At 38.9% G+C, this 142,438-nt stretch overlaps 7 protein-coding genes across 10 annotated transcripts; 2 read left to right on the forward strand and 5 right to left on the reverse strand.

Annotated features, from left to right (window-relative positions):
* Window positions 1-214: 214 nt before the first annotated feature.
* Window positions 215-57,456, reverse strand: LOC122654330 (non-lysosomal glucosylceramidase-like). Its single transcript, XM_043848380.1, has 20 exons — window positions 57,378-57,456; window positions 22,434-22,506; window positions 21,599-21,709; window positions 19,900-19,956; window positions 19,692-19,762; window positions 16,507-16,606; window positions 7,121-7,191; window positions 6,766-6,866; window positions 6,543-6,646; window positions 6,408-6,461; window positions 6,144-6,199; window positions 5,977-6,015; window positions 5,720-5,864; window positions 4,639-4,820; window positions 4,494-4,561; window positions 4,228-4,300; window positions 4,086-4,147; window positions 3,078-4,005; window positions 1,763-2,053; window positions 215-645 (listed from the first exon to the last, which is right to left on the reverse strand). The coding sequence occupies exons 1-20, from the start codon at window positions 57,395-57,397 to the stop codon at window positions 366-368; spliced, it is 2,886 nt and encodes a 961-aa protein (XP_043704315.1). The 5' UTR covers window positions 57,398-57,456; the 3' UTR covers window positions 215-365.
* Window positions 38,353-43,864, reverse strand: LOC122654331 (non-lysosomal glucosylceramidase-like). Its single transcript, XM_043848381.1, has 8 exons — window positions 43,718-43,864; window positions 42,651-42,832; window positions 42,506-42,573; window positions 42,239-42,311; window positions 42,091-42,152; window positions 41,083-42,010; window positions 39,788-40,078; window positions 38,353-38,683 (listed from the first exon to the last, which is right to left on the reverse strand). Exons 1-8 carry the CDS (start codon window positions 43,736-43,738, stop codon window positions 38,404-38,406), a joined length of 1,905 nt encoding a protein of 634 aa, XP_043704316.1. The 5' UTR covers window positions 43,739-43,864; the 3' UTR covers window positions 38,353-38,403.
* On the reverse strand, window positions 52,310-86,450 carry LOC122654332 (transmembrane emp24 domain-containing protein p24delta3-like). 3 transcript variants are annotated; one of them, XM_043848383.1, is made up of 6 exons: window positions 86,225-86,450; window positions 76,073-76,282; window positions 73,093-73,169; window positions 72,793-72,954; window positions 61,144-61,148; window positions 52,310-52,351 (listed from the first exon to the last, which is right to left on the reverse strand). In XM_043848383.1, the coding sequence occupies exons 1-4, from the start codon at window positions 86,444-86,446 to the stop codon at window positions 72,810-72,812; spliced, it is 654 nt and encodes a 217-aa protein (XP_043704318.1). In that variant the 5' UTR covers window positions 86,447-86,450; the 3' UTR covers window positions 52,310-52,351; window positions 61,144-61,148; window positions 72,793-72,809. The 3 variants fall into 3 exon arrangements, with proteins under 3 accessions (XP_043704318.1, XP_043704319.1, XP_043704317.1); XM_043848384.1 differs by lacking the exon at window positions 61,144-61,148 and adding an exon at window positions 72,538-72,543 and having other exon boundaries at window positions 52,311-52,350; XM_043848382.1 differs by lacking the exons at window positions 52,310-52,351; window positions 61,144-61,148 and having other exon boundaries at window positions 72,655-72,954.
* Window positions 86,451-87,782: 1,332 nt separating this feature from the next.
* On the forward strand, window positions 87,783-90,712 carry LOC122656699 (pentatricopeptide repeat-containing protein At4g01570). Its single transcript, XM_043851315.1, has one exon. The coding sequence runs from the start codon at window positions 87,918-87,920 to the stop codon at window positions 90,300-90,302; it is 2,385 nt and encodes a 794-aa protein (XP_043707250.1). The 5' UTR covers window positions 87,783-87,917; the 3' UTR covers window positions 90,303-90,712.
* Window positions 90,713-105,271: 14,559 nt separating this feature from the next.
* LOC122656574 (diacylglycerol kinase 2) lies at window positions 105,272-112,387 on the reverse strand. 2 transcript variants are annotated; one of them, XM_043851153.1, is made up of 8 exons: window positions 112,260-112,387; window positions 109,926-111,129; window positions 109,396-109,771; window positions 109,161-109,237; window positions 106,315-106,434; window positions 106,020-106,184; window positions 105,603-105,740; window positions 105,272-105,488 (listed from the first exon to the last, which is right to left on the reverse strand). In XM_043851153.1, the coding sequence occupies exons 2-8, from the start codon at window positions 111,057-111,059 to the stop codon at window positions 105,339-105,341; spliced, it is 2,160 nt and encodes a 719-aa protein (XP_043707088.1). In that variant the 5' UTR covers window positions 111,060-111,129; window positions 112,260-112,387; the 3' UTR covers window positions 105,272-105,338. The 2 variants fall into 2 exon arrangements, with proteins under 2 accessions (XP_043707088.1, XP_043707089.1); XM_043851154.1 differs by having other exon boundaries at window positions 109,926-111,127; window positions 112,257-112,379.
* An 11,621-nt stretch (window positions 112,388-124,008) lies between these two features.
* On the forward strand, window positions 124,009-135,919 carry LOC122656484 (mitochondrial import inner membrane translocase subunit PAM16 like 2-like). Its single transcript, XM_043851024.1, has 5 exons — window positions 124,009-124,052; window positions 124,247-124,297; window positions 134,092-134,179; window positions 135,439-135,572; window positions 135,684-135,919. The coding sequence occupies exons 2-5, from the start codon at window positions 124,295-124,297 to the stop codon at window positions 135,807-135,809; spliced, it is 351 nt and encodes a 116-aa protein (XP_043706959.1). The 5' UTR covers window positions 124,009-124,052; window positions 124,247-124,294; the 3' UTR covers window positions 135,810-135,919.
* Window positions 135,920-137,448: 1,529 nt separating this feature from the next.
* On the reverse strand, window positions 137,449-141,061 carry LOC122654936. The gene is made up of 6 exons (XM_043849192.1): window positions 140,645-141,061; window positions 138,921-139,035; window positions 138,739-138,871; window positions 138,607-138,658; window positions 137,628-137,731; window positions 137,449-137,595 (listed from the first exon to the last, which is right to left on the reverse strand). Exons 1-5 carry the CDS (start codon window positions 141,059-141,061, stop codon window positions 137,669-137,671), a joined length of 780 nt encoding a protein of 259 aa, XP_043705127.1. The 3' UTR covers window positions 137,449-137,595; window positions 137,628-137,668.
* Between the last annotated feature and the right edge of the window lie 1,377 nt (window positions 141,062-142,438).

The following is a 142,438-nucleotide window of genomic DNA, read 5'->3' on the forward strand; positions in this document are numbered from 1 at the left end:
CAGTTTTATTTGGTTTAGCTACAGGCACTGCACGGGACTTTCATGTCATGCCAGCCCTCTTATTCTAATTGTGCTTTCTTTTCTCTGAAATTGCATTTGGAACTTGATATAAACTAGCAAAGCTAGACTTGCAATGGAGGAAGATGCAGACCAGAAAACTCCCTCTTTACAATAGTATAATTGAAACCCAAGATGTTCTCAAAGCAGGAGGTGAAAAAAAAAAACTCTACAGTTTTTCATATCAAACGGTCTTCTGCAATGCATTTATAAACATCTTCCTTCCACAACAATAGATTCACCTAAAAGAAATAGATATAAATAGGAAGTACTCAAGAAACTTCCACAAGCTTATGTTTAAAATAGTGTCACATCCACATCCTCCTGCAAGTCCAATCGAAAAGAACCTGGAGTAGGCCTTTTTTAGAAGTCTCCAGTTCTGGCAACTTGAGAAGACCTGCAACTTTTGAGAATCCAGCATTGTGCATAAACAATGGAACTTCCTCCACTTCTGGTCTTTTCGCTTCCTTGTAGAGCTTTGGTGGCGATAAGGCCCATTGCATTGCCCATACAGCCAATGGGCGCATGTAGGCCATAGATCGGTACTGGTCATAGGTGTTCCATCCTTCTGGGGTTTGAAAAGAATATCTGTGATTGGACCAAACAATTAAACTAATTAACTAGGACGAAAACATGGACATCAATAATAATACACACATTACTATCACACATGAGTAAACTTAGAATTTCAATATGAATTTAGAAAGCGGTCAATATGAAAAAATTAATTTGATCAAATGATCACAAATGATCCTTTTGTTTAAAAATAAAATAAAAAAGTAGCCAATGTTCCAATGAAGGGTCTATAGAGGGTGCAAATAAGTTCTTATCAGATTGAACTTTGTTGTAGGATATCTCCTAATCAGAAAATGTAAGTCTCAAATGCTTATATGAATGCCAAAAGTTATGAAGTAACTATAATAAATGACATTCACTATCTTCAATCTTCATGAGTGAAAATTTCTTTCCATCAGCATACATCCATAATTATAGTATGCAAAAATGCCAGACAGGAAATTGCCACCATATAAACTACCTTGGCAATTCAAAGAACCTATTAACATGAACTGAGAGGAGAAACTAAACAAAAAGAGATTACAGGTATGTCAAAAAAAGCACCCACTGAAACACATCTAATAGATTCCAATTGTAAAGTGGAATTTTGAACAATAATGTGAGGCTGTAAATCATGTTTTGTCTCTAAGCCTGAACTTTGAAACTGGAAAAGTTAGAACATTGACAATATTGACAGCTTACTTAATACATTTGGATTAGAGGCCACATTGTATGAATAAATACAAAATTTTAAGAATTTACAAATGATCTGAAGTCACATAGATAGTATTTATTCAATTAGCTATTTTTCAACATGAAGGTATTGTAATGAAAAATTTTCTTTAAAAGACACTTCGGCCAGGAAGATACTGTAGTTGGTTCATGAAAATAACAAACATGCCACATAGGATTAGAACAAAAAAGTAACAGATCTAGTCATTAACCGTGATATAGATGCACATCTGTTACAAGATTAGGTCTACTGGAGGACATTCTTGGTTGTCTATTTGCCAACCAATTACGAAAACATTGCAAGGACTTTGTATTAGTTTCTCATCAATGCAAGTCATTTAATTAGTAACACAGTAGCTAGTCACAGTTTCCTAAACAACACATACATAAGGAAAGGAGAAATAAAGAGCTAACTCACCCAAGCCCTTCTTGGGACCAGACAGTTTCATGGACTCCAAATGCAGTGTTAAATGCCATTTCAACCAAGCCTTCATGAATCATAGATGCAGCAACAGAATATGTGACACCAGACCATATTTCTCTTGACTGCAACGCTGACATATCAACTGTTCCATCTGGTCGCATCCCATTCACTGCCCCCCGCTTGCCACCCTTCACCTTTAAGACATTGAAATGGTAAACCTTCTCAAGTGCACTTTTTGCTTTGTCATGGTCAACAATTGTTGAAAGACCACACGCCCGAGCATACCTACAAAAGGGTTCATCAATAAGCTCATAAACATATAATGGGGAAAACACACACACACACACACACACACACACAAAATTTGAGAAATATCATCATTGTAATTCTTTGAGAACTTTTTGCAAAAGGGTAGTTACCATGAAAATTGAATTTCAATTTTTCTTCATGGTTTCTCTGGAATCAATACTGTAAATAGGAGAGGTCAGCTAGGAAAGAGATATAGGTGATGCACGAAACAAGAAAATTTCAGTATTGCGTATATTATATAAGCGATCCAAATGTTAGGAACTTAACTCCTTATTTGTAGGATCAATTTTTGGCCCAAAAGTATGCCGCGTGGAAAAATAAAGTCCTATACAAGAATTTCAAGTGGCAGGTCTAATTTCACAAAGGAAAAGTATACCTGATGGGCCACATCATCTCTCTATGTGCCGGAAGTAGGAGATGTAACCTAATGAATAAAATGCGACCCAACAAGAATACCTCTCCCCCTTGTAAACTTGATTAGAATCTTATAAACTGATTTAAATTTAAGGAATTGCCCAGCATTTTACAAAAGATAATTTAAAAAATTAAGGGAAAATTTCCTGATTAAGCAAGCTCCCAAACTTATGGAAATGAAAAGCAATTTGACACTTACAAAACTATGCACTTTGAAGCATGTAATTACAAAAGTACGCAATGTGAGGCCAGAACGATGGTTATTGTATATAGACTCTCTTTTTTGGAGGTGTATTGGGTTCCCTCCATAAAAGACAGCAAGATGAGAATGAAACATAATCAAATACAAAGACCATAGGGCCAGCATAGTATTGTGTATTTTGGTAAATTGGCTCTCCAAAGTGCATAGTTTGGTAAGTAGTCAAATAGGCTGCCCATTTTAGTAAATCTTGGAAACATTTTGCTTAATCAGGTAAGTTTTCCAAAAATTAATCACGGTAAATACAATAATAATTTTCTTTTTCAAACAGCTAACCCATTCTTGTTAGTGCAGGTTAACAAGAAAAATAACTTCCATGAAACGCACCATTGCCCAGCCAACTGATCAGCCTGAATAGATGCACTTGAACTACCACAACTATCATCATAATTAAAGTAAGAACCATTCCATAATTTCTCATATACAGCCTTAGCTCTCTTGAACTTATGCCAGAAATAATCTTGAGAAGCAGTGTCACCAACTTCATGTGCCAAGGCTGAAGCAGCCTGCAAGGCTGCCACCCAAAGTCCACCAGTATAGGCACTCACACCACTAACTGACCATGCATCATAAGTCTGGTCAGGAAAGCCTTCATTCTCAATCATCCCATCCCCATCCTTATCAAACTGGTCCATATAAGCCATTGCCATATAGACGGAGGGCCAAACAGCTTTTGCAAATAACTTATCACCCGTAGCAACCACATCCCTGTAAACTTGGAGAACAAATTTAGGATTCAAGTCTTTCCATCTATTTGTGTCATAAACGTTATAAGCATTTACTTCAAACCATGGGTCATTCCTTCCAAGATCATGAGGAACAGCACCGAGGACCTTTCTTGGGACCAAAGTACCATCAGATAATAATTTTATCTTACTGGGATCATGCATCATTACTGCAGCTGCGAAATCTCTCTGGAGGCTGAGTTCAAGTTTTGGAAACAGCATAATTAATGCAAAAGACGAGTAGAAATGTACATCATATGTGTTATACATCTGATACTCATTCCCTTCGAAATAGAGTAATTGACCTATATTTTCTTCACCCTTTTGAAGCAAATATGTTCCAAAAGAAGAATTTGTTATGACTGGACTGTGTATTTGCCCAAGTATCGATGCCATCCTTTCGAGAATATCCACGGCAGTATCATTTGGATGGTTAGTATCAATTGTATTTGTGAAGTCTGATCTAGATTTCTTGAGAGAATATTTTGTTTCTCCAATGGTTACTAAACTTTGCATTGGAGGTGATCCATCTGCGAAAGGGAATATTTCAACTTAGATTAAATAGGTGAAGAAGAGTGCTTTAAATTTAGATTATTGGCACCCTAATTACCTGTCCAAATCGTTCCCCCTGCATTAAGGTAGTAGAGCTCATTGAAGAGAGTGATAGGGTACCTGTACACAACCTTCAGAAAATTCATATTCTTCCAATAAAAGGAATAGTTGAATTAAGCATGAAGTTCTTTCAAGCTCACCATTCCGGAACTCTTCTGTCTCCAAGAATAGGTCTCTGCCATGTTTCTATCTGGGACTCCCAATGACCGTGCTCTATTTTTAAAAGTAAATGGAATGAAAATTTGGACCTCAAGGCTAAATAATTCATATTTACCTAAGTGAAGCCTAAGTAAGCAGTTCATTTATTAACATGCAAACAAGTCCGGAGAATAGATTGAACATCACTACATCATTTTCTGCAATCATTCTGACTTTAGTATCTAATAAACAAGGATTGGCAACATACCATGAATAGCATCATGTGCAATTTTTGCTGCTGCATCCCCATGTATGCCATAGAATTTTGTGTAGCGCCTGCAAGTAAAGTTTGTCACCAATATGCATGATGGTTTCTTAAGAAGTTGCTTATTCCAGGGTTCTCCTACCCCCACCTGTGATAAGTCTTCCCACTATAAAACTTTACTTCCGGGCAGGCCCATGCCATTGAGAATGTAACAGTGCCAACACTGTGAGATGCAATAGTCAGAGAAGCTGCTATGGCTGCACCGATAGATGATCCAGGTTCTGTAGGCACTGGTTTTTCATCAGAATCAAGGTGGTCAAAGGAACCATGCTGTTAGAATAAAATTAAAATATCAGTACCTCAGATGATAATGAGATAAATGAACATGATGAAAGTGCATATGTGCATTGGTGACCTGAAATCAGTCATTCTGAATGGAGCATATGGTATATACATATGGCCCTTTTCTACAGAAATTAGAGTTTAAGTAAGAACTGTGGCAGAATAGAGACACACAACAACCTAGAATTTGGCCATCCTTGATCTTGTTAAATAAGTGGAAATGAAATAGATTCTGAAGAAATAGCTGAGAATTGAACATCAAATTTTAATCAGACTTATACTTAATCTACGATAGTTACAACCTTCAAACTAATATAGACCATAGAGAATTTCCGAAGTTGGGATTTTCGCAACCAAGGTTGGGAATCAACCACTATTGAGAAACATGAGGGAAAAGACCTAATAATTCAGGATATCAGCAATTTTGTAGAATTCTAGTAATTTGCCAATTTTAGCAGAATTGAACTGTGAAACAAATTGGTACATGAATGTATCCAAACTTAAAATCAACATACCAGTAGTATCAGTAATAAAATAAAGAGCGTACCCCATTGCAAGAGGCTCCCGCTACTGCAGGGTCTTGGGGGTTGGGGCAAATGTACGCAGCCTTACCCCCGCTTCACGGAGACGCTGTTTCTATGTTTCGAACCTGCAACCTCATGGTTGCAATAGAGCAACTTAACCCGTTGCACTGAGGCTTGCACACTAAATGATTAAATATTTCCCAGACCAAGGTATAAAATTTACATTATTCCAGCCAGACCATGGTGGACTAAAGTTCTAAATGTCACAACATGAAAAGGAATTAAGTGAGCCAGGAAGGAAAAGGAAAAGAGAGTATTTATACAAAAAAAAAGAAAAAAAAAAGACCATCATCACCATCCCACCTCTTTAATTTCTTGCCACATGTCTTTTGCTGTTATTCCTGGGGAATTTCCAGATATAATGAAATGGGGACATGCAGAGACCCGAACATCAGCTTTCTCTTGTGCTGCTATGGCAAATGTTACTGGTGGTTGTCCATTTGCAGTCCTGGATATGTTTATGAACTGTATTAGAAATGGGAAAGGAAACTTTAAACAAATAGAATGATTAAACCTTGAAGCTGGAAGGGATTTTCTCCCCATCAACGAAATAGACTTGCCTGTGATGTAGAACTACTCCATGCACACCATCCTTCACCCTAGTAAAAGTCATGAACTTCTATGTCAAATATGGAATTTATTAAACTATCCACACATTATAATAAAATACTGTTCCATATATTAAATGAAATAAGTATTACAAAAAAAATAAAATAAATAATCCTACTTCATCTTCGAGTTGGAGTGATTTCCAGAAAACTCAGATTCCCCACCCACAGAATTCTGAACGATTGCCAATAAAAACAAAAGATAGTAAGTCGCGATAACTTCTGTAATGAAGGTTCAGGACTATACTGAAATCAAATAAAATGGTTGGTGTCCCATAGGATTAAAATGATGCCCCATCAAACGTCAATAGTACAAATGAAAGACAAACGAACTTGCACCTAAAAATTAAAAATGGAAAGGCAATTTGCAAATATTAACTTACAGCCCATGTGAAAAGCAAGGTGATGTCTGCATTAGTGTCCCCGGAATTGAATAGCTAGAAGAAAAATAACCAAAAATTATTTTTAAGGTGGGTCAAAATTTCAATAAAAATAGTTCCTTATAGGCCCTTACTTACAGTGAATGTAAATACTGCCACAGGGAAACTGCTCTCTTTATAATTGTGGGGAATAAACGGTGACATCTGACGGCAAACTATTCTCAGTTCTGGGTCAGGTTCACCTGCAACAGGAAAACAGTTCCAGTACAAGAAAAATAATCTAAAGGTGAAGAAGTATTAAGATAATCTATAAATCAAAAGTGAAGAGGTATTCAGTCAATCACATGATTGCCGATATGACCTTCGTATACGGTCCAAGCCCTGGGATACAAAGCATGATATGTAGAACTATGCCCAATCAGGTTCCAATCCCAAGATCCTATCCCAGAAGTGATGCTCTCCCTGCAAATACATGTCCTCTGTGAGACTCTTTACCCGAACATTACCTGGGACCCCAGCCCCTAGAATTTTATTGATAATCAAAAAATAATAAAGAATACAAGACTTACTCTGGTCAGAATCCTAATACATAATAAAAATAATAACTATTTTATATTGGGTAAAAGAAGTTTCCTGGATATGTAAACCATGATATTAGTTTCAAGCAAAAATGGGGCCTCAGTCCTGAATTACGGACAATTAAACAATTGGCTTACTTGAGCAATTCTGACTTCCCGGGGCACAATACTGAAGAAAATTTTTTCCCTTTGGGGCGTGAAACAAAAACCTACAAAAGAAATAGCACACAAATTGAGAATTTTTTAATTATATCCACAATTCAGATAAGTTATAGATATTTATGATAAGGCAGTTGTCCAGGATGAATGGTACTTTTCCAACTCTAACAGCAAGCTAGAACCACTTCTTAATACTACAACAAAAAGTGTTATTCTGCACTCAGACATGTTTAGCATGAAATTCTGAAACACTATATACTATATAGCACAAATAAATTATTTAAAAAATTTAATTATTTTTAAGAAGAAAATATTTGTGTTCAAACATGTTTAGAATGAAATTAGGAAATACCATAGCCTGCATAACTTTTTTTTTGGGTGAATAAAAATTTCATTACCAAAAGAGAGAAGAAAGAATAATTACAAAGGGCCCCAAAGGGGGAGAGCCAAACCAGCCAGCCTAAGGGTTAGCCGGAGCAACTACGGAAACATTGGAGAGACCCTAGGATTGAACAATGGTCCTGTTCCTTGGGGTGTCTATACAAGAAGAGGGGGGAAGTAAAGATAACTTTGCTTTAATTTCAAAGGAAATGGAATCCCAAATCTTCTGGTAAGGCCGAGAGTTGGAGGTCCATTTTCTCAAATTGCGCTCCATCCAAATATGGTTGAGAGTAGCACAGAAGGCCATCTTCCTGACCGAGTCACAAGTAGAGGAGCCAGCAAAAGTCATATCAATCCAAATCCATTCTCTAGAGAAGGGAAGGATACGTCTTCTAGCAGGCCAGCATTTGAGGAGAACACCCTTCCAAATTGCAACTGCTGTAGGGCTTTTAAAGAAGAGGTGGTTCAGGTCTTCATCATTGTTCCAGCAGAGGCAGTAAGCACGAGAGACTAAGATCTGGCGGCTACGAAGAAAAGCTTGAGTAGGGAGACAATTGTGGAAGGCTCTTCAGACTGTGAAGCAGTGCCTAGGAATGTGATGCTTGAACCAAAGGAGTCTATGCCAAGGAACCAAAGGGCCTTTCAGACGCATAAAATTCCAAGTAGCCTTGGAAGAGAAGGAGCAAGAGCTGTTTGAAGACTAAGTAACACAATCACCTCTTGAAGCAGCCCTTCTGGTGACAGAGTAGAGCTCAGTCCAGATAGGAGTGAGGATAGGGCCTGATATGGGAGGAGCCCAACCATTGTGGTCTAGAATATCGGCAACCAAAGAAAGTCTATGTAATCCTGAGGAGTAAATGGATCTGGGGGTAGCCCGATGAAGAAGAATTCCCATAGGATGCCAGTTGTCAAGCCAGAGGTAAGTAGACTGACCATCTCCAATGTTGGAGCGAATGACTTGAAGGACCAAGTGACGGCCGGCAAGGATTTTCTTCCAAACCCAAGAAGCATCAGATAAAGAGGAGGCAGTCCAAATGGAATCATGCCGAAGGGGGCCCGAGTAGATCCAATCCACCTAAATGCTCTTTTTTTTTTAGGCTATCTTCCAGAGAAGCTTGATGATACCAGCTGAGTTCACTTCTTTAATACGACGAATGCCTAACCCTCCTTCCTTCTTGGGAAGGCACACAGCAACCCAACTTAAGGGATGAAGGAACCTGGAGGAGTCAGAGCCCTTCCAAAGGAATAAAGCCATAAGAGCTTCCAAAGCCTTGATAGTAGTTTGAGGGAGCCCATAAATACCCACCAGTAGATATAAGAGGCTTCCAGAACTGATCTAATGAGGACCAACCTGCCAGCATAAGATAGAAGCTTGCTTTTTCAGAGCTGAAGTCTCTTTTGGATCATATCCAACCGGGGAGTGCAGTGATGAGCAGAAAGTCTAGCTGGGATCAAGGGAATCCCCAAGTATTTGACAGGCAACTGACCTTCAAGGAACCCAGAAATGGCTAGGAAGGCAGCTTTGTCAATATCAGAAACTCCAGCAAAGAAGATGAGGGTCTTGGAGGGGTTGATGCGGAGACCCGACAACTCTTTGAATTGCTAGAGACAAAGCAAAATAGACTCTAAGGAGGCAATCGATGCTTTGGAGAATATCATCAAGTCATCAGCAAAAGCCAAGTGAGTGAGCTTTAGGCCTTTACACTTGGGCATAGGAGTGATGAGCTGTTGTTCATTGCAAAGCTGAATCTGCCTGGAGAGGATTTCCATGGCAATACTAAACAAGTAAGGGGAGAGAGGGCAGCCTTGCCGAATCCCCACAGAAGCTCCAAAGTACCCTGCCGGACTGCCATTGACCAAAACTGAGAACTTTGGGGAAGAGATGCAAGAGCTAATCCACTGAACAAAGGGCAAAGGAAACCCCATCTGAGTCATCACTTGAGCAATGTAGTCCCACGTAAGAGAATCAAAAGCTTTGTGGATGTCGATCTTCAGGAGCAGCGACGGAGAGTGATTCTTCCTATCAAAGCCTCTGACAATATCATTACACAGAGGAAGTTATCAGAGATGTTCCTGCCAGGGATGAAAGCTGTTTGGTTATCACTCACCAATAGGTCCACCACACTCTTGAGCCTTCTAGCAAGAATTTTGGCAATGAATTTGTACAAAAGATTGTAGAGAGCAATGGGCCTAAAGTCATTCATAGCAATAGCACCTTCCTTTTTAGGGATAAGACAGAGGAAGGTGTGGTTGATCCCATTGACTTGATTGGGATTAAGGAAGAAGCTCTCAATGGCAGCAATAAGGTCAACTTTGATGATGTCCCAAGCAGCTAAAAAGAATCCCATACTAAAGCCATCTGGTCCTGGAGCTCCATTGACCTTGAGAGAGTGTATAACTTTCACAATTTCTTCTTCTTTGGGAATAGCACTTAAGGAATCCAAGAATTCTGGAGCAATGAACTTGTTGAGCAAGTGGTTAGGGATAGGAACATGATCCTGTTGAGGCCCAGAGAAAATTCCTTTGAAGTGCTGAACTGCCAGGTCTTTAATATCCTTAACTGTGTTAGCAACAGAGCCATCCTGCCTAGTGAGCTGAACAATAGAGTTAGCATTAACTCTAGATTTGACAGACCAATGAAAATATCCTGAATTAGAATCCCCCAAATCCAGCCACTTGATTCTTGATTTTTGCTTGAGAAAGCTTTCTTCCCTAGCTAGCAAGGAGGAGAGCTAAATAGAGACCTCTTTTTCTTCAATTGCAAGGGAGTCATTGAGCAAATCAGTATGCAGCCTAGTTTGAATGGAAGCAAGTCTGTCTTTACACTCTTTAACTTGAAGAGTAATGTTGCCAAAGATGTTTAGGTTCCAGTCCTTGAGAGCAGCCTTGACATTTTTGAGCCTCTTGGAGAATGCAATGAGAGGGGTGGAGAGGCAAGGACAGGCTTTTGCCAAGCTTCAAGCACAACCGGAAGAAAGGTTGGATGAGAGGACCACATGTTAAAAAATTTGAAGGGTTTGGGACCAAAAGAAGTGAAGGGTTGGATAGCAAGAGAGATGGGAGAGTGATCAGAGATGCCTGGGTTCTCAAAAGAAGCATGAGAGGAAGGGAAGGAGGTTAACCACTCTTCATCGACAAGAACTCTGTCTAATTTGCAGGCAATGCGACTGTTTCCAGCCCTTTAATTGCTCCAGGTAAGGGGGAACCCAGTCCATCTGAGATCATTAGCAGCTATATCCTCAATGCATTCATTAAAGTCATTCATAGCATCTAGGTCACAATGGTCTCCCCCCTATTTTTCATGACTGTAAGGGATAATGCTGAAGTCTCCCCCCAGACCCCAAGGCTGAGACCCAATTTGGCTAGCAAAGGATCTGAGATCAGCCCACAGAGAAGTCCTTTGAGTAGGACAATTTTCAGCATAAACCACCTAGAAGAAAAAGGAGAAATGGCCCAAGGAATCAGAGAATTTGGTATGCAGGTATTGAGAGGAGGAAGCAGAGAGGGAGATGGAAATTTTTGTGGGGTCCCACAGGAGCCAGATACGGCCATTGGTGTGGTGGATGTAGTTGGAAAGCATAGACAAACCTGGAGCAATGGAGGCAAGAATTTTGGACGAGTTGGGTTCCTTAATATATGTTTCCAGGAGACAGCAAAAACTCGAGCGAGATGCTCTGATACGCGAACGAACAGCAGCCTGCTTCGCAGGAGAGTTGAGCCCGCGAGTGTTCCAGACAATGCCATGTATCATTGGGGCAGAGGTTGAAGAGGCAATGAAGGCTCTAGGAGCCTAGTCAGCACAGCTCGAGACCTTGTTTCGCTATGGTGCCGTCGGCGATAAGAGCTACCGGTGGGAGCAGAAGGTGTGTGAGGCAGAGGGAGGAGCTCACGAGTTAAAACAGGGGAGTTAAGAGAAACGGGTGAAGAAGACGATGGTTTCGTCGGGCTTGGGTCAGGTCCTAGCAGAGAGTTAAAACCCGCCAGAGAGAAAGAAGAGTTTAAGTTGGTGCAACCCGACCCAGAGGAGGAAATGGGTAAAGGGGCAAATGGGCCAGGGTTTAAGGAACCCGGTTCAAAAGGAAGAGCAGTCAGAGTAGAGCCCATGTGGCCACTTGGAGGAAGAAGGTCAACAGAAGGGGGCCCCACCAGTTCCAAGTTAGCAGAAGTTGGTGTCACGGGGTTCGATAAAGTAGGAGAAAGTTGAGAAAGGGCTTCTCCGTTAGCAGGCAGGGGCAAATCGCAAAAGCCTGAGAACAAGGGAGTAGCAGAGCTTCCCAGAGGAGCAGACAATGACTCCGAAGCAAGAGCAGCAGCGTTTTCTAAGCCAAAGCCTAGAATAAAAGACTCAACAGCAGGATCTTCTGCCATGCGCGATCTGCTACGAGGTAGAACCCCAAATTGTGGTTTCTCGGGGCACGAGAGAGGCTCAGTGTCTTCAAACGAAGCCAGGAGACTAAAGCAATTCTGTCCATCTGACCAGGGCTGCTGCAGTGACTGAGACTGGTCCTTGGTGCTTTCCGGTGGCTTCTTCTTCTTCCATCGCTGATTCCGTTGCCGGAATCTGGATCTTGAACGGCCTCGAGAGGCAGAACGAGCAACCTTGGTGTGGAGATTCAGCGTCTCGGCTCCACCATTAGGCAATAGCGCAGGCCTATCCGTGGGAACTCCAACAGAAATAGCAGGTCCATCGCCGGCCAAAGGAATAGAGTTGCAGTAAGGATCAGAGACATCAGCATCCAAGGGCTTGACGACAGCAATGCAGTGCTGGTAGTCATGGCCAAAGGTTTTGCAAACCAGGCATTGAGGAGGCAGCCAGTCATAGTGCACTTCCTGTTCAAATAAGTAGCCCTCACCTTCGTTGACAGTGATGTACGCAGGGAGAGACTCCTCTGCAGAAACTTCAATGCAAATTCTCGCAAAGGCTAGACGATCCTTCCTGCGAGTGCGCACATCAGAAAACAGAGGTTTTCCCAAGGCAGAGCCGATTAGACTGAGGCTATCAGTGCACCGGAAATGAAGAGGCAATCCTGGCAAAGAAATCCACAGAGGAATGGAGGAAAGGTCCAGTTGTCTAAGCTGAATTTGGCGTGTCCATTGACGCAAGATGATTGGCTTTTTTTACCCACCAGCCAAGGGCCACCTTCCAAGGCACAAGTCTTGTCAAGAGAGGAGGAGAATTTAAAGATGAAGAACCCATTGTCGAGCAGAAAGGTATCCAGAGTACCTTGAGGGCACCATTGCTTGGAAAGGGACAATTTGACAATAGGAAAAGGAGGTCGAGGGCCCAGAAAATTACCCACAAGGCAGTCTTCCCAAAGTTTAGCTTCAGACGAGAGCAGTTCAGGAGGACAGAAGACCACCTTCGAAGGGCCAGCAGAAGAAGGTGGAACAAAGTGAAAAGGCAGTCCATCTGAGTTAGGAGAGGAGCCAGCAACGAGGATGGAACTCCAAGGAAGGGGCTGGGAGACAGAGGGGTGTAGAGGAGAAGCAGGGGAAGGAGAGGGGGAAGCAGGGGCAGGACAGGGGGAAGCCATACAAGAAGGAGAAGACGAAGGAAGGAATCAGGAGACCTGCCGGAGAGTCCGGCAGGGAGGGGCAGAGGAGGAGCTTGGGACTAGCATGGCTTCATTCCAAGAAAAATCCCATGATTGAGTCTTCATCTTAGTCTCCTTACTTTTTGATATTTTGTCATCATTCACCTAGGTGGGAATGTTACTCTGCCTGCAGAACTTATTTAACAATATAACTATATAAAATAGTGAAAGACAACAGCATGAGTGCAACAATTTCATTTAGCTCATCTTTCTTTTCAAAATTAAATTCAAGTAGTAAAAACTTTGACGGGTCTTCATGAAAGAAGCAAAAAACTTCTTATAATAGAAAATCTAAACAAAACACGGTTTAAGATTTCAACAAAATTTAGAAACTATGTGGAGAAATATCCCTTTTTCTTTTTGGAGATGCAAACTAAAAATCCAAAGGGATAAAAATGTACTGGTGATATAAATCAAATTTCAGAAGATTATTTCAAGAAAACAGAACACAATGGCTCCAAGGAAGCAGAAGTGACAGCAGGGCAAAATGACCAAATTAATACCTATTTGATACAGTACATAAATAGGGTTCATATATTTATTTAGCTTTTAATTAAATGAATCATTTGTAATTGAGCTGAGAATTGGGATTTTAGAGTTTAGGGTCATTAATTTTTGTTTTGTGAATCGCTCAAGACCATGAGATACTATGTTTTTATTTCTTTATGTAGGCCCAAGTAGAATTATTTCTTGTACTCTCAACTGTTCATTAGTTAACGACTGAGATTAGACACATTTAGTATAAAATCCAAGGCAATGAAGGTCTAGGAGGTTTTTGGTTGAATGTGATTCTAATTTTGAAGACCAAAGACTGAGAAGTGTTTCTCTCTTTATCTTTCCTCCTCCCATAAGGTTTCGAGTTGAGTGCGAGTGGGATTTGATTGAGCTTGTCTCTTAATCCATTTTCTTATATGTATTAAATTCTCCCATTTCATCATTACCGTTTCTTGCTTGAAAATCTAAGATCAGTAAGTTCTCGAATTTTCCTTGTTACTTCTCTTCTACTGCCACTGCACTGCATCAGTTGGTATAGAGCTTAGAGATTTCATCCAGGGGTATCAACATGGCCCAACGGAGAGGCCGTGGCTGTTTTATTGCCCATGAAATCCAGCAGGATAATGACAGATCACAGAGAAGAGCTGAAAGTGCTGAAAACTGAGAAGGCAAATGCAGCGGATGCTTAAAAAATGAAATGCTAGAATTATATGGTGGATTCGATGTTAAAGAATTACTGGATGGTTGCAGTTGAGAGCATTATATACTTGAAGGACATCCCAGAGAACAAAAAGAGAGGGTCACGGCTGAAAAACTACACGGACGGGAGGGAAGTGCTTCGGCCTGGTGGGAACAGAGAAGAGGGAAGGTGATAAACTAGGAGAAGAAGAAAGACAAGTTGAACAGGAATGTCTTCCTATCAACCATGTTCAAATCATATAATAGCGCCTGCATAATTTACAAAAAGGGAAACCTAATGACTAATGAGTATACTAAAGAGTTTCATCAACTTCCGTAGTGATGTGATAAGAGAGTAGAGAGCAGCAAATTGAAGGTACTTGAGACTTGAGAGGTCTGTGACAGTCCATTCATGATGCATACCAGAAGGCTCTAGCAATGGATACACAACAAACAAGAGGTGGTGGTAAGGCTAATAGTCAGAATTTTAGAGAACAGATTAGAGTTCGAGCCAGAATCTAAAAGAATCTCCACATAAAACCAACAAAATACTTAAACTCAGCCAGTCAGCTTTCATCACAACCTACAGCCTCTGACACCAATAATAGAGGTTAAGGAAGTAGCTATAGAAAAGGGCACAAGTGTTTCAAGTATTGGGAGTTGGGAAGTTTGCAGAAGAAACCAAGGACAGTGAGAGGGGAAGTAGTTGCTCATGAAGGCGGATGATAGAGGGGAGCCAACTTATGATGGTGACAGCGATGGTGGAGATGATGAAAGAATGAATCTGAAGGGTCATGCATGGGGAAGTGGAAGTGACTCTGGTGATGTGTAAAAGCCTTATGGCTCCCAGGTGTGAAAATTCTGATGATTGACTTCATTCAAATTTGTTCCAAATTACGTGTCCTATGGGAAGCAAAATTTACAAGAATCTTATAGACAGTGGCGGAAGTGAAAATCTTATTTCCTTAGAGGTAGTGAAGAAGCTGAACTTGAAAGAAGAGCAAATTCCGTATCCCTACAAGATGACCTGGTTTAAGAAAGGCAATAAGGTACCTACCACTAAATATTTTTCAATTGGGAATAAATATTTTTAAGTTGCAGTGTGATGAGGTGGCAATGTGAATTCTTTGTCCGTTTTACCTACTATGACTCATACATCTGTAAATAAAACAAATCCATTTTGTAATTCTAAAGCAACTTTATCAACATTCTGAACTGAAAATTGATTGATTCTCTACTATGCAAACTTTGACTGTTAAAAAAAATACATAAGGAAATAAAGAACTATGCCAAACTCACCTAGAATAAACTAAAATTACTGAGACTTAAACCAGAAACAATAGACAGTAAACGTCACAAAGCCTGTAACCTGGGCGTTCTCAGGACAATCAATCAAAATTAACTGTTGTTCAAAGGTCAAATATTAACTAAACTAGAAACTGACATACTTCCCAACCTGCATCACAGAGTCTCATCTGCATGAAATTTAGTGGTGTAGTTGAAACCTAAGGCCTTTCAAGAAATCCCATTATGATTGGAAATATTAAATAAATATATAACTGATTAACTATGGGTCGTTTGAAGATCTTCTAGTTGACTTTCTGATTTACTTCAGACTCTTCAAATGGTCTCATTTTCTTCTTTAAACAACTTCATCTAATAGTTGATTTGGATTTGCATTAGTGATAAAAACGACGCAGCATCCATAAATATAAAAAGGTCAGTTACGACCATAATTATTTTGCTTTTGTTAATGGTAAAGAAAAATAATTTTGTTTATTTTAACCAAGTAGTATATGCAAATATGTGTTTAAAGATCTCAAACTGACATAATTTTCAATGAAATCATAACCTAGAGATGCTTCATTGGCAACAGACAAACTAGACAATTCAAGACAATTGAAAAGAATACAAAAAGAGTTATTTCTACATTAATGGTAAAAAAGAAAAGGCTGAATAAAAAGCTATTCAACAAGCCTATTTCCATATAATATAGAACCGAGGAGAAAAATAAGGGTGGATTTTAAAGCGTAAAACATGAAAACAGAATGACTGAAAAATTGAAAATTCATTTAAGATGATATTAATCAATTTATACTTTGAATTGTCAGCTGATTGCATAAATTCAATTTGGTGTTCTCCAGCAGGCAAATCAAGCAGTTATCTAAAGGGAAAATTTTATCACTGTGTTCTTCAAATCATAAACATCAAACTTACAGAAAATTGATTTGCTAAAACTGGTTTACTTTCAATTATAGTGGGGAATAGTTGCCACCGTTGAAACTCTCCTCTGTAGCTTCTTCCAATACTTCCTGCACTGAAGGTTGATATATTGAAACAAAGGGAAATATCAACATAATATTCTTGGCATTAAATATTTGACAACCCTTTTTGTTCTTTTTTGAGAAGCAGCAAAGGTTTTATTAGAAAAGAGGCACAAGGATATAGAGAAAGAAAGCAAGAAAACAAGGAACAAAGAAAAGGTGCAGGAGCCACTTGCAACACAAAAACCATGCCTATTCCCACTCATCACAAAAGAGAGAAAGTATAACCCATCCCCTTTTAAAACCCAACAGCAGTTAATTTCTCCACCAAAAAGGTATCTTAATTTGGAACTCGTTAAAAAATACACACTTCTATGCATCACAAAACCAGTTTCTCAAAGTACCATTATACCAAACGTTGTGGGAGTAACCAAGGAATGGTGGGCAGGCTTATTTACCTTTCCCGTACTCATCATAATTAAGGTCCTAAATTTGGATCATTTTGGCTGAAAGAGAGAAATGGTCATTTTGGTACCCAAAGTGGAATTTTTCCCTGAAACTTCTGGGTGTGTCTATTTAAGCATGGTTACAAACAACAACACCAACAACTCAGCCTTATCCCAACTAAATGTGTCTATTTAAGCTTGATTACACATGTTTGAATTAAGAGGGCAGGCCTTGGCACAACTGTAAGGATGCACCAGTGTGACTTAGTGGTTGCGGGTTCGAGTTGGGAAACAGCCTCTCCACGAAGCGGGGGTAAGGCGTACATTATGACCCTCCCCTGACCCGCAGTGGCAGGAGCCTCATGCACTGGGTACGCCCTTTTTTACACATGTTTGTGGTAGTTTGCCTTTGGACCCTAAGTTGCTAGTGTATGGCGCAGCATATTGTATCATTTCCCTTATATAATTTAGCAAAACAATTGAATTACAATGAAAAAATTTAGGAACATATCTCTTTCTTGTAGTGTCAACCCAAATATCTCTTTGCAGTCTTGTTGTGGGAGCTTAAATGAGTTTGGAGGTTTGGATCCTCAATAATTTGTAAGTTTTTGAAGAAATTTGAAGCGTTCAAGCAATTTTAACACATTCCCCTAATTTCAACTCATTTTGCCAATTTTGTCTCATTTTTCCAATTTCTTTTTTATTCAAAATTTGCTATTTTATATGGAGTGTTCTATTATTTCGACCATAATTTCAACATTTCACATTTCTTTTCCCTCATTTCAATGAATATTGTATTTTTTTATATTTCAAATGTCTATTTGTTTTGAGGGCCATCGAAACGGAAATATTTCTCCAAAATTTCAAACCATGATAATAATAGCATATGTTTTGAGAGTAACTAGCTAATTCATGCATGCTCCTGGAATCACTCGCCTAAATGCTATGTAATCTCAGGTATCGAACCCCAGGGAAGTGTTTATTCTTTGGATAATGTGATAAGCTGAGAGTAGAAGCCTTTACTGATGCTGGTGGGGCAAGGACATTTACAGGCAAACAATCTATCTCTAGATTGTGTACCTTTGTGGCCTATGGTCCATGGCATGTGTGAATTGTTGTAGTTGAAGACTCTTTTCCCAGAAAATGATGGCCAACTTAAAGATGTCAATGATTCTTTATTGTGACAAGCCATAATTTTCACACATAGCAAATTCAGATGGATTGACACTTAAATAAAGAGAAGTTGAACAGCAAACTAATATGAAGTTATGAACACCTTTTGTCAAGACTGGTGATCCATTTTGCTGATATTTTAACCGAAGGCTTGAAAAGTGCACAAAATTACTATATTCTCAGCAGGTTGGGCACGACTAAGGGTATTTAACTATTTATAGTTTGTGGGGATATAAAGTGTATATTCTGTACTCAGAAGGAGCAATGCAGTTTATGTTATTAGCAATATTGAGTTGGCATGTGCAACATAGAGGGGACACCATAGTTGTTAAGGCATCACCTAGATGGACAAGGTGGTTTTTGAACCTCTAGGCGACTCATCACCATATTGTTCAAGGCACCCAGATTAAAAAAAAAAAAAGGGGGGAAAGAAAGGGAAAAATGAGAAAATGGGGGAAGAGGAAGAGGAAGAAAAGAGGGTAAATGGGTAGAAAAATGAGGAGAATAGAGAAAATTTGGGAACAAAAAGGGAAGCTGGAAGCAAGCAACACTATAAGTCAGGTATTCATCATTTTGTCAATTATTATGACCAACTAAAATTGTTTAGTGTTTATGATGCAGTTCAAAAGTACAAGAAGGCCAGCAGCAAACCAGGCCATTGGATTTGGACCAAGAATGGACCAATATGTTAAATTTTGAGTGTCCAATGGGTTAATATGGGCCATGAGCTTAGTAGTTTTAGGTTTATTATTATAATGGGTCAATTCTAGAAGTGCAAATATTAAAAATTTAAAGCCTGTTCGGGATTAGTGTCAGTTTCTATTTTTGTAAATTGTATTCTTTATTTTAGTAGTGTTTTTATAAGGCTGGACAGATGTAATACATTCCAACCCTAATTTCTGATTTGTTGAAGTTCTAGAATAGTTTCTATTTTGAAGAAGACTAACGTTGTAAGTGATTCTCCCTACCATACATAGGGGTTTCCTATTTTGTTGATTGGTATGAAGTTATAAATAAAGACAAAGGGACAGACTCCAACCCCAAAAATTTGAGAAACAATTGAGCCTTGTGCCTGTGAGTTCTGTGAGAGACAGAGCATGGTTCTCTGGGATTCAGAACTGGTCTACTGTGGAATGCAGTTGGGAAAACTTGGTGTGATGCCAAGGCTGGAGTTGTTGGGATTCTTTCTACATAATTAGGTGAGAGGCCTAACATGTCCTTCTATCTTTTTTTCTTTTTCTTCTTCTCAAGGTCAGATTCTGTTCTTCAATTTTGTGCATACTATCTCTCTTGTTTGGTTTGTCTGCTTTGAGTACTATTCTGGCCACGTCAAACTTCGTCTTTTGGTTAAATTAAATCTCAGTTGCTGGTTTTGGTTTGTACTTCCTATGATTCTGGATTTACATAAGGTTTTCTAAACCTATTCTTTGGTGATTAGAATACCGCATTAGTTTACCTCAACTAAAAGTCTAAGAAACATGCACATAGATTTATTGATAGGCAAAGAATGAAGACCTACCCAATACCACCTAGGGGGATGCCTTCGCAAGATGTGTACAGGCGCTTAGTGAAAACATCCATGATTGGTTTCTGAAGGAGAAGAAAGAAAAGATATTTGTCAGTAAAAGATTATGAAGATTATAATCTTAATCAAATAAGAATGTATTGCAAGAACCAAACAATCTAGAAATCAAGTAAAATCAGCTATTTGAAATAGAAGAAATTACCCGTCCTTTTGAGGCTTCTTCTCTCATATCTCGCCATAGTCGATAACCTAGTGGAGCCTTTGGAAAGATGTCCAAATCAGAATTTTTTTTTATTTGTTATTCAATGGCATAGGCAAAACTAGAAGTAAGTAGCAGATAGGGGGGAGGGGGGAAGCAAGAGAGTGAAAAAGAAAGGGCATGGAGGATCCCCCTAAAAGAACAAAAACACATTTGTTCCTATCAAACTTCCACAAAAAGAACAAAGGCACTCAAAACAAACTGAAAGACTAAGGGAAACCCAAACCAAAAGGCAAAATATACCATGGGAATCCCCATTCAGTGACCAGAAACAAGGAGCAATTTTCAAAGACCCAAGATCAAAAGCAACAACAAAGTGAGAAGTCCAATCAACACAGGACACAATAGTGCAACACCAGAAAAATCCTGATAAATCTTTTCGAAAACCCTGGAAAACACAATACAGCATCAAGCCAACAAGCAGATACATAGCAGCAGGTACCGAATAGCCCACCCCTGTTCCCTCTAGAACTAAAACTCTCAGCATTTCTCCCTCCCCAACCAGAATATTACTCATTTCCCTTTGAGACTGACATCCTATAGTTTGTCATGCAGAAATTTTATTTTCAAAAGCTGAAAAATTGTAGGTACATCATCCATCTATAAATACAACTTGACTTTCTTTAAGACCTATACGTAATCTAACTAGCTGGTACTCTCAGCAGGACTCTAGCCTTATAACAACTTCAAAAACAAGACTCTTAAAAACTACTGCATATAACCAAAATAACTCCAACTAAGTGGACTCCCTTATCAGAACCCAGCTTTTTTTTTGGGTGAATACAGAACCCAGCTTTATCTGAATCCATTCCTGCTGCTGGGCTCAACTTTAAGACACCAAAAAATAAATCAAAATTTTCCTTGTCCCTTTAACAGACCATATTTGGACCTTCTATTTAGGCCTATTACAAAAAAAACCAACCCATGTAATATCAAAACAAGCACTGATCTTCTCTCCAGTTTGCATTAATATCTCATCTGTTACCATTGTCATTGATCATTTTTCGATTTCACACATGCTACCCACTCTGGTAACTATGGCCAGGGCAATCTCTTTCAACTAATAAAGTACTTAAAAATGCAAAACTGACAGTGTCGAAGCATTTCATCCCACCATATTCAATGTGACTCCTTACAAGGAAAGAAAGAACAGTAGGACCCATAGTTACCAAGGCAGCAAGGTGACCATGCCATTTTAGAGGGTCCAAAATCAAGGCGTTAAGGCACCCAACGCGTCCAAGGCGACCAAGGAGTCTGGACGCCTAGGTGACGCCTTGATAACTATGGTAGGACCACAAATGCAACCAAGATATCATAGCAAGTATCCCCCCTTTAAAATCCACCACTTGGCAGAGCTTGTCGGCTAGGTTTGCAATCACTGATAAAAATGACAGAAAATGAACCAAAAAATAGCGAGCCAACTTTCACAAATATCTTGTTATCACGAACTGCTTCATGTAGCACCCATGGAGAAATTTGTACTTACACATAATGCAAGAAACAATCAGAAAAGAGCCATAAACAGTCTTGTCAAAAATTTATTTGCTATATTTATTTGTTATGTATATATTACATAAAAAATTCTAGCAACAAAAAAAAAAGAAACAATTACTCAAGATGCACCAAAAAGTATTAGCGGTACCATATGCATCATCTCTTGAATAGTTACACCGAACTCCGATGGAACAATCTTTTCACTGTTCAATTTTCGTTGCCAAGTCAAAGATGCAGGTTGAGCAGGGTCAACCTCAACCTAAAACAAAAGGGAGTCAAAATGAGAAACATTCAATTAGAGTGCATAATGAGCACAATCGCTTTAAGGAATATCTGGTTGAGAACAATCTTTTAAGGAATTTTTTCTTGGAGGCAATGATCTATTATTTCTTTTGCTAAAGCCATAGCAAGGGAGGAGGTAGGGAGGGAGTTTTTGTTTATAGAGCCTTATCCATCAGCAAGATATAACAATAAGGCCTTTGAGTGAATTTATTTGGTGATACAGTTTAGCTCATTTTTTTTTATGTATTGTACATCTGATCTACAGTTCCTTTTTCACAATGCACCCAATTAAATTTCAATTATTTATCCCAAAAAATAAAAAGATTCTCTACTTACAATTTTCACAACTTCAAACATTAAGAGAATATTTGGTTCCATGTAGATAGGGAAGTTTATTAGTGACAGAATGAGCATTCAGTTCTTCTGAATAGCCTTCTGGAGAAGATATACTGTCGGCTGCCAGTGTGATTCATTCACATACCATAATAGGCTAAGCAAAGGAGGCAAAAATCAATCAATAGATGTTGCTTATACCCCCTCTACACCTCCCCCCCTCCAAAAAAAATTTAAACAAAGGAGGCTAAAATCAATCAAACAGGCAGACAACAATCAACAGATCAAGTACGGTGAGAATGCATTGCATCACTGAAACGCTCAAGGAGAGAAGGCTCTACATTTTCTATGACCAAAGAACAGCATACCTCATTAGTAAAGGCATCCACAGAAGGCTCTCTTTCCTCTCCATCAAAACCATTCTCCAACATCTTGCCTCCACCAACCTTGTTAGAGTATTATTCTAAAAGAAATATATATGACAGTAAACAAATCAACCCAAATAACAAAGCTAACAATATGAGTCACCATACAGATTGCCAGAGAAGAATATTGGAATACTTGGCATGTGAATCTTAAACATAAAAAATTCTTAAAAAGTTTTTCAAATTACAATTAAAATTCTTAAAAAACTGAAAGTTAATTCAGTATAAGAAACAGATTTTTTGAAGAAGGCCTAGGAAAATTCAAGGATTTCAGCAATAATGTAGTGACTAAACAAAGACTCTCCCTCAAAGCATCTTTTTACTGCAATGGCCATAAATTTCAACCAAAACAATTTTAATCTAGAGGACTCTTTTCAAATGAATTTTGTAAGAAAGAATAATGGAGAATTATGTCTCAAAATTCAGAAAAGTAAAAAAAAAATTTGAAAAATACATATAGATGTTGCAGTAAAAACAGGGAAAAGAACCACCAGAACTTCAAGAACTTTCAAGGCAAACTAAATCAGAAAATGCTAACTACACTAACTACATTCATTACTCCCAATGCTCATGAATTCTAACTAATACCAATTTCATATAATCCATAGAAAATCAAAGAAATTCTCAAACAATAAAATTTAAATAACGACAAAAAAAAAACAGTAACTAAATTCAGATTAAACTGTTAAAAAAATACGCGCACGCATTACAATTCGTAGATATGGATTTTCAATTAGGATATTGTATGAATCTCTATTAAAAGTTTCAAAGAGAATCAAAAACAAAGTATCGAACCACCGATCGCCAATACAATATCCAAAACGAAAGTCAATGAGAAACTACAACCCCATTGAAAGTTGTGAATCAATAAGATTAAATCCCAAGAACATTAAGATGGAAACAATGACTGGAACAAGAGAAGAAACTACTCACATGAACTACACCACAGAGAGACAGAGAGTATTCGATGGAGGCAAGTTCGAACTTAGTAGAGTTAAATAGTGATCGTTAGAACTTTGAATGATCCCCAAATAATAATAATATTTATTTTTTATTTTTTTATTTTTTATTTTTTTGTTGGGTAAAGGCCCAAATAATAGACTTGGTCCACCGAAGAAAAAATCTGAATCTAATAGGTAGTGGGTTTTTTTTTTTTTATGGTAAATATCTAATAGGTAGTGGGTGGTTGGTTGGTTGGAAACATTGTCGGAAAGTCAGTTCGGAAATAGACATGGCCTGTAATAATAAACCATTAAATGGGAGAGTGAGAAGGCTGCTATTCAACTTAATATATGGGAAAAGGAACGCTAACCGGTTGCATAGTATTATGTATATCTATGTTCAGACATAGTCACGTGCGAAATGACTAGCACACCATTGATCCTTTTTGCCTTTAAATTATGGTATAGTAATGGGAAGTCTTTGGTGGGCTATTATAGCATTAAAAAATAATTTTTGATTTGAAAACCATGGACAAAACTACATATATTATTCAGACATTCATACATCGTACCATGGTTCATAATAATCGATCAGTATCTGCCTAGATCGATCCTGCTCGATATTAGTGGATTAGTCTATCTGGTTGGCTCACCTAATTTGATTCGATACGTGTGATTTTTTTGGGATTTTTTTTTTTTTAAATTTTTAATGTTTTTTTTTATCGGTACCAAAATTGATCCTGTAAAACCTGGTTTTTTGCCACGTTTGACTGATCCTTACTGATTTTGACCGATCTAGATCGATATCGGCCTTGATTGATACCGGGATTACGAACCATACTTCATAGCATTGAAAAATGATATAAAATCACTTTTCAAACCAGTGTTTTCATATCCCAAATCTCAATTAAGTTTTTAGTTTTTTACCAGACTTATTGTTTTTCCTACAACTCAATTTAAACATAGCCTTAATGAATTGGGGACCTTTATCCCTTGAGGTTCGTTAATCGGTACGGTTGTATGGTTCCTCTCATAGGGGGGCTGAAATGATCATTCCACCCCCTGACCGAACACACTATCTGGGTGGGATCCACCTCCCTTTTATTAGAGGCACTAGGGAACCGTACCTGACAGGAGAACTGCAGGTGATAAAAATTTAGTGAATCGATCATGTCTTTTTTAATTAAGAGCGAGTCTTTATGACTCATGACTAGGTTTCTCATTTTTTGACTCGATTGGAACAAGTTTTCCTGGTTAAACCTGGTTTGCCAATAATGCATTGTTGAAAAACCCGATTTTTTCACTCGACGCATCATTCTCAAAACCGGGTAACTAATATACATAATACCGAGAATGGACAAGACCTTTGGAGTTATTTTACAATTTGTCTAAAAGATAATTGAAAGGGCATTAAATATGTCATTTCCCTTTTTGTTTTCTTGTTTTTTTTATTGGTAATGGGATATGCCATTTCCCAAAAGTAGTGAAAAGCATTATCATTAATTGGATCCATAAACGTGCTTAAGAAAAAAAAAATGCATTAATATACAATGGGGTCCACGAAGATTGGACAACACCTTTGGACGTTTGCATAATCCGAATCACCAACATTAGTGGGCAAGACCTTTGGACTTTTGCATGGGGAAGTGCATTAATATATGCGTGACGCTTAGGGGTGGTCAAAGTTGGGAACGGGATAATCGGCCCGAACCAAATTGAAATAACCCGGTTCGCACCGAGCCAAAGTCTTATTGTACTGTTTTGGTTTGGGGGATTACAACCCCAAAATCCGAATTGAACCAATCAAAAAACTGAAAGAACCCAAAATTGACTCAAAACCCGAATCGAAACTGAACTTAAAACGATCTATCCTGATAGGAAACCAATAACAACCCAAATACCACTAAATATCATATTTTTCCTATAGTTTTTATATAAATGTGTATGGTAAACCAAACCTAAATCGGACCGAAACCAAAACAACCTGATAACAAATCGATACAAGAAACCAATGTAAACCCAAAAACCAAACTGAGCCGAAAAGCCTGAAACCGAACTTTTCTTATTGGTTTGGTTTCAATTTCACCATTCCAACACTGAAACCGACTCAAATCAAACCAAAACTAATCCAAACCGACCAATTGACACCCCCCATATGTGTGTAACCATAGGATAATTTTTATTTTTATTTTTTAATCAAACACACAGATTTTATCATTAACCATTATGGTGGAGGGAACTCCACGTAATACAAGAGATAGAAGGACAAAAAAGGGAGGGATTTGCCAGGAAAATTATCGTCTCCATTTATCTGCCCCTCCATTTCTTCCATTACATCTAATAGGGGGGAGTGGACCCCACTCGGGCTGTGTGTTTGGGCAGGGGGTAGGGTGGTCATTTCCAACCCCTATGAGAGGAAATGGAAGAAATGGAGGGGCAGATAAATGGAGACGATAAAGATCCCGATTTGCCACCAAACATGGGCTAGAAGTAAAGTCGAAGCTCGAGAGGCTAGGAGGTCAGTTTCACTGTTGAAGCGACAAAGGATGTAATAGAAAACAACAAAATCAAACTCTGGAATGGGAGAAGTGGCCAAATCTAAAGGGAGTCCAGATCTGTTTAAGTACATGACAAGGACCTGGCAATCCAGAAAAAGTATACTTTGTTGTAACTGCAAACTACAAGCAAGGAGGAGGCCATCCCGCATAGCTTCGGCCTCAGCAGATTGAGGGGAAAAGCAAGGAGAAGCCTTCCAATATGAGGCAGAGAAAGGGCACTGCAATAAGGCATGGACAATAGATTCAGACTCCTTTAAACATATTTGGAAAAGTTGGGAATTAGTGAGATTGCGTTTATGACGTGGCAAACACAGGGATGGACGATTGAACTAATATAATTAAAGCCTCTTTTCCAGTTGTGAAGAGAAGATGTTCCTACCACATGCCCAACGGAAAATTATCTCCTCTAGTCCCTTGCTCGGTCCAGTTCCCCAATACCTCTAATAAGGGGGTGGATCCCACTTAGACAGAGTGTTTGGGTAGGGGTAGAGTGGTTATTTGCACCCACTTGTTAGGGGGACTGGGAAACTGAGCCAAACAGGGAACTAGGCCTTTTTAGACCTATCAAATGAAGTTGGGAGGTCAAGGTATTTACCTTGATCAGTTGTTTCAACAAAGTGGAGAGTTGATGCACAAGTCCAAACGGGGCCTAAGGAGCAAGGGCTAAACAAAACGAAGCACTTGGTATGATTGATATCTTATCCTGAATAGTTGCAAAAATCAGTCAGGATGTCCCTTATATGTTCACTTTCAGCCTGAACGGTATTTGCAAAAATCATACAGTCGTCTACAGAGAAAAGATGGGTAACCTTAGGTCCATGTCTACCGGCAGATAAGCCTAAGAGAAGGCCGGATAACTAATACCAATTTCATATAATCCATAGAAAATCAATGAAATTCTCAAACAATAAAATATAAATAACGACAAAAAAAAAAAACTAATTAAATTCAGAATGAGGAATGTCTTTTTTAATAAAGAGCGAGCCTTCATGATTCATGACCAAGTTTCTCATTTTTTGACTCGGCTAGAATGAGTTTTCCTGGTTAAAACCTAGTTTGCCAACAATGCATTGTTGGAAAACAAGGTTTTTTCACTCGACCCATCATTCTCAAAATCCTAGTGACTCGGACAAGTCAAATCCAATCAAGGTGAATCATTTCTTTTAATTTAATTATATTTAATAACTAATATCCAAGAATGGGCAAGCCATTTGGAGTTTTTTCACAATTTTCCTAAGGCCTCGTTTGTTTAGAGGTAACTTAGGTGAAGTGGGAAAATGCTGATGTGGTATTTCAAAATCCCACCCTTTGCTATCCAAAATCCCATCAAATTGGTAGAACTTCGCTGAAAAAAGTAACTTTACCTCAACATTTCCACTCTAATAAAACCCCACCACCATGCGAGTCTGATCTTCCTAACAATCCACCCCATCTTCCCTTCTAAACAAATGGAACCTAAAGGATAATTGAAAAGCATTACATATGTCATTTCCCAAAAGTAACCAAAAGCATTATCAGCAACTGATAATTGAGGGGAATTAAATATGTCATTTCCCAAAAGTAGCCAAAAGCATTATCAATACCTGATAATTGAGGGAATTAAATATGTCATTTCCCAAAAGTAGCCAAAAGCATTACTATCATTAATTGATAATGGTAATGCTTTTGGATGCTATCAAAATTAACATGGATGGAGCAAGTCATAGTAATCCTGGTCCAGCCGGGATTGGCGGAGTTGGGAGAGATCATCAATATGGAAATTTTATCTTTGGCTTTTCTGCCGGAATCGGTGAAAATCATTCACCTTGTGTAGAAATTTTGGCTGTGAAATAAGCTCTGATCATTGCCTTGTTAAGAGGTTTCCATAACATTATCATTGAAAGTATTAATCTTATGGTTATCAATTCGTTCAAAGAGGTTAATCATTCTATTCCCTGGTGCATCCAACATTTACTAGCAGATTGTCACCTCTTAAAGTGGCATATTCAGCAAGTATCCTTCTCACATATGCTAAGGGAGGGCAATTTTGTTGTGAATGCTCTACCTGTTGTTGGTGTTAATTGTGCAAAATTTTCCTTTCAAGTGTCTCCTCCCTCCTTTTTGATGCTTTGTGTACTCTTCTTTGTAGAGGTTTCTTTCAATAAATTTGTCTTTCACCAAAAAAAAATTTTAATTAGAATCATTCACGTACTTATGCAAAAAAAAATTGCCATTAATATATAATCGGGTCCACCAAGAATGGACTACACCTTTAGACTTTTGCATAATCCGAATCACCAAGATTAATGGGCAAGACATTTAGACTTTTGCATAGGGAAGTGCATTAATATATGCATGTACTCAAAAGATAATTTTTAGTAGGGGCAATTATTATCACTATCTTATATTTAGCCTATATTTATTAAAATTATCCTACGTTAAATTTCTTTTCTGATACTGCCCTGCTTTTAAACTTTTACATCTTCTTCTACCCTGATATTTTTAAATGGCTAAATTACCCCTCCTTTTTTCATTTTAACCGGTTCTTCCTTTTCTTTTTCTCCTCCTTTTTCTTCTTTCTTCCTCTGTGAACAGAAAGGCAACCCTGCCCCACCGTTTGCAACCCCACCCCCCTCTCTTTTCCTCCTTCCTCAGCCCAGCTCTCATCCACCTTCACCTTGCCTCAGCCCATGCTCACTACCCGGCAGCCCCAGAAGAGAAACAAAACCTTGATAACTTGATGAGTGGGGTTGCGGAAGGAGGAAAAGAGGGGGGGGGGGTTGCAGACGGTGGGGCAGTTTTTGCAGCTTTAACAGGAGTCACAACCCCTCATTTGAGCAGAATACGAAGAAAAGGAGAGAACGACAATCACGCCAAAGCTATTCCTTTGAATTCCAAAGCTCTCTCATTCTTCTATTCAAGATTGAAAGCTATCTTTTTCATGATTTCATCTACAAAATTTCTCACAATTCTGTCCAAGATTGGATTCAGCACTGAGTAAAATTGAAAAACTAAACCCAAAAAAGAGGAAAAAGAAGTCTGCAACAAATGGAGTTAAACGAGCCAACACCCAATAAATGGCACCATGTAACTTAAAAAAAAAAAAGAAGGCAAGGGGTGATAACAGAGATGAGACGAAGATTGAGTATTGATTGGTGAGGCAGTTGATCGGTCAGTCAATCAGTCCAGCTGGTCAAAATTTCTCCAGCGAAGAAGATGACTCCCTCAACCAATGAAGTTTGCCTGCTAATTGCTCTAATCTAGCTTTTAACAGAGAAGTAGATCTCTCCAACCCATCACAAATCTGCAATCAAAATAATAAAATGAAACTTACCCAGTTCAGCAAACCAAAAATTAAGTAATGGGAACCAAATATATTAGTCGAAAGAGATTTAGATCACAGATAAACCTTTTCTTTTTTCTCATTCTCAAGGTCACAAGTAGTTCTTCAGCGAAAATCTGAGGATATTTTAAGCCCACAAAATATGAAGGAATACCAATCTTTGTAGATGCATCTCACAAACATGGTTCAACAAGAGGAAACCAAGAAATTCGAATGAGGAATTAAAAGAAGGCTTGGCCTTGGAAGGAATTCGAATGAGGAATTAAAAGAAGGCTATGGTAGATTTACTCTGAACCCCAAAAACCCTAGAGGGCGTTGTCCCTTCTAGCACGATTGCAGGTCCGGTTTCAGACCTCTAAGCTCTCCAATGGCGGGAAAGAGGGAATGAGATGAACCAAGAGAGAGGGAGAGGGGGAAAGTCATTTTTGTTAACCGGTTGGTTCTTTCATGGATAAATAGATTAACTAGTTACCAGGTGAAAATGAAGGGCAATCAAGATATTTAAAAACATGAAGGTAGACAGAGATGTAAAATTTTAAAAGCAGGGTAGTATCTGAAAAGAAGTTTAAGGTAGAGTAATTTTAATAAATATAGGCTAAGTATAGGATAGTGATAATAATTAACTAATTGCCCCTTTTTAGTATTATCAAACACAGAATTTATTATAAATAATTATGATGGAGGGAACTCCACGTAATGCAAGAGATAGAAGGACACAAAAGGGGGGTTTAGAGATTTGCTGGGATTTTTATCCTTGCAAGTGCAGTGTAGTGCCCAGTGTACCACACTTGAGAATCTAACCGTAAAAACATTGTCCATGGCGTCTTTTTATTTTCTCAAATATTGGGTGGACGGTTGGATTCTTAAGTGTGGTGCACTGTGTAAAAATACCCAAACAAGAGCTAGAAGTAATGTCGAAGCTCAAATGAAATATATGATGACCTTAAATGAAAATCAAAAAGCAAATTTATCGTTATAAATTTATAATATTGTTTGTATTTCTCAAATCACAGTTCAACAAAGAGTCCACCAAAAAAATTTCCGTCCAAGAAATCCTGATTTTCTATCAAGCTCTACTTCAATGCCCCTAAGCCATAAATCAAGGCTAGCAACATCCACTGACCAGTCTATCATGTACACTTCTATTAGTTGGATCGAACGAATGGGTGGTGTTGCCCAATCTTCATCAGCACTCCAACACTCAATTATCTTTTCCAGCCTCATCAATAATGATCTTGAAAAGTTCTTGTATTCATGGTGGTTCTTCTTCTTCTTCTTCTTGGCTTTGGTGTTTCTTGTGTGATTTTGCAAAAGAGAATAATAATAGTTTGGATGAGCCTTAAGGAATTGCTTAACTTGTGCCTTCAAAAAGAGTGCCCCAATGAGGTCTTCTTGTTCTTTCCTTTTGCTCGTCCATTTGTAATTGTGACTCTAAAGCCCTAATATCATCATACCAAAAACATATAAGATTGATGTCGAAAGAATGCAAGGTGAGAAGAATTGAGGTGGGATCAGCTTCACCATTCATGGGATGTGGGTCTTGTATGTTAGAGGTAGATCCCGCACCCCATGTGAACTCAGAAGAATTATGGGAATTGGTACTAACCTCTAGATTTGTCAGAAGGACTGCTTATTGTCCTAATGAGGTCTTCTTGTTCTTCCCTTTTGCTGGTCCATTTGTAATTGTGACCCAAAAGCCCTAATATCATCATACCAAAAACATGTAAGATTGATGTCGAAAGAATGCAAGGTGAGAAGAATTGACGTGGAATCAGCTCCACACATGGGGTACCACCCCACATGGATCTCACCATTCATGGGATGTGGGTCTTACATGTTAGAGGTAGATCCCACACCCCATGTGGATAAAAACCTAAGGTTGTAAACGAATCAGATTCGGCTCGGATTGTAATACCCATGCTCAAAATATAAGGGTAATTTGGACTTTTCACTTTGTGTGCAGAATCTGTACCAATAAACCAATGAACCAATGAACCAATGAATGGTGGAATTGTGGTTGTTAGCATGCACACTAAAGGTAAAACCTTGCTAGTATTTTATTAGTATTAGTGCAGGGTATGCTTATTTATTTATTTATTTTTCCTTCTTTGTGCATGGTTATGTGTTACTAGAATCCCAATATATTTATTTATAAGTTTATTAACATCTAAGAGAGGTTACCCTAGTGGTTAGGACCCCATATGGATTTAAACAGGTCTAAGGATCAATTCTTGAGGGAAGCAATTGAAAGGAATTTTATTTATTTTGCTTTGGATTGCTTGGTGGACACAATATTGACTTTTGACTTGGGGACTGTAATCGATATTGAAAGGAGAAGAAATATTCTCTTTGTCAAGTGTACTTGAAAAGTTGAGATAAGTTAAGGGAAGGGAGAGAATGAAGAAACTTAAAATTTAATGAATTAATAAACTATAAAATAAATTAAGAGATTAAAACTTAAAATTTAATTAAAAGGGGGTTGAAACCTATTCTAACAAATAAAGAAGAAGAAGAAATAAAGAAGGATTGAAGATGAAGAAATAAAGAAGAAGAAGGAGGAGGAAAAACAAAAAAAAAGAGAAGGAGAAAAGAATTTCACGTAAGAGCAAGAGAGAAGATGATTCATTAGACTTGTTTTTTTTTTTTTTTTAAAGGTATATATTTTAATATTTTTATACTCTATTTCATGATCATTTGAATATAGGAGATTGATTCTTGAGGTGGTATTGTTACGGTGTACAGTTTTGGACAGATTCTATCTTCTGTTAGGAAAATAATTGTATTTCTTAATGAGTGAGGATTTTGGGCCCCAATTTTGGTGGGATTGTAGATGACATGTAAATGAAATATTGTTTCAAATTTGAGGCCCATCCAATTTCGTTTGGTATTCCATCTGAATGAGAACTTGGGACTAATTTGCTGTCTTGGCAGAATTTGAACCTGAACTTGGGAATAATGAAAGCCCAACTAATACTTAGAATTTAGGTTTGAAATTTGGTGTGGATCATTATTATTTAGTCTAGTTTAATACCAAAAAAAAATTGGATTTAATCATGTTTGGGATATGAAATTTATATATCTTGTAAATATGTTGTGCAGATTTTGGCAGAATCTGTACACTAAGATTGAAACAAATGATTTAAATATAAAATAAGAGAATTTGGAGATGATTTTTGGTGGAGATCTTGGTTTTAGGGTAAATTGGTCTCCTGTAAATTTTGAGAGTCTCTAGATATGTACAAATGGGGGAAATATTACAATTTGAGGGCTGTCCGTGTTTACAAGTTTGGTACAGCTTTGTAAGAGTACATAAACCTATTGATTTTGTTATTTATAATCTATGTAGGGGATATTGGATCATTATTTTTGTGATTTGAAGTGCAGTGAGAATTGAGTTAAAACTTGCAAGGTGAGTGAGACCCCGCAAAACCTATGTATTATTTTCATATACAAATATCTTTTATTTGATTTGTCGTTTTATGAAATTTCATGATTTGAAACAACATGACTATTTGTGCATAATTGTCTTGAAGTCTATTTTGAAGTATTATACATGTTTTGAAATATAATATGATTTTTATGGAAAGAATGCATAATTGTGATTTTATCAAAAGCATAATGAGACTTGTCATTTTATAAGATATGATTTTAATGTAATATTGTTGGACTGTAACCGTTCCAACAGGGGGTTATGTGTTGGGGTGGATTGTTGAGCACAGGAGTGAGGCAAGAGCGTGACGTTTAAGGACATGGTCCGGTTCTGTAAGCCAAGAGCTCGAAGCTCATAATTCCATTATGTTTAGGTATGTGGACTGGGGGGTGAGGCAAGAGCGTGACGTTTAAGGAAAGTGGTTTTCCCTCCATAGGAGCCCGTTATCGGTTCTGTGAGCCAAGAGCCTGAGTCCCATCCTATTGATTATATTGGTGATATGTTGATTTTTAGCAGTGCCATTTTATGAACATACTGAGGCTATTAATTGGAACTAGATTTATGAACTTTTGAACTCATGGCATGTTTTGCTGGAATTTGTGATATTTTTAGATTTATATAACATATGTTTTGAGATTCTATTACATTTCAGGATATGCATTTGTTTATCGATATTTATGTTCTGTTTCCCCTTACTCATTAAGCTTTCCCCAAGCTTACCCCTTTATTTAACCATACAGAGGACGAGAGTCAGGAGTCATGTTCATATGATGAGTGCACTAGAGTTATTGGAGGAGATGATACTCAGATTGGGGATGATTAGAAAATTTATGGAATCATTTATCTTTTTTTATTTGGAACGATTATAATGATTTGGATTTGGATTTGACCCTGATACATGGTTTATTTTAATATTTGGATGGACGGATGTAATAGGGATTTATTCTTACTTTTAGTTGTGGTGCCACCAACACCTTAGTTTTAAATATTCGAATTCATATTAATCGAATGCTGAATTTAACCGTTTAAGTTTTCCGCTATGTTATATGATGGTATTATTAAGGATTTATTTGAAGATTATGACTAATGATTCAATTTTGGTTCATCTATCTAAAACCATTTCGATCTTGTGAATTTATGTGACAACCCTTACCCCTAGGCCGGTTTGGGGGCGTTACACGGATAGTGCTATATCCGCATTCGATTAGCTATTGGACGGATTCAGATAGTGCTAAACGGATATGGACACGGACACGGATCGGATATTTTATCCGTTTACATGTGAATATAGCTTTTCGGATAGCTATAGCCTATCCGCATCCGTTTAGCTTTCGGACGGATTCGGATAGTGCTAAACGGATACGAAAAGGAATTTCGGCTATTCATTTACACCCCTATAAAAAGCCCAAACTCACAAGAATTATGGGAACTGGTACTTACCTCCAGATTTGTCGAAAGGATTGCTTAGAGTGCGTTTGGTAAATGTCTGAACGCTGTTCAGAACGCCTTTTTCGTTCTTTTAGAACAAAAAAAATGGGATTTTATGTTTGGTTTGCCGGTTCATTTTTTTGTTTTTTAAGAACGAACCGAAGGGAATCTTTACCAAAAGAACGTTCTTTACAGACCAACTTGGAGACGGTTTGCAAAGAACAAAGAACGCAAGCATCGCGATTGTCGATCAAAATCGAGCAACCCTCGAAGACAACCACAAACCCAAAACGCAGGTTACTCCAAAGGCCAGATTTGGGGAAAGGAAGAGGAGGAGGAGACGAACTTGCAGGTCGATCTCCTCTCTCTCTCTCGCTTCCTCTCTCTGCTCTCTCTACCTTTCACTCTCCCGGTCTCGTTCTCTCTCTCTCTCGGTCGTTTGTTGGAATGGAGATCTGACTCTGATTTTTTCTCCTTATCTCAGGATTTGGAGCAACAACTTGAAGGATTCTGCTACAGTGATCCTCGCTAGCACAACCCTCTCTGCAAGTGAAGTGTGAAGTGTGAAGTGTGAAAGTGACTCTCTTTCTCTCTCCCTCTCTCTGTAAGGTATTGTTCTGTAGCTCTCTGCTCTCTCTACCTTTCACTCTCCCTGTCTCGTTCTCTCTCTCTCAGTCGTCCTTTTTTTTTTTTTTTGATGAACTCTATCGGTCGTTTGTTGGGATGGAGATCTGACTTTGCATTTTTCTCCTTTGTCTCAGGCTTTGGAGCAATACCTTGAAGGATTCTGCTACTGTGAAGGTGACTATCTCTCCTGACTCCATAACTTATTTTCCAAATTATATTTGATTCCAAAACCTGCGATCTTTGGATTTCTGGTTTATTCTTCCCTTATTCTATTTTTTCCCCAATCTGTAAAGCTGCAAACCTGCGATCTTTGGATTTCTGGATTTCCAAAACCGTTTTTGTGTATTTTTTTTTGCTTTCTTTTTGCTGGGGTGAAGCTAATGTCTTCCTGGATTTACGCCATGGAACGGTGTTTTTATTTTTCATTTTTAGCATTATTTATTTTAAGAAAGAATGGAAATATTTTTGTAGATTATATCTGCAGATCGTTTCTTCTGTGATTTGCATTTTATTTGTAAGTGTTTCAATTTAGATAGATTGTATAAGTCTGCAAACCTTGAGCCATTAAAGGTGTGCTCCGAAGGTGAATGCCAATGACAGATCTTATCTCTGAGCCTTTCTTCTCAAATCCTTCTCTTTTCCGCTTCATTTGTTCTCCAACTCTGCCTCTTCTTATCTCCTACATAGGTCTCACAACAAGGTATTATGGGATATACCTTCAGATTGTGAAATCAACTAGGGAAGAAGGAAAAATCAGTATATTTTGAAGCTTTAGATTAGGTATGCATTTGACATATCCGTTAGTCTTCTGGCCTGAGTTGCAGGTTTAGTTAGGAGTCCCTGTCCTCTCCATCTGGCCTGAGTTGCAAGTGACTTATATTTAAGCTTTGTTTAGTTGTTAATTAAGTAATTAATTAGAAAAGAAACTTGTTATAGTGAGGAGATAGAGGAAGCATTGGATTTCCCTGCCATCCTCTCTACTTTTCTTTGGTATTCTTTATAGTACTCGAGCTGTTGAGTCAATGAAATGGCATTCTACACAGCAGTAAAATCCAAAATAATTACTATAAAAATCTTAGTATTTATTAGTTATACCATCAATCCATCATGTGTAATTGAGAGAGAGAAAGAAAGGAAGTGATACATATAATTGTGCTATCTTGTGATAATAACCAGAGGAAGCTGAGGCAAAGTTTGCTCCACTTAAGAGGTTGTTCCCTTTTGCAGCTTTACTAAGTAGGCAGGTGGGTATGTAGTGAAGCCCAGATTCTCAGCTATACTCAAAAGACATGAAACATCACAGTTAAGGTGGAGAAGGCAATGTGGGAAAATGTAATTGGCAATGAGGTGGCATTATCTAAAGATGTATTCGGCCAGAAAACCCTGTAGGTAGCAGAGTCTTATCCAAAGATATAAGAGTGAACATGTTATGTTGTTGGTTAAATTAGCTGGTCAAATATGGATGGTTAGCTGCTTCAAGGTTATCAAGTGTACTGTGCAATTTGACTGCTATCTGAGCATTGATTTAAACATCCACACACTGCAATTTTTTTTAAGTTGGTTTGATGAGAACTTGTGATGTAGATTTTCTATTTTATTTTAGTGATCAGTATTTATCAGTCATGAACTATGTTGAGCTCCCATTCATCACAGGGAATTGAGTGAATCGGTTACGCCTTCATCGGAATTTTTGAAAGGTTATTGCAAGAGTGAAATTACATCGGCAGAGAATCAAGCCAAGATGTTCAAAGACATCCTTGAAGGTCTTACCAAGCTAGACCTGAAGAAAGAAGAAGATTAATACAAGTTTTAAGGTGTTAAAGTTGTAATAATTATTTTAATTAACTATAACATACTATATTTTAATTTATGGTAAGGTTGGTTCTGGATTTTATATTTTAAATTATTTTAATATGTTTTTATAAGATATTTTTAATTTAAGTTTGTTATGTAAGACACATTTTATTTTATTTTTGTATGGATGGCATTATTGTAATTAATATCAAACATCGTTTAAAACAGGTTTTAACAAACACTATTTTCGTTCTGAACGGCGTTCTTGAGACCGTTATCAAACAGTCATTTTTGGTCTTAGAACGCCGTTCTAAACAAAACGCAAAAGAACGTTCTTAGTCCAGAACCCCCGTTCTTTGTTCAGGCATTTACCAAACGTAGCCTTCGAGACTGTCATCTTCTCCGGTAATGAGAGATTTCAGATGTTTATACAGGATAGTTATGCTAGCAAACATAAAGACAATCATCCCTCCTTCTGTTCATCTTCTCACAGAGACGTGACTTATAGGTACAGTCTCTCTCTCTCTCCCTTTTTTGGGATTGGATCTTGAAAAAAAATTCTTTTAATACAGCCTGAGCAGTCCCCCTTTTCCTGTGTTTACCTATCTTAGTGCAGTGTCTCTGTTTCCCACCCTCTCTCTCTCTCTCTCTTGGCCGTAAAAAATCATTGTTCATCTGATCTTGTGATTTGTCCATGGCTGCCAAGATGACCTACGGAACCTCTTCTTCCTCCCGTCGGTGGAAATATGATGTCTTCTTGCGTTTTTGGGGTCAGGACAGTCGCACCAATTTCACCGATTTCCTCCCATAACCATTGCCCTTGTCCTTCTCTTGACTTATGGGAGATTTCTGAGTTTTGGGAATCGATTTTTGTTTTTTTTTAGGTAAATATGGGAATCGATTTTTTTTTTTTTTTTGATACAGATGGGAATCGATTAGAAGCTTAGAATAGCGACTGTGGGCCTGTGGCGTAATACTCCTTTTGGAATATATGAGGTTGTCTTCAACCTCACGATGGGGCTTCCTGCGGCGGACTAGACCTGCTTCAAATGGGAGATTTCAATGGATGGAACCCTTTCAACCAGAAATTTCAGGTAAGACTGCGTAACACTCGGGCGAAGATCATCCAAGCACAGCCCCAAACTATTATAAATGTCACTCGATTAAGATATTGCTGAAACAGCTCTGGACGGTGACTGGGAAACCAGATCTGGTTTCTGGTTTCAATCTTGTACCAAGAAGGGTAGTGGGGGATGAAATCTTAGGGGTTAGGTCGCCTAAGGCAGAGGATCCTTCGTCCAAAATCTCAGTCTGCTCCATCTTACTTTCTCAGATCTCTCGGTTTCGATCGCACCTCTTGAAATGCTCCTTCCTACGATTCCAGAAGTCCTTTCACCTCTATAAATACCTCTTCAATCTTCGTCCCTCAAAAGAATAGTGGTGGTGCTTGCGGTGGTACTGGCGGTGGTGCTGGCCGAGGAAGAAGAAGAATAAACGCAGAGGAAAAAGAAGCAATGAGAGAAAACACACAGCAAAAGCGAAAGTAGGGGATGGCAAAATAGGAATAGAATTATATTAAGGGTATTTTGGGGTTTTAGAAATTTTGTACATGCCACATCATCATGTAATGACCTTTTTTTAACGGTTAGGATACGGTTGATGGAATCTTGAAAAAATAAGGGAGGGCATTATCATTATTCAAAACTTGATTACTTGGTTGATATGAAGGATCCTTAGAGGGGAGGGGATGATATTTTCCCATATAAATATGAAGAACTCAAGAAACTTCCACAAGCTTTTGTTTAAAATAGTGTTACATCCACATCCTCCTGCAAGTCCAATCGAAAAAAACCCGGAGTAGGCCTTTTTTAGAAGTCTCCAGTTGTGGCAACTTGAGAAGACCTGCAACTTTTGAGAATCCAGCATTGTGCATAAACAATGGAACTTCCTCCAATTCTGGTTTTTTCTCTTCCTTGTAGAGCTTCGGTGGCGATAAGGCCCATTGCATTGCCCATACAGCCAATGGGCGCATGTAGGCCATAGATCGGTACTGGTCATAGGTGTTCCATCCTTCTGGGGTTTGAAAAGAATATCTGTGATTGGACCAAACAATTAAACTAGTTAACTAGGATGAAAACATGGACATCAATAATAATACACACGAGTAAACTTAGAATTTCAATATGAATTTAAAAAGCGATCAATATGAAAAAATTAATTTGATCAAATGATCACAAATATTTCTTTTGTTTAAAAAATAAAATAAAAAAGTAGCCAATATTCCAATGAAGGGTCTACAGAGGGTGCAGATAAGTTCTTATCAGATTGAACTTTGTTGTAGGATATCTCCTAATCAGAAAATATAAGTCTCAAATGCTTATATGAATGCCAAAAGTTAAGAAGTAACTATAATAAATGACATTCACTATCTTCAATCTTCAATAGTGAAAATTTCTTTCCATCAGCATACATCCATAATTATAGTGTGCAAAAATGCCAGACAGGAAATTGCCACCATATAAACTACCTTGACACTTCAAAGAACCTATTAACATGAACTGAGAGGAGAAACTAAACAAAAAGAGATAACAGGTATGTCAAAAAAAGCACCCATTGAAACACATCTAATAGATTCCAATTGTAAAGTGGAATTTTGAACAATAATGTGAGGATGTAAATCATGTTTTGTCTCTAAGCCTGAACTTTGAAACTGGAAAAGTTAGAACATTGACAATATTGATAGCTTACTTAATACATTTGGATTAGAGGCCACATTGTATGAATAAATACAAAAGTTTAAGAATTTACAAATGATCTGAAGTCACATAGATATTATTTATTCAATTAGCTATTTTTCAACATGAAGGTATTGTAATGAAAAATTTTCTTTAAAAGACACTTTGGCCAGGAAGATACTGTAGTTGGTTCATGAAAATAACAAACATGCCACATAGGATTAGAACAAAAAAGTAACAGATCTAGTCATTAACCGTGATACAGATGCACATCTGTTACAAGATTAGGTCTCCTGGTAGGACATTCTTGGTTGTCTATTTGCCAACCAATTACAAAAACATTGCAAGGACTTTGTATTAGTTTCTCATCAATGCAAATCATTTAATTAGTAACACAGTAGCTAGTCCAGTTTCCTAAACAACACAAACATTAAGGAAAGGAGAAATAAAGAGCTAACTCACCCAAGCCCTTCTTGGGACCAGACAGTTTCATGGACTCCAAATGCAGTGTTAAATGCCATTTCAACCATGCCTTCATGAATCATAGATGCAGCAACAGAATATGTGACACCAGACCATATTTCTCTTGACTGCAATGCTGACATATCAACTGTTCCATCTGGTCGCATCCCATTCACTGCCCCCCGCTTGCCACCCTTCACCTTTAAGACATTGAAATGGTAAACCTTCTCAAGTGCACTTTTTGCTTTGTCATGGTCAACAATTGTTGAAAGACCACACGCCCGAGCATACCTACAAAAGGGTTCATCAATAAGCTCATAAGTATATAATGGGGAAAACACACAAATTTTGCGAAAAATCATCATTGTCATTCTTTGAGAACTTTTTGCAAAAGGGTAGCTACCATGAAAATTGAATTTCAATTTTTCTTCATGGTTTCTCTGGAATCAATACTGTAAATAGGAGAGGTCAGCTAGGAAAGAGATCTAGGTGATCCACGAAAAAAGAAAGTTTCAGTATTGTGTATATATTATATAAGTGATCCAAATGTTAGGAACTTAACTCCTTATTTGTAGGATCAATTTTTGGCCCAAAAGTATGCCGCGTGGAAAAATAAAATCTTATACAAGAATTTCAAGTGGCAGGTCTAATTACACAAAGGAAAAGTATACCTGATGGGCCACATCATCTCTCTATGTGCCGGAAGTAGGAGATGTAACCTAATGAATAAAATGCAACCCAACTAGAATACCTCTCCCCCTTGTAAACTTGATTAGAATCTCATAAACTGATTTAAATTTAATGAATTGCCCAACATTTTACAAAAGATAATTTAAAAAATTAAGGGAAAATTTCCTGATTAAGCAAGCTCCCAAACTTATGGAAATGAAAAGCAATTTGACACTTACAAAACTATGCACTTTGAAGCATGCAATTACAAAAGTACGCAATGTGAGGCCAGAATGATGGTTATTGTATATAGACTCTCTTTTTTGGAGGTGTATTGGGTTCCCTCCATAAAAGACAGCAAGATGAGAATGAAACATAATCAAATACAAAGACCATAGGGCCAGCATAGTATTGTGTATTTTGGTAAATTGGCTCTCCAAAGTGCATAGTTTGGTAAGTAGTCAAATAGGCTGCCCATTTTAGTAAATCTTGGAAACATTTTGCTTAATCAGGTAAGTTTTCCAAAAATTAATCACGGTAAATACAATAATAATTTTCTTTTTCAAACAGCTAACCCATTCTTGTTAGTGCAGGTTAACAAGAAAAATAACTTCCATGAAACGCACCATTGCCCAGCCAACTGATCAGCCTGAATAGATGCACTTGAACTACCACAACTATCATCATAATTAAAGTAAGAACCATTCCATAATTTCTCATATACAGCCTTAGCTCTCTTGAACTTATGCCAGAAATAATCTTGAGAAGCAGTGTCACCAACTTCATGTGCCAAGGCTGAAGCAGCCTGCAAGGCTGCCACCCAAAGTCCACCAGTATAGGCACTCACACCACTAACTGACCATGCATCATAAGTCTGGTCAGGAAAGCCTTCATTCTCAATCATCCCATCCCCATCCTTATCAAACTGGTCCATATAAGCCATTGCCATATAGACGGAGGGCCAAACAGCTTTTGCAAATAACTTATCACCCGTAGCAACCACATCCCTGTAAACTTGGAGAACAAATTTAGAATTCAAGTCTTTCCATCTATTTGTGTCGTAAAGGGTATAAGCATTTACTTCAAACCATGGGTCATTCCTTCCAAGATCATGAGGAACAGCACCGAGGACCTTTCTTGGGACCAAATTACCATCAGATAATAATTTTATCTTACTAGGATCATGCATCATTACTGCAGCTGCGAAATCTCTCTGGAGGCTGAGTTCAAGTTTTGGAAACAGCATAATTAATGCAAAAGACGAGTAGAAATGTACATCATATGTGTTATACATCTGATACTCATTCCCTTCAAAATAGAGTAGTTGACCTATATTTTCTTCACCCTTTTGAAGCAAATATGTTCCAAAAGAAGAATTTGTTAAGACTGGACTGTGTATTTGCCCAAGTATCGATGCCATCCTTTCGAGAATATCCACGGCAGTATCATTTGGGTGGTTAGTATCAATCTTATTTGTGAAGTCTGATCTAGATTTCTCGAGAGAATATTTTGTTTCTCCAATGGTTACTAAACTTTGCATTGGAGGTGATCCATCTGCGAAAGGGAATATTTCAACTTAGATTAAATAGGTGAAGAAGAGTGCTTTAAATTTAGATTATTGGCACCCTAATTACCTGTCCAAATCGTTCCCCCTGCATTAAGGTAGTAGAGCTCATTGAAGAGAGTGATAGGGTACCTGTACACAACCTTCAGAAAATTCAAATTCTTCCAATAAAAGGAATAGTTGAAATCATATTAAGCATGAAGTTCTTTCAAGCTCACCATTCAGGAACTCTTCTGTCTCCAAGAATAGGTCTCTGCCATGTTTCTATCTGGGACTCCCAATGGCCATGCTCTATTTTTAAAAGTAAATGGAATGAAAATTTGGACCTCAAGGCTAAATAATTCATATTTATCTAAGTGAAGCCTAAGTAAACAGTTCATTTAGTAACATGCAAACAAGTTCAGAGAATAAATTGAACATCACTACATCATTTTCTGCAATCATTCTGACTTTAGTATCTAATAAACAAGGATTGGGCAACATACCATGAATAGCATCATGTGCAATTTTTGCTGCTGCATCCTCATGTATGCCATAAAATTTTGTGTAGCGCCTGCAAGTAAAGTTTGTCACTAATATGCATGATGGTTTCTTAAGAAGTTGCTTATTCCAGGGTTCCCCTACCCCCACCTGTGATAAGTCTTCCCACTATAAAACTTTACTTCCGGGCAGGCCCATGCCATTGAGAATGTAACAGTGCCAACACTGTGAGATGCAATAGTCAGAGAAGCTGCTATGGCTGCACCGATAGATGATCCAGGTTCTGTAGGCACTGGTTTTTCATCAGAATCAAGGTGGTCAAAAGAACCACGCTGTTAGAATAAAATTAAAATATCAGTACCTCAGATGATAATGAGATAAATGAACATGATGAAAGTGCATATGTGCATTGGTGACCTGACATCAGTCATTCTGAATGGAGCATATGGTATATACATATGGCCCTTTTCCATAAAAATAGAGTTTAAGTAAGAATTGTGGCAGAATAGAGACACACAACAACCTATAATTTGGCCATCCTTGATCTTGTTAAATAAGTGGAAATGAAATAGATTCTGGAGAAATAGCTGAGAATTGAACATCAAATTTTAATCAGACTTCAACTTAATCTACGATAGTTACAACCTTCAAACTAATATAGACCATAGAGAATTTCCGAAGTTGGGATTTTCGCAACCAAGGTTGGGAATCAACCACTATTGAGAAACATGAGGGAAAAGACCTAATAATTCAGGATATCAGCAATTTAGTAGAATCCTAGTAATTTGCCAATTTTAGCAGAATTGAACTGTGAAACAAATTTGTACATGAATGTTTTCAAACTTAAAATCAACATACCATCAGTAATAAAATAAAGCGCGTCCCCCATTGCATGAGGCTCCCGCTACTGCAGGGTCTTGGGGGGTGGAGCAAATGTACGCAGCCTTACCCCCGCTTCACATAGAGGCTGTTTCTATGTTTCGAACCTGCAACCTGATGGTTGCAATAGCGCAACTTAACCGTTGCAACGAAGCTCGTGCACTAAATGATTAAATATTTCCAGACCAAGGTATAAAATTTACATTATTCCAGCCAGACCATGGTGGACTAAAGTTCTAAATGTCACAACGTGAGAAGGAATTAAGTGAGCTAGGAAGGAAAAGGAAAAGAGAGTATTTATACAAAAAAAAAGAAGTAAACCATCGTCACCACCCCACCTCTTTAATTTCTTGCCACATGTCTTTTGCTGTTATTCCTGGGGAATTTCCAGATATAATGAAATGGGGACATGCAGAGACCCGAACATCAGCTTTCTCTTGTGCTGCTATGGCAAATGTTACTGGTGATTGTCCATTTGCAGTCCTGGACGTGTTTATGAACTGTATTAGAAATGGGAAAGGAAACTTTAAACAAATAGAATGATTAAACCTTGAAGCTGGAAGGGATTTTCTCCCCATCAACGAAATAGACTTGCCTGTGGTGTAGAAGTACTCCATGCACACCATCCTTCACCCTAGTATAAGTCATGAACTTCTATGTCAAATATGGAATTTATTAAACTATCCACACATTATAATAAAATATTGTTCCATATATTAAATGAAATAAAAATTACAAATAAATAAATAAATAAATAATCCTACTCCATCTTCGAGTTGGAGTGATTTCCAGAAAACTCAGATTCCCCACCCACAGAATTCTGAGCGATTGCCAATAAAAACAAAAGATAGTAAGTCGCGACAACTTCTGTAATGAAGGTTCAGGACTATACTGAAATCAAATAAAATGGTTGGTGTCCCGTAGGATTAAAATAATGCACCATCAAACGTCAATAGTACAAATGAAAGACAAACAAACTTGCACCTAAAAAGTAAAATGGAAAGGCAATTTGCAAATATTAACTTACAGCCCATGTGAAAAGCAAGGTGATGTCTGCATTAGTGTCCCCGGAATTGAATAGCTAGAAGAAAAATAACCAAAAATTATTTTTAAGGAGGGTCAAAATTTCAATAAAAATAGTTCCTTATAGGCCCTTACTTACCGTGAATGTAAATACTGCCACAGGGAAACTGCTCTGTTTATAATTGTGGGGAATAAACGGTGACATCTGACGGCAAACTATTCTCAGTTCTGGGTCAGGTTCACCTGCAACAGGAAAACTGTTCCAGTATAAGCAAAAGAATCTAAAGGTGAAGAAGTATTAAGATAATCTATAATTCAAAAGTGAAGTGGTATTCAGTCAATCACATGATTGCCGATATGACCTTCGTATACAGTCCAAGCCCTGGGATACAAAGCATGATATGTAGAACTATGCCCAATCAGGTTCCAATCCCAAGATCCTATCCCAGAAGTGATGCTCTCTCTGCAAATACATGTCCTCTGTGAGAATTACTCTGGTCAGAATCCTAATACATAATAAAAATAATAACTATTTTATATTGGGTAATAGAAGTTTCTTGGATATGTAAACCATGATATTAGTTTCAAGCAAAAATGGGGCCTCAGTCCTGAATTACGGACAATTAAACAATTGGCTTACTCGAGCAATTCTGACCTCCGGGGACACAATACTGAAGAAAATTTTTTCCCATTGGGGCGTGAAACAAAAACCTACAAAAGAAATAGCACACAAACTGAGAAGTTTTTAATTATATCCAATTCAAATAAGTTATAGATATTTAAGAGAAGGCAGTTGTCCAGGATGAATGGTACTTTTCCAACTCTAACAGCAAGCTAGAACCACTTCTTAATACTACAACAAAAAGTGTTATTCTGTGCTCAGACATGTTTAGCATGAAATTCTGAAACACTATATACTATAAAGCATAAATAAATTATTTAAAAAATTCATTATTTTAAGAAGAAAACATTTGTGTTCAAACATGTTTAGCATGAAATTAGGAAATACCATAGCCTGCAGAACTTATTTAACAATATAACTATATAAAATAGTGAAAGACAACAGCATGAGTGCAACGATTTCATTTAGCTCATCTTTCTTTTCAAAATTAAATTTAAGTAGTAAAAACTTTGAATGGTCTTCATGAAAAGAAGCAAAACACTTCTTATAATAGAAAATCTAAACAAAACACGGTTTAAGATTTCAACAAAATTTAGAAACTATGTGGAGAAATATCCCTTTTTCTTTTTGGAGGTGTGAACTAAAAATCCAAAGGGATAAAAATATACTGGTGATGTAAATCAAATTTCAGAAGATTATTTCAAGAAAACAGAACACAATGACTCCAAGGAAGAAGAAGTGACAGCAGGGCAAAATGACCAAATTAATACCTATTTGATACAGTACATAAATAGTGTTCATATATTTATTTAGCTTTTTAATTAAATGAATCATTTGTAATTGGGCTGAGAATTGGGGTTTTAGAGTTTAGGGTCATTAATTTTTGTTCTATGAGCCGCTCAAGACCATGAGATACTATGTTTTTATTGCTTTATGTAGGTCCAAGTAGAATTATTTCTTGTACTCTCAACTGTTCATTAGTTAACGACTGAGATTAGACACATTTAGTATAAAATCCAAGGCAATGAAGGTTTATGAGGTTTTTGGTTAAATGTGATTCTAATTTTGAAGACCAAAGACTGAGAAGTGTTTCTCTCTTTATCTTTCCTCCTTCCATAAGGTTTCGAGTTGAGTGCGAGTGGGATTTGATTGAGCTTTTCTCTTAATCCATTCTCTTATATGTATTACATTCTCCCATTTGCATCATTACCGTTTCTTGCTTGAAAATCTAAGATCAGTAATTTCTCGAGTTTTCCTTGTTACTTCTCTTCTACTGCCACTGCACTGCATCAGTTGGTATAGAGCTTAGAGATTTCATCCAGGGGTATCAACATGGCCCAACGGAGAGGCCGTGGCTGTTTTATTGCCCATGAAATCCAGCAGGATGATGACAGATCACAGAGAAGGGCTGAGAGTGCTGAAAACTGAGAAGGCAAATGCAGCGGATGCTTAAAAATGAAATGCTAGAATTATATGGTCAATTCGAAGTTAAAGAATTACTGGATGGTTGCAGTTGAGAGGATTATATACTTGAAGGACATCCCAGAACAAAAAGAGAGGGTCACGGCTGAAAAACTACATGGAAGGGAGGGAGGTGCTTCGGCCTGGTGGGAACAGAGAAGAGGGAAGGTGATAAACAAGGAGAAGAAGAAAGACAAGTTGAACAGGAATGTCTTCCTATCAACCATGTTCAAATCATATAATAGCGCCTGCATAATTTACAAAAAGGAAACTTCATGACTAATGAGTATACCAAAGAGTTTCATCAACTTCCGCAGTGATGTGATAAGAGAGTAGATAGCAGCAAATTGAAGGTACTTGAGACTTGAGAGGTCTGTGACAGTCCATTCATGATGCATACCAGAAGGCTCTAGCAATGGATACACAACAAACAAGAGGTAGTGGTAAGGTTTATAGTCAGAATTTTAGAGAACAGGTTCGAGTTTGAGCCAGAATCCAAAAGAATCTCCATAGAAAATCAACAAAATACTTAAACTCAGCCAGTCAGCTTTCATCACAACCTACAGCCTCTGACACCAATAATAGAGGTTAAGGAAGTAGCTATAGAAAAGGGCACAAGTGTTTCAAGTATTGGGAGTTGGGACAAAGTTCTTCAAAGTTTGAACTGCAGAAGAAACCAAGGACAGTGAGAGGGGAAGTAGTTGCTCATGAAGGCGGATGATAGAGGTGAGCCAACTTATGATGGTGACAGCGGTGGTGGAGGTGATGAAAGAATGAATCTGAAGGGTCATGCATGGGGAAGTGGAAGTGACTCTGGTGAGGTGTAAAAGCCTTATGGCTCCCAGGTGTGAAAATTCTGATGATTGACTTCATTCAAATTTGTTCCAAATTACGTGTCCTATGCGAAGCAAAATTTACAAGATTGTTATAGACAGTGGCGGAAGTGAAAATCTTATTTCCTTAGATGTAGTGAAGAAGCTGAACTTGAAAGAAGAGCAAATTCCGTATCCCTACAAGATAACCTGATTTAAGAAAGGCAATGAGGTACCTACCACTAAATATTTTTCAATTGGGAACAAATATTTTTAAGTTGCAGTGTGATGTGGTGGCAATGTGGATTCTTTTTCAGTTTTACCTACTATGATTCATACATCTGTAAATAAAACAAATCCATTTTGTAATTCTAAAGCAACTTTATCAACATTCTGAACAGAAAATTGATTGATTCTCTACTACGCAAACTTTGACTGTTAAAAAAAATACATAAGGAAATAAAGAAATATGCCAAACTCACCTAGAATAAACTAAAATTACTGAGACTTAAATCAGAAACAATAGACAGTAAAAGTCACAAAGCCTGTAACCTGGGCGTTCTTAGGGCAATCAATCAAAATTAACTGTTGTTCAAAGGTCGAATATTAACTAAACTAGAAACTGACATATTTCCCAACCTGCATCACAGAGTCCCATCTGCATGAAATTTAGTGGTGTAGTTGAAACCTTAGGCCTTTCAAGAAATCCCATTATGATTGGAAACATTAAATAAATATATAACTGATTAACTATGGGTCATTTGAAGATCTTCTAGTTGACTTTCTGAGTTACTTCAGACTCTTTAAATGGACTCATTTTCTTCTTTAAACAACATCATCTAATAGTTGATTTGGATTTGCATTAGTGATAAAAACGACGCAGCACCCATAAATATAAAAAGGTCAGTTACGACCATAATTATTGTTGGAATATGTACTCCAGAATACCGTGGGGGTATTCTGGTCTTTTTGGGGGTAGTTTTATTCTTCTTATATTATTAAGTTTATGTCGGCTATGTGGGCTTTAGTCCCACATCGCCTAGTTTAGTCTATTTGTAATTTCCCCTCTATTATAAATAGAGGGGCTTGCCTATCAATTAATAAACTCAAGCATTACAATCAATTCTTCTTCCATCTTCTCTTCTCTCTCAAGTTACTGGTTACAGGTCCTAGGTTTTCTACATGGTATCAGAGCTAGGCAACTAGTGACTGATTCTCTCCAAGATTGCCGTTTTGAGAGTCGTTTAGGGTTTCTTGTTTTTAGAAAGAAACCCTAGTTCATCGAAGAAGAAGAAGAAGAACTAGGGTTTCGTACATTGAGTTGCTGATTTGATTTGCTCAGGTTCTGATTTGCCTTTTTTGGAGATCTATTTTCTGCAGTGTGTTTTTGGAATCGATTGCTGTTCTGTTTGAAGATTCCTTGGAGATTGATCAAGGTTATTATTGGGAACAACTCTTTTTCCTGGCCAGTTTTAGATCTGGTTCTTGTTTGCCGCTGTTTTTATTCGAGGAGTTTTATTCCTTGTTGGGTATATGATACACTGCCGCTACTACGATACCACTGCTACCACCAGATTCAGTTGCAGGTTTTTTTTTCTTCTCCATCTTGCAGGGGTTTAACAGACATCGATTTGCTGAATTGATCTGTTGGAACTTTAGTTTTTGCTGCTTCCCCAACTCTTCCCTACTTTACCGTACCGTCGGTTCGAAGAAGAAGGTTTCTTGGTTCGACTAGATCCTCTCCTCATGAGAAGCAAGTGAACAGAGAAGAAGTTGTTCTTCGATTTCTGGTTTCCAGGGTTGATTATTGCTGTGGGAAATTTTATTTGGATCGATTCATCAATTGAAGCTGCTGTTGTTTACTTCGATTGCTACCGAAGGTTTGTTTGTGGAATTAAATTGTGTTTGTTGCTGAACCGATTTGATGTTGTGGTTGCTCTCGGTTGATCTTGTTCGATTGCTGAAAGTTCTTCGTTTGCTGGCGGTTCCCCGATCTGGTTTGGATTGATTACTGCTAGGATTGAAGACGTGGTTGAGAATAAGACTAACTAGTTTCCTGCTAGGCTGGTTGCGGTGTTTAGTGCTCTGGTTGTATGGTGTTTGCAGCAGCTGTGGTTTTCCTCTTCCCTTTGGACTACTTCTCTTCCTTGCGAGATTTTGCTGGGTTGCCGCTGCATCCACGACTACCGCCCCTAGTTTCGTGAAGGTGACAATGGGGTCTCGAGGTTATTGATTTGGGCAGATCCTTTTTTACGCCTTTGCTGGTTTCGTCCTGAGCTTGAAACCGTGGTTGCGTGAAGGTTTCAATCTCCCTGGTTTCTCTGTCGTAAGGTTGAAGACAACCTTCGTAAGTTGATTTCTTTAAAACCTTATTTTATGAGTTCCAATAATACCCTTGTCTTTGTCTCTTATTCTCTTTTATCCATTTTTTACATTCCTTTCCTAGTTTACCCTTTCTACTAGGGAATTAAATTATTTTCCAAATCTGTTCCCTTGCTTCATTATTTTCCAATAACCCCTTGAAAATTTTGGTTATTTACCAAATTGCCACCCTCCATAGTCATTCACCAAATTTTGGTTATTTTACTCATTGCATCCCATTGCTTTTTGTTTACCAAAAAGCCCTTGCAAAATTCTGATTATTTACGGAACTGCCATTACTTTTTCATCCATTCCCCTATTTGCCTACCCAATTGACCCTTGAAAATTATGGTTTATTACCAATTTGCCCTTTGGCTTGGATTGTGTTTCAAAGTGGATTTCCATCAAATTACAGCCATGCCATCCTTTTTCCAACTCCATTCCATTTCAATAATTCCCTTCATATCCCATACCTTTGGTATTTACCCATAACACCTTTGGAAACTTCTGGTAAATTATAATTTTACCATTCCTTCCTTTTTAATTACCCGTAGCACTTTTAGAAAATTCTGGAATATTATGTTTTTGCCCTATCTTTTACATTATCTCTGTTATGTCCACGTGTACTACACGTGAGGGGGGGGGATTATGTACAGTAAACACCGCAAGACATTGTAGAAGCAGAACTTGCAGGAACACTTGGTGCAAAGCATAGAAGATCAAAGTTTTCACCACTGCCAATGGGTATCTACTTTGTTATTGGGTTGAGTTTGCCGTAAGGGGGAGATTAAAGTATTAAAGAGTATTGAAGATATTTGGTTGTTGCCTATTTGAGGACTTTCGTTGGGTTGATGCAGTATTTTTTCACGCTCGATTCGATTTGTTTTCATTGCGTGTTGCTCTAGTTATTTCACTTCAAGATTCTAAGTCACTATGACAACTGAGATTCATCACTGGATAGCTATTGAAGATCGTTGAAAGCTGCCTTTTTTGGAAGACATTCCAATCCCGGTTTGCTGATCATGTCTGTCCAAGTTTTGAAGATCTATTTTTTCAAGTTCTTGAAGGTTTATTTGGGAGATGCATTCATATGTCAAGCTGGATTCTGCTGCAACTTAGTTTTTCTCATTTTGTTGAAGTTGGGCATTAGTACCTTGTATGCGCCAACTTGAGGGGGAGTCTTAGCATTATTATGGAGTTCTTTTTTTATTTAGTTCAAGCTGGATTATTCCTTCTTCTCTTATTTGTATAATCCAGCTTGAGGGGGACTGTTGGAATATGTACTCCAGAATATCGTGGGGGTATTCCGGTCTTTTTGAGGGTAGTTTATTCTTCTTATATTATTAAGTTTATGTTGGCTATGTGGGCTTTAGTCCCACATCGCCCAATTTAGTCTATTTGTAATTTTCCCTCTATTATAAATAGAGGGACTTACCTATCAATTAATAAACTCAAGCATTACAATTAATTCTTCTTCCATCTTCTCTTCTCTCTCAAGTTACTGGTTACAGGTCCTAGGTTTTCTACAATTATTTTATTTTTGTTAATGGTAAAGATAAATAATTTTGTTTAATATAACAAAGAAGTGTACGCAAATATGTCTTTAAAGATCTCAAACTGACATAATTTTCAATGAAATCATAACCTAGAGATGCTTCATTGCCAACAGACAAACTAGATAATTCAAGACAATTGAAAAGAATACAAAAAGAGTTATTTCTACATTAATGGTAAAAAAGAAAAGACTGAATAAAAAACTATTCAACAAGCCTATTTCCATACAATATAGAACCGAGGAGAAAAATAAGGGTGAATTTTAAAGCGTAAAACATGAAAACAGAATGACTGAAAAATTGAAAATTCATTTAAGATGATGTTAATCAAATTATAATTTGAATTGTCAGCTGATTGCATAAATTCAATTTGGTGTTCTCCAGCAGACAAATCAAGCAGTTATCTAAAGGGAAAATTTTCTAACTGTGTTCTTCAAATCATAAACATCAAACTTACAGAAAATTGATTTGCTAAAACTGGTTTATTTTCAATTATAGTGGGGAATAGTTGCCACCGTTGAAACTCTCCTCTGTAGCTTCTTCCAATACTTCCTGCACTGAAGGTTGATATATTGAAACAAAGGGAAATATTACCATAATATTCTTGGCATTAAATATTTGACAACCCTTTTTGTTCTTTTTTGAGAAGCAGCAAAGGTTTTATTAGAAAAGAGGCACAAGGATATAGAGAAAGAAAGCAAGCAAACAAGGAACAAAGAAAAGGTGCAGGAGTCACTTGCAACACTAAAACCATGCCTCTTCCCACTCATCACAAAAGTGAGAAAGTATAACCCATCCCCTTTTAAAACCCAACAGCAGTTAATTTCTCCACCAAAAAGGTATCTTAATTTGGAACTCCTCCAAAAATACACACTTCTATCCATCACAAAATCAGTTTCTCAAAGTACCATTATACCAAACGTTGTGGGAGTAACCAAGGAATGGTGGGCAGGCTTATTTACCTTTCCCGTACTCATCATAATTAAGGTCCTAAATTTGGATCATTTTGGCTGAAAGATAGAAATGGTCATTTTGGTACCCAAAAAGTGGAATTTCTCCCTGAAACTTCTGGGTGTGTCTATTTAAGCATGGTTACAAACAACAACACCAACAACTCAGCCTTATCCCAACTAAATGTGTCTATTTAAGCTTGATTACACATGTTTGAATTAAGAAGGCAGGCCTTGGCACAACTGTAAGGATGCACCATTGTGACTTAGTGGTCGCGAGTTCGAGTTGGGAAACAGCCTCTCCGCGAAGTGGGGGTAAGGCGTACATTATGACCCTCTCCAGACCCGCAGTGGCAGGAGCCTTGTGCACTGGGTACGCCCTTTTTTACACATGTTTGTGGTAGTTTGCCTTCGGACCCTAAGTTGCTAGTGTATGGCGCAGCATACTGTATCATTTCCCTTATATAATTTAGCAAAACAATTGAATTACAATGAAAAGATTTAGGAACATATCTCTTTCTTGTAGTTTCAACCCAAATATCTCTTTGCAATCTTGTTGTGGGAGCTTAAACGAGTTTGGAGGTTTGGATCCTCAATGAATATTGTATTTTTTTATATTTTAAATGTCTATTTGTTTTGACGGCCATCGAAACGGAAATATTTCTCTGAAATTTCAAACCATGATAATAATAGCATATGTTTTGAGAATAACTAGCTAATTCATGCATGCTCCTGAAATCACTAGCCTAAATGCTATATAATCTCAGGTATCGAACCCCAGGGAAGTGTTTATTCTTTGGATAATGTGGTAAGCTGAGAGTAGAAGCCTTTACTGATGCTGGTGGGGCAAGGACATTTACAGGCAAACAATCTATCTCTAGATTGTGTACCTTTGTGGCCTATGGTCCATGGCGTGTGTGAATTGTTGTAGTTGAAGACTCTTTTCCCAGAAAATGATGATCAACTTAAAGATGTCAACGATTCTTTATTGTGACAAGCCATCATTTTCACACTTAGCAAATTGAGGCGGATTGACACTTAAATAAAGAGAAGTTGAACAGCAAACTAATATGAAGTTATGAACACCTTTTGTCAAGATTGGTGATCAATTTTGCTGATATTTTAACCAAAGGCTTGAAAAGTGCACAAAATTACTATATTCTCAGTAGGTCGGGCACGACTGAGGGTATTTAACTATTTATAGTTTGTGGGGATATAAAGTGTATATTCTGTACTCAGAAGGAGCAATGCAGTTTATGTTATTAGCAATATTGAGTTGGCATGTGCAACATAGAGGGGACACCATAGTTGTTAAGGCGTCACCTAGGTGGACAAGGAGGTTTTTGAACCTCTAGGCAACTCGTCACCATATTGTTCAAGGCACCCAGATAAAAAAAAAATAGGGGGAAAAGAAAGGGAAAAATGAGAAAATGGGGGAAGGGGAAGAAAAGAGGGTAAATGGGTAGAAAAATGAGGAGAATAGAGAAAATTTGGGAACAAGAAGGGAAGCTGGAAGCAAGCAACACTATAAGTCAGGTATTCATCATTTTGTCAATTATTATGACCAACTAAAATTGTTTAGTGTTTATGATGCAGTTCAAAAGAACAAGAAGGCCAGCAGCAAACCAGGCCATTGGATTTGGACCAAGAATGGACCAATATGTTAAATTTTGAGCGTCCAAATGGGTTAATATGGGCCATGGGCTTAGTATTTTTAGGTTTATTATTATAATGGGTCAATTCTAGAAGTGCAAATATTAAAAATTTAAAGCCAGTTCGGGATTAGTGTCAGTTTCTATTTTAGTAAATTGTATTCTTTATTTTAGTAGTGTTTTTATAAGGCTGGACAGATGTAATACATTCCAACCCTAATTTCTGATTTGTTGAAGTTCTAGAATAGTTTCTATTTTGAAGAAGACTAACGTTGTAAGTGATTCTCCCTACCATACATAGGGGTTTCCTATTTTGTTGATTGATATGAAGTTATAAATAAAGACAAAGGGACAGACTCCAACCCCAAAAATTGAGAAACAATTTAGCCTTGTGCTTGTGAGTTCTGTGAGAGACAGAGCATGGTTCTCTAGGATTCAGAACTGGTCTACTGTGGAATGCAGTTTGGAAAACTTGGTGTGATGCCAAGGCTGGAGTTGTTGGGATTCTTTCTACATAATTAGGTGAGAGGCCTAACATGTCCTTCTTCCATCTTGTTTTCTTTTTCTTCTTCTCAAGGTCAGATTCTGTTCTTCAGTTTTGTGCATACTATCTCTCTTCTTTGGTTTGTTTGCTTTGAGTACTATTCTGGCCACATCAAACTTGCTGGTTTTGGTTTGTACTTCCTATGATTCTGGATTTACTTAAGGTTTTCTAAACCTATCCTTTGGTGATTAGAATACCCCATTAGTTTACCTCAACTAAAAGTCTAAGAAAAATGCACATAGATTTATTGATAGGCAAAGAATGAAGACCTACCCAATACCACCTAGGGGGATGCCTTCGCAAGATGTGTACAGGCGCTTAGTGAAAACATCCATGATTGGTTTCTGAAGGAGAAGAAAGAAAATATATTTGTCAGTAAAAGATTATGAAGATGATAATCTTAATCAAATAAGAATCATATTGCAAGAACCAAACAATCTAGAAATCAAGTAAAATCAGCTATTTGAAATAGAAGAAATTACCCGTCCTTTTGAGGCTTCTTCTCTCATATCTCGCCATATTCGATAACCTATTGGAGCCTTTGGAAAGATGTCCAAATCAGAATTTTTTTTTTATTTGTTATTAAATGGCATAGGCAAAACTAGAAGTAAGTAGCAGAAAGGGGGGAGGGGGGAAGCAAGAGAGTGAAAAAGAAAGGGCATGGAGGATCCCCATAAAAACACAAAAACACGTTAGTTTCTACCAGACTTCCACAAAAAGAACAAAGGCACTCAAAACAAACTGAAAGACTAAGGGAAACACAAACCAAAAGGCAAAATAGTGACCAGAAACAAGGAGCAATTTTCAAAGACCCAAGATCAAAAGCAACAACAAAGTGAGAATTCCAATCAACACAGGACACAATAGTGCAACACCAGAAAAATCCTGATAAATCTTTTCGAAAACCCTGGAAAACACAATACAGCATCAAGCCAACAAGCAGATAGATAGCAGCAGGTACCGAATAGCCCACCCCTGTTCCCTCTAGAACTAAAACTCTCAGCATTTCTCCCTCCCCAATCCAGAAAATTACTCATTTCCCTTTATGTCTTCTCAATGATACTGACATCCTATAGTTTGTCATGCAGAAATTTTATTTTCAAAAGCTGAAAAATTGTAGGTACATCATCCATCTATAAATACAACTTGACTTTCTTTAAGGCCTATAACTAATCTAACTAGCTGGTACTCTCAGCAGGACTCTAGCCTTGTAACAACTTCAAAAACAAGACTTTTAAAAACTACTGCATATAACCGAAATAACTCCAACTCAGTGGACTCCCTTATCAAAACCCAGCTTATCTGAATCCATTCCTGCTGCTGGGCTCAACTTTAAGACACCAAAAAATAAAATAAAATTTTCCTTGTCCCTTTAACAGACCATATTTGAACCTACTATTTAGGCCTATTACAAAAAAAAAGCAACCCGTATAATATCAAAACAAGCACTGATCTTCTCTCCAGTTTGCATTAATATCTCATCTGTTACCATTGTCATTGATCATTTTTCGATTTCACACATGCTACCCACTCTGGTAACTATGGCCAGGGCAATCTCTTTCAACTAATAAAGTACTTAAAAATGCAAAACTGACAGTGTCGAAGCATTTCATCCCACCATATTCAATGTGACTCCTTACAAGGAAAGAAAGAACAGTAGGACCCATAGTTACCAAGGCGGCAAGGTGACCATGGCATTTTAGAGGGTCCAAAATCAAGGCGGTAAGGCACCCAAGGCGTCCAAGGCGACCAAGGAGTCTGGACGCCTAGGTGACCCCTTGATAACTATGGTAGGACAACAAATGCAACCAAGATATCATAGCAAGTATCCCCCCTTTAAAATCCACCACTTGGCAGAGCTTGTCTGCTAGGTTTGCAATCACTGATAAAAATGACAGAAAATGAACCAATAAATAGCAAGCCAACTTTCACAAATATCTTGTTATCAGGAACTGCTTCATGTAGCACCCATGGAGAAATTTGTATTTACATATAATGCAAGAAACAATCAGAAAAGAGCCATAAACAGTCTTGTCAAAAATTTATTTGCTATATCTATTTGTTATGTATATATTACATAAGAAATTCTAGCAACAAAAAAAAAAAACAATTACTCAAGATGCACCAAAAAGTATTAGCTGTACCATATGCATCATCTCTTGAATAGTGAGACCGAACTCCGATGGAACAATCTCTTCACTGTTCAATTTTCGTTGCCAAGTCAAAGATGCAGGTTGAGCAGGGTCAACCTCAACCTAAAAAACCAAAAGGGAGTCAAAATGAGAAACATTCAATTAGAGTGCATAATGAGCACAATCTCTTTAAGGAATATCTGGTTGAGAACAATCTTTTAAGGAATACCTGGTTTTTCTTGGAGGCAATGATCTATTACTTCTTTTGCTGAAGCCATAGCAAGAGAGGAGGTAGGAAGGGAGTTTTTGTTTATAGAGCCTTATCCATCGGCAAGATATAACAATAAGGTGAATTTATTTGGTGATACAGTTTAGCTCATTTTTTTTATGTATTGTACATCTTATCTACAGTTCCTTTTTCACAATGCACCCAATTAAATTTCAATTATTTATCCCAAAAAATAAAAAGATTCTCTACTTACAATTTTCACAACTTCAAACATTAAAAGAATATTTGGTTCCATGTGGATAGCGAAGTTTATTAGTGACAGAATGAGCATTCAGTTCTTCTGAATAGCCTTCTGGAGAAGATATACCGAGGGTTGCCAGTGTGATTCATTCACATACCAAATTAGGCTAAGCAAAGGAGGCAAACACCAATCAATAGATGTTGCTTATACCCCCTCACCTCCATCCCTCCAAAAAAAATTTAAACAAAGGAAGCTAAAATAAATCAAACAGGCAAACAATAATCAACAGATCAAGTATGGTGAGAATGCATTGCATCCCCGAAACGCTCAAGGAAAGAAGGCTCTACATTTTCTATGACCAAATGAACAGCCTACCTCATTAGTAATGGCATCCACAGAAGGCTCTCTTTCCTCTCCATCAAAACCATTCTCCAACATCTTGCCTCCACCAACCTTGTCAGAGTATTATTCTAAAAGAAATATATATGACAGTAAACAAATCAACCCAAATAAAAAATCTAACGATATGAGCCACAATACAGATGCCCAGAGAAGAATATTGGAATACTTGGCATGTGAATCTTAAATATAAAAAACATTCTTCAAAAGTTTTTCAAAATACAATTAAAATTCTTAAAAAACTGAAAGTTAATTCAGTATAAGAAACAGACTTTTTGAAGAAGGCCTAAGAAAATTCAAGGATTTCAGCAATAATGTAGTGACTAAACAAAGATTCTCCCTCAAAGCATCTTTTTACTCCAATGGCCATAAATTTCCTCCAAAACAATTTCAATCTAGAATGACTCTTTTCAATGAATTTTGTAAGAAAGAGTAATGGAGAATTATGTATCAAAATTCAGAAAAGTAAAAAAAAAAAAAAAAAAATCTTTGAAAAATAAATAGATATTGCAGTAAAAACAGGGAAAAGACCCACCAAAACTTCAAGAACTTTCAAGGCAAACTAAATCAGAAAATGCTAACTACACTAACTATATTCATTACTCCCAATGCTCATGAATTCTAACTAATACCAATTTCATATAATCCATAGAAAATCAAAGAAATTCTCAAACAATAAAATTTAAATAATGACAAAAAAAAAACAGTAACTAAATTCAGATTAAACTGTTAAAAAAATACGCGCACGCATTACAATTCGTAGATATGGATTTTCAATTAGGATACTGTATGAATCTCTATTAAAAGTTTCAAAGAGAATCAAAAACAAAGTATCGAACCACCGATCGCCAATACAATATCCAAAACGAAAGTCAATGAGAAACTCCAACCCCAATGAAACTTGTGAATCAATAAGATTGAATCCCAAGAACATTAAGATGGAAACAATGATTGGAACAAGATAAGAGACTACTCACATGAACTACACCACAGAGAAAAAACAGAGTATTCGATGGAAGAAAGTTCGAACTTACAAGAAGTTCTATTTGGTTTTAACTTAGTAGAGTTAAATAGTGATCGTTAGAACTTTGAATGATCCCCAAATAAGAATAATATTTTATTTTATTAAATCTTTTTTTTTTGTTGGGTAAAGGCCCAAATAATAGACTTGGTCCACCGAAGAAAAAATCTGAATCAAATAGGGGTAGTGGTTGGTTGGAAACATTGTTGGAAAGTCAGGTTCGGAAGTAGACATGGCCGGCAATAAAAAACCATTAAATGGGAGAGAGAAAAGGCTGCTATTTAACTTAATATATAGGAAAAGGAACGCTATTCGATTGCGTAGTATTACGTTTATTTGCACGATTGTGTAGTATTACGTTTATTTGCGTTTAGACACAGTGACGTACGAAATGACTAGCGCACCACTCATCCTTTCTACCTTTAAGTCATGGTATAGTAATGAGAAATCCTTGGTCACTATCATAGCATTAAAAAATAATTTTTGTTTTGAAAACCATGTCAAAACTACATATATTATTCAGACATTCATACATCGTATCATGGTTCGTAATAATCGATCGGTATTGGCCTAGATCGATCCTGCCAGATATTAGTGAATTGGTCTATCTGGTTGGCTCACCCAATTCAATCCGATACGTGTGATTTTTTTGGGATTTTAATTTTTAAATTTTTAATGCTTTTTTGACCAATACCAAAATTGATCTTGTAAAACCTGGTTTTTTGCCACGTTTGACTGATCTTTATCGATTTTGACCGATCTAGATCGATATTGGCCTTGACTGATACCGGGATTACAAACTATACTCCATAGTATTGAAAAATGATATAAAATCACTTTTCAAACCAGTGTTTCCAAACCCCAAATCTCAATTAAGTTTTTAGTTTTTTTATCAGATTCATTGTTTTTCCTACAACTCAGTTTAAAAACAGCCCTAGTGAATCGATCATGATTTTTTTAATTACGAGCGAGTCTTTTTGACTTATGACCAGGTTTCTCATTTTTTGATTCGAATAGAACGAGTTCTCCTGGTTAAACCTGGTTTGTCAATAATGCATTGTTGGAAAATCCGATTTTTTCACTCGACTCATCATTTTCAAAATCTGATAACTAATATACATAATACCGAGAATGGGCAAGACCTTTGGAGTTATTTCACAATTTCTCTAAAATATAATTGAAAGGCATTAAACATGTCATTTCCTTTTTTGTTTTTTTAATTTTTTTGAATTTTTTTGGGTAATGGGATATGACATTTCCCAAAAGTAGCGAAAAGCATTATCATTAATTGGATCCATAAACGTGCTTAAGAAAAAAAAAATGCATTAATATACAATCGGGTCCACGAAGACTGGACAACACCTTTGGACTTTTGCTTAATCCGAATCACTAAGATTAGTGGAAGATCTTTGGACTTTTGCATGGGGAAGTGCATTAATATATGCGTGACATTTGTAGGGGTGTCAAAGTTGGGAACGGGATAAATCGGCCAGAACCAAATTGAAATAGCCCGGCTCAAACCGAGCCAAAGTCTTATTGTGTTGTTTCGGTTTGGGGGATTACAACCCCAAAACCGAATTGAACCAATCAATAAATTGAAGAACCCAAAACTGGCTCAAAATTTGGATCGAAACCAAAACTAAAACGATCTATCCCGATAGGAAACCAATAACAACCCGAAGCCCATTAAAAATCATATTTTTCCTATAGTTTTATATAAATGTGTATGGTAAACCGAACCTAAATCGGACTGAAACCGAAACCAACCCGATAACAAATCAATACAAGAAACCAATGTAAACCCGAAAACAAACTAAGCCGAAAAGCCCGAAACCGAATTTTTCTTATTGGTTTAGTTTCAGTTTCATCATTTCGACACTGAAACCGACTCAAATCAAACCAAAACTGATCCAAACCGACCAATTGACCCCCCTATATGCGTGTAACCATAGGATAATTTTTATTTTTATTTTTTAATCAAACACACAGATTTTATCATTAACAATTATGGTGGAGGGAACTCCACGTAATACAAGAGATAGAAGGACAAAAAAGGGGGGGATTTGCCAGGAAAATTATCGTCTCCATTTATCTGCCCCTTCATTTCCTTCATTATATCTAATAGGGGGGAGTGGATGGTGGACCCCACCCGGACAGTGTGTTTGGGTAGGGGGTAGGGTGATCATTTTCGCCCCCTATGAGAGGAAATGGAGGAAATGGAGGGACAGATAAATGGAGACGATAAAGATCCCGATTTGCCACCAAACATGGGCTAGAAGTAAAGTTGAAGCTCGAGAGGCTAGGAAGTCAGTTTCAGTGTCGAAGCAACAAAGGATGTAACAGAAAACAACAAAATCAAACTCTGGAATGGGAGAAGTGGCCAAATCTAAAGGCAATCCAGATCTGTTTAAGTACATGACAAGGACCTGGCAATCCGGAAAAAGTATAATTTGCCGTAACTGCAAACTGCAAGCAAGGAGGAGGCCATCCTGTATAGCTTCGGCCTCAACAGATTGAGGGGAAAAGCAAGGAGAAGCCTTCCAATATGAGGCAGGGAAAGGGCACTGTAATAAGGCATGGACAATAGATTCAGACTCCTTTAAACATATTGGGAAAAGTTGGGAATTAGTGAGATTGTGTTTATGACGTGGCAAACACGGGGATGGATGATTGAAGTAATTTAATTAAAGTCTCTTTTCCAGCTGTGAAGAGAAGATGTTCCTACCACCCACCCAACGGAAAATTATCTCCTCTAGTCCCTTGCTCGGCCCAGTTCCCCAGTACCTCTAATAAGGGGGGTGGATCCCACCCAGGCAGAGTGTTTGGACAAGGGTAGGGTGGTTATTGCACCCCCTTGTTAGGGGGACTGGAAAACTGAGCCGGACATGGAACTAGGCCTTTTTAGACCAACCAAACGAAGTTGGGAGGTCAAGGTATTTACCATGGTCAATTGTTTCAACAAAGTGGAGGGTTGATGCACAAGTCCAAACACGGCCTAAGGTGCAAGGGCTAAACAAAACGAAGGACTTGGTATGATTGATATCTTGTTTTGAATAGTTGCAAAAATCAGTAAGGATGTCCCTTATATGTTCACTTTCAGCCTGAACAGTATTTGTGAAAATCAGACAGTCGTCTGCAAAGAAAAGATGGGTAACCTTAGGTCCATGTCTACCGGCAGATAAGCCTGAGAGAAGGCCGGATAACTAATACCAATTTCATATAATCCATAGAAAATCAAAGAAATTCTCAAACAATAAAATTTAAATAACGACAAAAAAAAAAAACAGTAATTAAATTCAGAATGAGCCATGTCTTTTTTAATAAAGAGCGAGCCTTTATGATTCATGACCAAGTTTCTCAATTTTTGATTCGACTAGAACGAGTTTTCCTAGTTAAAACCTGGTTTGCCAACAATGCATTGTTGGAAAACCAGGTTTTTTCACTCGACTCATCATTCTCAAAATCCTAGTGACTCGGACGAGTCAAATCCAATCAAGGCGAATCATTTCTTTTAATTTAAATATATTGAATAACTAATATCCAAGAATGGGCAAACCACTTGGAGTTTTTTCACAATTTTTCTAAGGCCTCGTTTGTTTAGAAGTAACTTAGGTGAGGTGGGAACATGCTGATGTGGCATTTCAAAATCCCACCCCAACCTTGTTTGGTTAATTTTGGGTGGTAAAATTACAAAAGCTAAGAGACATCATTAATTGCTTTGTTTACTGATGTGACACTTCAAAATCCCACCCTTTCCTATCTAAAGTCCCACCAAATTGGTTGAACTTTGGTAAAAAAAGTAACTTTATCTCAACATTTTTACTTCAACAAAACCCCACCAACATATGAATCCCATCTTCCCAACAATCCATCCCACCTTCCCTTCTAAACAAATGGAGGCTAAAAGATAATTGAAGGGCATTAAATATGTCATTTCCCAAAAGTAGCCAAAAGCATTATCAGTAACTGATAATTGAGGGGAATTAAATATGTCATTTCCCAAAAGTAACCAAAAGCATTACTATCATTAATTGATAATGGTAATGCTTTTGGGTTGCTATCAAAATTAACGTGGATGGAGCAAGTCACAGTAATCCTGGACCAGCCGGGATTGGCAGACTTGGGAGAGATCAATATGAAAATTTTATCTTTGCCTTTTCTGCCGGAATCGGTGGAAATCATTCACCTTGTGCAGAAATTCTGGCTGTGAAACAAGCTTTGATCATTGCCTTATTAAGAGGTTTCCATAACATTATCATTGAAAGTGATAATCTTATGGTTATCAATTCGCTCAAAGAGGTTAATCGTTCTATTCCTTGGTGCATCCAGCGTTTACTAGCAGATTATCATCTCTTAAAGTCGCGTATTCAGCAAGTATCCTTCTCACATATGCTAAGGGAGGGCAATTTTGTTGCGAATGCTCTAGCTGGTGTTGGTGTTAATTGTGCAAACTTTTCCTTTTGAGTGTCCCCTCCCTCCTTTTTTATGCTTTGTGTACACCTCTTCTTAGAGGTTTCTTTTAATAAATTTGTCTTTCACCAAAAAAAAATTTTTATTGGATTCATTCACATGCTTATGCAAAAAAAAAATTGCATAAATATATAATCGGGTCCACCAAGAATGGACAACACCTTTAGACTTTTGCATAATCCGAATCACCAAGATTAATTAATATATGCATGTAATCAAAAGATAATTTTTAGTATTATCAAACACAGATTTTATTATAAATAATTATGGTAGAGGGAACTCCACATAATACAAGAGATAGAAGGACACAAAAGGGGGGTTTAAATTTGTTGGGATTTTTATCCTCGCAAGTGCGGTGTAGTGCCCAGTGTACCACATTTGAGAATCCAATCATAAAAATATTATCAATGGTGTCTTTTCATCTTCTCAATTTTTGGGTGAACGGTTGGATTTTCAAGTGTGATACACTGTCCAGATAAAAATCCCCAAGAGCTACAAATAATGTCGAAGCTCAAGAGGCTAGGAGGTCAAGTCCTCAAACAAAATAAAAAAGAGGAGCCCATGTGCTTCATTGTTAACAGCTAGATTCATATGAAATATATCATGACCTTAAATGAAAATCAGAAAGCAAATTAAGTTATCATTATAAATTTATAATATTGTCTATATTTCTCAAATCACAGTTCAACAAAGAGTCCACCAAAAAAATTTCCATCCCAAGAAATCCTGATTTTCTATCAAGCTCTACTTCAATGTCTAAGCCCTAAATCAAGGCTAGCAACATTCACAGACCAGTCCTTCATGTACACTTCTATTAGTTGGATCTAACGAATGGGGGGTGTTGCCCAATCTTCATCAGCATTCCAACCCTCAATTATCTTTTCAAGCTTCATCAATAATGATCTTGAAAAGTTCTTGTATTCATGGTGGTCTTCTTCTTCTTGGCTTTGGTGTTTCTTGTGTGGTTTTGCAACAGAGAATAATAATAGTTTGGATGAGCCTTAAGGAATTGCTTAACTTGTGCCTTCAAAAAGAGTGCCCCAATGAGGTCTTCTTGTTCTTTCCTTTTGCTCGTCCATTTGTAATTGTGACTCAAAAGCCCTAATATCATCATACCAAAAACATGTAAAATTGATGTCTAAAGAATGTAAGGTAAGAAGAATCAAGGTGGGATCAGCTCCCCACATGGGTCTCACCATTCATGGGATGTGGGTCTTGCATGCCAGAGATAGATCCCACAGATAAAGAACCTGAACTCAGAAGAATTATGGGAACTGGTACTAACCTCCAGATTTGTCAAAAGGATTGCTTATTGTCTCATTTAAATCACCAACAACAGTTCTTTCAAGTTCGTCGTCGCACAAATCGTTTCTACTAGGCTTTGATGGGTGCAATTGGATGATGGCATGGATCACCTGGCTCGAATTCGATGTTGCTTGAACTTCTAAATCCTCCCTTTTCCACAGAATCCAAATACCACCAGAGCAGAAATTAGCTGAGAACCCTAACAATTCAATAACCCTTGAAGCTACTGCACCACTTATTACTGTTTCCATTAAAATAAGCATAGAGGGATTATGTTGATGGATAATATCTCTAATTGCATTAAGAAATGAAGCATTCTCTGCACCTCTACAATTCCATAATAGAATCTTCATTGGTGGACGAACTGGTTGGTTCAAAAAGCTTTCCGGAATCATTGATAGATCAAAATTGGATTCATGAGAAATCCCTAACCAGCTTCTCCAAATTTCTGTTATTGTCTCCTCTGTTTTGGGGATCAATGAGACTTTAGAACCCAATATTGGTGAAGTTATTGTTAGATGAATAGTTTCTAGTATGGTTGATGGAATTATAAGAACAGGGTTGTTGTGCCTTGGACCAAACATTAGATCTACTGGATACCTTTCAAGTGTTCGACGTATTAACTGACCAACTAAAGGTTCTGGAAAAAACTGAATGGATGAAAATCCAGGAGATAGTGTAGTGGTGAACCTTGATGGCCGGCAATTAGCCCTACAAGTGTTTAGAATTTGCAATGGAGATCTCTGCATTTGATGTGAAAGGATTCGAAGAAGATGGGTATTTAACTCTTGCAATGGATGGCGATTGATAGATGAAGTAGTACTCCTCAACAACCGTGAGGAGTTTCGATCATTGAAATGGCGATTAGGGGGCATAATACAAATGGAAAATTTTGATAAGCAAAATGGAGTTTAATGGAGGATTAAGGGCTGGGTTTTAGGGTTTTTTCTTGATCACTTGGTCTTGCATGGAATTCTATTAGAGAAGATGAAAATGTTTGATGTTCTTTATAAGGGTTTTTTCTCTTGTTAGATTATGGCTTGAATCATGTCTAAGATGTGGTAGTAGTGTTTCGTGGCATAGATGAGATAGGAGGTAAGGATCATGGATGATGAGCTTGGTGTGTGATGCTAATTAGATTATGTGTACCATTTGAAAAACAAAGGGTAAATTACACATCACTCCCTGGTTTTCAAACGAAACTTAGATTACCCCCTGATTTTTGAAAAAACTCAAATCACCCATTCTACAGTAACGGTGTTGGTCTGCTGTTAGTTATTGGTGTGAAAGAACTATTTTACCTTTGTACTAAAACATTAGAATTAAATTTACAATACTATCTTTCCTTCATCTTCAACATTGGTCAAGGGTAGTTTAAGAATTTAAATTTATTTAACTGGTTGACATCATCACTTAACCGCAAAAAACTAACGGTAGGGACTAATTTGACATATTGGGATCTAAATCAAGGGGTGATTTGAGTTTTTTCAAAAATCAAGGGATGATCTAAATTTCGTTTGAAAACCAGAGGGTGACGTGTAATTTACCCAAAAACAGGTAAAATGATCATGAAAAAGACATGGCAATAGGAAAGAGAAGATGATCAGTTCAAGAAATATGAAAAAGACTTATAACAAATCTTGGCCCTTAGTGGGATACCTTGGGTAGACCTAATGACTCATTTTATTATGTATGAGTTTATCCTCTTGGTTCCCAAAGATCTTTGTTGTGTAAGGAGATCTATATTTTTTGGACATTATAATGATGACATAGATATAGAAATGTCATATTGATCTAGAATTTTACAAATGACTATTTAAGTGATGACATGAAGATTGAATTTGTATCATAATTTTAGTTTTATGCATGACAATTGTAATTGGTATATAACAAGGGGTTCCCATCAAAAGGCATGGAACCTTACCATCCTTATAAAAATGTAAAGAAGAAGAAAAAAGAAAAAATGATTTCAACAATGTTGTACTATCAACATTTTATATATAGGGCAAGAGATCTCTACTTAGTCGTATGATCTCTACACAAGCGTCTGGGCCAATGGGGGAGCACGTTTGGGTATTCTACCTAGGGGACAGAAACATCATTTCACGGTGCCCTGTGAGAGGACGTAGGAAACACCACCAAGTAGAGATCTTTTTTCCATATATATATATATATGAAATCCAATCAAGATTTTGACATAAGAACCATGAAATTACTTTTTCTTAAATCTATTGAATAAATTAGTTTAATCATAATTAGATTTGAGCCTATGGTTTTCTAGTGGTTGAGGGTACGGTTTGATCTCTCATGCAATTGTTTCCAATTTTGATAAACAAAAAAAAAAAAAAAAAAAAAAATTTGGGGAGAGGAGAAGAGACTTGATTCTTGAGTATTATAACATGATATAATAATAATGAGCTTGTGTTTAGCACAAGCACAATTATTTATCTAACATATCTTTCTTCTTCTTCTTTTAATTAGACGTCATCATCAAAATTATAGTTACATCTAGCTAAGGTTGAGTATAACTTTAGCCCTCAAAGTAATCAAGGCATAAAAGGATCTAGCTAAACATCTATAGTTGAATCCTTGCCCTCAAAAGAACAATGTTGTAATTCAATTATTATTTTAGAAAAGCATGCATCTTGATATAGGTTAGTGTTGTCAAGTTATCTGGTGACTTCATTTATATAAGTAGATGTTCGCTAGTTGTTTTCTTTTCATCCAATGTTTTTCTTGAGAAAAATCAAGTGTCCAATATACTTATTTTTCTTAAATTTTCTAAGAGTGTTCTAAAGTGATGACATGAACAATATGTGTCACGCCCCCATCCCAACAAGGGATATAATATCATATAAAGGGTGACTAGGACGACGCGTGTCATCCTACTAAACCGCCCGGATCACTGACACAGTGTCCCAACGCACAGTCATATCCAATATTAACACAATATAATATTAGAATGCAGAAAAGAGGAATATTACATTCCAATGATCAGTAGTATTGCGGAAGCGTATAAATCGAATAGTTACAAGATGTTCAAAGCTAGATGATAATTACAGTAATTAGTTACATTTCCAATGATCATCTAATAACTATCAAAAATGGTATTACAGTAAGTATGTCACCATAGGCCTTAGCCTCAAAAGTAATCAAAAAGGGATCGAGTCCCGAATATCCTCACGGCCCGTAGGCACAATCATCGCAAGGACACCCGTCGCCATGTTCCTCAAACACGGCCTCCGATTCCTCCTCACCGATCTCATCGTATCCCGAGGGCTGAACTCCAAGTCCCGCGAGATATCCGTCACCTGCACCATAATCTAAAAAAAATGTGCGTACGAGGGGGTTAGCTCCACTGAGCCAGTGAGGGGATGGGAATGCACAAACACGCAATTCACATAGTCCAATGATGCATGCACATGTTAAGTTCATTTTTCCACCTAACAAACAACTAAGTCAATGGCATATTCTACTGTGACAACTCGGGAGACACTGTGGGTCACTTAACTTATCGCCACAATGAAACCTCAATTGTCACGTGGGACCTACGCCGATCGAAGCCTCCAAGACCACTCAGTGGCAGACCCCTGATAACCAATACTACCATGACTGGCCTCTCCCACCTCCACAGAATCCGGTGTACTGATTACCCAACACCTAAACCCCTGTTGGTAAGGGTCGTAGCATAAGGGTGTGAAATCCTAGCCACAAATATACTACATGCAAGTCCTATCGTCCCGAGAGGTAATCCGGGCGCATCAACTTTTCATCTGGTTTAGTGCCCGGTTACCAGCACGGCACGGCGCATACAGTTCAACATGACATTCAACATAATTTCTTCATAAATGTTTATAGAGTTCGGGGTTCCGGCACCGGTACCCACCGGCACCGAGACCCATCAAGATACAACATTACCAATCAACATTATAACAAATAGATATAAAATTATGCAATATGCGCAAACATGCTTATTAATTATAATGAGTACATAATATATAGTGCAATAATAATAACAAGCCCAAACAACCAAACCCACTCACTCGTATACGCCAAGCACCACGATTATCAGTTGTCGCCTCGATCAAGCAATAAGCCACAAAAGTGAATATTTTAACCTATACAAGGAGTGGAATAAGGTTAAACGAGCGAAGGGAACGGATCCCCAAAAGGTCTCCCATAAACACTTAAGTATAAGGTTTCAGAGACGAAGTGGTTGCAGGAGTGGTTTCATGCCCAAATTCTGCAACCACATGTAAATCCTAGGAAACCGGGGGTTCGGGACAGTTTTAGTCAAGGTCGGATGCAGATGTGGTTTCAGAAAAACTGAATCCGAGTGTAAATCCGAGCTTCACAGGGGCTCAGGACAATTTTTGTCAAGGTCGGATGCAGATGTGGTTTCGAAAAACTGAATCCGAGTGTAAATCCGACCTTCACAGAATCCATCTCGGAAGGTAATTTCGGGTGGTTTCTTGCAGTCTCGAACCCACATGTAAACCCTCACACCTTCAGGTCCAAAATCCGAAGGATTCCCTCCAAGGACCCCATTTCAAGTGGTTTTAAGCACAAGGACTTCTAGAAAACTCCATCCTAAGCTCATTAGGGTCCAACCTTAAATCTCTCAAAAGGCACTGAGAACCCTCACATTAGAGCTCATAATGGAGTGAACTAACTCCACCATAGCTTGGCTTTAAAGCTCCATCTACTCCCTAGGTTCCAAGAGAGACCTAGGTCAATCTCTCCCATTACCCAACCCCTTTTTGAAATCCAAAATAGAAGAAGGAAGAAGCTTACCTACCCCCAAGATGAGAGCTCCACGATTTCTGGCCCAAGAGATGGGGTCTCCACCTTCCTCCAAGCCTCTCTCTCCTTCCTCTTTCTCTTCCTCTCCTCTTTCTCTCCTCTTTCTCTCCTCCACGATTTAGGGTAGAAGAGGATGTTGAAGAAGAAGTGATGTTCTCTCTCTCCCTCATGGACTCATTTATAATAAATGGGTCTATGGGTACCCTTAGTCAAATGGGTCATGAGACCTAATGGGTCAACCCATTAGTCCTATGTGGGTAAGTGGATGGAATAACCCATCATTGGGTCAATAGGTTATATGGGCCTGCCCACCACCTCAATTAGGGAAAAGCCCATTCTTAGATGGGTTCATATGAGATGGGCTTAAGTCCCCAATGTACTTCCTAAAGGTACGCGGGACCCGAACCTAAATTATTCCCTTCTCTCATGAAATAGCTCGAGCGGTTCAAGCCCGGACCCGCACTTCGAGGTTACCAAGGGAAGAATAATTAATAAGTCTTGAGGCTAGAACTTACTTTTCCCCCTGTCATGGTTTATTACCCATGACCCCGAACAGCTTCGCCACGGCAACGCTAAGCTCATCACCGAACGAAATATCCAGCTGAGGTGACGGTCCAGGATGCTCTCTCCTGAACTCCTCGCTTCCCGGGCTGGTACTTGGAGGGTAGTCGACGAAGTCGCCGTCCACGAACTTTCCCCACTGGCGGTTGAGGAATCTTTCCTCCACGGGCAAACCCGTGCTGTGGTCAACGATTTTGTAGCTAGGTTTGACCATCATGGAGAACAGGTCACCAGCATACATGGCAGCGGTATCTACACGTCACGAGAAGAAATGATATTTAATTATATCCCGGGGTACGGGTATAACAATATGTCCACTAATTTGTACCCTAGTTTTACTTTTACGCATGACAATTGTAATTGGTATGTTTCAACCAAAAAAAAAAGTAATTGGTATGTAATAAGGGGTTCTCATCAAAAGGCATGGAACCCCACCTCCTTAATAAAAGAAGAAGAAAAAAGTTGATTTCAACAATATTGTACGTCCACATTTTATATATATATATATACTAATCAAGATTTTGGCCAAAAAAAAAAAATCCTAAAATTACTTTTCCTAAACTTATTGGATGAATTAGTTTAATCATAATTAGATTTGAGCCTGTGGTTTTCTTGTGGTCGAGGGTAAGGTTTGGTCTGTCAAACAATTGTTTCCAATTTTGATCAATAAAATTTTCTAGGGGAAACTTGGTTCTTGAGTATTAAAACATAAAACACTAATAATAATAATAATTATGGGCTTGTGGTTAGCACAAGCACAATTATTCATCTAACATGTCTTTCTTTTTCTTTTGATTTTTAATTGGATGTCATCACCAAAATTTATATTTTTTCTAAATTATAGTTACATCTAACCAGGGTTGATTAGAATGTTAGCCCTCAAAGTAATAAAGACATAAAAGATCCAGCTAAACATCTAAAGTTGGATCCCTCCCCCCCAAAAGAACAATTTTGTAGTCCAATTTTTATTTTAGAAAAGCATGCATCTTGGTGTAGGTTAGATTCCTCAAGTTATTCGGTGACGTAATTTATATAACTAGATGTCTACTAGTTGTTTCCTTGTCATCCATTGTTTTTCTTGGGGAAAGTCGTTAAATTTTTTTAAGAATGTTCTAAAAGAGATGTCCGCTAGTTGTTTTCTTGTCATCTATTGTTTTTCTTGGGGGAAAGTCTAGTACTCAGTATACTTGTTTTCATTAAAATTTTCTAAGTTCTAAAGGACATATTTTTATTTATGTAGATTTTTGGTATGATTTATGATGCTTATTTTTTACAAAAATATATCAATATAAACACAAATTTATAAACAACTTGAGACCTATTAATTTGTGATTTATATGCATAAATGGTTTATTTCTATATGTGCACTATATGTTAATGACCACGTGCTCCTGACAGCTTAAATAAAAAAACAATTCTGTCATTGGCATGATTCTTAATTAAAAAAAAACGGTTTGAAACATTAAGGGTTTTGAGCTTGTGGTTAGCACCAAAAAAAAAATTATTTGTCTAATGATTATTTTCCTTTTTTCTTTTTTTTTTCCTCTTAAAAGGAACCAAGATATAAGAGACCCAATTGAAAACGTAGAAGCAGATCTTGCCGATGATGACATGCTCAACTGCATTAGCTATTTAATATTTTGTGAGATGAAGAGCTTCAATCTTACAAGAAATGACCTTCGAAGGTCTTCAAAAGCTGTCATAAAATGTGTGGATTATTATACAAATTACATCACATAATTGTTACTAATGCCTCCGTAACTAAGAGCCCGTTTGGTAACACTTTGAAAGAATATTTTTGATATTTTTCTGTACTACTGGCACAGGAAAACGGAATCTACTGTTTGGTAAGACTAATCTATTTTTTCGTTTTATAAAAACAAACCAGACTACTTGTCCGTCCTTAGCAAACAGTTACTTACTTAATGATGATTTATTTTAATTTGAAAAGTGACGGATTCACCAAATTTATTGATTGGATACTCAAAGATACACCTAGCCAAGGGACATGGAAACATTACTTAGAAAGAACCTCAAGTAGTACGCTAAAGACCCAAACATGTAGAGACAAGACAAACCTTTCTAGTCCCAGAAAGGTTAGAACTACGGGTGTCAATCGGACCAGTTTTAATTCAATTTCACCGATTTCAGTGTGAGAATGAGTCCAAAACCAATCCAATAAGAGTGCATCAGTTTCGGTTTCTTATCGGTTTGCTATCAGTTCGGTTTACCATGTAAATATGTTCTTAGTTAAGGAAAAAAATATTATTTTTATTAATTCCAGGCTGATTTTGGTTTTTATCTGATTATATCAGTCCGATTTTATAAGTTCCGCTCAGTGTCTTATCCGTTTTGGTATCACAAACCCCAATCCAAAACATGATCCATTAACCTCATATCAGTTTCGATTCAGGGTGATTTTGATCTTTTCAGTTTGGTTTCACTGGTTCGGACTAGGATTTGACACCATAATTAGAGTGATAGTCGGTAAATGTCACAAAATATTTGTACCAACGACGGGCTTGAACATTTATTTGATTATACACGGCGGAATGAATTAAACACTAATACTTAAGAGACGATAAAAGCAAGGACCGCACGAGTCATTCAAACTTAGTGAGGAGATAAGAGATTCTCTATATCTCTAGGCCCTCCCTCCCATCTCAAGCTTCAGTGTATATCCATTGCCGTGACATCATTAGGGAGATGTGGTCACCATGTGAATTTCATGCCAATCCAATGGTTGATAGACGAGCTCAATTCAAAATTACCGCTTATGATTCAAAAATGTCAAACTGCCGTCTACCAACCATTGGATCGACATGAAATCCACATGGCGGCCTATGGGTTGAGTGTAGCACGATGGCCGCTCAACCCTAGACCGCCGAGGATCCAAAATCCAGAATATTAACAATTAGGTCAGGCACCAAATCCTTGTCCCAGGCCCCTGAAATGATATACACATGTTGATCACAATTTGTTGGTCGCAACTTTGCAACCTAATTAGAGATGATGTAAAGTCAGCATCACCAGTCACACCCATAGGGTTTCAAAGATCACAACCTGACCATCCAAAGGAGAAGTTACCCTTCATCATCATGTGTATGGAGTCAAGATCATTATAACCCTTGGTGCACTTACTATACATAGAACATGCTACATTGGCCCAAATCTCAAACCAGGCTGGATATTCTACTTGGGAACATGGTATTAAGGTACAAAAATAAATAGTTTTCTAATCCTCTTTCTTTCTAGTTCTTCTCATCAAGAAATATAATTAGTTGGGAGAAGTTAGATAAGCTTCTTCTTTCGGAAGTAGTGCTTCAAGTGCCACAACTGCAAAACCGACACACAAATGCACAAACCCAGGGACATAATACTGAACCATGCCACTCTGCTGTTGGTTGTTTCACTAACTTCCCTCATCTCTGCTTCCCTACAATATAAATGCATAAAATAAATAAATAAATGAATAAATTTAATGTTTACCCACATTTTTTTGGGGGATGGTGATGGTGAAGTAGGTGGGGTCACAGCTACATTAAATACGTTGAGTTTGTCTATGATCAAATACCTGGTCTTAAGATAGAGCAAATTTTCATGAATGGCCTCCACTGCTCCTTCAAGCTTCCTCAATTCAAGTTCAACACCCTAATTAATGAGATAATTAATACCTCAATATCTCTTGATACATAAATCCAAGCAATGATCAGTGAAAACGAAAGAAACAAAAACTAAAAAAAGGATATGTAAGTCCACACCTAAGTCGTAAACTTTATTTTGGTGGCCGTTTCATTTTGCTCCAAAAAAGAATATTTAGTATTTCAGACAAGAGAGAGAGAGCCCGAGAGCCCATATGTATTTATCCACTTCCCCCCCTACCAAAAAAAAACTGCCCAAGCATGGAAGAAACTCTCAAATAGATCACCAGCGCAGACCACAGATATTCTCTTTCCTCACCCCTTCCCAGGAGCAACACAAAGAGAGAGTCAAGGTGAGATTACAGAGATGGGGGTGATGGCAACTCTATCACAGAGCTGGTCAGCTGGATTATGACTCAATGAAAAGACCGTGGCAAAAGAGATGCTGATGCAGTTGCATTAAAGATTAATCCCGTGTGAATGCCTATACGTAAGTTTAGAAGGCCCACAAGGAATACTTGGCAGCTCAATGGGCTAGAATTGAACTTTGGGTAGTCATATTACAGGTTGGGCCTTTTATCTTCTTGGGTTTAATTGTAATGTGCCTAATTCATATGTCCATAAAGTGGGGGTAAAGTCAGTACACGAAATTAGTAATTAAGTTTAGTGTCTAAGTTAGATTGGGATGCTTGATAGCTTTTAAAAGTTCTGTTTTGAATCTATTTAGTTCAAGTATATAAGAGAGTGACTATGAGCATTATATGAGTTAGTTTAGGAATTTCAGGTCTTAATATAAGAGAGTGATTAAGAGTCATTTTATGAGTCAACTTAGGAATTTCAGGTCTTTAGATATGTATTACATCCCCTATCAATTAAGCATGTTTTGAGTGAAAAATTTTGGAGCTGTTAAGCTGTGAATACAAAAGGGATTGGTATTCCAGATCCAATCCCCTTCCTCATCCGTCTAATTCTGTTCATTTCTTCTCAGGTATGATCTTTCCACCCTTTTCTCTCCTAGTATTTCTTCGTCTTACTTCTGGTCATTACTTTTATTAATCTGCAATTCCTCTCTTTTCTCCAAGTTTCAGGTTGCCATTAACTTGAACATCAATTACTAAATTGAATCTTGCTCTTAAACTCAGAATTTGTTTTGTTCACTAATTCTGGTTTTCAGATTGCTGGTTATTGACCAATTACATCCTTAACTGAATTCTGTATAAAGCCCTTTAAATCTTCCATCGATTCTGCTGTTCTGAACTATTTTCTAGTTTCGTACTCACAATATGATTTCTCTATAGCTTAAATCTACCCATCAGATTTGCACCAAACTTTGGAGAATTATTCTCCTAGATAAATTGATATTCAATACAGTTTCAAGTCAATCAGAGTAGTTCTCTTTGAGTTATTCAGTTTTATCTTAATTCGGTCGGTCCTTATTCCTATACCTGTGATCCTGTTGGAAGCTAATCTTCCACTGGAATTCCCTGGTTCAGGATAAGCACTGCATTAGATGCAATATCAAGCATGTTCCTTCCCCTATGCAGGAGCAAGATCAGATGTGTTTGGAGTGGATTGATCTGGAACCGAAGGTCTTACATATGTTTTTACCAGTAAGAAGTATTGTGTTACAATGGACCCAAACGGTATGATAATTTTTAAATTAGGAATTGTCTTTAGAGTTGTTGATAGTCATTTTTATTTTAAGTTGAGGCACCCAAATGGTGAAAATATAACGTTGATGATAGTGTTGTTTCATTGGTAGGTTATTTAGATAATGTCAAGTAGTTTAAGATAGTCCTATTTAGCCACGTTTTTATGTCTTGAAGAAAGTTTTTCTGAGTCATTTTCTATGTAAACTTTTCTATTTTGAGTCTGTATAGCAAGTTAACCCTGGCCAATTGATTGAGTTGAAATAAAGATTTTATTTTGTCAATCAGGTGAGTAAGAGTCTCTCTCTTCACCCATCACTCTTCTCTCTTACCAGTCCTTCCTTCCTTCGCTATTTTTTCTCCTAATTTCTCTTCTTCTTTTTTTCTTTCTTCAAATACTTCTCTCATTGATTCCATTTCTTCTTTATTTATTCTCTGTTTCTTTCTCTTATTTCTTCTCCCTGTCTATCTACTGCAGGCTACTGCTAACAGAATATTCAGCAACCTTTAATCTTAATATCAGGTTTGTTTTTTCTTATTAGCCTATATCATACGCTGCTTCTTCCACTATTTCTGTTCAGTAACTTCAGTTATTCTTCTATCTTGTTCTTCTCTGCAATTTTTCTTTGTTCAATCTTATTCTACTGTACTTAAAAAAAATTTTGTAAGAATTCTACTGTCCTTAAATATTCATAGAATATGATCACTAGATACTCATCCATATACCTTTACTCGTTCCTTCTATTCATTATCTCTTACCCCCTTTCCCTTAACTTCTCATACCTAAACCTTATGAGTTTTCATCAGCCTCACTAGCAGATCAGAAAAAAAAATGATCTGTCATTACCATTTGCCAAAAGATCCAGTAGGTTCACTATGGGTCTTTCAATCCATTGCCTGCATCATCCCCAGTTGTAGAGATGGAACCTTTCCTAGGCTTTTGGGCTAGGATTTCTACTTTCTAGTTTCATCCCACATAACTGAAAGGGGGAGGCCAGAGATTTTGACCTATAGCAAGAAAATGTGCTGGATTTCACCTTTTCTTCTTAGAACTTTTGTTTTTAATGTGCCAGAAATTTTGGGCCAAATTTTCTCATTAACCCAAATCCCTAAAACAGCCCAAAATAAGCAAAATACCCAAAATTCCCAATTTTTTTTAACTAATATATTTCATGTCTCAGTCTCCAAAACAAACCAACTTTCCTGAAATTTTATTTGAAACTAAAGTTAAAACTTAGGTTCTACCAATCTTGTACTTGCATACCTCAATCTTCTCTTTTCTGGCAACAGAGTCCCAGTCCCTTGCTGCAATTCCAATCCTCCAGTCTAGGTTGACACTTGCCCCTGCTTCTTTATTAGGGCCCTCAACCCAAAAACATGCCAGGTAGTTCCCAGCCTCGTTGGCTGTGAATGCGAACTGCCCATGAGTAACATTCTTTGTGTGATGAAGGTTGTTCCCATAGGGTGATGTGACCTACAAAAAAAGGTACCCAGTGTGAAGATTATTTTACAAGCTGCAAAACAAATACCCTGGCATTATCCCTAGTCCAACTGAAAGACAAACTCTTTCATCAAAAAAAAAAAAAAAAAAGACAAAAATTTAAGAATTGAGGAAGTTCAGATAGAATGACAAAAGCAGATGCATCGCGTTATCAAACAATGTTTGAAACTCAGGATGATCCACAGCTGAATTTATTACAAATTGCTTTTTTTTTCTTTTTATCTGACCCCAGAGATTATTTTCAGAAAAGCTCATACTACTGATACACTACTTGTAAGCAGAAGCAATTGTCTAGGACAATGAAATTTCTTCCAGTCAGTGAGAATCTTAGTGGCAAAGTAGTCATATCTAGCTGGTCTATTCAGAATCCATTATCTAATATAATGGTTTTCATTTTACCAGGAAGTCGGTCAACTCGACTAAGCCTAGTACCAAATAATTGGGGTCAGCTACACAGGTATCATCTCATGAGTCAATTCTTCTTTCAATTAACGTCTTACATCCCCACAAATATCGTCTATACTTTTCTTTTCTTTTCTTTTTTTGGGGGGGGGGGGTTTGGGGGAGGTTTTAACCAAACTAAGAATATCTTAACAAAGTTCATGTTTGTTGCGGCGTAGCCAACCTCTTGGTGTGACTCTCTCCTCCACCTCCCAGCATGTTTCTTTCCTCCGCCTCCCGGCGAGACTCTCTCCTCCACTCTCAGCGTGCTTCCTCCTCATAAACCATAATTCCTGCCCCTCCTTCCTCCACCCTATTCCATGGATCCCCTCCCCCTTCCACTGCCTCCACCACTCCCCCCACCTCCTCCAGACGACCAACACCCGGAACCAGACAGTCTTCAAGATGACAATGACATATTTGTTATCGATGATGACCTAGAGGATCACCTCTCACACTCAGGGCATCACACCTTAGTTGGCTTTGTTCTTGCAAACCATACCGCAGATAAACAGTGAGTGAAGCTTTAGTAAATGCCTGAAATACCCAACAGTCCAACACCCCGTCACCCTCTCCCCCCTCTTCAAAGACACCATCCTTTTTTCGCTTCGATCATCTACTGGACCTGCAGAATGTTGCGAATGAAGGCTCAAGGTCCGTCGGTAACCTTATCATTCTTGAGAAATGGAGAGATGCCAAGGATTGGTGATTCTCGACGACCAAGTTCTGGATTCGGCTGCATGGAATCCCTCTGGAACTTCAAGACATAACCTAGCCGCTCAAGCGCTCAGTTGACTCAGAAAGTTCCCTCATCCAAGATTATACATATCACCGGCATCAGGTCTGGCGAACGCCTTCAGTTCTTTCGTGCTCATACCACTCTGGACATGAGTAAACCTCTGAGACCTTTGTTTCAGATCATACGCCAAAATGGTCATCAGAGCTCCATTTATATCCGGTATGAACGTCTACCCCTATTCTGCTATTTATGTGGTTTAATAAGTCACAAGGAACACCGTTGCACCTCTCTGTTTGACGAAGAGCAGCAGCATCAACTGGCTCATGGCCGTACCTCCCACTGCCCCTCCTTCACTTGCCACTATTTCCAGTCCTCCATTCGCTGCTACACCCCTGATGTCCGTCTACTCAAACAAGCCATTACCCTCGACATCACAGGTACATCCCAACAGGCAAACTCATCCCCGGCAGAATACTCTCACCACCCCAGCTAATTAGTACGGCACCCTCGCTATACCCCCTCATCATTGCCCATAACTACCTTGCCAGATAGTCACCCCCCAACAGCAGACCACCTCACACTCCCAACATCTGTCCCACTACCACGCATGCAGACTACAATGCAATTACCCCATCTCACGTCCAGCCCAACTGTGGTTCAAATAAGAAATCAGCTCAAATCCCAAGGTCCAACAACCTCACCTTACCTATTGATTCTCCACATTCCCACATAACGTACAACCCCAATAATGCTCCCTCTGATATCACACATCCAACCACCCCTCTATTGTCCTACCTTTAACACCAAATCCATCAAATTCCTGAGCTCACTCAAGACCTTCTTACCCTCCTACAGTCCTACACCACCTTTGGGTTATTCCCTTTCAAACCCAAGCCTACCAAACCATAACCAAAACTCATACTCCTCATGGCCCCACCCACAACTATTAAGCCCACCACCACACTACATCCTGTCTTGGCCCCAACCCCAATCCCGTCCCAAACTCCAGACACTCCTATGGACTCATACCATCTCCATACAAACCCTGCTAGCCCACAGTCCCACATGGACAATCCCCCCCCCCCCCCAAAAAAAAGGATCTCAATCACCTTTCTTGTGCATCCCTCAACCCAAAACAGTTGAAATGTCCCAGAGTGACAAAGGAAGAGTCCATCCTTTCTGAAGACACAGTAATGGCTCAGTCAAACCTTGAAGAAGATTTCTTTTTTACTGCATGGCCCCATGGACTGCTGGGGGAAAACAGCCCCACGTATCATCTTGAAAAATGTAGCTTGGAACTGTCAAGGGCTGGGGAGACCCTTGACCTCTCATTCCCTTCATCATCTCCTCAAACTGGACAAGCTGGACATCTTATTCCTCATGGAGACAAAATCCAAATCCCAGAAAATTGCAAATGCTTCGCAGAAAATCAAGATTCCACTCTTGTATCTCTGTCAACCCCGAAGGATCCTCTGAAGGGCTGGATCTTCTAATGGCATGACAATTGACAATATCACAGTTAATACTCTCATCTCAGACTCCACAATTCTTGATGTTCAAATCTCTATCAATGGCAACCCTCCCTTCTTCCTCACGTGTTTATGGTGACCCCATCATAGGCGCCAAATTTGGGATCGCCTTTCTACCGTCGGTGCAAATCGGCAAGAAAACTGGTTATGCCTAGGAGATTTTAACTCCTACCTCGTGGCACAAAAAGACTGGTGGGTCTCATCCAAGCAACAGAGATACCACAAGTTTCAGAACTCTCCTTAATGCTTGCAATTTCTTAGACCTAGGCTTCCATGAGCCATCCTTCACCTGGAACAAGAAGCAATCTGGGGCCTCTAATATTCGGATCCGCTTAGACACAGTCCTATCTAATCTTGCCTGGTGCCAATCTTTCCCTAATGCAATTGTCTTTGTTAAACCAGCAATGGCCTTAGACCATTGCCCAATTCTAGTCGATACTGAAGGAGGCAAGCCATCGGGTCCAAGACCCTTTCACTTCGAATCAAAGAGGTTGCAACACCACGATTGCAAGAATGTTGCATTCAAGAGATGGTCCATTGCTTGTTCAGGTTCAGTGGCTGAAAAGGTCCTTAACAAGGCCCACAATGCAAGATTGGGTTCAACAAATGGAACCGTGACATCTTCGGTGACATTCAAGCTTAAATTAAATCTCTCAAGATGGAGCTGGAGCACCTCCAAAGTCTGTTTGGTTCCTCCTCTCAGCAGCGAGAAAATGAGCATATTAAACTCCTAGATGAAGAGCTTCGTAAGGGAAGCAAAAATCACGCATTACCAGGCTTCAGTGTGGTGACCAAAATACAACCTTCTTCCACACTTCAGCAGTGCCACTGAAACAAAATCCTAAATCAGATTACGAGGTCTGCAGCACCCTCCGCAACTACTTCAGTGAGCAATATAAATCTGAACTGATAGACAACTCGGTTTTAGCTCAAGTATTGAACACAGTTCATCCATCTGTTCCTGATGATCTTAATGTCACTCTATGTTGTCCCCTGATATTGAGGAAGTCGGGCAAGCCCTCCTTGCTATGGCTCCCTTCAAATCTCCAGGACCAGATGGGCTCCCCACCCATTTTCTTCCAGCATTTTTTGGAACTAACAAAAGAAGATCTTTTTCTTTATGTATGTGAATTTTTTGCAACGGCCACATTCCAAAAGAGATCAACCAAACTCTCATCTTTCTCATTCCAAAAACAAGATCTCTAGAATCAGTTGACCAATTCAAACCGATTAGCCTTTGCAATGTGGGGTTTAAAATCATTACAAAGCTCATTGCCGAGAGACTACAGGGAGCCCTGCATCAAATTATCTCTCCGAACTAGTCATCATTCATTCCCAGCCGTCTAATCTCGGACAACGTCGTAATAGCTCATGAGGTCTTCTATTACAACAAGAAGCAAAATAAGGGAAGAACCAAGGTCTTATTCCTCAAGCTGGACATGAGTAGAGCCTTTGATCGTCTTGAATGGATATTCATTCAGCGCATGCTGCTGAAGCTTGGTTTCCACCATGCTGGGTCAATCTAGTCATGGAATGCATTCGCACTGTTTCCTACAGCCTCCTTGTGAATGGTAGTGAAAAGGGTTTAATCTCCCCAAGCCGCAGCATACGTCAAGGGGACTGGCCCCTTATCACCTGCCATCTTCATCTTATGCACTCAAGCACATCAGTTATCAAACAAGTTGAAGATTCTAGTTTTCTAGAGTTAGAAATTGGGGCTCCTCAATCACCCACTTTCTCTTTGCCGATGACAGCCTCTTATTTTCTCAAGTTAATGTTCAGGAGATGACAGCTCTCAAGCATTGTACTGATCCCTATTGCCAAGCCACTGATCGATCTATTAACCTTCACAAATCCAGCCTCACCTTCAGCCCCAACACTCACTCTAGGTTCAACCATTGGTTCTCTAGAGTCCTCAAAGTCTCCTATGGTGATGGGCCATCTAAATACCAGGGTTTACCCACTGATTTTGGCATCTCAAAGTCTTCCCTGTTTCGTGAAATTAAAGATAAGACCCTGGGCAAACTTCCAAGCTGGAAGCAAAAAACTCCTATAACATATTGGCAAAGAGATCATGCTCAAATCTGCTGCTTTCCCCATGTCAAATTTTGCAAGTTCCCACTTCACGCTACCAATTTCTCACCATGATGAGATCAAGAAAGCGGCATCAAATTTCTTTTGGGGTGCCTCTGAAAAGAACACAAAAGTTCATGGGATTTCCTGGTCTCAGCTTTCCCAATCTAAACAAAAGGATGGTCTTGGCTTGCATGACCCGAGGATGCAAAACCAAGCTCCCCTTGTAAAAGCAGTGTGGACATTGTGGTCCTCTCCTGACTCTTACTTATCAACCTACATTAATCCATCTGCTTCCCCTCTAGTCCTCTACCAACTTCCATAATTCAAGGCTGGGTAAGCATCCTTCCTAATCTTGGCGTAGCCTTATTGAAGGGAGGAAAGCTCTTCAATCAGGTCCCATTTGACAAGTAGGCCATTTGGCAAGTAGGCAACAGTGAGCAGGTTGACATTTGGTCTAGCAATTGGATCCCCTCTCTTCCAAATTTCAAAATTCAACACACAAAGCCGGCTGGCTGCCCTTTTAATCGGGTCTCAGACATCATCAATCACCAAAACCGCAAATAGAAATCAGACATGATCGATCAACTTTTCCATCCAGCCAATAAAGAGGTCATTCTTCAAATTAATTTGAGTCTCTTCCCTGCCAAGGATCGTAAAGTTTGAGGAGCTTCCAGCAATGGTGAATTCACAGTCAAATCAACTTACCACCAGCTATCAAACCAAAAGCAGCCTGCTCAATCGCTGAGACCTTCATTCTCCCATATCCACCAATGGTCCCTTGTCCCAGACTCAACTTGAAAAAGAATCTGGGAAATTCCGACACTCCCTAAAATCAAGTCTTTTATTTGGAGAGCCTGTGTCGAAGATCTTGCCACAGGTGAAGGTTTACTCATTCGTCGGATCCCTCTTGATCCATCTTGCCTGCACTGTAGAGCAGATCTTGAAACAATAGACCATATCCTCCTTTACTGCCCTTTCGCAAAAGCTTTGTGGTTTGGGAGCTCGCTGACCTCTGCCCTCCAACTGACCCAAAAATCTATCTCTGCCTCAGTGAATGGGATTCCCCCTTTTCAAGAGAAACAAATGGGCCATCATACCATATCCCTATCATCCTTCATCTGCTGATACCTATGGAGATCCAGAAACAAGCACATCTTCAACACCAGAGATTAGTCCCCATCTAAAATCATTAGAGCTGCTGAAAGTGCTTGCCTCAAGTTCAAAACAAGCCCATCCCATCCATCAACGCCCTCGTGCAGCAACCATCCCTCCCTGGGGGCAAGTACTAAAACCTCCTCCCTCTGAGGTTATCAAGATCAACTGTAATGCAGCTCTTCCAAAATGTCAGACTACTGGAGGAATCAAAATTATCTTTTGAGATCTTTTGGGGTCCCAAAAACCGTGCCTCTTCTGCACCTTGGCACCTCCAATCTGCCATTCAAGGGGAAACAATTGCAATTCGCTGTGGTTTGTCCCAAGCTCTCAGCCAGTTTCCAAAACATCTATGTTGAATCAGATAATCAAGAAGTGGTCCATCTTCTCAGAGGCTGAAGGAAAGCACCAGCTCTATCAATAGCAACAGCCCTTGAGGATGTTAAGCATCTTTGCTCCTCCTTTTGCTCTGTCTCCTTTCACTATATTCCATGTGTTATCAACAAGGTTGCTGATACCCTGGCTTGGAAGGCTCTGTCAATTACGTGTATGACAAAATGGCCTACCTCCACTCCTTGGCTTCAAGACCTTTGTGTCTCTGAAGCTCTTGGTTGTACACAATCTCCTCTCCAATAAATTATTCTCTACTTAAAAAAAAGAATATCTTAACACACTCAACAGTGGAAATATACTCCAACAGAAGTGCTTCCTCATCTCTCAATCACCCCCATAGGCACCCCCCCCCCCCCCCCAAATAGGTAGAGAATTTATGCCAAGAAGTCCAATAATGCAAGCCAATATTAACATCATAGAAGAGAAAGGCAGACCAACCTCAATATACTTCATATGGCTGATCGCAAAAGCGAAAAAAGCTATCCCAAGCCTCACTAACAGAATTCTATCTGCTCCTGAATTCAGCAGATGAGTCCCTGAATCCCTTGCAGATTGAGGCCACATATAAATTCCCTTGATCCTAGACACAAAAGCAGCCTCCACGGAATGTAGCTGAACTCTCCAAAGATGAGCACCTCAAGGGTTTCCAATAATAATACTGCAGGCAAGCTCAGTGCTGGTAGTTTTATGCCATTGAGGGTGGACATGGCATATCCAGACGATCAACCTATAGAAGCCCTTCTGGATTAGCCACCATAGTTGTCAAGGCGCCTAGGAAACCCAAGACGGTGGAGGGGAGCCTAGGCAACAAGGCGCCTACCTAAGCGTCACCTAGACATGTTATTTATATATTTTTTTTAATGTATAAGTATATATAGGGATTGAGTTCCCTCTTCCCTGCCAGGCTGCGTAGCGTACGCTAGCGCCTCCCATGTCTATCTATCTCCTCCCACAATAAGGGGCAGATGTTATAGTTTATTTATTTATTTTGATTTTATCTTGTAATGTTTTACTTTAAATGGGCTACGAAATGGTAGAGTTCCATTCCATGTTTTAGAGTTCGGTTTAGCGTTTGGTTTCAATTTTACAGTCTAAGTTAGAGTCAAGTTTTGTGTTTTACTTTTGGTTAAGGCTTAGAATTGTTTTAAGTCTTTACATGGTTGAAATCGACGAAAAGACAGGTTTTGGAATGAAATCTGAGTTTAGTTGCAGCGTTACCTGCGTTTATGGTTGTGGCAGTGTGCGTCTCTCCCCTAGTGTTTGAAAACCTTCTCTGATCACATTTATTCCCTCTTTTCCTTTCTTCTTCCTTGTCCACAGTACTTTTTATTTTAACTGCCATACTTGCCGGTTTGAGAAGGTTGCTGGAACCCCATCAATCTTTCTTTCTCTCTAATACTTTGGGTGTGAGTATCTTTAACTTATGCGATTTCAACCCTAGATACTGTCTTGCTATAAGCTTCTCTATTAAGAGGAAACCAGCTTAAATCGAGATCTACTCTACTGTTACTGTTTCTCCTGGTTTCAGCAAGCCATTGACGAGATAACTTCTCAGATTTGGGGAAATCGTGGGTCGTAACCAAGGGGCTTGTTGGTGTGAACCTTCTCTTAAAACTTCAATCGATTTGGATGCTGGGAACTTGGAAGGAGAGTTTGATAAGATCTCCTACTCTGGTTCCATGTGAACAGGTTGGGTATTGAAGGTTGAAGACAACCTAAGGTCCCCAAATCGTGGTTGTTTAAAACCTTTACTTTTGACTTCCCAAATTACCCCTTTCCTCCTTCCTTTATTTACATTATTTTGTCTTCATGTCTAGTTTGCCCCCAACCTTTAATCATAATTCCTTTCTTATCCTTTCTTTTTTATCTTACCTAATTACCCCTTTAAGTAGAGGTAGCATACATTGTGACCCTCCCCAGACCCCACAATGGCGGGAGCCTCATGCACTAGGTACGCCTAAATACCCCTTTAAGATTCTGCTTATTTACAAAAGTGGCACCCCCTTTTAAAAACTTTAGATTATTTACAGAATTGCCACTGTTTTCTTGAATTTGGATTTAATTGTTTAAATGGGCCGATAAGCAATCCAAACCATGTTTTCAGAACCCTAAGTCGCATTAATTTGCTTGTATAAAACAACAACAAACCAGCCTTATCCCAACCAAATGGGACTGGCTACATGGATCCTTTGAAAACAAAGTAGGGAAAGGGAAGTAAGAGGGATGAAGACATGCGATAAGAAAAGTGATAAATGAAAAACGAAAGTAAGATGAAAAAGGATTGCCCAGGAAATCAGGAAAATCTCAGCTACATGGTGTCGACAACATGGATCCTTGCCCTCCAATAGGCTCTATCTGAGGTCATATTTGGCACAAGACCCAAACTACGCATGTCATTCTTCACAACCTCACTTATGATCATTTTAGGCCTGCCCCTAGCTCTTTTAGCTCCTGCAATCGGAATCAGATCACTCCTCCTTACTGGGGCGTCGTCCCCGGGCCTCCGTTGGACATGGCCAAACCACCTCAGACAACATTTATGAAATCGTACTTTTTAGAGATACTCTCCAATCCATACCAATACTAAGGCCCCTCCTGATACTTCAATCAAGCTCATGAGAACTCCCAAACCTCATTGTGGCAAATATCAGGTAGGAGTTTGGTAGTCATGCCATACTCAGAACTCATCCATATCAAGAACTCTTAAACCTTCATTTTATAATTACTGTTTACAATTATCATTCACTTTACACCTTCCAATAGTTATTAACTATGAGCAACTAAAAGCATCTCGACCAGAAGTTGATATACTGCCAACCATCACTAATTAAATCAGAAATTCAGAATGAATTTGTATCTGCTCTTGAGCGAAGAAATATTGATCCTCCATCAGTAAAAGGATTCAAAGGCACCTGTCCTTTTTACTTCTATTTGAATTGGGAGTTCATATTTAGGGGAATAAGGTGTGGTTCTTCATGTACTCTAGTGTTCTTGTCCCATAATTAGGACATTAAGGTGTGGTCCTTACTGTGTATGTTAATTTGGTGCTCTTGATTTCAGGGCTTCACCCCCCATCCCTACTCCTTTATTAATAAGTTTCTTCACTCATCAGAAACGATTGTAAGAAAAAACATCTGCAGAATGTTGTTCCTCAAAGAACACAACAGATTTGGATAGTTGTTACTTGATAACATGCTGGTAACCTTAAATTAAACTAATTCTATGCCTTACTTGATAACATGCTGGTGACCTTACACTTTACTAATTCTATGTCCTTCCCATTCTTCTATTAATCTTCACTAATCAAAAAGCAGGGAATCCTATCTTGACTTATGCTAGTTGTGACAGTGTGACAGATTCGCAACCATCCCATCAACACACTCCCAACAATTCCAAAACATAAACAACGAGATCATTACTAATCCACCACGAGCAGAAGAAATTATATATATATATATATATATATAATCAAATATCACCCCAAATGCAAGCCCTAAGTGCCCCAATCAGTTAATAAAGTTGCAATCTTGAAAGAACAAAAGTATCTAGGTACACAGAATACTAAATTTGGAATTATAGTTTTACTTTGGCAGAGATGGCTGGCATCTCGTGAGTCCGATCATCGGAAACTACGGTGTAATCGGCCAAGACGACGACGTTGTTCTGTATTTCCTCTGAAACGCACTTCGTTCCTGAACCAGGAAGATTCAACCATATAGCATCCCCCAAAGGTAGAAAGAGACAAATCCACAACAGCAGAACCATTAAATCCAAAGTAGCTGAACAGACTGAGGATCTCATCCTCATCGGATCAAAAGCTTTTCGTTCGTGGATTCTGTTTCACAGTTTCTTGGGCTGATCGTAGCGATTGGTGCAAGTTTTCCCTTCGCCTGCCGGATAGAACAACCCCTTCACTCCTTCAGCCACTTTTTTACGTCCGTCGGATGAGACATGAGAATCATTAAGGGTATGTTTAGATGCCAAGAAAATAAAATTTTCTTTCCTTTTTCTTTTCTTGCCATCCAAACAACATAGTCTAAGGTTGTGTGTGGAAGCCAAGAAAAATAAAGAAAAATCATAATAAAACAAAATTTATGATAATATAAAAATTGATTTATGTATCTATATCTCTCCTTAAAATCAATTTTTGTGAATTTTTTTTACTCATTTCTTTTATTGGCATCCAAACATAACCTAAATCCATGTCATTGATCAAATGTATACTATTTGTTAGTTTATAAATATACATATAAAACTCTTACCAAAAAAAAAAAATACATATAAAACCAAGATGTTCTACCAAAAACAAAAAAAATAAAAAATAAAACCAAGATGCCTTTTTCCTTCATCAAAATATATAGTACAATTCAAGTACAAATTCAAGTTTTTTATATCTAAATACAAATTGTATTTGAATTCGATTATACTATCAGGAAAAACAAAGTAAGATTGAACCATCCACTCTCAGTCAACCTATAGATATGACTTCACAGAGGTTGGAATAGACCGAGGACCGTTTCAAGATATGGTGCTCTCTTTGAAAACCAGAATTTAGGGGACTTGTAGAATTCTTCCAAGAAATTTATGGTGATTGGCTCAGGAGCATAAGATTTGGGCTCCGAGATATGTTTTTTGAGCTTGAGGAACCAAGGTACATAGAGGAACCAAGGGTCAATGTACCTATACTTGATTTGCCGACTTGAGGCCCAAAGGGACACAATCTCAGAGTAAACCGTTAATCAAACATTACCCCAAAAGGATGATCAGAAGTCCATAATCCAAAGCTTGGACAGACTACATGAAGACATACAAGGGAAGCAGCGTCGAATGAATCGACATATTGAGGCTAAGAGACAAAAATAAAATCGCACTTACCCTAATTAAGGAAAAGAAATGCCACCCAATCATGCATCTAGGCGTGTATCTGCACCCAAACGTAGCCACGCGAAATGATCGGTGCATCCCCTGAAAAGCAGGAAAGGACCAGGGGTGCATTGATTATTTTGTATGCGGATGTGTCTGAATGCAGGTACACGCTGCGCTTCACGATCGGTTAGCATTCTTTCTTCCGATTGGAATGGTTTTATGTCAAGCAGGTTTACGGGTTTGGGTAAACCCGCTCAAGTGGCCCAAACTCTAACAGTCAAAGCCATGAGGCACCAAAACCAAACCTCCTCTCTCCCACTTTGTTATCCGCTGTCCACTGGGCCGCCACTTTTGTTGATGTGCTGCGCCGTAAGCTTCTGCTCCTCCGCTACGATGCAAAACTCGACCTGAAATGCGCAATGGAAAAATCCTTTCTTTGACTCTCCTTGGAACATCCTCCGAACTCGTAAATATCCTCCTCGTCGCATCCCTCTCTAAAACCCTCTCCGTGTTGGGTACTCGAAACCTCGATGGTGATTCCATTCAACTCTCCGAATCTCTCGTCCTCCAAATTCTCCGGCGGAACTCCCTCGACACCTCCAAGAAGGTCGATTTCTTCAGATGGGCTTCTCTCAGACCCGGTTACAAACATTCTTCGAACACTTACTCACAAGTCTTCCACGCCATCTGTCGAGCTGGGTGCCTCGACGAACTCCCACCTCTTTTGCGTTTGATGAAGGAAGATGGTGTTGTTGTTGACTCTGCCACTTTCAAGCTGCTGCTTGATGCGTATATCCGATCGGGTAAGTTCGATTCGGCTCTTGATATACTGGACGACATGGAAGAACTAGGAACTAGCTTGAATCCCCACATGTATAATTCTGTTGTTGTTGCTCTGGTTAGGAAAAACCAAGTGGACCTGGCTCTTTCCATGTTTTACAAGCTTCTAGAGGCTTTAAATGACGATGGGGCCATTGTTCCTAATCCTATTGCCTGTAATGAGCTGCTTATTGCTCTGAGAAAGGCTGATAAGAGGGTGGAATTCAGAAAGGTCTTCGAAAAAGTGAGAGAGAAGAGTGGGTTTGTGATGGATACACGGGGTTATAATATTTGCATTCATGCATTTGGCTGTTGGGGTGATTTGGGCACTTCTCTGGAACTCTTTAAAGAGATGAAGGAGAAGGCTTTGAGTTCAGGTTCCCCCAGCCCAGATTTGTGCACGTATAATAGCCTAATTCGTGTGATGTGCTTGGTTGGGAAAGTGAAGGATGCCTTGATTGTTTTTGAGGAGTTGAAAGGATCCGGGCATGAGCCTGATGCTTTCACGTATAGGATTCTCATCCAAGGGTGTTGCAAATCGTATAGAGTAGATGATGCAACCAAGATTTTCTGTGAGATGCAGTACAACAGTTTCCGGCCTGATACTGTTGTTTATAATTCCCTCCTTGATGGGCTGTTCAAGGCGAGGAGATTGACAGAAGCCTGCCAACTCTTCGAGAAGATGATGCAGGATGGTGTCAGGGCTTCGTGTTGGTCTTACAATATTCTCATAGATGGTTTATTTAAAAATGGAAGAGCTGCAGCCGGTTATACACTTTTTTGTGACTTGAAGAAGAAGGGACAGCTTGTGGATGGTGTCACTTACAGTATTGTCGTGCAGCATCTCTGTAAGGAGGACCAGCTTGAGGGAGCATTTGATCTAGTATCAGAAATGGAAGCCAGAGGCTATGTTGTCGATCTTGTCACGATATCATCTTTGTTGATTAGTCTCCATAAGCATGGTAGGGCAGACAAACTCCTGAAGCATATTAGGGATGGTACACTGGTGCCTAATGTTATTGGGTGGATAGACAATATGGAGGCTTCTATAAGAGACCCAAAAACCAGGAAAAAGGATTTTACATCTATGTTCTCATCCAAAACTGATGTAACTGAGATCCTAGGGTTGACAACTTCATCTCCTGATGATCCTGCTGGTTCCTGTGTTGATGCCACAGATGGGGGTGGTCAAGGTGTGGAGAATCCTTATGTTATTACTGATCAGTGGTCTTCGTCCCCTTACATGGATAAACTTGCCAATGAAATGAAGGCTGCCAATCAGTCTTTTTTATCTTTTTCAGTGTCCAGGGGGCAAAGAGTGCTGGAGAGTGGGATTGGATCTTTCGATATTGATATGATCAATACATACCTGTCAATCTATTTAGCCAAGGGAAATTTGAGCTTAGCTTGTAAGTTGTTTGAGATCTTCACTGAAATGGGTGTTAACCCTGTGAATTACTCTTATAATTCTATGATGAGTTCATTTGTGAAAAAGGGTTATTTTAACGAGGCTTGGAGTGTTCTTCACGAAATGGGAGAGAAGCTTTGCCCAGCTGACATCGCAACATATAATGTAATAATTCAAGGCTTGGGGAAGATGGGAAGAGCAGATCTTGCTATTGCTGTTCTTGATCAGCTGATGAACCATGGTGGTTATCTTGACATTGTGATGTACAACACATTGATACATGCACTAGGTAGGGCTGGTCGGATTGATGAAGCAAACAATTTGTTTGAGCAGATGAAGACAAGTGGGATTAATCCTGATGTTGTTACTTTTAATACACTCATTGAAGTTCATAGCAAGGCTGGTCAAGTTAAGGAAGCATATAGGTTTTTGAAAATGATGTTGGATGCAGGCTGCTCCCCCAATCATGTCACTGACACAACTCTGGATTTCTTGGAGAAGGAAATTGAGAAAATTAGATATGCAAAGGCATCGATCAAGCGACACAGCAACGGGGAAAATGGTACTTAATGGTCAGGTTTTTAAAGTTTGTCCATAACGTTGGTTCATGAAGAACCAAGGACATTTGTGTCTCACAGCTGACTATCCTTGAGGGATGGATTAAAATCCCCTTCCTTGAATGCTGTTTACTCATAGTTCTACTGCTGCTAAAGCAGCCACCAGATTAATTTATTCATTGGGAAAGTATCAGACAAAGAAAGACATACTGACGGTTGTACAGGGTTCCATAATGACTTGGATTAGTGCAACTTCTTTAAAGTGTTGTTGATTTGTAATTCATTGTTGATTGCAAACATGAAGAACAGTGGGTTATAGAACTATAGAAGTAAAGTGGAGGTCCTGATATGGAAAAGCATCTGACGTTCTTCATTGGAAGTATGCAATGAGCATTTCCCAGCTAATTCAATGTGTTTTGTCCATAACTGCCATTCTTTGCTTAGTGATGATATTTACTAGTGGACATCTTTGCTTTAGCAGTTTTTCCTTTGGCTAGAATAACATAAGGTGTCTTGCTGGGTAGAATGGTGTCTTCTACTTCATGTTGTGAGGGAGCAGTGGTTGGATCACTTGTGGGTCGGATCTACTTCGGTTTGCCCATGGATTCTGATTGGCTGTGGTGCAGGTAGAAGTAGGCCATCGAACTGTCTTGATTCTTTTAATAATTTCATTCTAGTTACTTTGTGCAGTAATTTTTTTCTCCCCTCAGTTTTTACTCTGATGCATGGGAGCTCATTTCCTACACCCAAAGGAAGAAAAATAGAACATCAGGCCACGGTTTAAGCAGGGGGCCTTTTTCTCCCTTGTTGGCGTGGGCCTATTCCATCATCCCACATCGTGGGCTAGTTAATTCCACCAGCCCCATCATGGGCTACTTATTTGTTTTTATTTCTTTAAAATCTTTTATTTGAAGTTGTTTTATTTCACTTAAAGACCTTTACCTAGTGTAGAGAGTTTCCTTTTTGTCTTAAGTTTCCTATTAATTGTGTAAGTTGGGTTAGACAACTCTCTTACTTAGCTATAGGGAGTCTTCTTTTAAATAAACAGCTTGTAGGCTATTTTGGCCATCCAACGATTTTGATGAATGAGAATTTGGCTGCTGCCTTTTGCTGTTGAGAAAGTATGTGTGGCACTCGGTAAAGAGTGAGAAACTCAAGGATTAGAGAGATTCTGATCTAGGCCTGTTGGTGGGAAATCAAAGGTCATATCTCCTTTCCTATGTTCTATTTTCCCTTCTCAAGTAAGTGTTATTTCATCTACTGTTATTTGTGATTGCTGAAGTTTGATTTAACTTGAGATTGGAAGGAATAATCATCTGATGTTACTGTGGTTCATATCTGCTGGTATTGGGATTTAAATCACAGCAAAGAACTACCAACATAAAGCTGGCGGCAGCCCTGTTTTGGGCCCTATTTTGCTGAAATTGATATCAACCATCAAGGGGAATTGATTTTGGGGGGGGGGGGGGATAGTAGGATGCACCCTAGGCTCAGAATCAGACACTCCCATAACAGGGTCAGAAGTAAACCCTTAACCAGAAATTAGGTCAACAGTAGGGTCAAAGTTAACCTTTTCTTATGAAGGTCAGATTTTGACCAAGGTTCACAAACTATTAGAATAACCAAATCCCAAAATACTTCGATGTTCCAACGGTCATATTGTAAACCGTAGGGTGTTTCCAGAATTAACAAGTATAGTTCCTAAAATCTAGGAACTCAGATATCAGCAAATCAGCAACTTAGATGGAGACCAAACTCTGGTTGAATGTAGTAACCCAATATTATAACAACTTCCCAAAGGTATATTTCGATGGCTGGGTTTAAAACATTAGAGGAATCTTCAGAATCTGGTCACAAAAAGTCCAGATTCGGGTGATTTAGTATAACACCAGATCAGAAGCTCTGATCTGGGCAATATCCTGGTCGAAGGTCCCTTTAGGGAAGCACTGTAATTCCCTAAAATATCTCCCTAATCAGGTGGTTAGATTCATCTCAATGATGAATCTCGCTTCTGCTAAAAAGGCGTAAAAGACAGGGTAGCCGCCAGGTCAAACTGAGATGGTTCTTGGTGTGATTTGATTCTCAGCATGATCAGTATGTAATCAGCAAACAAAAGGGGTGATAATCCTATCCAAACTTAGATTAAATTGAGTCTCTGCAAGCACATAAAGAACAGATGATAACCAAGGCTTGAGGTTTCGTTAACCTTGGTTTCGGTCAGGCCCGAAACCAAAATTCCGGCTGAAACTTGGTATTTTTTTTTTCCGGGAATTTCGATGTTTGGTTTTGGGCACCAAATGACCAAATTAGATCATGAAACTTGTTGGACACCCTATTTTAGGCCTTGTAAACATGGTGAAACCCTTAGGTTTTAAAAAATCACAGCCAAAATGGTAGTTTGACTTTGGAACCTAGGTTGGTAGTCTAAGCTGTATACATTCTCTAATATGGCTATATTCCATACAATCTTTAGTACAAGAACACATATAATTCAAGTAAAACAACTTAAATAAGCATTAGGAATGAAAAGACATCAAATTCTAAACCATTTCGTAAATCATACATCAAACATCAAACATTGTGTGTTACGAAGAGTGACATATATCAGAGTCAACAAAAGTACAATATAAGCAATGAGTCACCCCTATGAATGTCGGGATGGATCAAAACCACTAGCAAGTTGCCACTGCCGAACCAAGTTAGTCTCCGACTGTATCACCTAAGCTAGTCATGTCATAGTATGGCAGAAGAATCACTCGAAGTCCTCCATAGAAGCCCTATAAATGTAATCGTCAACAAACTGGAGGTACTTTAACCTAGGGTATGGATCTCTGAACTGTTCAGAACTTGAGCGAGAGCCACCGCTACTGGATAGTGCCTGTGGAACCGTCACCGACGTATATGGCTGTGTTATAGGTGTCTCGAATTCTAGACCCGCATCGACATTTTTTGGTGGTGACCCGAATGGAACTTTTTTTGGTGGTGACCCGATGGATCGACCTGGATCCAATGGAGGATTATTTATGTTCTTTACCCGCTTTGTTGTAAAGAGTAAGATTTGGGGGTTTTCGTTTTAGGGTTTCAGGGAGAGAGCAGCAACGTCGTTTTGGGTGTTCTTGAGAGTTCTCCATTGTAACTTTCTCCAATTTACATAGTGAAACAGCTTCGTCTTCGCCCGTGGATGTAGCACACCATACTGGTGTGTGAACCACGTTAAATCTTTATGTCATCTTGCTCTGTTTTTGTTTCTTTTCGTGTTTTGGTTGGTGTTTGTTTTAACAGGCTGGGCGGGCCGGGTACAAGAAGATGTTGTTCACAAAACCTGACGACTGACCCTCATACTCAGAGGCAATGGGTAATGATGATGAAGAGCTAAATTGCTCAAACCGACCATACCCTCATAGTCGGACCTAGGGCTCTCCATGCCATATCCATATGATGGTGCACACCACTGCTCCCCATGCATACCATTCTTCTCCATACTCATGCCTTTGAGAGTGTCAGTCAAGCTCTTGACATTGACGTCTATGGACTCCATGCTACCATGCTCTTCGTTAGGAGGTGGTATGAATTGACGATGTGGCCTCTTGAGTAGCCTGCTTGTATGGGGGCACGTGTACTGTGGTCCTTAACTCCTTATCCCGTATAGCATTAGTGCATTGAGTCTTGCCTGTGAAGCACACTGACTCCGGCTCTGGTAGTGGTACCTCTTACTGGAATGCGACCAATCGGGGTCCTCATCATCCCCACCAGCCTAAGAATTGGAAGGTCGGGGTGTATGTGAATGAACACGGCCCTTGCGAGACAACATATACTCGTCCTCATCAACACCCATCAACTAGCTATCGCGGGATCGGGCTTACCCCCAACCTGATCCATGACAGGGTCACCTCGATCCTTAACCCACTAGTATAGGGGATCCTCCTCATCATCTGTGTCAACCTAGAAAATGTTGGAAAGCTCGATTTGATCGTTATCACCCTCCATGGCTTGGTGTATGTGTTGTATCTTCAGTCTCATGTTATAATGCACATACACCAACTACTCCAGTCGTTTGTGACCCAATTGGTTCTGCCTCTTGGAGTGGATGATTGAGAATGTACTCTAGTTGCGCTCGCATATAAAGGCAGAACAAGTTTGGGAGAGCACCTTCATTGATATATTTCTCAAGTTAGGTGTATCTTTCCCATAGAATACCCATCATTCACTTATATTAGAATATTATGATTATTCATGTTTTGTGATTATACTTGATACATAAGTATATGAATTTAATGGAGACAAGATGACAAATCTGTGGATTCTCTAGCAGCCACTGCTGCTGAACGACTGAAACTCCCAAGAGCATCCCTGAAGTTCTTTATCTATACTCATTACATTCCTTATAAAGTAGTGACTACCAAGTCTCACCTCATTATTGCAATCCACCTATATTTTTGAATTAGACTCCAACTTGGCCACCACATTTTCCACTTTTAGTGGTGATTCATCCATCCCAAGTCGATACTTGTAGTGGTACTTGAGATTGAGATAGTATGCTGAGAATTAAATAAATAACTTGTCAACACTTGTGAATATGTAAATAGAATGTAAATTAACTTCAGTGCCTTAAACTAAACATATAAAACTCACTAGCTCTATGCAGTGGATGCATCAAGTGCTTCTCCCATTGATCCTCAATAATTTTCAGGTACGCCTTCCCACCTCGAGGTATCCCAGCTCTTACGTGATCCTTCATTAGCTCTATGGCAACATATAGATGTGGCAAGGTAGTCTTTTTCTTTAAGCCCACCATCCTCAATGCCTTTACCACTGGCTCCAATATAAGAAGGACCTTCATCAAGTTCTGCTAGAATTGGTCACTAGAGATGGTCGCCTATGTTGCCTTACTCACTGGCGAATTCGACTCCCTCCAACTAAACCACTCCTCACTGGCAAACATGGACCTCAGGCCAACTATCTTCGCCTGAAAGCTCTTCAATGCAATGTAAGTGGCAAATCGAGTAATGCTAAGCCTCACTAAAACTTATTCGCACTTCTCCCTTAATAATTGTAAAGAATATCCATGGTTATAAACAAATGTGGTCACTTGTCTTGTTCGCTCAACCACACTCACTACCGGGGATCTCTTCCCCACGTCCTTAACCATGACAATGCAATGGGCCGCACATGGTGTCTAAAAGAGGTGGATCTTGTTGCTGTGCTTGTTCATCAATCTCTCCCTTGCCTTCATAAAAATACTCACGTTTGTCCGTCATCACTTGGACAACGTTCTGTGACCCTATCTTCATATTCTTCAGCTACTTGTATATATAGATTGCATCCTTTTTCTCGTTTGATGCATCCACAGACTTTAAGAAGATAGTCTTACCATCACAATAAACCATGAAGTTGATGATGGATTGTTTAGTGGGTCCAGTTCAACCATCACACATTACAGTCACTCCATAGTTCTCCCATGTCCCCTTTAATGTGTTAATGTACTCATCCAACTCCTTTTGTTGGGGCAAATAGACATTCATCAATTCTCATGGAGTGGGCCCCTTCACTCCTGGGCATGCCCTCCCTACATTGTCAAGCATGGCCTGTTAGTATGTTCCTTGAGCAACATTAGCTGGGATGCTATGATATAATAAGAACTTAGAAACAACATCACCAAGTTTCGCTTTCATATTACCCCATGTTTGCTTTATAGTTCTTTGTTTGATATCCTAAGCCTTGTATATCAGAGGATCTTGTTGAAGCACCTTAATGGGATCATTTGGTACTTGTGGTGGGGGTTCCCTCACACTCTGTGATCATCTGAGGCGCTCGTTCTTCATGATGAGGTCTCTTGAAACTTGATCTTCAATCTTGGTGCTTCAACCCTTCATGATGCTTGTTGTTCGAGCTTGACTTTAAGATCTTCAATTTGAGATGTCTGTTTGACGATTCCTTCCAATTTGCTTGGTTTTGCCTTCTTGCAAATCTGACACTTGAGAGGATACCATAATGCTACTTAGGCTTTGACTTTTTCATCATACAAACACAAGTTAGTAATCATAAAAGACTTTCACTAAATATAATGTCTCAACACTTCCAACATGAGCTCTACTTTTTGCCACATTGACAAGATGATACAGTTGGATGGACCAATGAACTCCTTGGATAGGCTGCATGTCAAATTTGGTGGCCCGTTTCAACAATTTGGTCCACTATGTTTGGGGCTACTCCCCATGTTTTAGTCGATGGACCCTTTTATTCAAGAAGTCCCAAACTAATTGACTGTTTCAACAATTTCAAAGCATTATAACAATAGATGGAGAATTCAGGATGACTGAAATTTGACACATTACTAGGCGATGACATGGATCCACTGAATTTGGGAGCTATTATAGCTGCCACATGGCAGTTATAGCAAGTATGTGGGGTATGCTTCCCACAAAGGTGTCTATGAACCCCACCAGTAAATTTGATTACAGATATAATGATATTATTATTATTATTATTAGAATTATTCACAACGACAACAACTACTATTGAGGTTACACTCTCTACCATCACTCTACTCATCTAAGAAAGAAAAATCTACAATCAATCTCTATTGGTCCCATTACTTTGTAAAAATGGAGCTTATTGTAACTTGGCATCCTAATAGGACTCAACCTCAAGGATGCACTTTGCTGGGTTGGCTTAGTAATTATTTGACGACATTCGATAAATATAGGTGGACTCAAGGCCAAGGTTTAACTGGTGTTAGGTGAAAATTTGATGGCAAAAGAAGCAATCAACTCGAGGCTAAGAGGAGGTATCCATGAGCTGATGAGTAAAGTCAGGTAAAAATTTACCACCATGTAAGCTAGGATGTCTTTTCATACTAAGATGAGTAATCTTTGTTTTGGTAAAATGGCTCAAAATTTGCTATTTTAAGGTATATTTATCCATAGCTGTTAGTTGTTCTTTATAAAATTTTAGAAGCTCAAGAGGATTGAGGTAGTTGCTACAGATTTGTGAAAAAATGTTGTCCAAAGAAGCTTAATGTGGACTATTTGATGCAGTTAGTATTGTCCAATTGGGCTTTTGATGACTTGTATTAAGAGGGTTGCCAAAAAAGTTCTAGGGGAAGCCAAGGGTAAGCATCAAGCCCCTAGGGAAACTTGGTGGTGGGATGAGGAGATCCAAGCAGCCATCAAGACCAAGAAAAAGAGGTTTAAGTTAGGGCAACGGACTAAGGAAATAGAAGATAAAAAGAGGTATAATAAGGTTAGAAACGAGGCTAAGAAGATGGTAGGGATGGCTAAGGCAAGGAAATATGAGGAGCTCTATATTAATCTAAACACGAAGGTACCTATCAAAAAAAATCTAAACACAAAGGAAGGAGAAAAAGCTATTTATAAAATAGCTAAAACGAGAGAAAGGAAGAGTAGAGACTTTGACCAGGTGAGATGCATAAAAGGGGAGGATGGAAGAGTGTTGGTAAGGGATGAGGACATTTTGAGGAGATGGGATGAGTATATTTGGAACTTCTAAATGAAGATAGGACGAATATGTCCGATCTGATTAACTGTGGTATCCCTCATGACACCACAGATCATAGATATGTACGAAAGGTTGGTGTGACAGACATAGTTGTCACGGCATCACGACGATCCAAGTCGGTGGAGGGGTATCATGTCGATATATCGACATGTCGCCCGCCATGGCAAGCATGTCGACCATGTTTTATTTTTTATTTTCTCTATTTTTAATGTTTTAATAGATGTATACTCAAGTCATGTTTTATTTTTTCTCTATCGTTTCTCAAGTTTTAAGAAGAAAATTCAGAAATCGAAGAGGGAAAGAAGAAATTGAAAGAAATCGAAGAGGGAAAGAAGACAGGAAGAAGAAATCGAAGAGGGAAAGAAGAAATCAAAAGAAATTGAAGAGAGAAAGAAGAAATCGAAGACGGAAGAAGAAATCGAAGACAGGAAGAAGAAATCGAAGAGGGAAAGAGAGAGGAAGAAGAAATCAAAGAGGGACGCCATGGCGTAGGTCGCCATGCAACCCTCTCCAGCGCCAGGACGCCATGGCGACGCCATGACAACTGACAGAAGTTAAAGAAACCTTAAGAAAGATGAAAGTAGGCAAGACACCAGGCCCGAATGAGATCCCAATAGAAGTGTGGAAGGCCCTGGGAGTATGTGGGATATATTTGTTGTCCAAGTTATTTAACAAGATCATCATCACAAAGAAAATGCTAGATGATTGGAGGGGAAGCATTGTAGTTCCGGTTTACAAAAATAAGGGTGATGTCCAGAGTTGCAATAACTATAGAAGCATAAAACTAATGAGCCATACTATGAAACTTTGGGAGAAGGTTATTGAAGCTCGGCTGAGAAATGAGACTCCTGTCTCGAAGAATCAATTTGGTTTTATGCCAGGTAGATCCACGACTGACGCTATCTTCTTATTGAGGAGGCTCATGGAAAGATGTAGAGTTTGTAAGAAGGACCTCCATATGGTCTTTATTAACCTGGAGAAAGCTATGATAGAGTCCCTAGAGATTTAATCCAATATGTGCTTGCGAAGAGAGGGGTGTCGAGTAAATATATAGATGTAATTAAAGATATGTATGAGGGTGTGGTGACTAGTGTAAGAGCTGAGAGAGGCCAGGGTAAGGAATTCCCAATTACGGTTGGGTTACATCAAGGATTTGCCTTAAGCCCTTATTTATTTGCGCTTATCATGGATGAATTAACCAAGAGCATCCAAGATGAGGTGCTCTGGTGTATGCTCTTCGCCGATGATATCGTCTTGGTGAATGAGACAAAAGCAGGGATTAACACTAAGTTAGAGATGTGGAGATTGACCTTGGAAACAAGAGGCTTTAAGATTAGTAGATCAAAGATGGAGTATATGATGTGTAACTTTAGTCACACTATGATGGATGTTGACATGGTGAAAATTGAGGAGAGAGAGATATCGCCAAGTGATTATTTTAGATATCTGGGATCTATTATACATAAAGAAGGTAATATAGATGATGATGTTTCACAAAGAATCAAAGTGGGATGGATGAAGAGGAAAGGTGCGACCGGAGTCCTGTGTGATTGACACATTCCGTTAAAGCTTAAAGGAAAGTTCTACAAGGCTGTTATCTGACCTGCTATGATGTATGGGGCCAAATGTTGGGTAGTTAAGAAGTGTCATATAGCGAAGCTATGTGTTGCAGAGATGATGATATGCTAAGATGGATGTGCGGCAAAACTAGGAATGATAAAGTGAGGAACGAACGTATTAGAGCTGATGTAGGAGTTGCCCCGATCAATGACAAGGTTCGAGAATGTCGTCTAAGATGGTTTGGCCATGCGCACGGAGGACTAGGGACGCCCTAATAAGGAGGAATGATCTGATTCCGATTGAAAGAGCTAAAAGAGCTAGGGGCAGGCCTAAAATAACCATAGGTGAGGTCGTGAAGAATGACATGCATTGTCTGGGTCTTGTGCCAAGTATGACCTCAGATAGAACTTATTGGAGGGCAAGGATCCACGTTGTTGACAACATGTAGCTGAGATTTTCCTGACTACCTGGGCTATCCTATTTCCTCTTACTTTCATCTGTCATTTTTTTTTTTTCATTTCTGACTTTTCTTATTTCATTTCTTCTTTTTATTTTTATTTTTTATTTATTTATTCTTCATTTCTCTTACTTTTCTTTCCCTTTGGGAGGACCTCAGTTTTCCCTACTTTGTTTGGAAAGGATCCATGTAGCCGACCCCATTTAGTTGGGATAAGGCTGTGTTGTTGTATTTTGGTCCATGGTTGAGGTCTATCAACCTTGGGCTTCTTATTTTTGGATTTATTGATGTATGAGCCTTTTTTTTTTAATAAGCCCATATTTGTGGTCTTAATTCTGTACACAGGATTAAATATTTGGATAAGATTGTGTGGGTCCCATGCGCTATTAAGTAAGTTTAGCCTAGAAAAAGTCCTTTTTAGTTAAGTATATTTTATGTCTTATTCTGAGTCATAGTTTTATCTTGTTTGGAATCTTCTATAGCAAGTATTTGATCAGTTTAAGTTGGTTTTTGTTTAGGTAACCCAAAGATAGTTGTTTATTTGGTGTAAGATTCTTAAAGTCAGTTTATTTGGTCTTTATAAATAGGGTTATAATCCTACACGAATTTATGGAATTTTGGAACAAAAAATTAGTTTGATATAGTTAATATTGAGGTTGCCTCTCTCTATATCCCTTCTCTCTCCTCTCTTTTCCCCACAACTTCTTAGTCCCTTTCTTCACCATCCAGCAAGTCTTCTGATTGATCAACATTATTTGGTATCAAAGCCTAACATTGTCATGGATACATTTCATTCAAATATTATGTAATCCTCTACGCCTTTCTTTTAATCTTTGAAGTGCTTCTTATAATCATTATTCCAGGTGACATTCCTTGTTATTTTTTAGTGGAGGAGCACAATGAATATGGTCTCAGAACTGACTCATCTGGTCTGCTGCGCATAGTTTGGAAAAAATCATGGATTGTAGGGTATGATTCTTAACTTGAGCTCTTCTAATATCGCAACTTTTTCAGCAGTATTTCCTACAGTTGTTAATTTTTTGTCAGTTTGTTGCTATATTCTTTAATTTTCTTTGATTATCTTTTAACCATTGCTTATAATCCACTGCTCTTTTATTTTATGGTTTTCTATTTTTCTGTATCTCTCTCTTCTGAATTTTTGTGAAGTTAAACTTATTCTTTTAGTTCCCCCCCCCCCCCTTTTTTTCTAAAACCACGTTTTTACCAGTCAAAATCAGAACCAGGCCTCTTTTCAGTTCGATGTCTGATCCAGTTTCAAAAACTATGCTTCAATCTTCGTATTATTTTTTTTTTGGGGTGCAAAAATTATGCTTCAATCTACCATGTTGTTCATGAATTATTTAGAGGGAATTTGGAGTAACAGTTTGTGCATACTATTGTTGGGCGTCATAATGGTGATGGATGAGGTGGATGTTTTTTATTTGGTTGTGACCAATCTAATAGGCTTTGCACATCCAAATGCCAAGTTGTTTCAATGAATGTGTTTGGAAGAGTGAAAAGAGTCTTACCAGGTATAAACATGAATGCATTATTGTGGAGAAGGATCTTCTGATAGCAAATTGGATTGATATCTTTCTCATGGGGTAGGGACATAAACCTCAAATTGGTTTCTCTAAATAACGTTGAACAGTTTATTTTCTTTTATTTTTATACTGATATCAGTTCTGGGGAATGGATTTGTGTATGGATGTGTTTTTAAGTGCTTGTGCTAACTTGTGTTGAGACTTGAGAGCATGAACTTACACAGTTTTGCTCCTCCCTCCTCCCCTCCCCCCCCCCCCCCAACTTTTATGTTTTGTTTTGAACAGGTGGAGATAATTTCAGAAAGGGAAAAGGCTGGGCACAGCATGTGTCATCCTCTCCTCCCCCTTTGGAAAAGACCCCCTTGCCCTCATTTGTTCAGCTTTGTGATTGGTGCATGCCGCTAGCTTACTGAAAGCTGGCGGCATGTCCAATGCTCCCCCTTTCAGAAACAACTGGTTGTGGTCATAATATTACTGAACAGTTGTGAAGGTTGAGACAGCTTACTGATCAGTGTTCCTTGGTGGTTGATGGAATTGTGTTGTTTGTTCTAATCCTATCATCATGTGAAAGCCTCCCCTGAGAAGCAGGGGGTAAGGATGCGTACATTTGCCCCTCCCAGACCCTACAGTAACGGGAGCCCCGTGCACTGGGATGCTCTTTTTATATCGTGATGAAGGAAAATGTATACATGTTTTAGCCTAGATATATGTTTGGAGAAACTTTCTTCATCTCAATTTTCTCTATTACTTGTTATTTTATATGAAACACTAGAAATCAGTATGCTCTATCATCCCATTGTCAACCCAATCTTTACAAAATTATGAATAACATCATTCAATGGATAACTGATCTGAACCTTCTTTCTTCCTTTTCAACTTCTGATGAATTTCTAAAGTTCAGCCTCCCCTTTGTCATTGATGGATTACCTTGAGTGTACTCAACCTGATTTTGTTACCATTATTTGTGATGGAATCCAAGGAAGCAGGTTGGGATTCAGTTGTTATCTTTAATAAAAGCTTTACTGCTGCTTCTATGGATTTGGTTATGCAGGGAGTGCAAAGGAAGCAGAAACACAAGAATTCACCGAGGGTTGCAAAAGCAAAATCATTGAGAGCCAAGAGGAATTGGCCATGAGGAAAAATAAAGCTTTGAGAATTCAAGTCTATGGAAGGACTACAAGAAGAAGATGCATGCCAATACATGTGTGCATAAATGAGAAGAGTATTTAATCGGGAGTCTGGAATTTGACATGCGGCAAAATTACATGGGCCAACCAGATAAGCTTATCAGGTTTGGTCATGAAGTAACAATTTCCTCATATTGAATGATTGTTTATTAGGGAAAAAGAATGCTAACTGGTCGTGTGGTTTCTGTGTCCAGACGCAGGACCGTGTGAAATTATCGCTCAGCTCCCAGTGAATTAACAAATCCCATTCAGTCAAATACTTTGCAGCCGCTCTTATTGGCCCCCAATCCTCCATGCTGGTGCAGGCGCTCTGCAACCAGACAGCGATCCAAGTATTATAGACACTTACTACCCACTTCTCCCTAAAAAAAAGTACCATTGACATCAATTTATCAGATTATATATAAAGAGAAACCTTACTGTAAACTTAAGCACTCTGGTTTTAAAACCTTAAAACGTTTGTGATATTAATGAATCTAGAAAGTATTATATAGAACACTTGGACTCCCTTGCTTAGAAACATATACAAGGATCGAGATCTCAGTTTCGGACCTGGTTTGCGTCGGATCTCGTTTCAAGGTTTCAACCCCGGGTGGAGTTTGAAATTTGGGTTTCGATCATGAATTTTGTTTTGTGCAAAGCTCGAATTCGTGACAGCCCAGAGATCTCGATCAGTTTCAGCCAAGATTTAATTCCATTAGCATATATATTATATTCTAGGCGAAAGGAAATATAATTTAAAATAGAAAACAGAAGAACAACTATGAATTAAATAACCTTTAAAAATTTTTAAAAAGGATTAATTGTAATTTTTTGTGAACAGGTTTTTTGGTTGTGCAAACCAGAGAAGTTTTCTGGTTTGCGTATCTAGTTTTCTGGATGAGCACAACTGGAAGGGTGATTTAGTAATTTTGACCATTTGAAATATAGGGAATGGTTTGGATTGGAGAAATAGGATTCATGTAGCTGAACCAATTTAGTTGGGATAAGGCAGAGTTGAGTTGATCTGAATTAGCACATTCAAAATCTCATTTGCCTCTAGCATGCAATAAACTTTGGCCGTCATCCGGCCCGAATGCAGTCTAGCCGCAATCCCAGGCTCTGAATCCGTTTGAGCTTGAGCTAAATTTTGGTGGGCTATGGTTGGGCTTACCTTCGCCCAACCCAAACCTAGCTTGTGTACATCCTTATCTAGGCTCTATTAGATTTTCTATTTTAGTAAAATCAACGAGCAATCATGTAGTAATTCATCCTTTGGAGATAAGGATCCATGTAAAAGCCATTTCGTCAAATTTCAAAATAGAACTCAATCGCATCGCCACCTTGATCGGAAACATTCCTACTAATCCATATCTTGACCAAACTTTGAAATGTTGTGTAATGCTTTTGGGAGTAAAATAAGCAAATTCGCCTTCGGGCTGATTGAAAGCAAAGCGTCGCATGAAGATCTTGGACAAAGTAAAGCAGATCTATGAACACTGGTGTGCTAACATGTGCGTTGTAGTTTTTTAGCTTGGTTCTAGTTCACACATTGTGTGTCTCATGAAGATCTTTTAGGGGGCGGGGGAGGGGGGACCTAAATGATTCTTTATATGAAGAAGATCTTCGAAAAAACCTATATGATTCCTCATATGAAGAAGATATTCAAAAATAACGTTTATGATTCCTTATATGATCATGCAAGGATTTCTTTTCAGAATCAGATACGCGATCTGGCCAAAGGTAGAATAATCCAATAACAAGAGATAGCAAAAGTCCAACAGAAAGTAGAAGATAAGACAGAAGGAAGAAGAAGAACAGAAGAAGATGTGAATTGTCAAACTAGAAAGTGGGAATAAGAAAAAAGAGAAAAGTGTAATGAGAGCCTTGGTATGGAGTGATTACGAAAGTTAGCGGCTAAGAGGTACAGAGGAGGGAACACCCTGCCCAAAGAAGAAAGAAAAAGATTGCAATGAGATGACAACTAAAGAGAAAGACAAGAAAGATGATATCACTTGCAGGGAAGCCGACCTAATAAAAATATCAATTTATGGAAGAGAATTTGGAAGCAAAATTCATGTTTAAAAAAGGACAAGTGATGGACTGCTTTGATCACTGGATAGAGAGGTTATTTTATGGATTATTCATATGTCAAATTTCAGATATTAATCTAATTAATTATCCTCCAATGTATTGGCACACTTTCCATAGCCCTAAATTTTAGAAGCTCTGTTTGGCAGCAGCAAAATTGATAGTGTCGCAACTTGACATGTGAGCAAGGGATCTAAGATTCTACATATCCACAAAATTTAAAGTGGTCCTGTCGCAAAGGTTCCTACCACAGCTTGTAAGAAGTGAACACCTTAAAACAGAACCCCAAAAAAGTACATTTCATGTACAAAAGATTTTTCATACATTCAGTAAAATTTCAGTTGATACTTCGTAGTTAACTAACCCCCCCCCCCCCATCTGTGTGTATATTCTGTAACTCAAACTCAAATCAGTGACATTTTTACACTGGATTCCGATTTCTCGTATGCTACTGAATTTTCTCATCACATTGAATACACCACGTTACAATATTCTCTATTCTCTCTCTCTCTCTCCTCTCACACACACATTTATGAGTTATCAGTAAATAGTTCCTTTCAGAAAAGAAGCAAACCTGAAAGGAAGATTTAGCTGACTGGAGCATCTTATCCGCGGGTTAGGAAAACTCTCTCTCTCTCTCTCTCTCTCTTTTCAGGGTAAGGGGGCTCAGTGGTTAGAGAAATAATTCTGACAAGGATGAAGGGATGGTCACATCAAGAGAGATTTAGGGCCATTTGCTGGAGAAGTAATTTCTTCTGTGATGCATTGATAACACCATTACACTCGGCATTTACCAAGACCTCTGTCATTATCGCAGCTGCATGACCTGTGGGTTCATCTGATGCCCTCCTCAACATGAAAGTCTGAAGAGAGACAAAACAACCACGAAATCAGTTTAACTAACATCTGGAGATACACTTCTTCCATGTCTTCACGTCAGTCAGTACATATTAGGAATCTAACCAAATGATATATACCTGCCCATGATGTGTTATTTCTAGACAGCCAGGTTGTTGCATAAATGGTTCCCCATCTATCTGGATTGGGAACGGACTGGAAGTGTGTATCCTAATTACTTTCCCTTGGGCTAGTCTCCTGGCTTGTGAAAGTCCAACCTGTAAAATGTAGCATCAACCAATTATTCAAATGTATCAACTAAATTAGCTGAGGGGGCCCAAACAGGTGTTTCCCTTATCTAAGATAATATAGAGGTATCTGAATTTGGAAATTATTTGCAATCCTCCTTTTATTTAGTCAATCAATTAACTAACTAATGAATGAAATCAATTAATTATCGTGCGATGGGATAGGCTCTGTTACAAGGTGTGAACTAATTGTAACATCTTTCAAGATATGCAGGTCAAAAATGAATTGGGATGGGAGCAAAATGAAACCTGAAGTTTGCCAAGGTGCCAAGCTCCGCTAATAGAAACAACCTCGAGCACCTTATCATGCATTGACTGAAGATTAAAATCATCATCATGCTCATAGTCATTTTGCCATAGTTCTACCCCACCCATATAACTGCCAATGTTGAGCACAATTATACCCTCGGAATCCTGTCAAAAAACAATTAATTGAAGAAAAAAGAAAGGATGAAGCATGAGAAGAGTGATCAACTGCCTTAATTGTGCTGCAATGAAAAACTTTATAATGGAAAAAAGCTTTGTGAAGAGGAATTGATTTTACCCTTGGGATCCAGATGTCCTTCCCATCCACTTCAAGGCAAACTTGCCATGGTAGGTCTGCACATGCTCTATCCATGATATCCCTGGCACCTTCTCTGGCATATCGCAATTTATTCACAAACTGGAAAATTAAATTTTAGTTAGTTTATTAAATGTCTGCCTAAGCAAACCACAATGAATAAGAAGAAGAATGTCTTTTCAGCTGTATGATATCATTGCGGAAGGAAAGGGGAAAAAAACCAAATGAAGGCCACATAATTCTAAATTATCAGTGGAAACAGGTCTAACATGGTGCAGAATTCCAGCAAGAAGAGATGATGGGCCAGTTGACTTGGGTTTGGTTTAGTGTTTTTGGGTCCAACTGAACCTATGATTCAAGTTTAGTTTAAGTGAAGCTTAACTTGAGTGCTCAATGGGCACATGGGCTATGGGTTTAATATTGTTGAGTTTACTAATGTAATTTAGGGATTTTTAAGTCCTATATGGGATTAAGTAGTTCGTTTCTAATTAACTAAGTTCTAGAATCTTAGTTTCTAATTTGGAGAGGTTCCTTTTTTTAAAGAATCTTAAGCTGTAAAGATTCCTCTTTTCCCCGCACAGAAGATTTCAATTTTGGTTGTTTTCTAAGAAGTAATAAATAAAGAGAAGGGGTCATACTCCCCACCAACGATTTTGACAAAACCCTATGACTGTGCTGTTCTTTTCTGTGTGAAATAGGAACCCTGTGAGAGGCAGGAAGCCCCAGTGAGATACTAGCTAGGCTTGATTGAGAAGCTCTTGCCATTCTCCATTCTATTGGTTTGTTTTATCTTTCAATTCTGTTCCTGCGCAGAACCTGTCTTCTCTCGATTTAAGCCCATTGATTGGTTATTTCGGTCATGTTGTGGAGCTCTTGGAGAACTGAAATTTCTGCTGCCTTAAGTAACCTGTAGACTGTAGTTCTCTGTTTTGAATGTTTCTTGACTGCTAATTCAAATGGTCTGATAGTCTATCTGAATATTGGATTGCTGTGGAACTTTGGGGTTTCCAATAGGTAAACACATGCTGCCATTGATCTTAACTAGGGCCTAAAATGACTTATGGTTAGAAACATACTGCAGTTACTAAATTCTGCCATTATTTTCTAATTTTAATAAGTTTCTGGATTATAAGATATGACCAACAGTTTAAGTGGATTTTTATATATGATGTTACATATGATGAGTAAGGAATTCAATGACAGCTTAATGCTGTTTTGTTGTATTGATGCAAAGATAAACCCTGTTTCTAATTCTGAAACCCTAGTTACTATTTTTGTTACTCATCCATATCTCCATATCCAATCATTGGATTGGAACCAAACTTTGAGAACTTGAAGGACCTAGGAAGGCCTAATTGTAATAGTAGTTTGAGGCTGTTCAGGATTCTAGTTTGGGAGATATTGCAGGTGTTGTACAGCTGGTTGGGTGGTGCTCCTGCATTTCTACTGTGGGTAGGATTATGTATCTATTATGCAGTTAGGTTGAATCCATTATAACAAGGCCTTGTATTCTTTCCTAAATACTTGTAGCTACTCAGCTGTCCTGGCATGTTTTTGGACTCACATAATTCGGCCCCTGAGATTGAGTTATGGAACCTTGGTAGCTAACAGAAACACATTGACGTAAACATTTCATCCTCAAAGTATTATAGGTTATAGAAGTCCAACGAAGTAGTCAGATTTCACAATCTACATATCCTAAGAGACTGAAACAAGTTAAACCAATGTGATTATTTCAGGTCATCATGAACTTGTCAAAGCAAGCAATAAGCAAACTGGAAAATAAGAAAAGAGACATGCAGAGGAAGGGAAAACCCAGAATAGCTCAAACAAAGTTAAAACTAAGAAGGAAAGGTAATAATTCATAGCATGGAAAATGTATATAGGCAAAGCAAGCTGTAATAACTTCATATGTTGTCATATTCAAGTCAGAGTAGCAAGGATAAAAAGATGAGGACTGAATATATTCAACCCCACGAAAAATTAAGGAAAATATCATCAATGACAACAAATTATCATAGAAAATAAATCCTCAGATAATGACAAGGAATTCTTCATCAATACTCCATTGCCACATTTTTGTGGTAAAACCAATACCTTGGCGGGAAAAAGAAAATGTATATTGAGGCCAAAAAATTTTAGGATGATGCAGATCGAACATATGGATCTGCTGGTGGTGGGAAGAGAAACAAAAATAAAGAGAGATCGCAGGCGAGGGAGAAGGGGGAAAGCCCAATTCATTGGGGGAGACTGGAGAGGGGAAGAGAGGAGAGAAGTGTGAGACAACAGTCTCACCCTTCTAATGAACTAATCCTTTCAATTGATTATCAAACTGAGACATAATTGGTTCAGGAAAGGCTTGGACCAATCAGAGTCAATCATTATCTAATTAGGAAATTTAAAAATAAATAATAATTAGGAATCCTCCCATACACAAGCTAAAAGGGAATCTCCCAAACTGACTAAACAACCTTATCTATTAAGGAAACTGAAATAATAGGACTGGACATATCCTAGCCTAAAAAAACTGATTAACAGCAATAAAATAAAAGAGATTTAAAATCCTAACACTATCCCACGATTAGAGTGTAGATAAAGTTCCTAAAAACTGGGATATCTGGAACCACAAATTACGTAAAGATTTCCAATGGTCCTCACAATTACTGGTTTCCAGGTTTGAACCTTCCTTGGGCCACAGGCTTGGTTGTGAACCAGAAAATTGACCCAAAACCAGAACAGCAAGGACTATAGTGATCATGCTCCTGCATTATAGGACTTGAACAATTGAGAAGGTGAAATGAAGAATACCAACTGAAAAACATTGGTACCTGGCTACGGAACTTGTCAGGGTTTTCTTCCCGAGTCAAGTGAAATTCATAGGCAACCTTAGCATCACAGCCAATACCTATCAAAGAAATTAAAGTAATGGGTAAACAAAAATATATATAAATTACTATCATAAACAACCTTAGCATCACACAGTAACTGCCAAAGAAAAAAAAGTAATGGATAAACAAATCAAAGAACACAAATACTAACAACAACGTCATAAACAAAGAGTACCTAAATAGTTCATCATGAACTTGGATTGCAGTTTTCTGGGATTGTGATCTGGATTTTGTTCTTTGATATTAACATTCCAACGATCTAGCATTGTCACTGCTGCATGATTGATGTCATGAAGAAGGGTATCTAGGCCACCTTTTCCCTCAACAGAAGACAAACCTCCTCCCCATTGCAAAACCCTAGACAAATCATTTCCAGTGCCCAGGGGAAGTATAGCAACAGGTGGCGGTGATTCGAAGTTGTGCTTCTCAATGGCATCAAGAACCCAAGCAACTGTACCATCTCCACCACAGACTAAAACCCTAAAGTATTGCACAGAACTAAACAACTTCAAACCAGTCTCAGGCCCCTGGGAAGAACTCAGTTCAAAAATCTGCACATGAACATAGAAATTTAAGTTTTATTTCACAAAATATAAAATACAATACACCTGTCTAAGAAATTAAATGAAAGTCATAAAAATATTCTAAAATTCTAGAAAAAAAGGAAACAAATAAGGGCACAAACATGAATATCATAACATACACCTGTACAGGATTCAATATCATGTTTAATCTCCTCCGCAGAGCAGGTCCGTACTGACCTCCACTCTTGGTATTGATAAAAACCAGAAGAGGTCTTGCATCATTCGGCAAATTCACTACTTTGTAGTTCTTAACACAAACGGTAGCATTTACCACATTTCCCTGCACAAATCCATTTTGAGTGTCTTTTACGATTGGTACCCTACCATTCTTCTTCAAGAACTGGTCATTAATCTCTCTATTGCATGGCTTATCAAGAGCAACAAGCCCATTAAGGACACAATTGAGAGATGTATCTGTCTGAGAAGCATCCTGTAGGTTACAATCATGAACCCCAAAATAAGCAGAACGGTTATTTCCATTTCGGCCCCGTTGACGCCTTCTGATTTTCCCACGAACTGATGAAGTTATAATATTTTCTGTGATAGAACTCAGCATTCCACTGGTAGTGGTAACATCATCAACTTCTTTTACAGAGAGTGGAGAAAGGATGAGCCTTCTGAGAGGACCCAAATCACATACACTACCAGATTCTTTTGACATTTTGGAATGACAAGTAACGTGTATAAGTCGCTGACACCACAGGCATTGCCATGTAGGAGAAGCATCAAGAAAAGGGATACATGCTTCATCACAGTAACAACAGAAAGCAGACATTTCAGTGCTGTCATCCGATTTGGTCCACCTTTCTGACCAATGGTGCAGCAGATGGGTTGAACCAGCCTGTGCTACACACTTGCAGTCCTTGGCTGCAAACTGCGAACAATAGAAATGAGCAGCTACACCGCAAACAGTGCAGCGATGTAAAGGAAAGTGAGACGCAGCCTTTGCACCACCACTTTGTAGGCACACCAGAGAAGTTAGACACACGCAACATGTTGATGGCTGGTCATCATAAGAAAAATCTTCTGTCCATGAATGCGGAGACAAAGGGACTCTTAACTTCTTCCAGACTTTCTTCTTTGCTCTTGCAGCAGCTTTAACCCACTTCAGTGATGTCTTCCTTTGCCAAGCAAGGATTGCATATATGATTGCCAGAAGTCCAAATGACCCTGTGACCAGCCAACCGAAAACAAAAGGACCATAATAATCTGATGTGGCTAGGATTCTCAGGAGAGGAATACCCAAATCTGCCATAACTAATGTACTGCTCCGGTCTTAATTTTCTGTTACAGCCAACTCGTTTGCAATATCAGGCATCAAATCTGCAAATATAAAATAAAAACTGTCACATTATTTCCTTGGAATACTAAATGATAGGCACACTAAAAACAAGGGCAAATGGGCAAAGGAAGAGTAGACAACAAAAAGAAGTAACGAGAAACTGGTAGAATAATGAGACAAAAAAAAAATGAAAAGTATAACCAGAATACACTATTCCTTTTTACATTTAAAAGGGGAGTAAAAACGAATGAAATTAGAAATGACGTCATCATATCCAGTCAAAATAAGAAAGTTCAATTCCATGGAATGGAGGAATTTCAATTTCATCAAATTAAATCTTACTAGAGGGAACTCCTGCAACTTTTATAAGGCTATAGAAGATTTAAACGGTTGAGGATTGCATCTCAGCTAAACAAGCTGTAAAATAAAATTAAAGAAAAGAGGAATTTTTATACACCGCCACCAGAATCTTGGTTTCTCATCAGGAAGAACACAGAAACAGTGCAATCCGCCTAGAATATCTAATTTGAAAGGTAGGATATGCATGAAACTATTAAAAACTGTCAATATCTAAAAGTATTGCAAAAAATTATACTATTTCTTCCGTTGGCTGTCTGTGATGGCACAATGGAGGTTACACCTAGTTATCTCCCTCCACAGAAACTCACTATCATTATAAAGAATAGCTTTCTATACGTAGAGATGGAGAAAGGAAAAAGAATAGCCAATTTGACAAGCAGGAATTCCTAAGGCCAACACCTTTAATTTCACCAAATTTGAAGAAAAGATCCACATACTAAATTCTCTTCCAAAATCTGATGCCACATCCGATCTCCAATACCAAACAAAGAAACTAAATAATTTAAAAAAAAAATTCCTCAAAAACATGCAGTCTAAGAAGAACACATAAATAACCAACAACAAGAATCATAAGCCCATCCAAAGCATTAAAAACATGAATGAAGAACAGATTTCCCCATAATTCAGCTAAAAACACATCTAGATCCAAATCATCCAACAAAACTAGTTTAATCAAAGCCATTAAAGCCTCTATTAATTCATCATTATCAAAAAAACAAGATTAACGATAGAAAAATCAACAAAAAGTCAGAAAAAAATAATTGAAAAAGGTGGACGAGGAATACAAGAGACGGTGAAAAGAAACCCTACCTTCGTTCTCGTCTTTGATTTCTCTTTCTGTGGTTTCTGAATTCTCGAACTACACATTCTCTCTCTTCGCCTCTGCAAATCACCGCCGGCATCTCTTCTTTCTTATAAAATTGGGTTAAGGGGAGGGTACAGGCACTTTTCGTGTTTAGCTCGAAAAGTTTAAGAAAATAAAATAATGGGAAAAAAAGAAAAAGAAAATACTCATAAAATAAAATAAATAAATAAAAATAAGGAAACCCGTCTCCCTAAGCTTACCAATTCCTACAAAGAAGAGAAAATGAAATAGGAAAGAGTTTTCCGCAAGCCACGGAATCTTTCCTTTCATACGTTGGACTCGGAGGGTATTTTAGGTAGTTTATATGTTAGTACAAATAAAAATTGGATTTTTTTTTTTTTGGGAAAAGATAAAAAGAATTCGGTGTTAACCCCGTGTTTGGAATTTTTATCCAAAAAAACTCCGTGTTTGGAAAGCATGGAACTACCGACTTGTTTTGGGCGTAATGACAATTTTGCCCTTTCATTGACACTTTCCTATATTCGTGGAAAAAGTCAGAAGATTAAGACGAGAAAACTTTGACACGATGAACCCAAAGCTAGATTGTGATGAGAAAACTTTGACCTCGATGAATCCAAAGCCATTGAGCAGGTTGACCGGCATGTGATGGATTAGATTTTCTTGTTGTACATATGAGAGTGAGAGAGAGAGAGAGAATTGGGTGATGCCCGGGACTTCGGGTCAAGCTAGGTCCTGATTGGAATGCACTATTGGGACAATGGTTCGTAATCTTGGATCGGATCGGATTGGTATCGGCCTAAATTGATCTCGATAATGATCGATCTTATCTAGTAGATCGTTACCTGGATCGGTCAACTTGGTCGGATCGTCAGAATCTCGGGGATCGGATTGATCAGTATCGGTCACTGCAATTCTAAAATGGGTTGTAATCTTAGGATTGGATCGGTCGATTCGCCCGAATTGGATCACTATCGGTCATGATTTTTCGATTTACTTTTAATTTTTATAAAATTTTAATTTTTTCTAATTGATTTTGTCTGATACAATAACTGATCCAGCAAAACTGATTTTTGGTCTTTTTTTTTTTATCGACATAGATTGATTTGATCGATCTGGAATCTATATCGTCCCTAACCAATCTCAATATTACGAGCCATGATTGGGGCTCCATCTCCCTGGCCATGATCGGGTTACAATCAACCAAATATGATCCATTTTGAGTCTCATTTTGATGAAAAAAAAGGGACATACATAGTGCACGAGACCTAGGGAGAATCATAATGTACGCAGACTTACCCCCGCTTTGTGGAGAGGTTGTTTCTCGATTTGAACCTGCGGCCACTGTCGCATTGGAGCAACGTACCTTACCATTATGCTGAGGCCCGCCCTACAATACATGAGGGAAAATGCCACTTTATCACTCACTTCAAGATACATTTTCTTGGACAATCCATAGAATTTTGCCATGCGAAGAATAATGTGATAATTTTGATTGCTAGGTAGATAGTGGATGGTCTGAATAGATCACTTGCTCAAATTCAACTATATATTCCTTCACGTATTGGCATACATCTCATTCCTATTGTATATGTCCATACGCACTTACGCTAACCCAATCAATTCTATGCACTCTTCCATAGTCTCAGATTTTTCATTTGTCTATTTTACCATTCGACAAATTCTTTCAGGTGTTTCAGGAGACCTAGAGTTCTATCTGTCCACAAAATTTGATCTCCATTTGATGTGCCCTTTTGGGTCTTAATTGACATAGACCTAAGAACTCTAATAGAACGAGGATGATGCATCAGCATAGTCGGGATAGCTCAAATGGTAGAACAAAAGACTGAAAATCCTCATGTCACCAGTTCAAATCCGGTTCATGGCACATGGTTAATTTCTAGAATTAGAATAGATACTAATACAAATTCATTGATATGAATCGACTAGATAACCTTATTGAGTTGGGTTTTTTTTTTTTTTTTGGGTAAATGGGAAATTTATTGAGGAGGGGGTTGAGTACAACCAGTCACTTCAGAGTCACAAAGCTCTTGAAGCCACCTAATGGAGTTTGGCCAATCTGTCAAGTACTCAAGAGACAGGGCCTTCCTGGCTAGGGCATCCGAAACATTATTCGTAGGAAATGGAAACAAAAGAAGATTTCAGCCTAACAACATCAGTAACTAGGCCTTCCACTTCCCAATCCGGCGATTTCTTCTCCTCAATGAACAAAATAGCATCCTTGCAATCCGATTGCACTAGAAGGTTATCAACACCCAAATCTAGAGCAAGCTTGAGGGCATGGCGAATGGCCAACAGTTCCCCCTGAATAACCGAACCAAGAATATGGGGGATGGAACGAGCCTTGAGGCACCTCCCAATGTGATCTCGGAAAATAATACCCAACCCCCCTTTATCATAATCCTTGATAAGAGCTGCATCACAGTTAACCACAATCTGACCAACCGGAGGGGGGTGCCACTGAGAATAATTACGAGAGATCCCAATCTCACCATCCTGAGGGCAAACGACAGGACCATTAACTGCACCTGAAAACTCCAAGTAGGCCTTCTCCGCAAGCTGCAGAACTTCAGAAGGAGTCCGAATAATTCCTTTAAGAGATAACACATTCCTCGCACGCCAGAGATACCAGCAAATGAACGCAGCCTTAGAGAGAGCTTCACGAGCAAGCCTCTTGTCCTGTCTAAACCACACCTCCCAACTGCGAATCCAGTCAATCAAAGAAGGGTTATCCGGAGGAGAAAATTGAAGAGAACTACCAAACCACACACAACGGGCAAAGGAGCAACCCAAGAGAATATGATCGCCCGTCTCCTGATGGACTCCACATCTAACACAGATAGGGTCAATATTAACATTCCTATGACTTAAACCCACACCAGAGGCAATAGCTTCATTGCAAACACGCCAGAGAAAGGCCTTAATCTTTGGAAGCGTCTGAATGGACCAAACACGATTCCAAACAGCATTAGGAATACTCTCCCAAGGCCTAGATCTCGACGAAGACGCCCTAGTCGATTGACCTTCCTCTTCCAACTTTGAAAGCAGCTTATAAGCCAATTTGACTGAGAAGAGACCATCTTTAGTAACCCCCCATCTTCTCTTGTCTTCACCTTGAAAAAGTCTTAAGGAAATTTTCAGAATTGCATCCCTATCCACTGGCTGAAAAATAGATTGGATAAGATCCACATTCCAACACCTGTTTGCCTGATCAATAAGATCAGCCACCATTACCTCTCTACACCCATCTGGCCTAGGACCTTGGAGCTTGAAATGAGGAAGAGAAGGGACCCATTTATCTTCCCAAATTTTTATATTTGATCCATCACCTACACTCCAAATGAGCCCTTCAAGAAGAACCTCACGACCCACTAACAGGTTTCTTCACCCCCAGGAAGGACGATTACCAATCTTAGCCTCTAAGAAATCACAGTTGGGGAAATAAATAGACTTCAAAAATTTTGCCCAGTGCGAATCCGGGGAAGACCAAAGACGCCAGGCAGCCTTGGCAAGAAGAGCTCGATTTTGAAGCTTCGAGTTCTTAAACCCCAGACCCCCTATAGCTTTGGGTCTACACAAACGCTGCCAGGACATCCAATGAATTTTATGACTATCATCTGCATCACCCCAGTAGAACCTAGCAGAAGCTTTCCTTACCGAATCATGAAAAGAGGAGGGAAGCTTGAAATGAGAACTCGCATAGTTAGCCATAGGAGCCACCGCAACTTTTATAAGGACCTCCTTCCCTGCATGAGACAATAACTTTTCCTTCCACCCTTGAAGTTTATTAAGGGTTCTCTCTTTGATATCATTAAAAATATCTTTCTTAGACACACCAAAATGGGTAGGTAAACCCAAATACTTCGAGGGGCCATCACCATGCTTAACCTTTAGAATCCTAGAGAACCACCTCATGATTCTCTCATGAGTGTTAGGACTAAAGGTAAGGCTAGACTTATGGAGATTTATAGCCTGCCCTGTAGCACTACAATAGAGATCCAGACAATCCTTCAAAGCATTAACCTCCTCCAGATCAACTCTTGCAAAAAGCAAGCAATCATCTACAAACATCAAGTGTGTAATAGGCTCACCCCTGTGCCGAACTCTAACCCCTTTTAGCTCACCATCCAACTCCGCCCTCCTAATAACTGCAGTAAGAGCCTGAGAACACAATATAAAAATGGCAGGTGAAATAGGATCCCCCTGCCGGATTCCTCTGGAGGGGGTAATATTGCCTTTAACACAACCATTCACCAAAAGATTATACGAGACCGAAGTAATGCAAGCCATAACCAACTGGACCCAAGTATCTCTGAAGCCAAGTTTAAGAAGGATACCTTCAATAAAACTCCATTCAAGCCTATCATACACCTTGCGCATATCCAACTTTAGAGCCAAAAACTTTTGCTTTCCTTTCTTCTGCTTTTTGATGTAGTGGAATAATTCATGGGCTACCATGACATTATCAGAAATAAGCCTATTTGGAATAAAGGCTGACTGCGAAGGTGAGATAATCTGATCCAAAGCCCCACCCAGGCGACAAGCAATAAGCTTTGTAACAATCTTGAAGGCAATGTTACACAAGCTAATGGGCCTGAACTGATCAGCACTCTCAGGGGCATTAACTTTTGGGATAAGACAAATAAAAGTCTTGTTCAACTCTTTTGGAATACGGCTTGTATTGAAAATTTCTTTCACAAGACCCACCAAATCATCTTTTACCACTCCCCAGTACTTTTGGAAGAAAGTAGGAAGAAAGTAGGGGGGAAGCCATCCGGACCAGGGGATTTCAGGGGGGCCATGCCAAAAAGAGCATCCTTAACCTCCTTCTCACAGGGCATAGAGCACAAGACATCATTCAACTCATCAGGGACCACATATTGCACCGCATCCAAGACCGAAAGCAAGGCATTATTATTAATAGGTTCAGAGGAGTACAGATCTTGAAAATGGTTACAAAGAATATTAGAGACCTCATAAGGTGAAGAAGACCACTCCCCAGTGGGGTATTTCAATTTCAAGATTTTGTTACGATGTCTCCTTCTTAGAGTGGTTACATGAAAAAAAGTAGTATTTTTGTCCCCACCTTTCAGCCACTCTACTCTAGACTTCTGCCTCCACATTTCCTCCTCCTTTTGCAACTCAATATCAAGCAGCCTTTGAAGCTCATTCTCCTTATCTTGAGAATAGAGAGAAATTGGCAGACCTTGCACATGAGATAACTCGGCTTTGAGGGCTTTAATATTCTCAAAAAATTTTCCAAAGCATTCAGCATTCCACTTCTTAAACACCCCGCGGGTATGAGCAATCTTAGAAAGCACCTGCTTCGAAGCTGGTCCGAAAATAGGAATGGACCAGGCCTTAGAAGCCACATCTTTACACCCCTCATGAAGCATCCACATCGACTCAAACCTGAACGGTCTTCTCCCTTGGACTTTACCACCTTCAGAATCAATAATAATAGGACTATGGTCAGAGCAAACAGCCATTCTAATGAAAACCGAGGCATTTTCAAACTCCTGTCTCCAAGCCGAATTACACAAGGCTCGATCAAGACGAATCTTGATATTGGCAGCCCCCTGTCTTTTATTATTCCAGGTAAAATAGGGACCATTAAAACCCAGATCAAGGAAACCACATCTCTGCATAAAATCTCTAAACACTTCCCCATCATGATTAGCCTTCTTAGAACCTCCCTCCTTCTCGTGCCAAGAAAGATACGAGTTGAAATCCCCAAAACACAACCACCTACTGCCATGGTGATTAAGAGTAGAAATTCTATTCCACACCAAATTTCGTCTATGCTTGATCGGGTCTCCATAAGTACAGGTAAGATAAAAAGAAGGAATACCAATGAAACTAACCTTAGCATCAAAGAAGTTTGTCTCAGCAACCAGAATAGATAAAGTAACGTTGCCCTTCCATAATAGAGCTAATCCACCCGAGGTTCCCATAGGGTCTACAATTACAAATTTATGAAAATTTCCTCTTCTTTTTATCTTCTCGATAGTGGCTAGCTTGCTCTTAGTCTCCATTAGGAAGAGAATATCTGGACATTCAACCTTGAGGAGATTAACAAGGGAGCGAACTGTCAAGGGTCTCCCCAGCCCTTGACAGTTCCACCCCATGAGCTTCATCGTCTCCCGTGGAGCTGGCCCTCTCTAGCCTCCACGGGGGTAGATGATAAAAAATGGCCATCACTTACATACTCTGACTGAACTGAATCCTCAGCACTGCTTCTCAATCTCTTTGAAGGTTGCTGACGCCCATCAGTAATAGGAGCATCCGTGCTCAACTCAATAGGTTGGGTCGGGTCTGAGAACTGGCTATGGTCTGGAACAAGGTGCATAGGCTCAGAAGGGGGATCCGTTGAAGTTGAGGCCTGAGAAGGAGGGATTTGATTAGAGAGAGAGCATCCCGAGAGATGGGGAAGGAGAGCAGATAAGGCAAGTGTCATTTCTGGAGTATTAGGAAGTTGAGAAAATATGGAAAGAAGGTGGTGATTAGGGGAATCGGAAACGTTCATGTTTGAGGGGTTTAAAATATTCAAAGGAGGGATATTTAAAATAGGTTGGAAGGTGGGGTCTACCCTCAAAGTGGAAGGTTGGATAACGTTAGGGGATTGCATGTTTGAAGGGATGGAGAGAAAGGTGCTATAAGAGGAAGGAGGGGACTGGATACGGCTAAGATCACGCCGAGAACTGGGGGATTGAGATTGAAGATGATTCACAGAAGCCTCATTAGCAGGAAATCCAGCAAAGTTTCTATAAATAGAATCAGCTGCCGGAGAAGGAGATCCCTGCTGGAGGGGCTGGCCTTGCGACGGAGCCGAGACATTCACCTTTGAGAAGATAACCACTGCACTCTCGATCAGTCGATTATCAGGACTGGGGCAGCGAAGATGGGGAGGAAAACGCCTCTTGGTAAAATCTGGACATGAAAAAAGATGGCCACATTGATGCCAAAGTTTATGATTGGCCTCATCATCAAAAGCAGCACGACATCTTTGATCATCATGGCCTAACTTGCCACAGTAGTAACAGAAAAGAGGAAGACGTTCATATCTCAGCTCAACCATCTGTTCAATACCACTCCTTCTCTTGATCTTAAGAGACCTCTTGAGAGGTTTACTAATGTCAACACGAATGCGAGCCCGAAAAAATGAAAGTTTCTGTCCCCCTCTGAAACCATTAATATATAAAATTTTAGAAACTTCACCCATCTTAGTGACCAACTTCACAACTAGGCTGTTGTCATGTAACTCCACTGGGAGATCGTGGATCTGAACCCACATCTCAGTGAAGGAGAACTCCCAGTCTTTAGAAGCCTTCCATCTTTCCAACACAATTAAGTTGCCTGCCACCGACCAAGGGGTCTTGTTGAGAACATTTGCAAGGTCCATAGCGTGATCAAACTTGAAGAGATACGTATCAGATCGCAAGGGAGAAACAAGGACTGGGGAAGAGGTGTTCCAGGCATTGACTAAAGCTTCCGTAACAGACTGCTTACCATAACGTCTACCTGCTAAGATAAACCCAGCAAGGGTAAGAGATTCGCTGTGTTTTATTAAATCTTCAAACTCATCATCGACAGTGAAGGTATCCTCTTCATCAACATTCTCGTCATCCACGGGGAGGGTATCCAGATCCACCGATAATGGTGGAAGAGGTAAGGGAGGAGAACCCATAACAGGGCCAGTCGCGAGCACACGTTCAGCTACAAAAAGAACGATAGCCACTCCGGGAAGGAGGAAAGATCACTCCAAGAAGGAGGAGACTCTAAGTAAATTTTGGGTTCTTGGGAAAATTGTCTTGCATATTTTTCAAGTACATTGAGTTGGGTTGACCAAACTTAATTATATTTCCTAATTAAATGAGAGATCCGGTGGTCAAGCAATTCTGACTATATAATTTAGTTCAGCTTCGACAATAAGGAGACATCATATGATTAAGTCCTTACCCACATATCCTATGTGGAAGGGACTGGATCAAATTGAGTTGATGCTAACTCATTATGTTAGAGGTGAATCAATGCTCACAAGAAAGAACGCTGGGTAAGGCCTAATGTGTCAAATATAAGCTTCTACACTTGAAGTTGGTTGTTACTTTTGTTACTATCTATACTTCATTGTCACGAACTACCTGATTCAGGTATAATTAATCTAATTTATTCGAGTAGACTTGATCCAAAGTCCAAATCCCTCTCTCTTTTTAACCCTTTGGTTGGGGGAGGAGCAGGGTAATTGTGTCTAACTATGAAGCATTTTTTTATAAACGGATTGGGCCTTGGGTCATTTAAACCCCACAATTAGCCATCCAAACAGTTCAATAGTCCAACCCAATAAACATTTTGGCCAATTAAAGGTCAAACAAGCGAATTATGTTTCATATCATCTGTTAGAGTAACTTGACTAATAAATGAGGGTATTTTTTTTAATGAAAACCAACATTATAGCGGAATGAAAATAAGAAATTTTGAGAAAATCGGCATTATAAGACATGCCATAGATTTTGAAATTGTATATATATGTTTATTATATCACACAAAACACATGCATAATTCTGACCTAAAAACAAGCCTTAAATTAGGACACAAGAACTAATCCTGACACTAATTTTATAATAAATGTCTACATTATATTCAACAGTACAGATAATTGATTAAAAAAAAAAAAAATGGTAGAGAAAGAAAGAAACATTTTTTGGGGCTAAAAAGGGCTTATCGGGTCGATTCTAGAGAATTCTAGCACTTCCGCGGTGATCAGGGTGAAATGTTGACCTTCCAAGGTATTTCGGGGATTTTACAATTTTGGGTTTTTTGGGGGAATTTCCATTCTTACTAAGATTTTCCAAGATTCCCCCTAGATTTCAGAGATTCTTTAGGAGTTTGGGGCACCAAGGGACTATCAATTAGAGCCTTTAGATTTTTGGGGTGTTGTGAATTTATGTTTGAAGAAGGAAGAGGAGGTCATAAGTATAGGAACCAAGGGACCAGAAGCAAAATTGGAAGGAAAAACCAGGCAGCTCCACCTTGTGGAGGTCTGGTGACTCCATGGGAAGCTGCCATGTGGCAGCCTCCTAAGGTGTGGGGCCTAGTAAAACACAAAGAGTGTGGTTGGAGTGAAAATTAAAGACCAAAGCAAAAGACACAATAAACAAGTTTTGATCGACTATGGCCCCTGTTGCAGGGTCATAGATACGTTCTGATGACAATCCAGTTGGAAGAGAAAGACATTCCCTCCTACCACTCCTACTTCCAACTCTCATCGAAGACCCCAAGCAATTAAGGAGACATGTTTCACCACAAAGAGCTTTCTTAATTACAAGATCAAGATCCCAACGCATAGAACCATCATCAAATTCAGGTTTGGTGATGCATGGTCAGATCGAGACCCTCAGCCATGTCCATGGGGCTTGGATATGGCCAATATTCTGTAGAATCTTCTTTAGACCCTGAAGCCATACACAAACTGAAACAAACTAAACAAACAACATTAAGTATTAGCCACACAAAGCAAAGGAAGAAACCAAAAACCCTAACTATAGACCCGAAAAGAGAAAGCCAAACCTTAAAAACTAACCATGTAAAGGCAAGGAACTCTAAATCCTAGCCATGAAAAAAACCTTTACACCCCTCAAAACCCTTGTTGAAATGATAGAAAAATTTGACAAGCTAGAAATAGGAAAAGTTGAAGAGACAACGTAAAAACCCAAAAAAACCCTTAGTACGACCAACAAATAACTAGAGCAAACATTGCAAGAAGCCGAAAAAAAAGAAAATAGAATCAGCAATAATAAACCATAAAGAAACCCTAAACTAAACAAATCAAGATAAAATCAAAATACAACAAGAGGGCGCCAGGCAACACAACATAGGGAAGCCTCAAAGAACAAAAAGATTGGATCCAGAAACTGAAAACAAGCGATCAAACAAATCAACAAACAATTAATGGAATCATGAAACTTGAAGTGAAGACAAAGAAAACTAGAAAAATAAACCCTAAATCTAAAGTAGTAAATGAAAAGAAATAAATTAAAATTCAAACCCTAACAAAATCATAGACCTCGCTCCCCATTAAAGGTACTCTGATTTTATTTTTTGGGTAGAACCGTTCTTTCTTTGATTGTGTGGACTAAAGATGATCTTTCTCAAGAGGTCTAATCATCGCCTCTTCTTATTTCTCTATCTCTCTTTGCCTTTGTCTTTAGAAAACTCTTTCCGTTACTCTATTTATTTTGTCTCCCTGAGGTTTGAATCCAATTTTGAGAAAAAAAAAAAGAAACCGATACCTCATAACAGGGAAGAAAGGGAGAGAAAAAAAAAAAAAAAAACAGCATAGAGGAAGAAAGGAAGTGTCTGGGCTCAAAGCGCTTCATTCCCTCAGTTTAAGCCTGAGGAGATTACATGTATCATGAATGATTTTGCTGAACGAAGCTTCCTTACTCCTACTCGCTTATTCGTTGCGGGAACAAAATATATGGTTATCCAAGGAGAACCTGGAGTTGTGATCTGTGGAAAGAAGGGATCTGGCGGTATCACTATAAAGAAGACCAACCAAGCTCTAATTTTTGGTATCTATGAAGAGCCTGTCGCTCCAGGACAGTGCAACATGATTGTTGAGAGGTTGGGGGATTACCTCATTGATCAGGGTCTGTAGGTCTAGATTGCAATTGTGATCTAATTTTAACATTGGATGTTATTTTTGTGTATCTCTCTCCCTCCCCCTCCCCCTTCCCCTAGCCCTTCCTACCTTCTCTTTCATTTATTCATTATGGCTTGCTTCTTCTTACTTGATTAGCCATGTATTGGCATTGGATGTTGTAGACAATTTTTTTTTTTTTTTGGTTAAGAACCGTTCTTTCTCTGATTAATGTTTCTTTCTTATCACTGCATTAGATCCATATAGGATCTTCTACAAATTTGTATATACTGCATAGCTGCATAGCATAGCAGAAAATGTGGGGAAATATTCATATATACCCCGTCTCATAGCAATTGGGATAAGGCTCAGTGAGATGAATTGAATTAAATTTTTGTTGCCGTTAAGTGTTAGCTAAAATAGAGAGAGTGATTTATAGCTGTTAGATTGAAGGCCGCCACGTGTTGCACTCTAAGGGTGAAAATAATTAGAAATAATGGAACTGGAAATGGAGAGGATTAAAATCCCCTCACAAGAGGGTGAGAAACCCTCTCGCAAACAAACCCTACCAAGAGGAGAGATGAAACCCAAATAGGAAGAAAAACATTGAGAGAACAAGAAATCACTCGACCAAACATGAGTTATCCTAATAATTTTTTGTTGTTGATTATGGAGTGCTCACAAAATTAATTGATGAAGGAACTCACGTTTTATGTATCCAATGAACTAAAAAAATCTCATTTAGTGAATGTGCTCTTATTGGCCCCGCACTGGTGCAGGGGCTACACGATCAGATAGAGATCTCTGGCCCTAATTAATTAATCATTGTGAGACGGTGTAGACGACTCCGTGCCTGGACAACCCTCTCCCGTCTAAAAAATAGCGTAGGAAATAAAAGTAAGAACGGGGGATGACGGACCGAGTGTGTGGAAAGAACCGTTCTCTCCAAGAAAGACTCGACTGCGATAGGGAGCGAAGCACGCTCGTCTCCATATTCTATGTGAACGACAGGCGACGGTAAAAACTTCTATCTGCTATATTTTTTTCTTGCTTTTGTGATTGAATTCACCTTTATTGATCAGAAAATGCACCGGATTTCCTGAGTTATTCGGCATCTGGATCGATTTCTGTCTCTCTCTCTCTCTCTCTTTTTTTTTCTTTCTCTTTCTGTGTGTGTGGTTGTGTTTGCGTTATGCATATGTTTGTCCATTCCTTCTCTATATCTTGTTAATAGAAGCAAAGGCACGTTGTGTCTCTCTGTATTTTCACTCTTATTAACTGGAATTTCTCCCTAAACACAAATTGGTGGTTTTGCAGGTATTAGATTTATTTCCAGGGACTACTATTCTGCACTTTGTCCACAAAATGGTATTCTTTCTGCATATGTATAATATTGGTTTTCCATTTTACTGTGGGGTGTGTTCAAGTTATTTCAATTTTGATTCAAATTTCATTTCCTTGTCCGTATAGCATAGCTAGTTCGATCAAAGTATTGTTCTGGGCCTCTGTTTGTTTGGTGAAATGGCCCCTTCTTGTTGCTGATGTTGATGATGATGTTGTGGATAGATTTGGGCTGAAGAGAAATGTATGTGGATAATGGTTAATTAAATAAATGGTGGTTATGTGGAATATAGGTTTTCCTGTTCTCTTTCAAATGCTTGGCAAACCTCTGAATTGAACGGTATGGGTTAATATTGGATGGTTTTGAAGTTTGGATCAATGGTATTAGCTAGTGGTACTCTGTGACTGTTTCTAATATTTGGGATGATTTCGGTTTTACTATGAGGTAAGATTAGGGGCAAACTAAAAGGGCATTTTTCTCTTTAGTGACAGAATGTATTACATTGTATTATGGCGGAAATGGGGGATTTTGTGTGTGTTTGTCAGATCTTCGGTATCATTTCTCTTTGGGGATTAGAAGTAACTAGCTTTTTGAAATTGGATGGACTTCTTCTAATTTAATTTTTCATTTTTTGGCCTTGTGAAGGTGCCGAGTGTTTATGATGGTGATAGGAAACCCTAACCCCAGGGATAGAAAGTAGGGTTTATTGCACAGGCTAAAGGAGGGCAGAAAAGGGGTAGGCTGAAATTTATATGGTGTGGATTGAAGTTCTGAACAGAATACAATAGGGTAGAAGAAGTCTGAAAACAGGATTAGTCAGTGGTCAGAACTGGAGAGAATAAGATATTTTGAGTTACTGAAGAATTAGGGTTCAGGTGGGGCTGAAATGGTAGTCAAGTGGTGAACTGGGAGGGTCTTTCAGCCCCCAAAATAGTTAGAGATCTGGGGCTTTTTGATAATCTTGGACAAAACAGTTTTTTTTTCTGGTTCAGTATGGGATTGGGCCTGCAACTTGGGTTTTATGGTTGGATTTAGAAGAGAAAGATCTTCAGGATTAGGGACAAAGTTTGGTGGCAAACAGGGTTGTTTGAATGACTTGTGGGAGGTTGTGGGTGGCTAGGAAGAGGCACAAATTCGGGGTAGTCACAGGGTTCTAAGGCTCTGTATGTCAACGCTTCTGTTTCAAAAAACAAGTTCTGAGTCGGAAACAATTTTTTCTGTTTCTGAATTTTTTGGAGTAATTCTGTCCCAGCTAAGATGATGATTCACCTCCATAGGAGAATCAACAAGTTTGCATCCCAACATGCCTGTTTCTTCGAGAAGGTCTAGGACATACTTCCTTTGAGAAATGAAAATGCCTTTTGTAGAGCGGGCAACTTCAATCACTAAGAAGTATCTCAGTTGTCCAAGATCCTTAGTTTCAAATTCTAGTGCCAACTAAATCTTCAATGAGGAGATCTTTGCATCATCATTGCCTGTTATGACTATATTATCTACATAAACAATAAGGGCAATGATATTCTTCTCCTTGTGCTGGACAAACAAGGTGTGGTCGGCCTGGCTTTGTCTGTACTCAAACTTCACCATAGCCTTTTGGAAATGGCCAAACTAGGTCCAACGAGACTGCTTGAGGCCATAAAGAGATTTTTCGGAGTCTACATACTTTACCAGTTGTGGAGTTTGAATTGAAACCAGGTGGGATGTCCATGTGGACTTCTTCCAAATCCCCATTTAGAAAGGCATTTTTGACATCCAGTTGCTGATGGCTCCATCCGAGGTTTGCAACACAAGATAATATCGCTCAAACAAAGTTCATTTTGGCAACAGGAGCAAAGGTATCTTGATTGCCAATACCATAAGTCTGTGTAAATCCCTTGACCACCAATCTGGCCTTGTACCTTTCATTAGTACCATTTGCCTTCTGTTTGAAGGTAAAAACCCATTTGCATCCTACTGGTTTTTTCCCATCAGGATAAGGAACCAACTCCCAAGTATCATTCTTCTTCAAGACATGCATTTCTTCTACCATGGCATCTTTTCATTTCGGGTCTGAGATAGGTTCCCTGTTCCCAGCCTTGTGGAATAGATACAATGATAACGAGGAAACAAAGGCACGATAGGAAGGAGATAATGACTTGTAGGACACAAAATTGGAAATAGGGTGCAAGGCATATGATCTGACACCTTTCCTAATAGCAATGAGAAGGTCAGCATCAGAAGACGGAGAGGAAGTATTACCTGGAGAGGGACTATTACCTTGTGGTGGATCTGGCTCAGGTGTGTAGATGGAGATGGTAAAATATGGGCAGGCTGAGCATGTTGCATCTCTTTCCTCTGAATGTAAGTGATGACGTCCTTATTACTTGGAGTAGGCCTCTCCCCCTGAAGACCATAGTACTATATCTCGCGATATATCGGTATCTCGGGCCTACCGAGATATCCGAAATATCCGAGATATCGCGAAATATGACCGAAATATTGCATTTTTTCTGCAATATTTCGGGGGCCCATCTCGGGGGGTATTTGGCCATATCTAGGCCTGAAACTTTATGGACAGCCTTATTTAAGCTTAATAAACACATTTAAACCATAAAATTGTAAAAATGTGAATTCAAATTGGTGTTTTGGGCTTGCACCCTTGATTGACATACGGTCGCCGACCCTAATGTATAAATAGTTAAATACACATAGATTAGGCAGTTAATATTTAATAATAGTATTTAATTTCATCACATATCAAGTTAAAGCCAATACACATTGATGAGTACCATGATTCTCATAAACTCCATAATATTCAATTACTCGCTTAAAGCCTTAAAGGCAATACACTTAGTGTCAAAGTTAGTAAGTCACAAGACTCGCAACTCACAAAGTCACAAGTCACAACTCACAAGTTCATAGATCAATGAAATCACAACTTAAGTTACAAATTACAAGTGCTAAACTGCTAATAGTAGTTGTTGTGCCTCCCTGGATCAATCCCACTCATGCCTCGCTGGAGTCGACGTCCATTGCTCTCTGTTTGAAGGACATATGTGGACCACGGTATAGAATCGGAGAAGAAACGAGTGTAGTCATCCACAAGTGTCACGTAAATGGAATAATCAACATACATGTAGGTAACCTATCCTAGGATATAAACTAGGGTTACCAATCGATCCAATCGTGAAGAAGATGATCCACCGTGATATGATGTTGGCGCCGCGCAAGAGGCGATGGCATTGGTGCATGTATGGTGGTGAGGTTGGTAGCTAGGTCCGCTAGGGTATGCAAAGATGTTATCTACAAAAGATGATCCAAGATGTCCCCTGGGACTGGGATCGTAGTCATAGTCCCCTACCCCACTAAACTGTCCATATGATGATGATCCATATCCATATCCACCGTAAGGTTGTGATGCACCATAATCCGATGCCAATGGAGTGGTATGTGCGTCAAAAGATGGGGCACACCAATGTCCAGTCGGTCCTCCCTCCTTATCACCCATACTCAAACCACCAACAGAGCTAGATAGGTTATCAATGTCCATGTGATCAGGTTGCAACTGTGTTTGTCGACCCCTACGCTTCCTGTTGTATGTATGTAGGGGGCCTCTCGAGGGTGGGGGTGCGGGGGCACGTGCTCCGTGGTCCGTATCTTGTGTGGCATGATCAAACTGTGTCTCTCCAGTGAATCGGGAGTGGCTCTACAGGTGCCGTATCCTGGGCCTCCTGGCCTACCACATATATTTAATTCATTACCATCTAAGTCATATTACCCCTAATTATTTCCTATTTTAATTATAGGAAAATGAATTTTTAAAAAAAAAAAAAAAAAAAAAAAAAAAAAAAAAACATATGGAAAAAAAATTTCGACACCGTGAGGCTATAGATCGGCCTCCGGTGTCTAACATATATTAATATCATCACCATCCAACAAAATTTGTACATAGTCTTTTCAAAAAAATAGTTTTAGAGGAATAGAATTTACCTTAAATAGTGGAAAAAGGCTTGGATGATGAGCTTAGATGACCCTCCGATGAGTTTACTGGCGAAAATCCGATAACAATGTGCTTGAACAATGGCTAGAGGGTTGGATGAGAGCTTGGAAGAGTGGAAGAATAGGCAAAAGACTGAAATTCCTTAGCAAATGCAGCTCTCGGTCGAAATATGGACCGAAATCTGTGAAATATTGTATTAAAGCCCCCCTTCACGTGACACTTTAAGCCAAAATACCATATTTCGTCGATATCTCGTGAGATATCGAGATATCGACGAAATATGGTATTTTTTCATTTCGACCTGATTTCGCATCTCGGTAAGCTCGAGATATACGAAATTAAGCGATATTTCGCCATCGCGAGATTTTGAACCATGCTGAAGACGAACTATATCAATCACAAGAGGGGTAGTAGAAGGAATCTCTTCCTCCAATTGATGCTCCCCTTGAAGAGATGACTGATAATAGGGTTCGATCTCATGAAAAGTGATATCATCCTAAATGCGAATCTGGTTATATTTTTGGGTTGAGACCAGTAAGGAAATTATACACCTACTCCATTTCACATTCTTTAGCAAATGTCGCTGCAAATCTGCAATAGGCCTCGTCATGGCAACAAGGTAATAGAAGTCTAGTTGTTGCCATAATGTAGTCAGGGCAGATCAATATGCAAGCACAGACAATTCTCTTTATGTGGTGTCATGAACCTGGCAACGAAGCTCATAGATTTGAGCATAAACTAGCTTGACCATAAGTATGCTTCACTACATCCCTTAACTCCTTGGCTGAATTAAGGAGAACAAAACTAACTTATGGTAGACTCCATGGAGTTCAATAGGAACGACATGATCAATGCATCATTAGCTACCCAATTGTCCTTAGCCGGAGCTTTAGGGGGCATGGGTGTATCACCAGTAATATACCCAAAAAAATGGTTACCACGAATGGTAAGGAGGCAGGCATGTGACCATGCAAAGTAATTCGATCCATTCAATTTGGTGGGTCCTGGCTGTAGAGCATGGTGATGATGGGGAGCAGTAGGGTGACGCAAGTTGCTGCTCGCAGAACCAAGAGACGTACTAGAACCTTTCGTCATATTGTCAGACATAAATGCACAAGAGGAGTGAAAGAAATACCTCACAGGAGATGAGAGAAGGCTAATCTCAAAAAGATCTAGGCAATAAGGCAACAGGTATGCTCACAGAGAAGATGAACAAGGGTTTGTCAGATTCTCAAGAGGCCAACGAGAGGTAGGCGTGGCATGGAGAAAGGCCAACAAATGGCTCACGAGATGTGAGGAAGTGGCGATGACCTAGAGAAGGATCAACAGGAGCTAGTGGGATCGACAGGGGAAAATAGAGCCCAAAGAAGCACCGACAGGGGCAAATGAAGCTCAGGGAGCACCAACAGGGGCAGGTGACATCAACAAAAGGGGAAGAAGCCCTTGAGAGGGCCGACAGGGGCAGGCGATACCCCTAAGGTCGTCGGCAGGAGGCGGTAACTAGTGGCAGGGCTGGTGGAGACCAAGCAAGCGGCAGTATGGTCAGGTTGAGGGCGAGGTAGGCGGAAGAGGGCCAGGTAGGTAGCGGAGGGCTAGTGGACGACGGACGATGGCAAGGCCAGGCGGAGGCTGGTAGGCAGCAACAAGGCTTAGGGAACCTTAGGCGGGAAAAAAATGAGCCGCTGGGGTGGCAGCGGCAGCCCTGAAAAAACATGTTGGAATCATAATGGTTGAGTGGTTAGGGGTCAGCGATGGTTAGCATGGTCCGACATGCATTAACACATGTTCAGTTAACCATGCTTAATCATAAGGCCGAAGCCTTGGCAGCGGTGGTGATTGTGCAACAGTAGTGGCGGCGGTGAAAGATTCCCAAAAAAGATTGGGAACAATTCCCAATCATGGTCCTTGCGGATTGGAGTTCGTAGAGGAAGACAGAATGAAGAAAGGTAGTTTAATACCAAGTTAAGAGACAAGGAGGAGAGAATGATTTGGCTTGTCGAATATGACAGAGGCTGCACTTATTTATATATTGAGAATAATGGTTACAAATAAGGTATGATGGCGAGGGTGGAGTCACAACACAATCACAGCCTTCTTAGCCTACATACAATCAATCTAGACATAGTTATCCTCCACAGTCTTTGCTAGTGAATATGATGGGCTCTGGCGTTGGCTCCGGATCCTGCATCATCTGGTCCTCATGGAAGGCTGCTAACCTATCACTATCATCATCTTCTCTACCAGGCTGAGGCTCAAATGGACATTGATCTCTGAGTGAATTCTGTTTTTTGATGCCATATAATCCGTAACATCAACACCCATCTGTGAAGCAATCTGAGTGTTGGGCCGACCCCCAGTTTCATCTAACATAGGCTCACCTCGATCCCTGACCTACTCATAAATGGGATCTTCCTCATCTTCATCCAGCTAGAAGATTTTGCTCAACTCGTTTGGGGTTGTATCGCTGTCCATGCCAAGGTGTATGTGCTCCTCTCTCAATCTCATGTTGTAATGCACATAACACCAAATCCTCTAGCCACCTTGCACCCAATCAGTTCTGCCTCTTGCAATGTATGAAGTTGAACGTACTCCAGTTGCTCGTACCCGGTGGCAGAACATGTCTGGGAGTGCACTTTAACTGCTATCTTGGTTAGATTGGGTGTCTCTTCCATATAGCAATGACCATTCAACTGCATAAGAGCATTAAAGAGTATGTTAGGTGATGGTAAACGATGATGCATACAACATATTTAAATATGAATGAAAAGACTACGGTGATTGGACCAACCAGCAGTAGAGCCATCCTGACCTGCAACGGCCGCTTGCCGGCCGAAACTCCCATTACCATCCTTGAAGGCTTTCATTTGTATCCAATTCAATGTTTGGTACCAGTGTTAGCATCAATACCAAATTTATAATTGCATTAGTTCTTAAGTACCAGTCTCATTTCTTAATTGACAACCAGCTGAGCATCTACGTTTGGCTCCAGGCTCTCCACTACTGTTTGAATTGCATGTATTAGATCTTGTCTCATCATAAGTCTATCCTTGTATTGGTACTTGGGATTGAGATAGTATGCTTAAAACAATGCAAACTAGTGAAATAAGCAACTAAATGACTAATTGAAATGAGTCGAATAAAGAGAAAACTCATCAGCCTTACGTAGGAGATGCATGGGCTGCCTCTCATAGTTGAAAATATGCCGATGGGGATTGGGTATATTAAGTTACTGGTTCCAGTTTCGGTTGAATCAGGTCAAAACCACCGAGATGGTTGAAAATATGCCAAAACGAGTCGAAACCTGGTACGACCCAGTATCGAGCCAAGGTTTCGTCTCTGAAGTGTGCGATTCCGAGATATCTCGGTTGAAACTGTAAGTTTTGGCTGAGATTTAGTTCCATTAGTTCACTTCAGAATAAAGCAAGGATTCTTTGATTAAGATATGTGAATATGCATAACTAATAAAGAAAAGACAGACGGATGAGCACCGCGGCAATGTAACCTCCCCCATGTCTGACCACCTCTCAATGGCCCCTGCCGCTGGCTCCTCCCCCTCCCTCCCTCTCTCTTCTCTTCGCAGCCCCTCCAACACCCCTCCGTCTTCTCCCTCCCCCCCTTCCCTTGGCAAAAATACTTGGACCTCTCTTTTCAGCCTTGCTCCCTTCCCTTCTCGAGATGGTCACTGCCTCCATTTCATCTCTCCCTCACCTGTTGGAGACAAGAAGGTTGGCCTCTGCCCTATTGGCCTTTTGGACACTAAAATCTCCAAATGGAGGCATTGTTTGGTAGGTCACTTCTTTGGGAGTCAACCTCCAACATAGTCAAACTATCCCTAAGCAAACAATGGAGACCTCAGGATTCGTTCGATGCTTACCTCTTGGACAATGGATTTTTCATCTTCAGATTTTCTAATGATGAGGACAAAATGAGAGCCCTAGCGGGAGGTCCCTGGCTAGTAGGGAAAGAGCCAATCTTCCTCCGTCAATGGGATCGATACTTGCAATTGAGCAAGGTAGACTTGCATTGCATTCCTTTGTGGATCACTCTTCTAGGCCTTCCCCTCCATTTTTGGTGTGAAACTGGTCTCAACATCATCGTTTGATGAGGCAACCCTATCTACTTTGATGATAGAACCAAAAGGATGGTCCGCCTTGCCTTCACAAGGATTTGCGTCGACGTGTTTGCTGATGTCCTTGTTCCATCCGCAGTCACGGTTGTGGATGGCGAAGGATTCACATTCCACCAAAAGGTCCATTGTGAGTGCCTTTCCCCTTTGTGCCTGGCTTGCAAAGTCTTTGGGCACCATACGCAAGGCTGCACTCTCAAAAGCTCTAGCCCTGGTGTCAAGCTCAAACCAAATCCTCCTGCTGCGGTAAAAAGTAACACCATTCCCCTCACTGGTAACTCCTTATACCCCCTCCCAAGAACATCCCATCAGCCACTGGCTCCCGGGGCCCTAGTTGTGGCCGGAGAAGAAGCCAACATCGCAAGCCTCATCGCAAGCAGCTTATGGTCTGTCAAGAAGCTACTGACAGTCACAATAGATTCCAGGCTATCCATTCGGTTGTCCTCTATGATGATGGAGACAATTGCATCCTCCTTTCTGAGACGTTGTCAGCCCCTTTGGTCGATACCCTTTTGCCATCGATCCATCACCATCATCAGCCTACGCACACTGCTACCCCTCTGCCCCCTCCAACCATTTCCCTTCCCTTGATTGCTCCCCTGTCTGCTGTGGCCTCTTTCCCACTTTGTGGATCATCTTTTTCCACAAATTCCCCCACCCTCTCATCTTTCCCCCCTTCCATTTTGTCCCTTTCGTCTCCAATGGGGGGCCCCACCCCTCTTCCAGATCTTTGCTATGATGGGCTCCCCCTTTAATGGACCCTCGGTTCACTCTCTTGGATCCAGTTACTCGGATTTTATTGAGGATCCTCTGTCTTTGAATTCTTCTGTCCTTAATGAGCCTCCTCCTGTTCCCGGCCCTTTAACTCCCTCCTTTAACTCTTTTGGCCCATCGTTCTCTTCCTCTGGCCCTTCTAGCCTGGCTCGCCCTTCTCTGGTCCACCCCTATGGTGTAGGGTTACCCCCATTACACTCCAGCCCATGGCCCTCCCTAATCACCTTCATCCGCCTATTGTCCCTCGTCCCTCCCTTCGTGTTTACCATCGACGCGGTTCTAGCTTCCCTCCCTTTCCTAAGAAGCGGCCTTACATAGCCTATTCCCTGTCCAGCATCGAGAAGGTTATGCCTCTTAGCATGGATATAAGAGGCCATGCCCTCTATCGTGGCACTTCGGATCCTTATACTCCTGGATAGTGCGCTTTTATTGAGGCTGGGTTTGGTTGCCTTGTTGTGGCCTGGGTCTTTTTTCCCCTTTTACTGTATTGTAGTTGATTGGGGCTCTCCCCCTTCTTTTTGCTAGCCTATGCCTTCCTTTTGTTGCTGAGCCTTGTTTTTGGTTTGTGTTTGTATGTTCTCTCCTTCCCCCTCTCTTTTCTCTCCTTTGGTATTGAATTTTCTATTCATCCAAAAAAAAAAAGGGGGGGTCTTTTACTTCTCAATTCTGTCAGCTGTGAGAGCTCTTTGTTCTTCATTATTAAAGTTACAATTGGAATAACCGGCAACATCAATGAGTATCCATTTGGTTCCAGTCTTGGTGCATCATTTAGTGCATTACATGACTTCCGATTTGAGAGTTTCATTGCTTGTTACTGTTACTTCTGTTCTTTCCCCAAAAAAAAATTGTTCTGTTCTTCTGCAAATTCTTTTCTGTCTTCTGCATTTTTTCCTTTAGACTGTATATATTTGTTTAATCTACTCATGTACTTTTGGGCATAGGCTGCAAAAATTCTTGCCAACTTGCTTGTAATGGGCTCTGGGATATTGGCAAGGGCTCTAGTTCAAGCATACCGTCAAGCGCTTCAAAGTAAGTTTCTCTAATTGCAACTCCTTTAGATTGCAGCTTCTATTTGTTCCTTTTCACTAATTATGCTGGTTATTGGTGGTGATGTTTCTAAATTTATACTTTATGTGTTTTTGGTTGTCTTTAAATGAATACTTTGGGAGCATAGTTTTTAAAACTGGACCGGAGATCAAACCTAAAATAGCTCCGGTTTTTCCGGTAAAAGGTAAAAAACCGTGCTGTTCTTAAACAACCGCAAACTAAAATCCAAGGTGGTTCTGGGTTTTCTGGTTCAACCGCCGGTTTGATCCGGTTGTCATAATAACTATGCTTGGGAGCAGGGTCTCTGCACACCCTTAATGACTGCTACATGACAGTTCAGATGGGGCTGAATTTTCTGGACAGGTGGACCTCAAGGTTCGCTGCTCACATGTCAAGTTTCTGCTTGATTTGTAATTTGAGTTTGTCAAGTGGCAAAGCAAGGTATTGATAAATCTGGGGCTACCAAGAGGGTGCACTGGACCCAACCGTGGGGATGTATGGACATATACAGGAGGGTATGCCTGTATGTGGGAGTGTATATTGAATTTGGGTCTGAAATTTGACATGTGCCAATCACATCATTGCCTAGACACCCAACCGTCAGAATTGCCTGATCACTCTTCCATGCTGCAAAAACCTATGGCTTGCTGATATAGAAATCGGATCAGGGCATGCCAGAAGCTTTTCCCCATACTTATTGCTTAAATTTATTGTGAACTTCTTGTTCCTTACATATTGACATTAGGGATTATATTGAATGTTGTGAGAAATTTTTGCTTAAAATTAATGACGTGGATCACTGAAATGGCTGTTTTTGGGTTGTATGTTTACCACTCTGACCCAAATATCCCAGGGCCAAACATTGCTCCTAACTTTTTGGATCTTGCTGAGTTAACTGCAAACTTTACATCAGTTAACTTTAATGTGTGTATTAATAATTTCTTTTCACCTTCCTTTCAAACTTGGCCCTGAAATCCATTGGGGAGTCGTCTAGCACTCACACAATGGAAGTTGATGTACATGGTGTTTAATTTTCTAATATAATTTCTTTTTCCGTACCCCCAAAAAAAAAAAAAAAAAAAATTCCTAGGGCCAGTAGCCCCAAATTGTACCCAACGAACAAATAGTCATAATGTCAATGACCCCAATGTGTCCCACATGGCACCCAACTGACTACATCATTCCTAGGGAATGCCCTGGTCATGCTCGGATTTGATTGAAATTTGTATGATTGATGACAGATGCCTCAAAATCTGGTGTTGCTCAAGAAACAATTCAGAACACTATGCGCAGAGCTAGCAAAACCATGACCGAACAAGAGGCGAGACAGATTCTTGGCATTACTGAGAATACTGCTTGGGAGGAAATCTTACAGGTCTTTTCTGTTTTTGAAATTTGTCTCTTTCTAAATTGGTTTTAACTTCTATAGAGTGGTTGGAAACATCTATATCAAATAGACCCTCAAAAATTACTGGGATATGTGCAGAGGTATGATACTTTGTTCGAGAGGAATGCTAAGAATGGGAGCTTTTATCTTCAGTCAAAAGTTCACAGGGCTAAGGAATGTTTAGAAGCTGTGTACAAACCCAAAGACTCGAATCCAACAGGTTGAGAATCTGGCAGATTATCGTCTTCACTTAATTTGTTGTGCCTTAACGATCTCTACCTGTTTTTGTATAATTTAATAGCCTACATTGAGAAATGGAGAAAAGGACGTATATACCACATTTTAACCCATGTTTTGAACTAATCTTGTTCCTAATGATTTGCCCAATTTGCAGTTTGTGGTTTATAGGGGAAACTAAAGTTTCTCTTTCTAAACAGGAACAGGATAAAATATGGTTATTCTTTATCCTGCATTTTGTGTTCTGGTTGATTTTGTTTTAGCTCCTTTACAGCTTTACTTGTTTGCTGGATCTTGAAAACTATAAATCTATAAGATTAGGTTCTTCTGGGGACTGGCCTCCCATGAAAAAGAGGGGGCTTAAGAAATTCCCAACTCATGGTGAAGCCATTGATGCTGTTGACTGCCTCTGCATCATGCAGTCAGGTTTATGAGTTTATAAATCTCGAGTTCCTGTACTTTGAAGATCGAATTTCAACTTCATAATAGTCAAAACCTCATGCATAATCTGGCTTGCATTTTGATAGACTTGCAGGGAAAATGAGAAAATTGTATGAGATGCGTTTTTTGTGCCCAGCCATTTTACCTTGAAACAAACAGAGCCTTCAATTCTAACTGTATTTGGAACCCTTCCCATTACATTTGCCATTTTTCAACCACGTCGGCTGATGACTCAGTCAGCAAGTTAACCTTTGGATAAAGCTGGCACCCCCATTGGGCCACTTGATAGATTGGTGCGAGATTTAACCATTGATAAATGATCATGCGGATGACTTGTCCACCAAATTTCAACCTCTACCAAATTACACTGTGGAAGAAGTTCCAGATACAATTGCGTCAACACCCAGCTTCCTTCTTTTCAAAGATTGAAACTGCTTGAGTTCTTGGGTGTAGCTACTCAAAGCCCCTAAGAAAATTTGTGTCATCGACATCTCTCTTGAAACTTAGAAAAATTTATACGATCAATAATGAATGATTTTTTTTTTTTTTGATGAGAAAAGGCATAGGTTATATAAACTTATATTCACATTAACAAAAGCGCATGTACATCATACAAAAAAGGTGTAGAGTGAGATTTGGTTCTAACTGAAGCCTGAGTATGGAGTTGAATGTCGGGTGGTGAAGAAACGATATATTTTTATCAAAAAAGAAAAAAGAAAAAGGAACAACATATAAATAATCTGAGTGTAGATGAAACAAAGATGTTGAGATGAATGAGTGGTAAAAATAAAAAAGATAAAATAAAGAACGAACAAATTAGAGCTAATTTAAGAGTAGCACTGATACATGATAGCTGTGACAAAGTCGAAGTGACATGGACATGTGCAACAAAGGCCTTTGAATGCTCCATTACAGGGGGTGATTTGATTCAAATTGAAAGAGCTAAAAGAGATAGAGGTAGACCTAAATTGATTATATGAGAAATTATAAAAACAGACATGCATAGCTTAGGCTTGATAATATATATGGTTTCGAATAAAGTTGATTAGAGGAAAATGATTCATGTAGCCGACCCCATTTTGTTGGGATGAGATTGAGTTGAGTCGAGTATAATAAAACCAATTATAAGAGATTAAATTAAATATGATTAAGTATAATCAGTAGCATAATCCAATTGTTTAGAGTGTAATGAAATTCACATTTATAATGTGATATATTTCTCTATAAACTTGATAGAATTACAACTTTAAAAAGAAAACATAACTAACTGATGATACACTTCCCAGGAAATAATTTGTAACGAAACTTTTGTATGGAGCTTAACCTTCATTCATGACTTTACAAATAAAAGATATATCTACATATTATAAACAAAAAGGTACAGTCATAATAATTCCAGTCTTCTGTCATAACAGGTCCACAAGCCTTGGAAACCTTTCTAACAGCCAAGTCACTCCTCTGATAGCAACCTGTAAACTCAACAAAGGAAAGGAGAAGAATTAAGAACAAATCTAATAGGATCAATGTGGATGATAAACCAAATAACTGAAGCCTTCAAAATTTACTGGTTTAATCACTGGTAACACTACACTTACTTTCATCTTTCTGGACAGTGGAATTAACTGTTTATAATCATCCAAAAGTCAAAGAAAAGCTGAAGTTCACTCTTGTGAATGAACACAACTCTGCATATATTGATAAATGTGATATAATAGTGTAGATTCTCATGCTACAGATGAAAAAGCTGGCTGATTTAGTTGTTGCCCCTACAGTGATGGCCATTGGCCCAATCTTGGGTGTTTTTCAACATTCAAAATTTTGTTTTAGAAAATCACAATTATTTTCTATTAAGACAAGATATATTATATTTAAGAGATGTAAATGGATAGTCGAAAAACCACTGGATAGTCGAAAAACCACATTCGATTCGAATTCGTATCCATATATTCAGATATTTTTTATATCCAAATAGATAATAATCGGATAATGGAAAAGTTTGAATTTGGATATCCAACTCCTTGGTGGATATGAATTCAGATACTGATATGAAATATCCATCAGATACAAATTCAGATATTGGTGTATCTGCTTTGAATTCGCTCTGTTTACATCCCTAATATACCAAGTGACCCAGTACACGAATTCAAAAAAACACAAGTCAAGAATCAATACTGGAAGGAATTACAAATACAAATAGAAGAGAAATTCAACTGTTCATACTTGATTGTTGTTATTTAAATCCTGGATCCAAGACTTCACTACAGGAGAGAACAGGGTGGTTTATCACTGGTTTGACAGATAAGTAACAGATGAATATAATCATATCTAAGTAAGATGAACATACCAAAGCTGTCTCCCCAGGCTTGATAGAAGGTTCCACACTATCGCGCCCATATCTATTTAATTCTTATCATTAGTTTCTCCCAGCAAACTTGTGAACAAAATATGGCAATATACAGTGGCTGCAAATACTTACATAATCTGTCTCTTCCCATTGATAATGTCCAAACGGTAAAAGCTGCAACCTTTGCTGAATGGAAATGGCCTTCCCTTCCACTCTATTTTTTTTCCATTTCCACATGAAAAAATAGCAATAAATGACAATATTTCTGGATTGTAAATGCAGAATTAAGTATTATAAAGAAGACATCAACATACCCAAATGCCATGTAACCCCAACTGCTGATGAATCTTCATCAGATATGTCATCAATAACAAATTGCAGATCTGTGCTGATGGAACTAATGAACTTCTTAAAGAAATCTAGAATTGCCTGCAGAGTAATTTAAGTTCATACTTAAGCTGATATGAAAGTGAAACACAATTGGAAAGATAAATGTGAGGTACATATTTGTTTGGCCAATTTATTCTATTTTGTTCCCCAACATGTTCCAAGCAACACAAGTTGCAGAGTTTGTGACCATTTGGAAAATATAGTTTAATTTCTTCCCTGTTATGCTGTTGATGGTAACAATTTTACCAAACAAATAACTCGGCCTTATCCCAACTAAATAGATGGGTTTGGGTATACGGATCCTTACAAAAAAATTGAAAAATAAAAGATCAATGATAAGAATAAAAGAAAGAAAACAAAACATCCACAACTACAAATCAGTCTAAAACAAACTAATAGGGGATGGCTACACGGATCCTTGCCCTCCAATCAGTTCTATTCGACATAATACTAGAAACAAGATCTAAATTATGCATGTCTTTCCACACTTCTCCTATGGTCATTTTAGGCCTACCCCTAGCTCTTTTAATACTTTCAATATAAATCAAGTCACACCTCCGAACTGAAGAATCCGACGAACTCCGTTGAACATGATCATACCACCTCTGGTGACTTTCTCATAATTTATATTGAATCGGGACTATTACCAAACCAACTCTAATATGATCATTTCTTATTTTATCCTTCTTAGTTTTGCTACTCATCTATCTCAATATTTTTATCTCCGTTACAATTATCTATATGACAATTTTACCATTTCTTTTGATATTTTTACCCTTTATCCATACCATTACATCGACACGTGATTGGCTGATTCAATACCAATTCCTAGGACCATGCCTGGGATAACTAAGGTTTCCATCAACCAAGATATTTTATTATGGATCGTAAAGAGTATATAATCGGTAAATATAAGAATTAGATTCTCTTTCCTCTTCTTTTTTTTTTTGTTTGTTTGTACTATATAATATTAATACTTCATACATATCCGTACGAAAAATTTAGTTGCCATGAATTGAACTGAACATACAACGCTTGCGAAAGACCTTTTTTGTCGCTTACCTATAGCTATAAGAGTGATAGAAATCCTAACCTAACCTATAGCAAGAGTAGTGCTCAAGAGTAGTGCTAAACGTCAACCAAGATATTTTATTATGGGTCCATGGCACCTTTTCACTTGAAATTTTTAATTTATTTTTTGGAAAGTGTTTCCTGTGGGAGCGTGCCCCTGTGTGTGCATACCAAGAAACATGAACATAGGCGGTATTTTCATGTTTCATGGGGGGTAGGGCGATCATTTTGCCACTCTGTGTCTAGGTGTAGATGCCACGCTCCCCCCTTACAGAGTTATTTTTTTCTTAATTTTTAAGAAAATAAAAAAATGTTCTTTGCATCAAGGTTGTGCCCAATAAATGGGGTGGGCGAAATGACTGCCCCGCCCCATGTGTCTGGGCGTGCCCTGTGCACTGCAGTGTAGAGAACATCGCCACTTTTTTAATTCATGTGAGGGAAAAGAAAAGCAGAGCAACCAGCTACTCAGATATTTTTCCCAGTTAGAAAAAAAAAAAAAAAGATCCCAATCGAACGGTTCTATTCTAATTGATCATGTAAGAAGAAGACTAAAATAAATAAGTGGAAGAAAATATACCTTACGGCCAACGAATGGCTGAGGGAAGATAAGATCCTCGTAAATGCAATTCTCGGCGATGAGGTCCTCCACGGAGTCGAGATCGTGGCCGTTGATTCGGCCATAAAATTTCCTAATCACATCCGAACCAGAATCTTTTGGAGCTGGCGGCGATTCCTCAACTGCCGTAGTTGCTGATGCTGTTTGGCTCTGCGTTGAAAAAATCTTAAATTTGGGATTTGGGTTTGCTGCTGTGCTGTTTGGCTCTGTTGTTCGAATTCTAATAGGAAAATGGTTTCTTCTGAGGGAAAGAGAAGTGAGAGGACGAAGAGATGTAGTAGTTGAAGAATATGAAAGAAAGGTGGGTTGCATCAACAACGAAGGCATGGAGATGGAGATGGAGATGGAGAACGAGATGGTGGTGGAAAGCATCACCATTCGTAAACACCGTATTTCGTCCTCTCTTTAATGAACTAAAATTTATTCAAGAGCTACTCTGTTTCACTGAGACAGTAAATCGAAAGGAAATTTTGTCTTTTGGGGATATTATTATTTGTGGAGGAAATTGGAGAAAAATACAAAAAAGATGATATTATTTTGGATACCTAATGTTTGATAAATTGCATTTGAGGTATTATTTTTTAAAATTCCAATTATACCCTAATCACAATCAAACCCCATCGTCATCGCACCACCACCTCCTTCTTGTAGGATCTCAGTGTCTGTCAGTCCGTCAAAACCCCGGAATTGTGAAAAAGATGTTATTTTAATACCTAGTTGTAACGAGACAAGCACCATAAGCCGAACCGAGATCTAGGTAGGCGTATGCTCCACCATTTCACACCACCCTTCAATCGCTACGACCAAGCCATGCATTCGCGTAGTCCCATCCGCAACATTAACCCTACCACCCATACCCTTTGCTCAGCCCCTGCAATCACCAACACAAGAAGGACCTGCAGGAGCGTTTGTAGCTTCTCCATAAACGAAGCCTCGTGAGGAATTGTATCAAACAACAAATTTGAACTAATGTTGAATAACTCCAGAGAAGAAAGGCCAGAGATTTTACTAGATAATGGAATGGACCCCAGTAAACCCACATACACCAAAGACGAGACTTTCAAGCTCAGAAACCTGACAAATATGGTGAAGAAAGATTGGGTAAGGGAGGGGTAAAATTGGGATTTACAAAAAAAGAGAACCTCAAATGTCATATGGTAAAACATGAGGTATCACAAACATCATATTCTAAAACATGAGATACCTCAAATGACAAGATTCTAAACATCAGGTGTCTATTGTACAATTTCACCAAACGTTGGGTATCCCCATTGGCATTTTAAATGCGGAAGCAGACTCGCATTACGGAGGTGTTGCTCTAATCGTTTTCAGGTATTGATGTTGTTCTGCCCTTAGTTAGTAAGTTCAGGAACGGGAATTGAATGGGAATGGATACGTACGGCAATTAAACAGACTAGACGGTAATAATACTTTTAAAAAATCCGGCTTCATAAAATGCATACAGTAATAATATGATGCACGTTTAATATGTGTATAATACAGCATAGAAGGCAATAATACTTTTAAAAAAAGGGGCATATATTCATTATATAACATGCATTCACCACCTAATAAACAAAATAATATCATGATTTTATGAACTAAAATAAACACAATAATATAATATCCTATATTACATCTCTAAGATTATCATTTAACATACCAAAATATCAATAAAGTAGTCTCTAAACCATAAAATATCAATATAATAGTCTATTACAGAGGATAGGTCCAAAGCTGCAAACATTTCTTTTA

The sequence above is a fragment of the Telopea speciosissima genome, chromosome 3 (assembly GCF_018873765.1).
Source record: "Telopea speciosissima isolate NSW1024214 ecotype Mountain lineage chromosome 3, Tspe_v1, whole genome shotgun sequence".
NCBI lineage: Eukaryota > Viridiplantae > Streptophyta > Magnoliopsida > Proteales > Proteaceae > Telopea > Telopea speciosissima.

Coding starts and splice junctions, on each gene's coding strand:
- LOC122654331 (XM_043848381.1), bottom strand. CDS start 43,738: ATGTGGCAAGAAATTAAAGAG. Junction 42,833..43,717: donor TGTGGCAAGAAATTAAAGAG/GTGGGGTGGTGA, acceptor TTATTCTAACAG/CGTGGTTCTTTTGACCACCT. Junction 42,312..42,505: donor TGCACATGATGCTATTCATG/GTATGTTGCCCA, acceptor TTTTAAAAATAG/AGCATGGCCATTGGGAGTCC.
- LOC122656484 (XM_043851024.1), top strand. Junction 134,180..135,438: donor ATACCGTCAAGCGCTTCAAA/GTAAGTTTCTCT, acceptor GATTGATGACAG/ATGCCTCAAAATCTGGTGTT. Junction 135,573..135,683: donor CTTGGGAGGAAATCTTACAG/GTCTTTTCTGTT, acceptor GGATATGTGCAG/AGGTATGATACTTTGTTCGA.
- LOC122654330 (XM_043848380.1), bottom strand. CDS start 57,397: ATGTTGGAGAATGGTTTTGA. Junction 19,763..19,899: donor AAGAAGCCTCAAAAGGACGG/GTAATTTCTTCT, acceptor CTTCTCCTTCAG/AAACCAATCATGGATGTTTT. Junction 6,016..6,143: donor CACTCCAACTCGAAGATGAA/GTAGGATTATTT, acceptor GACTTTTACTAG/GGTGAAGGATGGTGTGCATG.
- LOC122656699 (XM_043851315.1), top strand. CDS start 87,918: ATGCGCAATGGAAAAATCCTTTCTTTGACTCTCCTTGGAACATCCTCC.
- LOC122654936 (XM_043849192.1), bottom strand. CDS start 141,061: ATGGTGATGCTTTCCACCACCATCTCGTTCTCCATCTCCATCTCCATC. Junction 138,872..138,920: donor TGGGGTTACATGGCATTTGG/GTATGTTGATGT, acceptor TTTACAATCCAG/AAATATTGTCATTTATTGCT. Junction 137,732..138,606: donor AGCCTGGGGAGACAGCTTTG/GTATGTTCATCT, acceptor TTGAGTTTACAG/GTTGCTATCAGAGGAGTGAC.
- LOC122656574 (XM_043851153.1), bottom strand. CDS start 111,059: ATGGCAGATTTGGGTATTCCTCTCCTGAGAATCCTAGCCACATCAGAT. Junction 106,435..109,160: donor CTGACAAGTTCCGTAGCCAG/GTACCAATGTTT, acceptor TTAATTTTCCAG/TTTGTGAATAAATTGCGATA. Junction 105,741..106,019: donor GGCACCTTGGCAAACTTCAG/GTTTCATTTTGC, acceptor TACATTTTACAG/GTTGGACTTTCACAAGCCAG.
- LOC122654332 (XM_043848383.1), bottom strand. CDS start 86,446: ATGAGGATGAGATCCTCAGTCTGTTCAGCTACTTTGGATTTAATGGTT. Junction 73,170..76,072: donor CCAGAAAAGAGAAGATTGAG/GTATGCAAGTAC, acceptor CTCATTAATTAG/GGTGTTGAACTTGAATTGAG. Junction 72,955..73,092: donor TTGCTCTATCTTAAGACCAG/GTATTTGATCAT, acceptor TTTATATTGTAG/GGAAGCAGAGATGAGGGAAG.